The sequence below is a fragment of the Polyodon spathula genome, chromosome 2 (genome assembly GCF_017654505.1).
Source record: "Polyodon spathula isolate WHYD16114869_AA chromosome 2, ASM1765450v1, whole genome shotgun sequence".
NCBI classification, from domain to species: Eukaryota; Metazoa; Chordata; class Actinopteri; order Acipenseriformes; family Polyodontidae; genus Polyodon; species Polyodon spathula.
The window spans coordinates 39,500,086-39,644,264 of NC_054535.1; the positions used below are offsets into that span (position 1 = coordinate 39,500,086).

A 144,179-nucleotide genomic window follows, 5' to 3' on the forward strand; every position below is an offset into this window, starting at 1 on the left:
TTTGGTGGTCGCTGGTGTTTTAGACCTATAAACAATTGCCCTGGTTGGATTTTTGTTCCTTTCACAGCTTTGTTTTGTAATTGGATCAGGTGCTATCCAATTGCCAGTAGTTCTTGCTTTTTGATCTTGATATGGTAATGTGCCTTGACAAGCAATAGATTTACAAAGTGTTCAGAAAAGTAAACTTTCTCGCCATGCCGTGCATTAAGTGTTTATTTGTGTTTATGGATTGACTTGTGGTAGTCTGAAAAATAAAGCATGTTTTTTATTGTCATTTTATGTATTCAAAAAGTCAAAATTAACTAGCTTGGCTACATTCCAGTCCAGTGTATTGTCACACAGAAATCAAAAGACAGTTAATTTCTTTAAACAATGACTCCTCCTCACGATGTTGTTCTTATATCCAGTTCTTGTTTCTAAGCAATCTAAGATCTGTTGTGCCACCATAACACATAGCTAGCAATTGAATGAAGATGAAGTTAAACAGAGCACTTCTTTAAGAGAGTCAGGTTCTATTTATATTCACTCTCCATTAAACAAAGGCACTGCCATGTGTGTTATTATAAGACACGTATGATGTTTGTAGAGTTAAAGAGTGGAATTAACACACTGAAAGTATGACCCTGTATGGTGTCAAACAGCGGTCCTATTATCTGAAACACAGGAAGAGCAAGGAGAGGAAACCAAGCACTTTATCTACAAATAAAAATATGTACTGTAAAGCTGCTTACCACCAGGATGTGTTGGCTCCCTTTTTTCAGACATTGGTTTTGGACTGCTCTGTTTGAACTGCAATAACATCATAATGTTGGCAGCATCTTCCCTTTTGCAGGAAACTATGTCAAGGGCTTTCTTGATTCTCATTCAAGGCCAAGACTCACACTTCACAACTTCACGATCATCCCGGGTGAACGCCTTTCTCTGGACCATCTCGTCTAAAACAAGCTTAATGTGATCTTCAAGCTCATCGACTAACGTGACTCGGTTTTCCTTCAAATGTTTTATTGATGCCATTCTAAAAAGAAAAGATATAGTTTTTTTTTTTTTTTTTTACAGCAATTTAGTTGATTCGTGGTTGTTATATTATGCTATTATTATGCTTTGCCATACTTTGCTTTTCAATACTTTTCAAATGTGTTATTTACAGCACAGAGTATAGGATATGGTGCTGTTCTAGTATCAGCTTGTATTCAGGCCCCTATATTTTTATTAGGCTTTAATTCCTGTCTGACTCATTCGAGAACAAAGTAATATATGTTTGTAGAATTAAGAGGCTGTTAACATATTTATAAATATATTTGCGTAAATGCCGCCTAGATTAAAACACAGTTAGTTAGGTTGGTGCTGCGACTTCACTCATGATTTTATCAGATTTATATTTCTCACTGTTTCTTTTTTTCTGCAAGTTTGAGTCTTTCTTTCTGACTTTTGGCAAACACTTTTTTGCCTGAAGGAAGATTACACTGTAGGCCAGGATGTGCCTTCTTCAAGGAACTGTGACAGTATGTAGGCTCATCTGAAACCAAGATGACCGCTCAGTACAAAAGTGTGTATTCTTCAATTATTTGGCTTTTTCTTTTTCTGCATTTGGATCAGTTCCTTTAATTAACCAGGTAAAAACATGTGTGAACTTGCTCCAATGTAGAATATGCAAAGTAGATTACTAATTGTATTTCGTGCTGCTACCGCTGACACTTGTTTCCTGACATTAAATGATAACTTGTTATTATTGATGATTGTGTTTTTGACAGTCATCTAAAGCTAAAAAACATCATGACCAGTCACTGCTGTTCTAAGACACTTGGCTGTGGGAGAATCACTGGTGTGGCTTTATTTAAAAACTTGTCTTCAGAATTTGTATGTAAAATGACATTGTATGTCTTGGAGTAGTAACTCATTTGTATTGACTAAACAGATCAAGTTTTTTGAGGGTGAGTTGAGTATAAACACACACAAAGACACACACACTGATCATAAGTCCAGAGTGAGTGCTAAAGTGCTAGTTGTGAAATACAGTTTATTCGTGCACAGTGGTGAAGTGCTGTCCGGGTTTAGTGCTGGCCTTAAGCAACAGCTCCGGATCGTGTTAGCCGTCTAATAAGAACAAACAAGTATAATTAGACATGACAAAACAAACAAAACACTAAACAATCATAGGTACATTTCTAAAAAGGGAACAGATCGTTCGCCTCGCAACCATAACAAAGGAACAGATCATCCTGCAGCCAATCCGGCTCAAGGGCGTACATGTTTTTGTTTCTTTTGTGGTTCGTACTCGCAACAATCGTACAACAGGAACAGATCGCTTAAGCCAAGTCCCTCTATGTACCGTCAAGTCAAGCGACCCCTCTGCATCTTGTTCTCCTCCGCGGTTGCCCAGTAAGTTGTGTCAGCTTCGCCTTTTTGTTGCCATATCGTGGACCTAATAATTCTATCTTTAGTAAAAAATTGATATAACCTGGGGTTAGACACGTATAGGTACTTTTTTGTCCTTTTGTAGACACGCTGTACCACACGTGAATTAAGATGGTCCAGATCTAAAAAGACTGATCAAAACATTGTATGCACTAAGTTAACAAGGCCCTATAGCTATCTATATATAATATATCTATCATTCTATATTCTTCTGTATATCTAAACATCATTCATTTATGAAGTAAACAAATATAGCCTGGATTATTAAGATAGAAATCATTTTTTAACTATTATGGACCCATCTGGGCTATCCCAGAGTACACTCCATTTTCACATTTTGACGCTTAAGGTTTAGCAGTCTAGTTTACACTGAACCCAAATTATTATATCAGTATACACAACCCTCCTCTAAAACACAGTGCTTCACAATTGTAAAGAAACTTCAGTTTAATATACACATAACCCATATTATAAAACATTTGCTATATATATATATATTATATAATATATATATCATAATTACATGATTGCAAACACATACACAACCACTGCTGTCGTCAGGACCCCTGTACTTCAGATTCTTTCTCTAGTCAGTTTAATTTATTTGTCCGACTTTCCAGTACTAGTTGAATTTATACAGTCTTCTCTTCATGATGATAACTCAACAAGATAGGGATCACGTAGTGTCAAATGACGTAGTAGTTTTAACCTTCAAACGTAACATGGTTTCAGAAAGGCAATCTAGTCCAGAATTTGGACTCTGAGTCGGCTCGTTCAATCTTTTGACTACTCCTACGGTGACACTCCCGGTGTTGCTGAAACTTCTTACCACTCAGGCCACCCAGACACTGCCTAGATCAGGCCAACCCTCCAAACTGAGCAGCCGAAGAAGGAAACTGAGAGGGATGCCACTGAGATGGAAGAAAATGTGTATCAGTCAACAATATCCAGAACACTTCCCAAAAGTAGCCTGTATGGCAGGGTGGCAAATAGGAACCCATTACTAAAAATAAACCATCTTAAAGCCTATATGTTTTCAACAAAGCACCAGAGTGATCCTGCAAAAATGTGGCAAAAAGGTGTTGTGGTCAGACAAGATCAAATTGGAACAACCCAACAAGGCACATCTCCCAGTCAAAACCATCCCTACAGTCAAGCACGGTGGTGGCAGTATGAGGCTATGCTTCTCCTCAGCAGGGACTAGAAAGCTTGTTAGGATTGAAGGAAAAATGGATGGAGCTAAGTACAAGAAAATACTAGTGGAAAACCTGTTTCAGTCTGCTAAAGACTTAAAACTGGGCGCTAATTCACCTTTCAGCAGAAGAGTGATCCAAAGCACAAAGCTACACTTGAGTGGCTTAGGAATAAGAAAGTGAATGTCCTTGAGTGGCCCAGTCAAAGTCCTGACTTGAATCCTATTGAGAATCTGTGGAAAGACTTGAAAACTACTGTCCATAAGCGATCCCCAAGCAACTTGAGAGAGCTTGAGCAAATCTGCCAAGAAGATTGGGCACAAAAAAGTTGGTAGAGACTTACCCAAAAAGACTAGTTGACCGGTCTGCATACTTATGTAATCCACATATTTCAGTTTTTTTTACTGTAACTTATCTTACCTTAGAAGTCTTCAGTTTTAGCATTCAACTTTTGAATAAAATATTAAGTTTAAAAAAATGTATGTATCATTTGGTAATTTCACAAAATGGGACACCATAGGAAGTGTCTGAATACTTTTGCAAGGCACTATATATATATATATATATATATATATATATATATATATATATATATATATATATATATTATATAGACAAATCTCAATGGTTAGGAAAAGAGGAGAACATACACTAACTGGATGATAAACAAAGAAATGAAATAATGTAAATTGTTTGTGATCAAAACTAAAGTGGAGTTAATTAATACACTTGGTAAATGATAATGGTGTGCTAAATAAGAGAGACTAAAAGTAAGTAATTAAGTCTGGTTTAAAATAAACACATCTTGTTTAGCGGAGACCATACTTGGGGGGCACTAGGACCCGTTGGTGGTTACTGGAGTCAGGACCAACTCCAGGTTAATTCATATTAAAAGGTGTGTGTGTGTGTGTATTATATATATAATATTATATTATATATATAATCATATATATATATATTATATATATATATATATATATATATATTATATATATATATATATATATATATGTGTGAGAGTGTGTGTGTATTTTGTATTTTTGTTTGTTTAAGGGTGGGTGATAGTAGGTGTTTGGTTGGGAGAGTTGGAGAGCAAGATATTGGATGATGATGATGATGATGATGAAGAAACTGGACATTACGATTTGGTTTTGGTGACGAGGTAACAGGCTTAGCCTGCCTTGTTATTGGTTAGCAACAACATCTGTTTAGATAGGGCCCAAGATCGGGTTAGGTTTTGTTTATTTTCTTTTGTTGTAAATAATAAACACATGCTACAGAGTTTTCTGGCATCCTGCGTGTAAAGTGCTTATTTGAAGAATCGGAGAAGAAGGCAGTGATATATATGATAATCAGTCATAATATATATATAGATATTATTATTATATATGATAGGATATGGTATCGTTTTATATATTATATATGATATATTTGCAAATGCTGTTTACGTCAATTTTTCTTTTTGTTTGGAAAAAACCACCCAGGATAATCTATTTATTAAAAAAAGCATTTTGGAAAAACCTTTAGTTGTCTCCATAAATGCCTGAGCAAACTTCCCCTATTTGCTCAGCAGTTTAACCCTGACACTAAAAGATCGGAATGATGTTAGGAGGAGTGTGTGCTTTCCAGAGACCAGGGGGAACACACACCAAGGTCTCTGGTACCCATCGTTGGTCAGTTTAGCATGGCAATATATATATATATATATATATATATATATATATATATATATATATACACACACACTCTATTACTTATATGTGCCATCATCACTATCTATAGATTCACATGAACAAACTGAATTTAGGATGGTTGCTGAGCCCAGGGGGAAGGACAACCATCTTTATACAGTTTTATATATATATATATATATATATATATATATCTATATACACATATATAATATATATATATATACCACAAACATAGGCTTTATGGACTGGTTGCTGCACTTAATCTTGCAGTATGTCATGAAAAGAATCTCTGGATACATGTTATTATTATAAGGATAGTACAATGTGTAATACTATTAAAGTTAGGTTTATTAACACCATGAAAATGCTACTGAAGCTTGGAATTATAAAACATTAGTGGCTACCTCTCCAGTAGTTTAATAATTTAGAAACAGAAGCATTCCAGTAAAAGGTATTCAACAGTAAAATGCACATTTAAACAGTGTCAGCACACACAGTGACTCATGAAACAGAATTATTATACAGATTTTAAATTATGTTCTAGATAAATTTCATACATCATTATTTAAACATGGAACCACTTCAAACATTCATTACATCAGAACTGGACATTTTACAACCAGTTTTTAAAATAATGCAGTCTGTGCTTACAGAAACAAAATTGTCCCTCAGCTTTTTTTTTTTTTTTGCACTGTGATGTCATAACTTCATAAATAATGATTTGATAAACCGATACCCAGTGCTGGTGAAGTTACTTTTAAAAAGTAACTGTAATAGATTACAAGTTACCTGAACAAAACTGTAACTAGTCATTTATTACTTTGAAAAATATAACTAGCTTCAGTTACATATACAGTACAGACACAATGTACGTTTTACAAAATATTCTTTGAAGATCCAGCTATCAAACCCACTAGTTCCCTTCTCTGATGACATTTTAGCAAGATGATATAAAAAGTGTGTTTGTGCGATTACCTTGTTAGGCGTTAGTCATGTTCTTTTTTAAATATAACTAAACATAACTGTTATTTTTCATATGAAATGTCAGTGTTACTACATTTCGTTACCGGGCTGAAAAAAGTTACCATTGCAGTTACTGGAAAATGGAATCATGTTACAGTAATGCATTACAGATGAAATCACCCTGGATTGCATCAACCACTAAACTGTGATTATTCCAGGATTACTCTTAAAAACAAGTGGTTGAAACAATTCAATAGGATTCCCAAGTGATACGAAATTCTGAAAAAATAATAAAAAAAAAAAAATCCAGCTGTGGCTTATCCGAGAAGGGTATACAGCTATGGCCAAAAGTTTTATATCACTACAATTTTAGGACTGAGACCAATTTAAAATTAAAACAATATCGCAAAAGTCTACCGGAAGCCATAATAGTAGCACAGCATTTCACATTAGATTTCGAAATGTCACATTTTTCTTTTGATCAGTTTTTCATTAAGTATATAGAAAATTACAAAACTGAATGTAATTCAATATGTTAACGTAGCATTATTCAGCCGGTTTCATTCCACTTTCTGAAGAAAAATGTGTTGATTCTTTTATTTATTTATTTTTAATTTAGTCGTCGCCAATTCGTTTTTTGTTATTTTCTCCCCAGTTTAGTAGTGTCCAATTATTTTGTTTAGCTCAGCTCACCGCTACCACCCCTGCACTTGAATTGGGAGGGGCGAAGACGAACAAACGCTATCCTCTGAAGCGTGTGCCGTTAGCCGGTTGCTTTTTTACACACTGCAGACTCGCCATGCAGCCACCCAGACCTACAGCGTCGGAGGACAACACAGCCCTGGGCAGCTTATAAGCAAGCCCGCAGGTGCCCGGCTAGACCACAGGGGCCGCTGGTGCATGGCGAGCAGAGGATACCCTGGCCGACCTAAGGGGGCGCCGATTGGCCAACTGTGCACCACCCTTGGGAGCTCCCGTCCTCAGTCGGCAAAGGAATAGCCTGGACTCGAACCGGTGACGTCCAGACTATAGGGCGCATCCTACACTCTACACAAGTGCTTTTACTGGATGCGTTACTCGGGAGTCCCAAAATTAGTTAATTAAATAGGGCGATGCAAAACTTTTAGCCATAGTTGTAGGTTGATCAAATCAACCGTTAAGTATCCTATTCGTAAGCCTTTACTGTTCCTATGAAAAAAGGAGTATAAATCAATACAGTCATTGTTTATCAATCTCAAATATATAATGAAGTCCTACCAACACTAGCCACAATTAATCTATCTGCTCTTACGCATTGTATTTAGCACCAATATGTTGTACTGTGTGCTTTCAGTTTGTTCCTTATCGTCCACGGTTCTAAAACTGACATGAACCTTTAACCCTTCAAGGAGTCTTACCAAAGTTCATTTCACCAGCAAACACAGTGATTAGCAGGATAATGGAGAACCCAGATAACAGGCCAGCATTCTGTAGTAGGAAAAATATGATATTGTTTTTTGTGTTTCTTTTTTCATCTCTCAGAACGGCATTCATCTCTGGGAACTGTAAAAATAAATACATATTCAGATTCAGCTGACATCAACATGTAAACAAGGTATAGCTTTGGCAATGGCCAAGGCCCAGACCCAAACCCAGATCCACACCCAAACCCAGCCTGAACAGGAGTTTGTTGGTGTTTCCAGTGAAGGCGCTGCCCAGTCTGAACAATACAGCACAACTGTTCAACCGTAAGGGTTTTTTTGTTTGGTATTGTTTAACCCCTTTATTTTGGCCCCTGTGCTTTGTTTCTTTGTTTTTTGCTTGTCATTAATAAACATGCATTTCAGTGCTTTAACTGCAGCTGTCTGTGTCTGAGTCTCTCTCCTGCTGGTATCCAGCCTTGCCAGTGACACTACCCTTTCACAATCTCATTAACCCACAGGAGCATAACAGCCTGAGTGTATGACTGTGACAGGAAATGGCTGAGTGGTGACATCAGGCCAGATGCAGGAAGAACAATAAACAGGCAAGGACTGTAGTTGAACAAGAGATGCGTGGTGCACCATTTATTAAACAAAAATAAATAAAATATTTAAACAAAAAACACTTGTTCACAGATCACAAAAAAAGGAGATTAACCAAAAACAACTCTTGAACACAAATAGGTCAGGCTGGGCAATCGCCTTCACTGTTCCTATATGTTTCTTAGTTTTTAAGTTAATCTCTCTCTCTTCGCTTGCTCTCGTTCCTCCTCTGAACACCCCACCTTGAACAGAAAGCTGCAGGCTTTTTATACAGGTTACCATCTCCCGATTTAGTAACAAATTAAAATCACTTAATTCAGGAGATGGTCACCTTCTGCATGAGGTTTTTAATCATTCCTGGCAGAGGACGAGTTTACTAACCTCGCCTCCGCCAGAACACGTTGCAACAAATAAAACAAAACACAAAGCGCTTCGCCGTCATATATACAAATAACAATAACTAAATCATAACAAACAAAACACACGGCTTTCGCCGTCATTTATATAAACACTAAATAAATAAACACAAAACAAGACAGGGGCAGAGAGGGAGACCTCGTTCTAAAAATAATTTAACCAGCAGGGCTTTCCTACCGCCCTGCTACAATGACTCACCCTGAACAGTTCATTGTTTAGTTACATGGCTTTACAATTCTAGTTACATCCTACTACTTTTATTATCTCTATTTTAGCGTAAGTGGGTAGCCGCTTATAAAAGTGTACCATGGTACATTTGCTTATACTTCGCATTTACTATCTTTTTTTAGTTGTCATTACCTGTCTCTCTACCTTTACAGTGCTAACCTACGATTTACATTGCTTTCACTAGCTTTATTATACTTCGCTATGTTTTTATTGTGGTAAACTTTTATAAGGGGAATACTATATTGCTAAGTGGTTTGTTTTATAACTGAAACAGCTTAATGTACAGTTTAATTTAAACACAATGTATATTAGTTAATTGAAATGTACTTGGTGATATCTGGTGCCACCTTGTGGCAGTCTGTTCATGATTTTTTGATATTGAAGTGGGCTTTACAGCTACAGCTGCTGCCTAGAGAAAAGTGAGCAATAAAAGCGTCATACAATTCCGTATTGGTCCAACTTAATTAGGCCAAAAAGAGCTTAATGCATTTAAGTACTGCATAATAAAGCTATTTATTACTAAAACAAAAATGTAAGGCACTGGAATTCCTGGCATCCACTCGATCAGTTATTAAATCCTAGAACATCAACAGTGGAGTGGAGACAGAACTTTGGAAATATTTCAAAGCAAGTTTTTGTATGCAAGGGTACAGTTTTTTTTTAGAGGTTTTTTTTTTTTTTTGGCAGGTTAGGAAAATAACATTAGTTACTCACCATGTCTGCCAGAGCGATGTACAAGAACATTCCACCTGCAAGTCCAAAGATGATATTAGGAGAGAAGTTGCTGCCTATAACAATCCCCAGGACCAGTCCGATGTAGCAGGAGCAGGCAGACAAGAGGTTAAAGAACAAGGCCTGTGGGACGCTCATGCCTGCATTTAAGAGGATAACAAAATCACCTAGGAAATGAATACAAGCAGAAGTTAACATCTTACAGTAAACAACATACCAAAATAAATATAGGACTGACTCAATAACAACAATGTACAGTGGCAGTGTCTGTGCAATAACACTCTAGACTAGACCACAAATAAAATAAATCCACAAAGCCATTACTTCAAAGTGTACTTATTACCATCTGTTCTGAATGGAGGAAGTTATAAGACACCAAGAAATAAACCAGGAATTTGATTTAGAGGCTCTTACATAGGTGTTGGAATTATTTATTTTTTTAAATACTTTTTAATGTTTTTCAAAATGATTACCTGAATGTTCTTTCATTTTTAATTAGCTGTATCACCCTAAGATGTTTATGAAGACAGTGCAGTGCAGGGTAGCACTGCAACACTGACACAGTAAAAGAAATAAAGAAAGAAAGAAATAATCTACAGTTTACACTGGAGTCTGCATAATCATTTTTTTGCGTGCTTACCCAGCTCATGAGGAAACTCCTCACACACGATCGCTATAGAGGTGCTCACCCCCTGGAACACTGACACTGTGAAGGATGCACCGATGGCCAGCCCGTCAATGAAGTTATGGACGGCATCACTCAGTGTGATCATCCAAGCAACCGTTTTTATGTTAGAAATATTTGGCCCTTTAAGCCAGCTACAGTAGCCCTGCGACAGCTGGGTGTCCTGAAAACAACAAACAACAAACACAGGCATTATTGTTCTTGTAAAGAGAGCAACAACGAATTAGACAGGAATGCACTACAGTCTGTCTCAGTATTGTATGTGGCGTTGATCCTTTTTAACTTAAGATGACTTTGAGAAACATAAGCTTTATAAATAATAATTTGTCAGTAGAATAAATACTCAATACTACATAAATTACTGATAATACCACAATAATCCATTATTGTTTTTGGTATTGACAAATGTCTGAGATTCCTGCTTTGGAAAATTGAACGTACACTTTGACAGAAAACAAAATTCATTGTTTAAATTTCTATATAAAAAATAAATACAACTCGTATTACCTAATCGTGTAAACTATGTCTTGTATATTAATTACTTTTTTGTCTTGAATAGTATTGGTACAAAACTTTGTGCAGATTATGTCACTCGGACATGTTTGAAGGTCGACATTTACTAGTAGTATGTGTTGCAAAACACTTTGTTAATAATTAACGTTACTTTTCCTAATTACAGTAAATTGCCAAACATTATAAATAGAGCAAATACTTTATATTGCTGAAGTCAAGATATTTAATGGAAATCTCAACTGGAAAAACTGTTTCTGATCTGGATGCTTCAAACTTTCTCTTTGGGAAGAGGGACGAATTGTGTTTTATTTAAACTGTGCAATCATGTTGAGCTGAATGACTGTCAGATAACATTTTTTCTTTTGCGGCTATCTTCCCTTTTAATGAGTTTGAATCCTTCTGAATAAGGTGGAACAAAAATGGATTTAGGTTTTCAGTCTTAACTTTTAATTTTATAATTTGCTTGAACAGAAGAAATGTTACCATCACATTTTGGTGAAGTACACAAAAGCTGTATGTTATTATGATAAAAAATAGACTCACCTGCACTCTGTTAGAAGCATCCTTAATACTGTCCCCATCACTACTGTTGCTGAAACTGGAAACAGTGACAATCTGAGTGCTACCAACAGGGTCTCCATTCTTGATGGCATCCATTCTAATTTTGTCACCATCTGACAATTCACCTGAAGGATTGGAGTGACTATGTCCATGCTAAAATGAAAAAAGCAATCAGATATATGGAATTCACATTTGTTACCTCAGGTCAAAACCGTCGCCAGAATCTGAGACATCTATAGAATTGCATTGTAATTTGTAAGTTGGATGTTTATTGAATTCGATGCGATCTATAAAATAAAAAATAAAAAAACACTGAATACAAAAAATGTATTCAGTGCTAGAACTTACAACACTTTGTGTATAACAACTGGTAACCCAATGCAGTACCATGTCAGGGCCAGTGTTTCAGAGTAATGAAATAGTATCCCAGTGCTTTATCCAACTTAATCATTGAAGGATAGCTAGGATATTGGTATATAGAAAAGTGATGATTTTGCTCTGTATAGTATCCAAACCAAATTCAATACTAACATTTACTTTATCTAAAAGATTAACCTGACAAAAGCCTATCAGTTAATGCAACCTTGTGGTAATCTTGTTTTTAATTTTTGCAAATGTATTAACCTGTGCGTCTTTTTGTATTATTTTCGTTTTTAATGATGTCATAAAATTGCAGCAAAAAAAAAAAAAAAAATAGTGAATTTCAAAAATAAGAACAGCACATGCATATAGGAGACTTGTTGGTCCAGTGGTTAAAGAAAGGGACATATTACCAGTCGCTTCCAGGTTCAATCCCAGCTCAGCCACTGACTCACTGTGTGTGAACCTGAGCAAGTCACTTAACCTCCTTGTGCTCCGTCCTTTGGATGAGACGTAAAACCGAGGTCCTATTGTAAGTGACTCTGCAGCAGCAGTTGTAATGTAAGTCGCTTTGGATAAACGTGTCTGCTAAATGACTAAATAATAATAATAATAATAATAAACATGCAGGCATACACGTGTTTCTATAGTTAATTATATGTTGCAAAATCTTTTTTTTTTAAATGTATATTTTATATTTACCTGGTGCTCTGTTTTTAATACCAGCTGTAATAACTTTTCTGTGAAATAAAGGATGTAGAATCCTCCAAATATGCCAACTGCTTGAAGAACATAATTATCCACTTTAGGATCAAATCCAAAGGCCTATGGAAAAAAAAAGGAAGTTTAGAAGAACGTTGAAAAGGGGCAACTAAATAACAATTTAAATATTTCGGTCAGTGTTCCAGTTTGACCTTGCTCAACAACTGATATTGCACGGCTTGTTAAACTGGCTTTACAGTGAATTTTTAGGTTGTGTTGGCCTCCAAAAATATAAAATAAAAAAGCAAAATGCCCAGACATAGCCTTAGACAAAACCCAAATAGAAAATGATACCGTAAAAGTGAGTTCTGATACTACCACGGTAACCATTTTGGTGTTTGGGAAGGAATTGGTTCACATATGATTTACATATGACACAATGTGTTACTAGCTAGGTTGCTAAAGTTTTTAAAGCTCAGATTCTTTCAGTTAAAGAAAAGAGAAAGCACGTGTTAATTTTTTGAAATACATTTTGTGTTTTGAATAAGTGCAAAACATACCGGAAAGTTGGTGTAGCTCTAGGTGTAGTCATCTTGGCATAAGGCTTTATTACAGCCAGGAGCACGCTTAGTAATAGACATTGTGGGGAGAAATATATAATTTGGTCGGATTTTAATAATAATATATCAAACTGTTGAGTGGGTATATAAAGGTTCAAACAAAAAATTACCCCAATATTTTAATAAGTTAATGCAGATATTTTAACATTCTAAGACTTTACTTTAATTTTAAGGTGTAGTGGATTAGACTCTGGGAGGGGATAGTGATAAGGGAGGGTATAAGTACCTGTGTAGGGCCTCATTTTAGGCGAGAGATTTGAGACCCCAGAGAGTGAGTAGCTGTGTAATATCTGTCTTTTGGATGTACTTGTTTATGTTAGATCATGTTTTTTTCTGCCATTTTTTTTTTTACCTGAGGCCTCAAATATAAACTCGACTTCTGACCATTTCCTGCCACCTGCAACAGCCACTTGACCACAAAACATTACAAAGCCCAATTGCTCAAACACAATATATATTATTTCATAGGTTGCTCTTTAATCAGTATAAAATATTTAAAACTATGTAGATTAAACAGATGATTACTTAACTATGTCTTATTCCTGACATATCTGTATTACATGATTTACTGTAAAATATTAGAACAATGTTATAGGGTCCATTTCAAAGAAACATAATGTAAGGACATTATGCACATGATCTATTTTGTGTTTTCATAGTGTTAAGATGTATCATTCTTGCTAGTATTAGATAATAATGTGGAGTAAACTTAGTAACTCTCTTGTGATAATGACATGCTATCCTTCTGCTTCACACTCTCCTCTGGCTACCTATCTCTGCTTGCATTAATTTAAAGGCCCTAGTTCTTGTCTACCACTCTCTCTCCACTCCTTTACTGGCCAACTGGTCATGCCTTCCCTCCACTTTCCATCCTCCCGTGCCCGCTCCTTCTCTTCCCTAGTCCCTCTGTGGTAGAACCACCTACTGGAGAACTTCAGGACTGCTCCCTCTCACCGCCTCCCGCCGCCTCCTCAAGACCAAATGGAGAACTTCAAGACTGCTCCCTCTCACCACCTCCTCAAGACCTACTGGAGAACTTCAGGACGGCTCCCTCTCACCGCCTCCTCAAGACCTACTGGAGAACTTCAGGACTGCTCCCTCTCACCGCCTCCTCAAGACCTACTGGAGAACTTCAGGACTGCTCCCTCTCACCACCTCCTCAAAACCTACTGGAGAACTTCAGGACTGCTCCCTCTCACCGCCTCCTCAAGACCTACTGGAGAACTTCAGGACTGCTCCCTCTCACCGCCTCCTCAAGACCTACTGGAGAACTTCAGGACTGCTCCCTCTCACCGCCTCCTCAAGACCTACTGGAGAACTTCAGGACTGCTCCCTCTCACCGCCTCCTCAAGACCTACTGGAGAACTTCAGGACTGCTCCCTCTCACCGCCTCCTCAAGACCTACTGGAGAACGTCAGGACTGCTCCCTCTCACCGCCTCCTCAAGACCTACTGGAGAACTTCAGGACTGCTCCCTCTCACCACCTCCTCAAGACCCACTGTTTAGACTGCACTTGTAGATCTCTTGCTCTACCGCTCCTATTATGCACTGAACTTGCTTGACCTATACACCACGTTACTGGATCCTCAGCTAATGGACTATTGCACTACTATGTCACTGTAGATATCACTTGCTGTAATCCTAACTTGCTGCATCCTAGTTCATACTGTATTTTAGTAGTATTATTTGCACTTACTACAAACTACACTTTACTTAAATATTATGCTTGCATTGTAACCCTGTAACACCTGTAAGTACCTTGGATAAAGGCCAAATAAATAAATAAATAAATAATTAGAAGAAGAATTAAAGGGCAAGTTACACAACTTTTAACTACATCTTTCATTTTTCACTGGTCACATCCCATTGCTGAAACTACAAGAAATTACAGATATAACAATAAGCTTCTGCTTACCTCTGGAATAAGCTGCAGAACAGCATTTGAGAAAAGAGTGCCAATGGCCAGCCCTATAAAGTATGTCAACACTTTTGGAAAGTACGGCTTCTTGGTAAAAGGAACCAGAGCAAGACCCAGAAGTGAGGCCAAATTGATAAGGGTTACAGCTAGGACTCCAAACCCCCAGACTGGAAAGGAAAAGAAAAATAATGTATATGGTAGTCAGAAGGGTAGCTACAGTAGCTTTCTAGTATTGTTTGCAGTTTTTCAGTATTTTGATGACCGTTTTTACAAATGTCATCCTTGCTTATATTTTTAGTTGAGTATCTGCACTTCATGATATACACTCGTTACATTTCATTATAACCTCTTTCAAGACACTGTCATTATGTTTTGGTTTTGAAAATGCGTACATGTGGAACCATTTCACAAATATGTACGGTAAACTGGCTAAAAGATAGAAGGACAGACATTGTGAAGTACAGTTTATGGGACCACCACATCTAAAACCTGCTAACTATTCCACCGGGAATCTGTAGGAAACAGTTGTGTTAGTATTAGTTAGTGATTTATAGACAGAATTAACAGATCTGTTACCATTGGTAACCTGTCATATCAAAAATAGTAGGGAATGACAATGAAGACAGCTATCACTATTTTCTATCTGCACATGTGTACAGACCTTGAAAAAAAAAGAGATGGAAAAAGCAAAAGACATAAAATGTAATATAAAAATAAATTGATTCATAAGGTCATAAAGACAGTGTGAAGTCTGACTGAATTAGCAGTGTAACACATTAACTCATAAAGAGCTATTAACTTAGTAGCAGTTGAAATCCTAAATAAATGTAATAAAAACTTGTTGACCGCACATGGAGCTTTGTACTAGCCTGTGACCCTAACTGATTCCCCCGTAATCAGCTTTTTTAGTTATGCAACAGTAAGCAACAAAACACACTTTATGCTTGATCTGTTTCCCCTTCTGTAATATTAGACCTCGTCTCTCATGGTGTAAGACTTGTTTCTGTGGGCAAGAGGACCACAAGGCACCAGAATAGTAATGGAGGCATGATCACTTACAGCAACATGAAACAGAATTCAGCTGCTGTCTTATACTGCCATCCTATACTGCCTGCTCTTGGAAGGAAATTAATCCTTTTTATGTGGTTGTTGACCTGTTATTTTATCCTATAGCTCAGTGGTTTTCAACCTTTTCATCTCAAGTACCAGTGTTTCCAGCTGGGACCACCAGGTGTACCAGTAACTCCGTGCACTCTTAAACGGCTGTTGTAAAACCGAGACCTACCCCATTACAACCAGGTTTGCTGTGTCTTTACTCACTTTTTTGTTGTCACATTCTACTGAATGGTTAATCTATGCAGCTGATGACTGCAATAAACACAGCAGGTTTATATTTTAAATATTTGTTAAGTGTTGTGTATGGAATTGGTGGCCGCACCTTTAATTGTGTACAGTTATATGGGAAATAGCATATGCTGCAGCTCCCATGCTCAGTGTTAGAAAGTTCTGATCTGACAGCATGTAACGCGGACAGCTTTTATTTTTCAGTAAAAACAAGTTTAAATTGCAGTGAGTTCATTCTGCTAAATGTATGTTATTAAATACACCACAGCAAGCACATTGTCATATTTTAGATATTTTCACAGCACAGTCTCAGAGGTAAATTTACTTAATGGCTTTTTTTTATTTTTATTTTTTTACTGCAATCCATTAAATTTTTAATTCCATTATTAAAACGGTCAGTTTGCGAAATAAACTTTGTTTTCCCTGCAGCATCACCCTGCTTTATAACAAAACTCACGTTTTTCATTATGGTAACTATACTTGCAAATTACCGTGCCTGCTTCTTTGGCTGAAGAGATAAACAGCTCATCATCTAACTGGGGAATCTGCTGTGCAATTAAATCATCCTTAAACCCTTGACGGTAAACAATGTAACTAAATCTATTACAGCTGGAATGCATGATGCAACAGACGAAAAAAATCTGTTTGTGTTGACTCAGATCTTTATTTAGGCACTCTAAGATTTGACTGGTTAAAGATATTGTTGATTTACTTGAGCCTTTTTAATTGTTTTCAGCTCCTAAAAAGTTGCAGATTTCAAGTTACATACGATTTTACAGTTAAATTGAAATATCCAACTGTTTAAGAGCTGAAAACAATTAAAAAGGCCCAATTAAGCAAATTATTAGTTAAATTAAGGGTTTAGTTAGGTAGTTGAGAGCTCAGTTGGAAGTCATCTTACTAGTTTTCTAGTTTAGCGAGCGTCACAAGAACGGGGCTAAAGTTCCTGATACCCTGTTATCTTTTCGGTTGTCTATTCTGGGTTGGTGAGGGACTGCTTACTGACCCATTAACTTCAGTCTGAAGGGGAAGGACTTCTACACAGTAAGAAGGAACACCACTAGAGTACCAAGACTCACCGTTGGAGGACCGACTTCATGGTGTCTGTTTCTCTCCTGTGATCCTCTGGGGCCTTAGGGACTACAAGGGATAGAAGCAGGACAACGAACGTTTCCCCAAACTGGAGCTCACGGTACTGTTTCCACACTCACCATCTGTATTTCAGGAATTGTACACAGCGACGGAAGTAAAAGCCATCTGGGGTCATCCTTGGATGACTGGGTGACAGTGGCAAGGACAGTATAAATAGTGCCTAGATGTTGCCACCTGCTGGCTAAAGCAAGAACCTTCCTTTAAAGGGACTAAAAGAAAGACTGCTTGTATATTGAGATCAGTTCACTTTTCGACAATTTTACAGTTCAAGAGTTTTAGTGAGTAGAATATTTAGGTTTACTTAAACGGCTAAGGATATACGTTTTCTATTTCCAAGAACACACTTATTATTTCCTTGCCATTGTTAATTTAGGTATAGTTCTCTCTACAGTTATTATTGGTGTGTGTGTGTGTGTGTGCGTGTGTGTGTGTTTGAGTGAGTGTTTTTTTTTTCCATATTAGTCTGTCGCTATTCTAGATAAGGACCCCATCCTGGTACCCCTTTTTCCAACTCCCTTCATTTTATTTCCCCTCCCCAGAATAAGTCTTGGTGACTGGCATTAATAATCTAGGTTGAGACCCCTCCTCCCCGTTTATAACAATCTATCCAGCTCTATTCATTCCTTTGCCTCTTCATAAGTTGAATTTATGTTCAATTTCTTCCAAGAAGACAACTACTGAGTTTATTTAAATATTCTCATTTGAATTTATAATATGTGTTAATTGTTTAATAAATCTACAGTTCTTTTATACTCTCTATATTTCCTATACCCCATGCTTCTTATACGTTCTGTTAGTACATTATTGTTCTGCCCCCATATTTTGCGGGCTGTGTGAAGTCCATCTTCGTGTGGTCAATACGCATTTAGGCTACTGTGTGCAGGTGCAACTGGTGCTACAGTAACAAACAACTTGAAAGGATAAAGTGTGCACAAGTACGTTACTAGATAGAAGGTAACATCTACAGTTCTTTTCCATTTTCTGTGCCACTTAACCTTGACAAATCGGTCATGCAGCGCAATCAAACAACTACAATGTTCCCTTTATTGTGACATTTTTTTCCCCTTTAACTTGGATTCGATTATACATGCCAAACATAGAGAATAAAACTATTATTAAACTCACCTTGGTAAGGTACTGGTTTAAGAGCAGGAAGATTAGGTTCAGTTGCTTTGGAAACACAAGGCTGAATGATAGCTTGCTGTAGAATCGCTGGGCAGATGTTTTCAAAGTTTGCTGATGTTAGCTGACTATCGTTACTCAATCCATACAGTGAAAAAATGTGTTCAACGGACAAGCACTGGAAAAGAAAAGGAGATGTTAACTGAGTGAGTGCTATATCCTGTTGTTCAACAAAATAATGTGAATAATCCAGAGCACATTTTCTAAAAGGAGGCAGCTGAACTTGATCTTGTCAGATCTCAGAAGCCAAGAAAGATGATGTCTGGATGGTAGACAAAATGATGGTTGGTATTGCAGGAGATGAGATGTTAAAACTGAAGATTTGTCTATTCTATAGGCAGTAAAGAATGCAGTGACAGTTGCAAAAGAGCAAGGGTGTTTAACCCTGGTGTCATGTATACATTCCAATGCAGATCAATGCAGACCTTCCTGGTCCGACTCTTGGAGGCGTTGTTCATCCCATGCAGTGCACTATATGTGAAAGGATGGGTTTGAATGGCGTGTGAGATGACATCACAAATCAGGAAGAAGTGCAAAATAAACAGTCTGTACAGGGCTGAAACTGAGGCACTGCGGTGCTCAGTGTTTTATTATATAATAAGAAATAAACAGTTGAATCAAAACACAAAAGGAAAAGGCACATCGGCCAAACAAATAAACACGGAACAGATAATGAAAGAAGATTATTTAAATATAGCAATTGTTTAATCTTTCTCTTCTACCTCATGTATATCTCCACCTCCAATACTCTCTCAGCTAATGAGCCGAGAGTGGGTCCTTTTATATTTGTGGCTGGAGCCTTGATTACCCATTAATAAATTACCTTATTAAGGGTCCAGCCACATTCCCACGAGAGTTTTTAGAATGGGGTATTAGCCCCATCCACACTGACTATACATTATAAGACTATATTATAAGACAAATAAAAATGACGGACGGCTTTCATCCGCCTGCACACAAACACGATATTATAAATAACAGAAATACTATATAAATAATATATACATAAATATGCACAAGAGAGAAAGTCTAGAAAACTGACTGGATTCTATAAAACTGGACTGGCCAATAAGCGTTCATTTGCAGTGTCCTCTGTGGAAAATATCATCCCAGTATGGAAACAAATGGAGATCACATTGAACACATGCAGACTTGCTGTGGTGATATGGTGCACAGAGTCAACCACACAATCCTCTTCCCTGTGGTCCACCGTTGCTAGCCCATAACTTCACCCCCAGCATACTTTATCTGTGAATTGTGTTATTGATCTGATCAGCAGGACTACACCAAATATAGAGTTGCCACCTGCATCTTTCACACAAACAACCAGTTTACCTTGATTTAAGCCCCGTAAGGACAAAAGATCATGCTGTTGTTGGGTTGCTGGTGTGATAATGCTGTATGAATACACACAGAATGTGGCTTTTTTTTTTTTTTTAAGAAAGTACATGTTTAAAAAGTAATGCAATGACCTACAGTATGCAAGGGTTAAACCAGTGCAGGCACACAGGAGTGGGCTCTCCTAATCCTGTAATAAGCACAAGGTTATAGTGGAATGCATTCTGAAACTTCTGTCAGATGCTAGGAGTGTAAAATAAAGGTTTGGTGCTATACTGGTGCAAAACCATCACAAACATGACAAACAGACAGGCAGGCAGGTCAGCTAAATAGTTAAATGAAACGTATAATGTAAATTTTAGTAACATAAGTACTGGATACAGTACTTTATATAACATCGATACTGTCCATTTAACAATGTAGGTGCACTATATTCATAGGGTATTTTAATATAAATTAAGTGTAGCAACAATCTATCTGGCTAAAGACAGTGCCTAATAGTGAAAATAAATGTTTTGTTTAAATGTGTATGCACACCAACAGTACCCAGAACAAATAAATAAACATCCCAATACATTGTCACTCACCAGTACACTTCATGACTGATGGTTTTGGATATAAAGACTTTAAAAGGTCAAAAAGGTAATACATGCGACATAAACATATTGTAATTTATGGGTTCAATCTAAATACTGTAATAACAATAATGAAGCAAATAAAGACTAAGGGTTACAGAATGTAATTGTCAATCCGGGTAATTCATGAATAGAAAAAAAAAAAATAAAAAAAAAAATAACATTTTCAAAAGCAGGACAGGTTAATCCAGATTTTAAAAAAAAGTAATGATCACCTCCCATAAAGAGTAAAATAAGACTTGAAACAAAGCAGACAAGACATTCAAAATAGTAAGTGATGAGTAACATTGTATCAAATGTGATTATAACAATTGTTTTAGGCAACTATTTTTGACACTCACCTTATTATAATGTTTTAATCTTTTGCGCATTCTGTGAATAAAAGGGTAATGATGGTATAGACCAACAGAGAGAAGGACACACCATCAGCAATAAGGTTTCCTATTTTTTGAATGAGGATCCTAAACATTAGTTTACAAACTAGTGACATTATGCAAGTACTGTAAAATTTTCATACATTACTGTAGTTTTTTGTTTGTTTGTTTTGTTTTTTGTTTGTTTTGCAAATCAAAGCACTGGGAATGATTTTGCATTATCAACCAGCCAAGTTTATTAAAAAAAAACAAACAACCAAACAAAAAAACATTATACTGGTTAATACACTGAAGTATGGTTTCTAATATTTTTTGATATGAAAAGCCTACATTCAGTGCTGTAATGCCACTTGTTCGAGGTTTAACAAAAAAAAAGAACTGAGAAATCATAATTATGGTATGTAGAATTAATGACTTAATAACCTAAAAGGTCAGTATGTAGTAACTGAAAAATACTGGCCTTGTATTTTGCTTCAATCATAATATGTCATCTGATAATATCGTACGTATGTTACATAAATTATAGGGATTTAAATACGGTATAAACGTCAGAAAGTATAGTGACTACCTTAGAGAAGTGAAAAGTTTCCAACTCGTCCGTATTAGCTGACGGTGTCCTGGCTCCAACTTTTTCCAGCATGGCACCAATACTCTCTCTGGAAATAGTCTCATTTTGATGGTAGAAACGGAAAATGTCTTCCAAAAACGCATTGGCTGGATTGATTTGAGCTGCACCAGGGGTCAGGATAAACATCAATGTTGCCAGAAAGGCACTGGTAAAAGAACAAAACATGCTGGAACTAGTCACGCTGGGGCTATTTAGCTGGCAGGGAAAACCTCGGATGTGGTTCTTCTCTTACTGCAAACGAAAACAAACAAAAACTCAGCCAATTTGGAATACCATGGACAGTGTATGAAGCAATATCCTGTTAAACTTTCTAAGGTGAAAAAAAGTATTTAAGAAATACCTACTGTGCTCAACAGCGGCTTGTTCTGATGCTGTATCGTGGCTGCGTTAACACGTCATGATGAATGTAGAATTGATTTAATTTTAACTCCATTAAATGACTATAACTACAGGTCATTTTTAACCACACTTGTCGCCTGCCACTCTAAAATACCATACCTGTGCAAATAGTTGATAGTACTTTACTTCACCACCGATCTGGTGCAAAGATCAATTCTCGCTCATAAAGAAAAAAAAAAAAAAAAAAAAAACTCACCAGACTTCTCTGTTTTAGAATTTGCTGACACAAGAAGCAAAGCCGTTTGATTTCAATACAATGGGCTCTTTGTGTTAGCATATTTCTATAGTGTGACAGGGCATAAGCTTTTTCTTTCTTATATTCCAGCCTAGTAAAATACAATCAGATGAAATTTCAATGAAAGAACATAGACTTTTGCAGTAAATAAAATATAGCAAATAAGCATATAGCTTAATGTTTTATACAAACCACAAGTTAAAGAAAACTACTGTGCCTCTTGTATGAAAAATGCAGCAAGATTTTTTATGCACATAGACAGTTGACTAAACTCACTTAAACAATAATAATAATTAAAAAAATAATAATGATCTTGGCCTGTTTAATATGTTCCTGCATTCTCGGGACTCCCTCTGATGGCTGTTTAAGACACACAATTTTAGGGTATGTATTATTGTCTTTTCACTGAATTTAACAAAAGACTGCACAGGTTAAGATGTCTTCCTTCACATTTTCATTAATTCAGTATAGGCCACTGTTAGATATGGGATGGTCGTTTGTTTATGTGAGATGCTGAAATTAAAGAAGGACTCTGTGAAAAAGACCTAGGAGTTTTTGTTGACTCAGAAATGTCTTCATCTAGACAATGCGGGGAAGCTATAAAAAAGGCCACCAAAATGCTCAGATACATTGTGAAAAGTGTTGAATTTAAATCAAGGGAAGTAATGTTAAAACTGTACAATGCATTAGTAAGACCTTGTCTTGAATATTGTGTTCAGTTCTGGTCACCTCTCTACAAAAAGGATATTGCTGTTCTAGAAAGAGTGCAAAGAAGAGCGACCAGAATTATTCCGGGCAACCTAATTCAAGCATTCAGAATTCTAAAAGGTATTAACAATGTCGTAAAAGAAACAAGGACCAGGGGTCACAAATGGAGAGTAGACAAAGAGCCACTCAGAACAGAAAATAAGAGGCACTTTTTTACACAGAGAATCGTGAGGGTCTGGAATCAACTCCCCAGTAATGTTGTTGAAGCTGACACCCTGGGATCCTTCAAGAAGCTGTTTGATGAGATTCTGGGATCAATAAACTACTAACAACCAAAGGAGCAAGATGGGCCGAATGGCCTCCTCTCGTTTGTAAACTTTCTTATGTTCTTATTATACACTGAGACATTATTAAAAGCGGTAGTATGGTTTGTAAGGAGAACGGGGACAGTTGTAACACAGGGTGGTTGTAACACCTTGAATTTCTCCTCACTGGGCAGATGCTCAGTTCAGGTTTCTGTCTGCCTGTGTGGAAGAGGAGCTGTCTTTGCCATAGCCCTGAGATTTTATCTACAAAAATCAATTTTGAACCTAGTTGAGTAAATTTTTTCCCCAATGTTCTTTTTGTGATGTATACCTGTGTTGCCCAGTTTATGGATCCAGGCTTTTAGCATTCTCATCCCTTTTAGCATTCTCATGACACAGTTAATTGCTCATAGTTTTGTTGTTTCTTGCTGGAACATGAGGTTTAGTAATGGCTCCCTGGGTTGCGCCCAGTTGTAACACATGTTACAATTGACCTCATACACAATTATCTGAACTAAATTTGAGCACATGAATCTTGAACTGAAGGAAACAAAATGTTCATGTATCACAATTGTGACTGAGAATGACATGTTCTTGCTTGATAAGGCCTATAATTTTAGGGAAAAGTTTTAAAAGTAGGACAACAAAAAAAAATTGGCCATGGTGTCAACTGTAACATCGCACACCTTACATTTCAAGCACCCTTGCCATATGTATATCAGCTTTTAAAACAGGATAACTATGGGGATTGGCAGAGGACAGATGTATGTTGTTTGTATCAAAATCTGGCCAAACTAGCTCAAATAATTTGTGCGTAATGCAGATAAAGGTAAAAAATGTTACAACTGTCCCCGGTCTCCCCTACCCACCCAGGTTTTGTACCCACCAAAGTCCCTGTGATAACACCATCAATTATAGCTAATCCTTACAATAACGCCAGCCCAAATTTGCCATACTACATTCTAAATAAATACTTATACGAACACTAGCACAACCATTCTGCCCTGCAATATTTTGTTTAGCATCCCTGTACCAGCCCTGCCTGATATTTGTGCTTCAGTTTGCACTACAGCATGATCTGCACATGTGTCTGCTATCTATGTACTCTGTTTTATCTATGTGGGTCCAGTTTCTACACACACTCTTTCTTCATCCCAATTGATACAACACAAAGATAAATACATTCCTGCAACTGCAGCAAGTGGTTACAAACAGCACATTTAAGATCTGTTATGGTTTAGAAAAAAACAGTGTAATTTAAAAAAAAAAGCCTTTTTTATGTATTAATTTTCAACCAATCAGTGATCACTAAAGCAATGTATTTCACTGTATACACAAGAGCTAATCAGTAGTGTATAGTGGTGTAGCACCCAGAAAGGATTCCCTTCTTTAGTGTTTACAATTAACTCAAGGAGAACAAAAGACTAATGGAAGGGAACCCTTTTTGACTGATGTGGCATGACACTACTGGTAGGGTGGTTATATGCTCTATCAGTCACTCATTAAGTGAAAAAAAGTTTCAAAATAGTGTGAATTACTGAAAAGCATACATTTATTGACTTCAAGCAGGGCAGAATTTCAAGTACTGAAATTACTATATTTTATTAGGAATACATGCTTAATACAGGTCTGTGACAGGGGCACGTGTAAATAGTGTGTTTTTTCTATGGTTTGCAAATAAAATGTGTTTAATTTGAAAATTAAGTTTGTGTTAGATATGGCAGGGCTAGGAGGTTAGAATTCCCTCCCTGTCTAATTCAAATTAATGTGCAGCATGTGGCCAGGTGTTGGCTGACCAATTGATTATCAATCGACCCTGGCCACATGCCTTTAAAAAAAGGAGCTGAAAAGCCAGTGGTTTGTTCTGTGCTTTGTTTACAAGCCGAAAGCCTCATGACTGCATGTAGATCCAGGGCAAGTGAACCAAAACCAAAACCGGGGACCACCACATGTTTAACTGGGATCCTTGGGATCTAGTAAATATAGAGGATTTTAATCGCACAGAAGAGTATTTAGTGTGTGTTACGGTGAAGGTTCCTGGAGTGGCCACTTACCACTGCACTTGAACAGTAAATAAAACATGAACGTCTGAGTAGAATTTTCAAATACAACCTGTGTCTCTCCCATCTATCAGCAAACACCCACACCCGTAACAACACCTCAATTACAAGGTCATTTAAAGGAGCTCTTATCTGAACTAATTGAAAAAACCTGATGTCTGCTCCTTTAAAAAAAAAAAAAAAAAAAAAGCATCAGCATCAAAGATCAAAGTTCACAGAGATATTCAGTAGACATACCCATAAACCTAAAGGTTTGTGTAGTCCACAAACAGTGAAAGGAAATAACCTCATAGAGTAGCCCTTTCTGGATTTACTAATTTTGACTCTTTATTTGGCAATGGCTCCTTTCATAACATGAATGCACCCATCCTCAATAACTGAACCACCACAATACCCGGATCACAATCCAAATGGGCATGTTTGGGATAACCTGAACAGTGCATTCCTCATCACGATACCATGCCTACATCTCTGCACCAATTGTGTGAATCGTTAATGACTGAATACATTAACATCCATAGAGACACCTCCCAGTACCTATGACATGCTGACAAGACAGATGTTGACCCAACACAATATTGGGTACAGGTCTAATACATGTATACAACATGGGCAAGAAAAAACTGTTGGGGCACCCCTGCCTGACAATGCCCTGGTGGGGTTCCATTGCTCACATTTAGGCAAGTTGTAATTACTGAGGAGGAGAAATCTAATGGGACAAATGTAAATTGTTCCACGTCCCAATAGGATCTGAATACCAAATGGGTGGTAGAACTAGAACAGGCTAAGCAAGACGAAGACCTTGATACTGTAAAAGACTCATCGCTGTCAGCATCCAGTGTGGGGAAGCAAACTAAAAGGCAAAAAGAATGCTTTGGCATACAGTCAAAAAATAGAGTACAAATCAAAGGAGGCAGGATGAAATTGCAGAACATTTTGGTGAGGCTGTACTTAGTGCTTAGTCCTGGTCACTACATGCCCAAAGCTATGTTGTAACCTTGGAGATAGCTTAACATAGAACACCCAGTGAAATGCCAGGACTTATAGCGATGAGCTATGAAGATAAGTTGACAGAATGTAATGCATTTAGCATGATAATTAGGAGGAGCTTGATTGAAGTCTTTAAAATATAAAAATAAGTTGACATAGTTTGCTCTAAATAATACTTTAAGAAAAGCACATAAACCAGGAATAGAGGACAGTTGGAAATCAAGCACAGATGAATTTAGGACAGAGGGAAGAAGACTCTTCTTTACACATAGTGCTGAGCATATGGAATGTTACCTAGCCATGTTGTTGATGTTGAATCAATAGGATCCTTAAATTACTAGGAATCAGATAAGCACTGATGGGCCAAAAAAGAATCTCATTCATACATGTCCTTGTGTTCTTATGTTACAGTACTGATCCCAAAAATAAATTAAAATGTATTTGAAGTTTGAATGATGGTTTTAATAACCATGTTCAACAAATAAAAGGAGAAAAATAAAGTGCCATGAGAAAGAGGAGAATGTTTTATGGAAATAGCCACTCACTTGTATCTGACTTTTTAAAAATGTATTCTCCATTCATAACTATTTGTGTTATGTATTGTCATGGCAACAGTTAGGAAAGGCGCTGATTATTATTTGAATATCAATCGTAAATCGGAAAACAAGCTTGGATAAAAAGAAATGGTTCATATGATGTACAGTGAGGGGGTGTATCCAGTTTTCACCACAGTCTATTTTTATACAAATATTAAATAAAATTATATTAAAATGTAATGCTTCTGTTGCTCATTTGTTTAGAGTAAGATTAAAATAAAATCTGAACACATTTCTCTCTAGATTACTTCAACATTTGACCAGATTTTTCAACCCTGAACAGTTTGATCAGAGGTTCTGCTTTCTGTGATGTATCATGCTTCAAAATCATTGAACTATATTCTGATTTACACTTTCTATGCTTATATAATGGTCTATAACTGTAAAGCTTTATAAATGAGTGTAGCCACCTGGCATGAATCAAACCGCTTTCCCTAACAGTAATCTCTTATTCCATGAATTTTTTTTTTTTTTACAGTGGTTTCAAATTTAGACCACTTTTTCAACTTACATTTTTGTTTTATTTCATTTTATTTTGATTGGCAATATAGGCAACACAGAAATAAAGTTAGCATATTAAATAAACACTATGACCAGGATTTGCTAGGTTTGTGACTAATATTTGGCAAAGTCAATGTACAGGTGTGGTGTTAATATGCAGAGTGCGTTAAAACGTGGTACGCCGTGTACTGCGCTTGCCCGGGTATGCACGAATGATTTTAGCTCCGAAAACAAGGAAACGCCCATTTGAAGGGAGTATGATGTACTGAGTTTGGCCCTAAAAGTTATTTTATATAATACCACAATTCAGCACATTTGTGAGACTTTAACTAGTGAGCAGCATATTGGGTTATCTAAAATTGTAAACAAATACGATGCTGTGCGTGAACAAGTTTGTCTTGTTCGCAGTGAATTGTGCAGCACAGTGAGCATGCAGTTGTCTGATGTTAAACGGGTAAGCGGCCCGCATTCTGTATTTGTTCAACGTCTTTTATATTACACCTAGCCCAGATTTATCCTATTGCCAGTAGAGGTCACCATTGAGCTTAGCTGCGAGACTCGGCCTCACCCCTTATTTCCTGTATAACTCTGCACCGCCTCCAAAACAGGAAGTCAATTCGTGACATATATTTGAGATGTGTTATGCACTTGGCCCGCATGATAGGAAATTAATACATTCAGTTGAATGGCAGTACCGGTATGTAGAGTAAAATGTATACTTTAACCAGACGATGACTTAAGTCGCCCAAACTGCAGCTGCTACTGCTAATTGTCATACAAATATAGCTAGGTGGTGTTCAGAGTGTGTGTGTGTGGTTGTTTTTGCACTATACAAATAATTCAGTAAAACACATGCTTTTGTGTCAGTGAATTAGTTTCCAATCCACGAGGGGGCAGCGCTTTTATATATATATTTTTTTACAGAGGTTTGACGTCAATGGGAATTTCCAGCGAGGAAGTAACATTGCATCAAATACACTGTTGGGCAGATACTCCTACATTTTTCCTTGAAAGGGAAAAGAAACTGATTTTCTTTATCATAAACGTTCATGTAGGACAAATAAAAGCTGTTGGTTTACACATATTGATCCTTAGTTTGTTAACGAAAGATTTCATTTATATACATGTAACACATTGGAAATGGCGGAGTAATTTGTATTGCAGCACTTGATCGCACTTTTCAAAATCAGCTTCACATTCTTCCAAATAATTCTGGACGTTCAGAATAAGGTAGGAGCGTCATTTTACCTTATATACGTGCTTTAGAAAATCGAACATTCTTGTGTTTTTAAATCTTAATGTTATTAAACATGTTGCTCGTGTGCATTCAGTGTGTATCTTGCTAAAGCTGTTGCATATTTACTTCCTCATATTTACAGACTGTGATACGGTATATGTTATGGGGCCTAGTTGTAATAATGTCCAAAAAAAAAGAAAGAAATGTATATTTTGAGCGGTGGAAAACATGAAGCCTAGCATGTATGTGGAATGAAGTACTCTTTAATCTGTAGATTAATAAGAAAGAAAAGCCACAATATGTTGTAAACTATTGTTTTGTCATACCACATTTGAGGTATTCGGCACTGTGGCATAGGCTCTGTAACATTAATGTCTTATCGGCACAGATTGAAATGACTGAACGTGAGAAACCGAGCACTTGAACACACATGGCTCTGCTGCTGTAAGGTTTACAGTTTGTTTTGATGCTCAATGAAATGCCCAACTTGTGAAATCAGATTAATACTTTTGCATCGCTATGGATAACAAAAGTGAGAATGTTGCAAGGGTGTTTTTTTTTTAACTAAGAATAACGTTCTCCAAATAGAAAAACATCGACAGCATTATTATATATGTGTTTGTGTGTGTTTCTCTAGTTTTATGAAGGGTATTTCAAATAATAATAAAATAGACTTTCACGATTTGATATGTGATTATTCAATTGTGATTAAACCTGCTGAGCACATTCTCAGCACAAGCTAGGAAAGTGTCAGAATCGGGTGGTATAGAGGCTTCTAATGATCTGGGGGTGTATGGATACATTTAACAAAGTGTGCTAAAAATTTTCAAGTTTCGTCGCAATTAGACGAGCCCTTTCTGGATGTATACGTGTAATGGAAAGTCAGCTTCTGTTTACCAAAAAGAGACTACTTACTAACAGACAAACAACCTCCATATACCGTCAGGTATGTGATAAGCTGTAAAGAATGACATACTGACTAACGTCCATCTGGCTAGGTCCCTGCTTGAAGAATAGTAAATGTACAATGTAGGACACAAAAATGGCAGATGTTACCACCAGTAGGATTTGTGATTGTACTTAGACAGCTGATTTCGCTTCTGTCAGTAGTTCCACAAAACACTTTTTCTAATATTATTACCATATCTATTTTTGCATTGCTGTAAATTTAAGGCCAATTAAACATAATTATGTAGCTTTCTTCAACCCTGAAGTTAAACTATTAACAACAGTATTTGTACTGGTATTAAAACAACAACAACAAGAACAAAAACAGCCTGCTGCCAGTAGATTTTATTCTGGTCCTAGTCAGTCTGAAACAGGATATATGTATCTAATAAAACAAGTTCTCCCCCCAAATTTTATGCCAAAACCAACCTATTATTTTCTGTTTCAGGTACTGCTTGGAGACATTGCTGCATATTTTCATCACCCCTCACAACTTCCAGGACTGTTTTAAGAAACTAGGGTAATTTTGTTTTTTTCTAATTGTTTTTTTTACCTTGTTTAGGCTGAAGCACCTCGTTTTGAACCATCTAACCATTTAATGTTTTTAAGAACAAAAAGATGTGGTGGCTCCAGAGATTTTAAGTGTGAACAGTTACCCCAGTAGTGAAATGGACTGAAGGAAAGCTGCATATCAGTTAGCATTATAGTACATGCACCATTAAAAAGGTTGATTTAGAAAGGATGGCTCTTTGGGAGTCTGCTGTGCTAAATCAATTGAGTGGGCCCTTCCATGAGCTGCATAGGTCTCAAGTGTGCGGTTTATAAAGAAACTAAAACCAACATCTGGAACATTAGGTTAAAGAACATTACCAGAGATGTTGCCTTTACTTGGTTATTTCACACCAGCACTGTTTCTGGGTCGAAGCATGTTACTGGCTGAAGGGATATAAGGCAACAGGGTTTAGTTATTAAACTAGTGAAGGGGTGGGGACAATTTTACCCTACAGGTGAAATGACCCAAGAAGTGCCAGACAGTCTAAAAGCATGGCTTTAACCTAAATAAAAATATGATTTCTTTCAAAACTGCACATTTGAGACTTATAATGAAGAGATGTGCACGGTGGAGAAAATGTTTGTTAGCTACAATTACTTTAATGAGGAACAGTTAGTGGAAAAGCACTCAAGTCTTAGAAACCTTAGGGGCATATTCAATGAAAAAATACTATATTAGCCTCTTCTATGGCATCATTCAGTCAAACGTTCCATCGGCACAGTATATTTGAGTTTTAACTAAAAATATTATTTAATGCTACCTTGAGTTTCTGGAATTTTTGTTCATATGCTAAACAGAATTCTAGTCTGTTTCTACAGATTTACTGTAAAATGTTAATGTATTTTGTATAGTATTCTCCAAAACAAAGAAAAATAATCAGTTGCTAGGTTGCTGTTACAGTCAGGCCTCAGAAGATGATAATTCTAAAAATGGTCACTTTTAAACAGATTTTACTGATGTTTATATCTGTCTAAAAAAATTAATATTGGTAGTTTAGTAAGAAGTTGAAATGGGTGGATGTTTAGCAGTCAAGTACAGGCAACAAAAATCTGTTGTGTTTTGTTGTACATTAATATAGAGAAATTTTGACAATTCATTGCAATCTGTTGTAAAATTGTGCATATCAGACCTTGCAAATGAAAGAGCACAGATAACATTTCATAGAAATAAGTCGTTAGGTTGGTGGTGACTCAAATCTTGCTTTTCTTTTTTATCTGCGGTTCTCCTTGCAGGCTAAAAGACACCAATTAAAATGCACACAGCAGTAGCTATAGAAACTAAATGACATCAGGGCTGATACAATCAACCTGGGATAAACCACAGCTGTATTCTTTTAAGAGCATTTTACAACAACATGGACTCTACCTGGATTGTGTTAACCACTTAATTTTATTAGTAATCCTTGGATGTTTGTGCAGTAAATTTAAGTCATTATATGTATTTTAATTTAAGAAAATATCTGGCACCCTAATGGTTTAAAGAAAGCTCCCTGTTTGCAGTTCTTACTGTCATGTAGCCTATTCACAAACACAAAGTCATTTCACCAAGAAAGTGAGATTCCCTCTCTGCCTTCGACTCATTCCTTCCTGTTATTTAGTAACCAGCTGCTTCCACTAGTGACTGACATGGTTTGTTGCTGGTGAAGCTGCTGAGGTGAAATGACCAAGAAAGTACAGGTGTAATAGACAAGGCATGCAAACTACGAGCTTCTCTAACCCAGTAAGGTGCCAGAAATACATGTTTCTATAATATGCTTTTTTTGTTGTTGTTCAATAATGCACGTATAAAACCTTTGTGAATGGAAGAGCATAAATAACCTTTTCTAGAAATCTGTAATTAGCTAGCAGCTGTAACATTTAACACACAGTATGCTTTTGTTTTCAGATAGCATGGCTGATGAAGCTTCTTATCTGGTGGGGCAAGGGCACCATGTACGTATCTATTAAATGTTGTTTTAAGTCCAGGTGAGGAGAGAAGGTTGTAAATACTCCTTAAATCACCTTTTAAAATATTTGATGATCAGAATGGCTATGTAAGGCCCTATTCACATAATTCACAAAGACTTTGAAAAAAGTTAAATAATTCATGACTAAAAGCTCTGTGAATAGGGTCAGTAGATTCAGACAAACATTCATTTGTGACTCCCATGCCTCCACCCACACACTTCTAGTTAGTGTTTTAGAGTTAAACCACTTTAAGGAGATGTACTTTTTAAGGCAATAATGCATTTTTCCCTTCACAGATGTTTGAAATAGACCAGTTTTCAACTTTAATGGGAATGGAGCCTTTTACTTTTCCTAACATGGCGGCCACCAATTCACTACGAATAGGTAAAAACCGTTTTCCTATTCATATACAATATTTTAGTTTTTATCCATGAGTCTTATTTTACTGTGATTCCAAACCCTGATGGCCCAATTGTATTCTTGCTCACCAAGTTGTCAGGGTGCTTTGATATTGGTAAGCATGTGAAAAGATCTTTGCTTGCCATTCATTTGTTATATTATTATATTTGTAAATAGAAGACACCTCCCTTCTCACTTTAGCTTGATGTTGACCATGATTGCACAAAAAGTTTGAAACCATAACATGACTGTCAACAGGTCCAGACTGTCAATAGGACATCAGGGTCTTTTGTAATGATCTAACCTGGCTAATGTTACTAGCCACACCCAAAACTGTAAAATCCAGATTTTTTTTTTTGCTACTGTATTAATTGGGCAGATGCTGCCAAGTTCTGTATGGAATGCAGAAAAAAAGTCTGCATATTCTTATAATGGAAGCCTACCCCTTCCTTTTCAATGGAGGAAAAAAACAAGCTGCTTGACTAGAAAAGTGATTTTAAAAAACAAGTGTTTTGATTAATCCTGCAAGACAAGTAATTCACAGTTCTTCCTATCCACAAGGTCACAGAATCTCTTCTGTAGTGTTGGGGGGATGGATGACTTTTTTTTTTTTTTTGCTGCTTCCAAATTGTATTGTATTCTAGTGTGTGGACAAAAGTTTTGCATCACCTCAAAAGACTTAATTAAAAAAAAAAAAAAAAAAAAAAAAGTGTGTATGTGAACATTATTTAGATGTGTTATTTAACACTGTAGTTAAAAAAAAAAAATTATATCATAAAAGTCTTTTTTCTGCAAATCTTTACAGTTTCCTGTCTTTTGTAAGGTTTATCCTCTGCCAACCATCCTTCCTGTCAAATTATAATATTGCAGAAAAAGGTGCCAGTGCAAGTAAAACTAAGGCGTGGTGCTGTGTTACTTCCAAATTGTGCTTCCTTTTTCTTTCTTTTAATAAAACTAGTAATTGCTTCTATTTCTGCTGTCATTCCTCTATTTAAAACATTTTCATTCTATCTTGTTCACCTTGATTTGCATTGCAGCCCATTGTCTGAGGTTTTACAATTGCAGAAGAGGTTTTTTTTTTTGTTTTTTTTGTATTGACTAATGATGGTTCTTGGTTACTACTGGTAATGCTGTAACCTATAAAAAGGTGCGCACAATTGATAAAAATCAGTATTAATATTCTGCAATAGAATCTGCAAGGAAATGGTGCATTACTGTTTCATGCCTAACAGTTGTTGATTGATGCAAGGCTTAGTTTTATTGAAAGTGCAACTAAACTGTTGTCTACAGATATTTCAGGGACTTTCAGATGTACTCAATTATTTAAGCTGCATATTTTATGACATTTTTTGAGGACATAATTTTCTGGGGGAATGTTATGGTAAAACCAGTTGTTATAATCCCCGATTATACCATTATTTTGTCAAATGGAATGTTTCTAAAACACCGACACCATTAAAGGGGAAGTTGTACTAAAATTATAATGTATTTAATCTCTTTTTATTGTTCACTTTTCCTTTATATTATGTACTGTCGCTCTCTTTCAGGGCACATATTTTGTGGAAATTACATTTGCCCTACAATTATTGACTTAACAGTTTCCTGAAACATTACTGAGTAATTTAAAATATTCTTTAAAACCTGTGTGGTTTTGAATGTCTTTGATTTTGAAGTTTGGTATTTCTTTCCATTGTTAAAATGCATTAGCCAATTCAGCTCTACTTTGAATTGCAGACCACATGAAAACTGAATATATCATTTATTATTTTTAAAGGGCATAAGGATTAGTCGCTTCCAAGTCCCAGTTGTGTGTGAATTTACAGTAGATTATAGTACTAGGTATTTGATGTGGTTTGTCCCTGAAATGGAAACTGGTTTTCTTAAACATGGTAGTCAGTTTTCTAGTTGCGGCTTGTGCTGCAGTCTGTATGTTCTGATCATATACATGTTATGATATGAACAGTGATGTTTTAAGAACTATAACATATTTATTATGTTAAGTACATGTTCTAAATGCATGCACTGTTTCATATATTAAAATAAAACCAATTTTTTTCAATTTAGTAATTGTATTAAATTAATGAAAAAATAACTACCTTTGAAACCTTGTCCTCTACACTATGCATTTTTGTTAAATTTTTGTTCATTTTCTGCAGAAAAAAAATTCAGTGTTTTTTTGTATTTATTTTTTTAGCAGATGGACCATACCTCCAAATTATAGAACAACCTAAACAGGTAAGACTTCTGTAAACAAGGTTATGTATCTGCAGTGCTTAATTTGTACTGAGAGAGCTGCCGGGGCGCAAGCAGTGACAATGATTCATTCTCCAGTGACAGACCCGTACACCTTTTCCCGGGCTTCCTCTCATATTTGTCAAGTCACACACCCCCTCTTAGTTGTTACAGTGGATTGCCTTTATTTTTAATGTTTTGAGAATTTTAAGAAAACTTTGGTGCATTATATAATGGCTGACTGAAAATGCGAAATTATCAGACAGCGTGAATTTGAGAGTAAAAAATATGAGATGTTTAAGTTTTATAATGTATGAGGTACCGGGGCTATGCCCCAGCAAGCCCTGGCACAAATTAAGCAAATGGTACAAGTCAATCATCAGGCTGTCTCTTTTTCTTTACGGTATGAAATGTATTTCAGCAATAAAGAATTAATATGAGGCCAAGAATGTCAACGTGTTGCGACCGCCTTCTTTAACAGAGTACATTCTAATCTGCATAACATATAATATTGCCTATTCGGCCTCACATCAGTTATATGGAAGACAATGTCCAGGTCTTTAGACTCTCATACAGTTGAGTGCTGTTGTGCCTGTTGAGTTTCTAAACTAATAAACTGTAGCTAAGTTCCTAATCTTCCCAATCTAACATTTGAGAGATCCCAGGTAGTGCCTGAAAAAAATGCTGTTAGTAAAAAGGTGTTTATTCAATGTTTGTAATATTAAAGAAAGTGACAGGCATGAAGATTTTAGTGACTCATCCACTCTGTTTTAGAGAGGCTTTCGTTTCCGCTACGGGTGTGAGGGACCATCGCATGGTGGATTGCCTGGCGCTTCAAGCGAGAAGAACAGGAAGTCCTTCCCACAAGTCAAGGTACGTTATCACAAGAACCCCACTTTTGAAAATACCAAATCGGGAGATTTTTTTTATGGGGGGCGGGCAGGGGGCAGGGAGGTACTGGTGGTGCTCAATAGAGAGAGAGAGAACATTTACTTGCGGTAATAATACATTACCATTGGCAGTCTACAATATGAGGAGTTTCTTGAGTCTCTTCGGGATTGAGAATCATGCTCTAAATCAGGAGACCTGGCAGGTGTGCTACTGTAGTACTGACCATTTTACTGCCACATTGTTTTAGCCTTTAGCCATGTCAGTGATACCGACCTCCTATACATTTTACTTTGTGTATAAACCATATGATCAGAAACACCACTCCCCTTTCATTATGCATCAGCAGTTATGTTTTTGTTGAAAAAAATTATAGTTCTGTTAGTTTTTGTATTAGTTAAATGGGGTTATTGTTGTTGATTGGATGAAAGAGATGAAAGTAAAACAAAACATCAGCTAAAAACAAGATACAAAAAGAAACATATTGTACAGTATTGTTGAGTGATGTTGATCAGAGAATAGTCACTAAGGGCGTAATACACGCAAAATGATTTGCAGGTGCAAAATCCCCATAATACTCCCGTAAATAGCCGCTGTAAAGTCTTATTTTACTGGTTGCTAAAAATTCAGCGTATGTAAAGAATAGTGTTCCCTGGCACTCTGCACCTGCTATCAAATTTGTACTTTGCCATCAGTAGGCCATTAAAATGATATGAAATGCATTCAAATGAAGAACATAGAATGGAATTGGGTGAGATCTGGATACTAAGCGCACGCAAACATTATAATGTGATGAAAGAATTTTGCCTTGCACTTGGGCAATTGCTGACCCTCCAAAAACTTTACACCTCTTCTTACAAGGTGCAAACCATTGTAGAAGCGAGTAACTAAGAGCTGTATAAAAGCACACACCTGCAGAGACCTGTCATTGGGTTCAGGGTGGCTGCTGTGGTGTCTTCCTGATGGTTTGTATTTTCGTGCTCCACAAATGTCATAGAGCGCCTACTGCTCTCTGTACGCCTAAACTCTGCAAGTGCTTCTGCCAAATCCGACCGATGCGCTCATCAAGACCCTCATTATCATAATTGCGGATCATTATTTCTGCGTATTGAGTAATTTGTATTGCTCTAAAGCTTACACAGGGCACAGTGCAAAATAATTGCCTGGCCGCAATGCAATTAGAATTTTGCATCAGCAATTATTTGCATTGCGCCTATACTTACATCACCCCTTAAATGCAGTTCTTTCCTTCATGGCTTCTGTAACCCAGTGTTTTTTTGGTTTATTGTGTGTGAATTCGTAGGTTATTGGAGTGTGATATTAATATTCAGCCAAGCAATAATGAAAAGTATTGAAAGAATGGTAATCTGAGGCTGTATATATGTGCCTGTCAGTCTTTCCCCCCTGTAAATGTAGGTCACACTATTTCTCTGCACTATGTTAACAGGTCTCATTGTGTAATTACAGCCATGGACTAAATTTGAGCTTGTATCACATCTAATACTTCCCACAGCTGCAGATGGCAGCAGAAGCATTTATGCTTACTTTGAAGAGTAAATAAGTACAGACACCCAGAAATCATATTTGATATCTAAAAAAAGAAATGAAACATTATTATGTAGACTGGATCTTGTATAAGAATGAAGCAGGCAGACCGGTAACTGACATTTCTTGACTAAACTTTCTCAAGGAAATAGGAATCTAAATTGAAACAACAGAAATCTGAAATATTTTAGACATTTAAAAGTTGTATAAAACATATGCCAGTGGCAGTATTGTTTGAACTACCAAAGTACAGCTCTGTCCTGAATTTCACAGCGGCACATCACCGGACTGGAATGCAAGCAAAGACACGTTCTAAACTAGTCCCGGTAATCGTTCCGCTTAAGTGAAATAGCAAAAATGTATCCCACGCTAATATATACCCACGCTTGTGGTATGAATCTATACACTGTGGGTTAAAATATACATGAGAAACACAGCTTCCGTATACCTTGAGATTTGAAAAAGCAAGTTTCGTCACAAGAGGACAAGCTGTTCTGTAGGTACTGTACTGTAGATACTGTACTGTATGTACGCACATTGAAGTGTGACAGATGTACAAATGAAAGTACATAAGCACGCCTCCACAATACACAATGTTTGACATACTCTATATAGTGGGGGATATTTAACATATTCTAGACAAACTGGGTGATCCTATTGAAGAAATGTAAAAGCTTTCCAGGAGGACCAGGAATATTTAAACTAGGATGCTATTTTATATTAAAAAAAAATAATTTTAACAGTATATTTAAATATTTTTTAATTTGTTTGAAATAGTTTTTTTCAGGTTTCTGATTTCTAACTGTTGATTGAGAGTTTGTCATTATTGGGGGAAATCCCAGATTTGTAATTCTCTTGAAATTCCGCCGTGTGGCAGAAACTACTTCCAGTGGTGCAGCCACAGACTCTCGGAGAAGCTCAAGCCTGTGTGCAGTTGTGTAGGCGGAAGCTGATTCTACACCTGGCTGGGAAATTCCTATTATGTTACTGTTGTTGACGGGAATTGCTAAAATCTGACAAATAAGCGAAACAAAAACAAAAAAAAAAGAACTAAAATACCTAACTTTAACTGCAACTTTCACTTTCTGCTAGGTAATCTTGAAGGTAATTTCTTTAGGTTTGATGTGGGTTTTCAATAAGCAGTGCATGGAAAATACGGGCATTTAGAAAGTATTTCAAGGCATTTCACTACTGTCGTTTTATGATGGGTTGCTTGTTATGCTAACATCCTTTTTGAATCTGTACTTTTATTTAGGTGTTCACTCATTTTTTAAATGTGAAAGGTACTTTAATAATTTGCTATACAAATATTGATGACATAAAATGATTATATTTATTGTAATTAAAATGTATAACTTCTCTGGTTTCATGACTGTTGCATGAAACCAGAGTGTAATAATCCAGCACCTCTGCACTTAAGCATTTGTATGTCAGCTGACAAGTGTTCACTTGATATCCCATCATGCCTTTCTCCTTAAAGGCCTACAGCCTCTATATATGAACCCCCAATATCTCTCACAAGCACCTGGGTACATATTGTTACAATAGCACAACAAAATAAATAAAGTGTACTATATATCACCTTACAGGACAATAATACGACAAAAACTGAACTGAATAATAATACCCAAAAATAATCATAATATTTTTTTTTTTAATAAAGTAGCAGGTGCAAATATAGTATTAGATGGTGGATTGTGACGATCGCCGGCTTATTTTGACTCCCTGCATTCATTGTCACTATTTTTGCATTGAAAATAATTGGTAATTTTTTTAGCAGTTATGTTTTAGCCTCTCTTAGTGCTTAACACAGAAAACCCACCCCTTCAGCTCTTTGATTGGTTAAATGTTGTGTCAAGACATAACACAGCTGTCATGTGGTTCCAAGATTTTATTTATTTTTTTTTCAATCAGCAATTGATTTAGTCTGCTAGAAGCGCAATCAAGTCTTAGTGTTAAAGACACAGTAGCATCTGCAAGATGGGCAGATTGGGTTTTTTCAGCCAGGTGGAGACAGCCACTTTGACGGGCGGCACGCCCTGCTGAAAAGGCCTGGGGAGAACCCTGTATATGCCACAATCACTGATTCTGTTATACCTGTTACTAAATTATAGTACAGTATTGTTTTCTCCAGGCCCAACCAACACATTAGTAACAAGTCAGTAAATCATTAAAACATGTTAATTTGATAGTGAGACATTAATTTTACATAGTGAACCAGTTTATGAATTGAACCCCTGTTTTCTACCTAATTTGAAATGCCAAACTGAAATGTAGTTTCCCTACTGCAACCCAGAAGACCCAGTCTATTCTGTCAAACAGATTGCCTCTTTTCACCTGCTGTACATAAACGACAGATGTTAGCAAGATTCTGAATCCTGGAAGTGGGGGTTGATTAACTTTGTTTCATTTTATAGCTAGATAAATAATTTAAAGTGTGGCACAGAGCTTCCTTACACGCTGAGATTAAAGAAGGTTCTTGGCAAGTTATATCACTTCTGTAGATACTATACATACAAAAACTCTACAAATGAAAGTACATATGCTCGCCTCCACAATATAGACCTGTGGGGAGTCCCTGACATGGGATAATAAGATCAAAGATAAGAAGAAAAGAAAGAATAGTTTGCTGGGACCCTGCTTGTGGGAGACAGAATGGTTTGATTGGTTCAATTGAAACCAATTCAGGTAAATACAGTGGTAGCCGATGGTAATTTCCTTTTAGCTCATGTGTTTTTTAAATTGTGAAGTGAAAGGAAATACAGTTGAATACCAAGTTGATCATTCTAACAAGGAACTAGGGTTTTTAGTGAGAAGTAACTGGGAGTTCTCGGAATCTGTACCCTTTTTTTTTTTTTTGTTTTCTTTTTTGTTTTCGAAACTCAGGTTGCAGTAACTCACAGTGCTCAATGCTAATTTAACTACCTTTTGTGGTTAGCAGATTTTGTCAGTGAGAGAGAGAGCATGGTTAGTTCTTGCTGACAGGATGTCAGCCTGTTAATAAAGTAAATAACAGCATGGCTACAACCAGGCCTTTCTCAACATTGTATTACCCTGATCAGTTTATATTTAGTCCTACCTAAAAACGTATGTTAAAGTTGGCTAAACTGTTCAGATAGACCAGTAGGAGCTTTTTTTTTCTTTAGAAGTCTGTTGTGGAAGTTTTTTCAGCACTGTAAGAGATTGTGTAAAGTGAAAGTAAAACAATTTCAAATGTATAATTATTTGTTTGGTTGGCTGACTTTCGGAGATGAAGCTTTTGTCATAGTAGTACCTTCCTAACACATTAACCAACCACGTGGCACAGGCTGTACAATGTACATATTGATGGTGTTTTATATTTTATCAGACTGCTGCCATTTGGCAGAACTGATCATTGCATAATGGCCATGTTAAAAGTAACTTGAAATGTTTTTTTGTTTTTTTTTGTACAGTCCCCTAGCTTTTTTATGATATTTGTAATTATTCTGAATGGTGATGTTTACAATTAGTCAGATACCAGTTAAGCTGCCTGTAACAGGGTGGTGTTACTTGCGTGGGTTGTCACTGATAATGAGTCAGACACAGAGCAGTGGGTGTTGACACACCGCACAGGTGCGCAGATTTCATAACAACACAGGCTCCAACACTAGGGTACCGACAATGGTAATCCTACCGCCGGATTTAATAAAGAAAACGAAACAAAGCTAAAAATAAAAGTTTTCGAGCGCTAGCCTCTCTAAAAGAGACGTCCCACTCCAGGATCCTACTACACTACGAAATCCTCTCTACCTAGTTTGGGATCAAATCCCCTAAACTACCCTACTGCTGTTGCTCCCAAAGTCCTGGCCTCCCGGCGACTCCGGGTCTTGCTGACAGTCCTGGCAGTTGAGTTTCATAGTAGTTATCCCTCTCCTCGTTTGTAAACACAGCAAGCTTTCACTCAGCGTTGGTCTGTCTGGCTGTGGCGCTGTGCAGTAGCCTTGAGCTTTGGCGCTGTTGCCTTCTCAAACAGGTGAAAGCTCCCTGGGCACACCCTCCAACCACCCATGCCAATCAGGACCTCCCCATCAGCTCAAAGCAGCAGTGCAGTGTTTTTCACCTGAGTTCAGGTGCTTCTCTTCAGTTGTTATTGACTGCTAAAGATATATGTAAAATAGGCTGGATGACTACAGATTTTCAAAGATAATGTTACTGTACACAGCATTAGAGGGAGTACACATTTTGTGTGGTATTATTTTGTTGTAAGGTGTATTGATTAGACATTACAACAAAACAATACTCCACAAAATGTATATTTTCTTATGGTTTGTTACTGTAAAGATATCAAGCTATTAATTTATCCAGAAGCTTGGTAGTTTTTATTTCTTTTGTGAAGGTATGTGGTGGTAGATGTGTGATGTGCTGAATTAAGTTATCTCTTGAGCTTAAAATTGATTCAATGAAATAACAATGCAATGAAAAAACTTGGAAAGACTTACAAATTCTACAAATGTACATTTGAGAAACCAAAGGAAGGAAACAAATTAATTGCAATTATGCCTAATAAACTACACATTACTGTACAGTTTTTCTTTTAGTGACATTGTTGAGCTAACTTCGGCAATGTATAGGTCATCAAAAAATACAAGAATCCAGCATTATAACTTAATTGACTTTAATGAATGCTTTTTCTGTGTGAAAACAAGCAGTAAGTCTTGACTTCCAAGACCTATAAAAATGCTGACATCTTTAATAGTAAACAACTTCTACTGTTCCTTATGTTGCTATGTTTAATGTTTAAAATATTCCCATTAGATATGCAACTATCAGGGACCAGCAAAGATCGTCGTTCAGCTCGTGACCCATTCCAAAGAGGTACGCCTGCATGCGCACAGCCTGGTTGGAAAGCAGTGTGACAAAGGGATATGTGTGGCTGACCTGCAACCCAAAGATACAAGCATTAGGTGAGCAATTGTAAACCTCTGGGAGTGACTGGCTTTTGTCTGGGAATTTTATAAATACAAAGACTGAATCCTTTTTTTAATTTTATTTTTTGTGAAGCATTAAGATTGAGATTTTAATAAATTTGCTGCAAAAATATAATTTGTTATATGTCATAGAGCCTTTCACAGACAGACAACAATTACTTTCCTGTCTCCTAGTTTTCCAAACCTGGGTATTCTTCATGTCACTAAAAAGAACGTAAGCAAGACCTTGGAGGACAGAATGATTCAGGCGTACAGATTGGGCTACAACTACGGCATCTCTATTCACCCAGAAATAAATTGTTTACAGACTGAGGGGCGGGTATCAAGAGAACTCACAGGTAAGGATTGGAAACACTTAAAGAAACTTACATTGAATGGCAAACGTTCAGACACAGCCTTTTTCAGTGTTGAAGACAATGAAAAATACTTTTAATCCAAATCATTAAGTTTGTGAAGTTTTTTTTCAGTATTTCAATTCTCTTGGGAATTTTATAGTTAATGATGAAGCATTGGATAGGCCAGTTTTTGCATTATACTGTATGATAGAACATCTTTCATGGATAAACCAACAGGGCTTGCAGAGTTTGCATTTTCAGTTTTTCTGCTTTGCATATATACTTAATGAGAAACAAATGGGAACAGAAGCATAAGTAGTGTGTTAAGTAATGTATAATACATGCAATCTGGTCTTCATAGTATTATCTTGTGGTGCTTTGCCAACTGCTGTGAAAACTACTTGAACCCGTCATTATTGTTTTTCCAACTATGAAAATAAAACAATAATAAAAAACAAAGTATTCTTTTGAATCAATAGCCTAACCAGAAATCTGTCATTGGATAATGACGTATTGTAATGTATTTCTTGAAAAAATGGGTGTTTGAAAAATGCCAACAAAATGTACATGTGGTAACTTGTCAGACATTTAATATCACAGTTACTAAGAATAGTTTTATGATCAAGTCAAGCTGCATTCCCTTCGTTTTTTAGGGTGATTAAGGTAGAGCCGGGTTTCCACATTCTTCAGTCCAGAGACTAGTGATCTACTGAAAGTGCAAGAGAAGTAATTTTTTTTTTAATCTGTTGGCATGAGCAGCAATTTATCTACATTCCATCTTTAGGTTCTTTTCCTTATTGTTTTTATACTTAACCCTTTCGCTCCAGGTGGAACCTCAAGGACCCACCTTATCTTAGTGCCTTACATTAACATATGCCTTTGGAAATCACTTGGAACCTTACGGTACTCTCTCCCATGATTGTAGTATCCTTTTTAGTTTTAGATAACCATCAAAAACACCAACTGTACGATTATTGATAGTAGTTCCAAAAAATGTAAGACTAAACAAATATTCTATCACAATAATTGATTATTGTGGTATATATTATTTGTTTTGTCTTATGTTTTTTGGAATTGTTATCGATAGTCATACAGCTGATGTTTCAGAGAGTCACCTAAAGCTAGTCAGAAGTTATAAAAAGGATATTGCCAAGATTTTTGGGGGGGTTGATTGTAACCATGGGAGGGAACAGTGGTAAGGCTTCATTTTGAGAAGCCAACAAGCAAAAAAACAGACATTGTGTGTGAGTAAAAACTACTTACTGTACTAGGGAGAACATATCAAATGATGGAATTAAGATAATTGTGATTATTTTCAACCTGTAAATAATAACAGGACAAAATAATATTTTTACATATATTTATCCCCTACATCACACTGGGACCTGGGAGTTCTGTAAGGTTCCAAGTGATTTCCGATGGCATACAGTATGTTAAGTATAAAAACAACAAGCAAAGAACCTAAAAATGGAATTCACATAATCGCTGTTAATGCTGCTCATGCCAACAGATTGAAAAAACTACTTTTCTTACACTTTCAGTATATCACTGTAGTCTCTGGAATGTGGAAACCCTGCTCTACCTTGATCACCCAGACACTATCTTTACAGTAATCACTTTGGTTAGGTAGGTTGCATTCCCGATTGCACACAGATCCAGACATTTATCCTCAGCAGAAGAAAAGGGGCAGCAATCTTAATGTTACTGAAAAGGCTATTCACTCCTGTTACAATTACAGAGTTTGGAAACCCATGTGCTATGTTCTGAATTCCCAATAGCATGTTAGAAAATGGTGATTAATCGAGTTCCCTGTTGTAGATCACCAGAGAAGCCTCATTGCTAATGCTGCCATCAGTCAGACAAAGGAGATGGATCTCAGTGTGGTTCAGCTGATGTTTACAGCGTTCTTGCCTGACAGTGATGGTGGATTCACAAGGCGGCTGGACCCCGTCATTTCAGATCCAATTTTTGACAGCAGTAAGTAGTAGGGATTCAAGTCAGTAAATGTATGAGAATCTATCAGCATGAGAATGTGTCAGTCTGTAATACTGTTTTTAACATATCCAGAATTCCTTGAATTGTGAAACGCCTGGAAGGGGGTTAGGCCAGTGTTAGTACAATTAACAACTTCCCATGCATCAAAATGCACATTTAAGGGAGATTTTATTTATTTATTTTATGTAAAAGATTTTCAACATAGATGTGACGATGCACAACAAAAATAATTTTTTACTTACTAGCAAGGTGTAAATCATTCACCTAAGGTTTTGGCTCACACTGCTACATGAATTCCATTACACACAAATTATTGTATTGCATGCACAAATGTTATTAAATTTCTTTTCATCCATATGCTGAAATAGTGTGTGGTATATATTTAAAGTGCACACCAAAATAACCTGAACTGGACATAATTACAGTGTGTACAAAACCTAAAACTAAAAAATGAGATAAACTGTCTGAAATGGTTGTTAAACATTTCAAACTCAATCTAGAAATTATCAGCCGGTATTGTTTATTATCTGTACATCTTCAAGCCCAGACCCGTGAAATCTCAAAAAAGTATATTAATCAATATCACGTGTACATCATTATCCACATGACATACTTTAATAAAAGTCGGATCTGTTTTTTTTTGTCACTATTATAAAACTAGTTTTGGGGACGATCACTAAACATGAAACTATATTTTATAAAACCTTGCAGCTGCATGGTATACAAACAAGAAGTTACAACTTGACAACATCTTTGAATTTTAGTCAACGGCATACAAACCTGCAGTCGGGTTTGAAAAAAAAAAAGGTACTGGATTATAGTTAAGAAAGAGGGACAGCATGTTTGTTTCTAGAACTAATGTACTGACCTTGATTTGCAGTATCTTCCATATATGCATCAGATGCTCAGCTGCTTGTTGGTTTCATGCCTTATTGTTGGTGTTGATAGCTGCGTGTCAAACTTTGCCTATCCATGTTTTAACATAATCTTCATGTTTAAACAATACCAGTGGTGGACCAGCTAGTCTGAACAGGAGCAACAAGCGCTAGTTTTTTGGCGTTTTGGGTTGTGAAAAAAACTAGACATTTTATTACTCATAGATGTTGCTAACTCTATAATTTTTGCAGGTCAGACAAAGGTACCATATTTGTGATCCGGCACAAATGAACCCCTGCTTGCAGTACTATCAGCCACTATCAGCAGTAATTGGACCACATAAACACAGCATGTTATGTTTCAGGGAAATCTTCAGTGCTATGTTGTTGTTATGCACAAAAAAAGGCCAACAAGTAGAATGTTAGCAGAAGCTAGGAAGGCGGTTGCCGTAACAACCAGTAGCAGCACTCAGTCAGGGTCAGATAAAATGTTTGCAAATATGGTGGTTCCAGTACTTTGCTTTCTGTTTACCTAATGTGAGTGACAGCGGTGGCTCCAGGGTCTACCCTGTGGCCCCTAATATCAATCATAGCATCGAATCCCGCTGTTGAAAAATATTTTAATGCAAAATTAGTTGTAGTAGTTACAGCCTTTCTTTGAAAATGCATTCATTTAAAGAATTATACACCTTTTACCAGACACATTTTCTATGAACTTCATATTACATTGTATCGATTTAAAGAAAATACCTTAATTCAAGCATAAATAAAAATACTTTATGCTAAAATATACAAAGAAGTAAACAGAAGAATGAAGTTATTAATACCAAAGTGCTTATTAAACCAGCTCGATTTGGAGCTGCTGTAACAGGAAGAGGAAACCACTTGGTGTGTGGTTCTGTTGCATTATGGGACATGGAGTTCTGAAGAAAAAGCTATCTTGTTTTTTTCAAATCCTTTAACTGTGACTACAAACTGAAAATCAAGTTTCTAAACAAATGCTTTTAACAATGAGGAGAAAGCTATATAAAGTAATTTTTCATTGTGAGACTCTCAACTTTCTTCACATAAAAGGACTGTAACTAAATAACTTATGAATTTCCATGGTGCATAACAAAATTGTATGATTAATTCTGTTTAAATTTAGTATGAAGTAATATTAACTTGTGTTGAATTACTTGAGCAAATATGAATGCATTGTTGAATATTGAATGTATTTAGTCTTTATTACAACTGAATATATGGTTCATTTGTCTTGAACATACTTAGTATAATACTTGATTATACATTGAAAACTAATTACTGCGATCCAATACATACGAAATCCGTTACATTTTTTTGTTGTAACTTAAAATCTTTCAACAGGAATGGTTGTTATCTTTTTGTTTGTTGAAACAAGTCCTGAGAACATTGAATTGAATCAAAGTTGAATATTGTCTAAACCTTAAATCACATGCCGATTGAGTCAGTCATATTTATAGCCAGAATTCGATGGTTACTGTAAAATATACATTCATATATTCAGTGTAACTTTTGGATACACCTGAATATGAACGCAGTTTTGATGGTAAAATAGAAGGTATTGTGGTAACACCCTAGATCATTATAGTAAAACATTGTTTATACATAGATAAAAGCGTGTCTTAAGAAGGTATCCAAATACATGTGTACTTGTCTCGAGATAGCGTAAGGGTTTGTGTTACAATTACTTTATCATACCTTCTGTCATCACAGTACTAAAAACTGAAAAATGTACAAAGTATTTCCTTGTATGTGTGAGGCCAAGGTTTGATGCTTTTTAGAGGGGTGGGACTTGACAATTGCCACTATGATAGATTTTAAAAACCTGTATATTGATATTTGTTGGTTTGTTCTCCATCACAGAAGCCCCAAATGCCTCTAATTTAAAGATTGTAAGGATGGACCGCACAGCTGGCTGTGTTACTGGGGGTGAAGAGGTCTATCTGCTTTGTGATAAGGTTCAAAAAGGTAAGCATACTCCTCATTTTTTTAAAAATGGCTGATTATGTTTTAATAAATGCTGGTGACAATGATGTTTTAGTAGAGTGTTTACAATGCAAAACAGGAATATCTGTACCATGTGCTGACCTGAAACCAAACTGGTGTTAAGGTTACAATTTACTCGTAACTTACAAATATTTAAATCAAAATATAGATATTTGTATTGTTGTTTAAAGGTCTCCTAGTTTCCAAAGTCTTTGTTTAAATGTGTAATAATGTCAAAAACTATGGCAGTGGATACCTTTGGTTTACCCTTTCACTGATCTTTTGTGAGCACTGTACTGTGTATAAAACTGGTTTTTCAGGGAACTAAAAAGAAAATGTATTTTGCAACACTGGGCACGGAGCAAAGAAGGAGCCGTTAAAAGATCTGTTTAACCCGGAACAAAATTTCAAATTCTAGAAACTACAAGAGTCGTGAAGGGGTACACAGTGGTTATCTGCCACCATTTAGATTTTTTTCTTACAGCACAACTTATTAAAAGGTAAGATTTGAAAACAATCAGAAATGCCAACAGGAATAAAACTGAGCTCAACTTTTATTATGCTTCACCTGCAGTCTGTTTTGTCAGCTACGAATAAGGAAGTACTGTACGTGGCCCTGGGGTTCATGCTCATGGGATTTTCCCAGTACTATGGAACGTTCTGCATACAACAATGGTGTATTAAGCTATTTTGGGGATTGAATTGGGGTCATTTGAATTCTGTCACACATAGTACTGCACTGCTGAAAATATAACAAAAACAACAACATATTCCCATTAGCTCTCAAAACAGTATTTTTTCCCATAAGCTTGCAATACTGCTCATTTTCAGATGACATCCAGGTTCGGTTCTATGAGGAGGATGAAACAGGAGGATACTGGGAAGCTTTTGGAGATTTTTCACCCACAGATGTGCACAGACAGGTCTGTCCTGTACAGAAAGGCAAAGAAAATGTAGCTGCTTGTAGCCAGAGCAAGCTTTCCAGACGTAATACTGTTTGAAGAACCTTCATATTTTAGTTCTAAAGCAATGGATTTAGCAAGTGCAAACGTGTAATGCCTTATTCGGTGCTTTGTTGTCAGCTTGACTTGAGATGTTTTTTAAAGTTGAGCTGTTGAAGCATTGAATCTGTTTTGAATTGTCTTTCATTGAGTCACAAAAGACAGCCTTGTGAAATGTATTAATAATTCTTTTTTTTTTTTTTTCATTTTTTGTGGGGGGGGGGGGAATAGATGACTCTTCTACAAAATTATATTTTATCTTCCAGTTTGCTATAGTCTTTAAGACTCCAAAATACCGGGACCTCAACTTGCAAAAACCAACCTCTGTGTTTGTCCAGTTGAAAAGAAAGTCTGACAATGAGACAAGTGAACCAAAGCCCTTCACTTACCATCCACAGGTTATAGGTAATTGTACTTGTGTCTTTCACATGCTTAATCACAATATGGTACAGTATTTTAAAAAGAGAAATTGGCACAGTATCTGTACAGTAGAGCCTGTCATATCCAAATTAATTGGTTGCAGGGTCCATCAGATATGTCAGAATATTTTATCAGATGAGTCGTAAAACATCAGTGTAGTTGCGTTACTAACATCGGGCATTATACATTAACAATGTAAGGTACACTAGTGTGTCTGAAACACCAGAGTACTGTACTGCATGTATACTGTACAAAGAAAATCTGTGAAAATGATTGCAAAAAAAAAGCATCGTAAAACAGTATTTGACAATTCACAGAATAGCATTCCAAAAACAGTTCTTAGTGTACTTTCTCAATCAATGCTAAAGTAACACAACAGCTTTTTTTTTAATTTTTATTTTACACTTTGTGTTTTTCCCTCCTGAGACAGAAAGAACAACACGAAAGCAAATGATATAAACACAAACTAGCTTTGGAGGTCGGTGAAAAAAATCTTGTTTCAGTTTTTTAATGATGTAGTAATTATATTAATCCCTTGCTTTCTTGTTTTCTTTTATTTAACATGATTAAACTTTGCAGTTACATGTAAAAGTAAAACAGAATTCCCAAACGTTTCTTTTTTTTTTCTTTTTTTTTTTAATCTGGCACTGAATCCATTCTGTCATGCTAACAGCTGAATAAATGGTTTTAAACCCATAATAAAATGTGGATTGATTAGTTTCCATCAGTACCGTTGTGCCAGAGAACCTTCGGTTAATGGAGGATATGACAGGTGACATGTGACAGGTTCTACTGTATATAGGGAGATTTTGGAATTCCATGGCATCATTTTTTTATTTGCTAATTAGGATCAGTATTTCCTTTCTGCATTTTTGTCTGATTTGCGGGTTGTTTATCAGCTCAACATAGGGTCACAGGGTTTGTTGCCACTTTAACTAGTACAAATGAAAACCAGTTTTGTTATTAGATTTGTAAACGGGGTGATGCAGAAAAATGAACATATTAATTGTGTTTTGCATACAATGTGCAATATATGAAGACTGCTAATAATGTACATCAAAGCTGTCAGTTATGTTGCAAAAATTGATTGTTGGTAGTAGAAGACTAAAACATATGATTCACTGAAAGCAGTTTACCATCTGTACTTGATCCAGATGCACACAGCTCAATGGAATCTTGTACAAGTGGAATTTGCACTTTCACATCTGAACGTAACAGAGATCAACACACAAACATTGGCAGCTTTGTTTTACTTTCATTTGAATGTACTGAATTCAGTGACTCAGTTGAATTACATTTTTATTGATGTAAACACACATATTTACATGTTTTATGTAGAAGATGAGTATGTGTCTTTCTTTGTGCACAGATAAGGAGGAGGTCCAGAGGAAGCGTCAGAAGACACTGCCCAGCTTTCCGGATTATGGTGCTGGAGCTGGTGGAGGGGGAGGAGGGATGTACGGTGGGGCAGGAGGGGCTCCGGGAACAGGAGGGGGTAAGTCGATACAAATCAGGCACTCAAACATAAGAAATTCAGAACCAATAAAATCAGTTGTTTATGCTTTGAAAATTAAAAATGGTTTTGTTCCTCTTCTTCCCTGCACATTTATTCAGAATACCTTGCCCAGTGTGATTGTAGTGACAGTCTGTAGCTGGTCCTCGTCTTTTAAGGCTACTGAATTTTCCAGTGCTGTGGTAGTACCATAGACATGAGCAATACTTTATTGTATTGTGAATAAGTATTTTAACAAACAGGTTATTACTGTTTTGTTGATTTTCTGTAAAGTGCATATTTAATATGTAAAGGTACTTCACATAACGTGTTTTTCTCTTATAGCTGGATTTAATTACCAAGGATACCCAAACTATAATAATTTTGGAAGCCGCTACCCATATTCTGGTGGTCCCAGCAGCTCCGGTACTGGAATGAAACATGGTAAAAAAAAGAAATTTAACAAGATATTTATTTTATATGTGAGAAGTAGGGCTGCCACCCATTCTGGTTTTGCCTGGATTGTTCTCTTTTTGTGAAGACTTCCCAGGACATTAAGTATCATCAGAGTGTATTTGTTTATTTATTTATTTTTGTGCGAAATGACTCTGGTGTCCCGTTTTTTTGTAAATCAGAGGTGGGAACCCTAGTGAGAAGTCATTTGAATTGTACTTGTTTAAACTCTTTCAGCACTAAGCAATATTACAAGACTCCCCCAAGATAACTAATTAAACAGTTGCAGTGTGTTATACTGAAAAATTACATAGATGTACATATTGGTATATTAAATTAATTAATCTAGTTAAAAACATGACCATGTATTTACTTTCTATTCACTTGCTTTCATTAACACTTGGACACATTGCTAGAGGAGAACATTTAGTACTCCATGTATAATAAATAGTGGATAATAGTGGATAGATGGTTACATGTTATTCCTAGAAATGAAATAAAACTAAATGAGCACCTGGATATTCTCCTTCATGACAATTTATAACTAATGTAATAATGTTAATCATTTTAATAATCATAAAAATTATCATAATCATAATATAATTCCTTGTCTTTTGAACTACTGTGTCAAAATGTTGGGTTTTGTGTGTTTCCAGCACATTCTGTTTGTGGTGAATTTAAAATAGTAATTTGTGTATACCTCATTCCCTCTTTTCCAATGTTAAAGCTTCGAAGGGCCCTGCAGATGATGGCGATGACAGTGACTTGGATGACGATAGTGAGGCCCAGTGTAATCCGAGGATTAGCTGCAAGGAGAAGTCCGAAGACATGCAAAAAGCCTCTGAGGAGGAGAGTACATCAGATGGAGTGGATCAGGGCCCTGCTGAAGATTCACTGAAGACGGCAGTCACTGAAGTCGGTAAGTACATCCATAACCTTAAAGATTAAGCTGGTAAAAAACTAGTTGACAAAGTTTGTCTAGTGGACTAAGAGATTTTTCACTATTTAAAATAGGGGTATCAGTTAAGCCTCCAAATAGCAATCGATTAATTGGGCACACAAAATCGAATCATTCGAATAAATATCGATGATTGTACCTCTCTATTCCTGTCCCCCCGATGTGATTATTTTAATATCATTGCTGTTTAGTAAAAGCTTGTACACAACAATTGAATGCAAGGGGTAATTACGCCTTGGTAGAGTCAGGGGAAGAAAAAAAAAACAACAAAGCAAGTTTAACATACCTCAGGAGTGTTACTAAAATATTTATTCCAAACAGATTACAGTACTTTAGAATGTAATTTACATGAACTAGACACACGTTTATGAAAACTGTTTTTTTTTTTTTATTTTGTTTAGTGACAGCTGCTGCATTACACATTGCTTCTTGTTAATACTGTGCCACCTAACCTTCACTATCTGTGAAACAAACAATGCGGAAATCCCTGCCTAAAACATCAACATCATCATCATCATCATAATAAAAAATTGATTTACTTACCACAACATGCATACCCGCTATACAGGTATAATGCTCTATAATGAAGAATGAAATCAATCGAAAAATCTATTTTCAATTTAATCACAGGAGCCCTAATTTAAAATGTAATATTAAGTTGTGGGTTTTTTTTGTTTTTTTTTAAATATAGAAATATTCTGCCTCACTCTTAGCTTTTTATGACTAATTTTTTGTATGGATCACACTTTAGAAGATGTCCCCTGATGATGTCCTTGAAGTGTTTTTTTTCTCTCTCTGTCCAGACCTACTATTCGCTGAAAAGGCTATGCAGCTTGCTAAGCGACATGCAGACGCACTCTTTAGTTACGCAGTCACTGGGGATGTGAGGATGTTGCTGGCAGTTCAGAGACCCCTCATGGCAGTTCAGGATGAAAACGGAGATACGTAAGTCAGAAACGTCACTTTACTCGAGCAATCAGTTGAAAAGGTTAGGGTTAGGGTCAAGTTTCTATTCTTAGCTGAATTTGATCTTACCTGCTGCTCTTTTTTTTTTTTTTTTTTTTGAGACTTAGCAATTGCTGTTCATAGTTTAAGTATTATATACAGAATTATATACTGTCCACAAGGATAAACTTGTAGTGCATCATTCCCAATGGGTAATCAATTACCATTCTATCCCAGAACATCAGAGCTTCAGCACCCTTGAGTCCAGAGTGCTGTACATGCTCCAGACTTCACACACTCCCTAAACTACCTTCTGTTAAATAAAGCCTGACATGTTATGTTATCATTGGTGATCTTATTAATTCCACTGTAGCCTTTGGTCATTTAAGAAATGCTGCAAGGCTAAGGTCAGTGCTTACACAATTATACATGTTAATTGTAAATACTTTCATATTGAACTTAATTAATACCTTAATACCATACATTTCTAAGTCTGGGCTCTATGATGACAAATATATTCTGCATTGACAGTAGATGGGTACCATTTGGGGTTCCAGTGCACTTGTGGGACGTTGTTCTTTAATAAAATATTTTGAAGCAGGAAAATTATATATTCAGCAGTACCAAGATAATTAGTTGATAATCACGTAAACATAAACTAAAATGAACACTGCATGCTTTTATGCTAATAAGAATTGTGCATATGTGCTAAAGAGAGTTGTTCTTTGTTTTATGCATTCCAGCGGCTTGCACCTTGGTGTTATCCACCACAGATCTGAGACTGCTAAAAATCTTATTGAAGTGATTTCCTGTATTCCTGGGGAGGATGTGATCAACATGAGGAATGACCTCTACCAGGTACAAGTCAGGAGTTTAATCCTACTGTCAGATCTGTGATGAAACTTTTTTTTTTTGGTTTGCATATTTTAAGGTGTGCAGGAAAATTAAAAGGTAGAAGCCTTCAATTACTGTAAATACCGTATTGCTTTGAATTAACACCGCAGCGTTTCTTTTAAATTGCTAAAAACAGCTACGTCGCTTATTCAAGGACAGTGGTAATTATGAGTTTTCGAAAGGCGCAATTTTTTATAGCCTTTTTTTTATGGTATTTGAGGGAGGCGTTTATTAAAGTTTATTTCTGCGTACTTGATGAGGGTGGCAAAGAAGTCCTACAACTTTAAACTGAAATCTGTGGAGCTCGCAGATCAGATCAGTGTTTGACTAGGTGAGGTCACATACCAGTGTAGCGTGGAGAGGGAAATAGTAACACAAGAGAATGTCAATTCAACACGAGGAGGACGGTTTATTTTCCTTTTCTTTTCTTAAAGCAGTAACTAACAGCAGAGCTGATCTCTTTAATATACGGTGCGTTTCTACCTCTTCAACCAGCAAGACAACTAAACGCTCCCAGTCTCCTGATCCAGGCAGGGCTTCGGTGAGGAAGATGAGTTGATCCATGGCTGTGCCCCAAACAGCAACACCACAACGAGAGCTACTAGCTTCTGCTCCCCATTGACACTGCAAAACACCACACCCCTCCCTCCTGTCTGAATCAGGATTCCACAGCGTCTCTTATTAGCCAAAACACCGTGCATACAACCAAAACAGAAATGCATTTAAGAAACTTAAATAATAATCATACAGCTCCTAAAATATATTACTTTTCTTGCTAATATCTATATATATATATGTGTGTGTGTGTATATGTATATGTATGTATATGTATTTTTTATTTTTTTTGTGCTGCTGTATTTACTCCTGCGTCGGTATCAGTACATAGTGTGGTGTACCTACAGTGTTCTTTTTTTTGTTTGGGTTCCATAAACTTTTCAGTACAATACTGATAGGCTCCAATGTGAGGTGCGTCACTTATTCATGGGCGGTGCTTATTCACGAGCAGCGGTAATTCAAAGTAATACAGAAACTTAACACAGCATTCAAGTTAACTGGTCTTGTTGTTTTTCTTACAACCAGTGGTATTTTTTTTTTTTTTTTGGTTTATCAGATTTTTTTTTTCTTCTATGCCCTGGTTTGCAGATTTTTTTTTTAATAAGAAAAACGTATTGCTGCTATATGTGTTTTTTTGTTTGTTGTTTGTTTGTTTGTTTGTTTGTTTTTATAAATACTGCATTAAGGGGTTTTAACAGAAATAACGTTCATGGTACTAGTAAATACGTGTTGTCTTTTGCAGACTCCTTTACACTTGGCTGTTATTACACAGCAAGCAGACGCCGTGGAAGCTTTGTTAAAAGCCAATGCCGATTTAAGTCTCACAGATCGCCATGGCAACACAGCTTTACACCTGGCTGCCAAGCAAGGAGATTCTGAGATTCTGAGCCTTCTACTCCAACACCAGGAAGCAGCTAAACTGATTAATCTTCCTAACAGTGAAGGTACGGAACACGGAATGTTTTAGAGAAGTCATGTTGAGTCAGGTTTTCATTGGATTACCAGCTTTAAGACTACAAGATGTATTTACATGACCTTCCTCTATGGAATTTCAGACTGCCTTAAATAAAGTCCCTTTTGTTTTTACAATTCTAGAAAAAATATTTTCTTTTAAACCCCTTTTGGAAAAAGACACCTAGCATGTTTTTAATAGTCACGTGCATTTTTTTTCAAAGTAAATATGCAAAAAAAGACATTATCAAACAACTAGGACTGCCCTGGCCTGAGCATTTGCACGTCAACTGTAATTCAATACAATGTCTATGCTCCTTTTCGCCATAACTGTCTGGACAAGATGGAATGAACTAACGTGGCAGGTAAAAATGTTATTAGCTTAATCCAACCATGCACTTTGTTTGCAGGTTTGAGTGCTCTTCATTTGGCAGTGCTGGCCAATAGCTTGCCGTCTCTTAGAGAGCTTATCTCTTATGGAGTGGATGTTGAAGAATGCGAGCAGAGTTCAGGTCGAACTGCACTACATCTGGCAGTAGAGCAGGAGAACATCTCTTTAGCTGGGAGCCTTCTCCTTGAAGTAAGATATCAAATTTGCATTAATGGTCAATCATGAAATCTTCTGTAAACCACAGTTTTGGGTGAAAGTCTGTAATCGTGCTTAACATTTGGAAAGATCGTGAAATTAAATATCTGTATGAAAGCAGTAATTCCCTTTTTTAATTTTCATTGTGAATCCTTCTAGGGCAGTGCTCATGTGGATTCCTCTACATACGATGGGTCTACTCCTCTCCACATAGCAGCTGGAAGGGGCTCCGTCAAAATGACTGCGCTTCTCATGGCAGCCGGTATGTGGTTTTTGGTGTGTTCTCCACTCTGACCATCATAGGGACGTTTACAGTAGGGCGAGCAATCACGTGTGTGTGTGTGTGTGTTATGAATATATACCAAGCATCAAAATAATCTTATCACTATTAGAACACATTTATTTTCGCGAAAAAAAAAATAAGGTATGTAAATGAAGGGCATTGACAAAATGTTTTTGGTTTCTTTTTAATCACTCGATCATTCATCCTTGACCATGACACGCTTGAGTGACTACGACTGAAGCATATGCACTTAATCACCTAATTAGTATGACAGGTGATTGGACACTGGATATGGAGTGATTTCAGCTGTTGAATTGCAAGCATGAATAAAAGCAATAAAGAAAATTACAGAAAAAAAAGACAATATGCCACGTCTGTCAAGAGAGCAGCGCCTTCGTGCAATCAGCATGTTGGAGGTTGGACTAGGGCAGTCTTGGGTGCTCACAGCCTGCAATTTCAAACTTGGCAAGATGGTATAACCAGACACATTCTGTCAATGACAGTCCACGAACTAGGAGACCAAGAGTCAAAACACCTGCCCAAGATCGACGGATCGTTTTGCAACATCTTCGTGATGTCAACTATTAATCGGCACAATAAAGTCATTGCACCTGCTCAAAAACAGAGTTTGTCATTTTTCGATCACATCTAGTGAATTTTATCCAAATATATAAGTGATTCGTTTCTTTTGGTGCTCAGTATATAAAAAAAAAAAAAAAAAAATCAATCTGTAGTAACCAGTCCTTGTGCCTCTCAGTATGTGTATAGTGATCTACATTTCCACGATACTGATATCTCTAATTATAAATGGAAAGTTGTAGAGAGGATGTGTGATGCAGACATACATGTAATATGTGGTTCTTTTTGTGCTTCTGGTGTCCTGATTCAAACAATTATGAGTAGAACCAGCACTAGTAGAACAGCACCCTGATCATTAACAATGAAGTAACATTCGTGCAACACTTAGTGAAATAATTAAAGTGTGTGCTTATTTTGGCTGCAAAAACTACGAGCGTGGTTTTGAAAACGATATTTTAATGTAATCTTTAAAGAGTAAGTAGCGGGATTCCGACAAATATAACATTATAAGTCCCCACGCGTTGCTACAACTGTTTAAATAACATACCTCATTTTTCTTTTCATTAACATTCTGACACTTTTTACACTTACAACTTTTAAAGTATGCTTTGAAACAGACTTTAAAGTTATAAGTGCAAAATGTTGACAGGATGTTAACAACGAAGAAATTAAAATTACAGGTATGTTATTTAAACAGTTGAAATTGTCAAATATTCACGTTTTACCAACTGTCATACAATTGTTGCTTAACAACCGAAGAAAAATTTAATGTCCATTATAAAAAAATTTGTCAAGACCCTGTACTTTTTGATAACCCCTTGCCTACCTAGTCATTTGTAAGATGAATCGGATTTTCGACAGATAACCAGTTTATGGTAAAGTATTTTAAAAATATCTCGTGCAACTGTTTTTTTTTTTTTAATTCTCCATTAACGCTAGTCACCTCCAATTTAATCACGTTACCCCCATCTTACTGCTTTTACTTTTTCACAAATGAGCCTGCCTGCCACAATTTCAGTGCTGGATGAGAAGGTACCTTTCCAGAAAAAAACAAAACAAAACAAAAAAAACCCTGATACAATTCTCCCTTGTCATTTAATTCAAATTAAATGACATTTAATTCGAATTCCCCTTCTGAAAGAAATCAGATTCAAAAGAGAAGAATGTAACTTTCAGCCAACAGGCATTTCTTAGGAATTTCAGTTTAATTCGAAGAATGGTGAGTCACGCAACCTGTTAAAACGAGTCACTCCACGCATCCGTTGTGGTGGTCTCCCTACCAGTTTATGAACTGTTCTTTATATGACTTCTTCAGGAGCCAATGCACATAAAGAGAACTGTGAACCCCTGTATGACACTGATGACAGAGACTGTGAAGAGGAGGTGGGGGATGAGGATGAAGGGTTTGTTCCAGGGACCACCCCTTTGGACATGGCACTCACTGATGAGGTACAGTATGTTTAACAAGCTTACATCCCTCACTAATGAAGCACGGAGAAGCCACAACCCATTGAAGATTGAATAATCTTATTTATTTTTAACTTTAACATAAATGAAATTGTTTTACTGGCACACTTACATGAATGTGTGTGTGTGTGTGTGTATATATATATATATATATATATATATATATATACTATATATATATATATATAATATATATGGCACCATTATATATATATATATGTATCTATATATATATATATATATATATTATATATATATATATATATATGTATATATATATATATATATATATATATATATATATATATATATATATATATATATATATATATATGTATATATATATATATATATATATATATATATATATATATATATATATATATATATATATATATATATATATATATATATATATATATATATATATATATAAAGAAGAAAGTTTCTGTCTGTCTGTTCCTTTATGCATTTGGACCCCACAGGAGCCAGTGCAACCAAACTTTGGATTGCCTCCTCTTTCATCCAGGGGAAGGTCGAGGGCTATGTTTGGATCCAAAATGTTGACCCCCAGGGTACTTTATTTAGTAACCCCATTGCTGGATCACTACAGTAGCCATGTATCTCAAATTAAAGAAACCCAAAAAACCAAATAAATATTATATATATAATATATATTATATATTATATTATATTATTTTTTTTTATTATTATTTTTTTTTTTTTTTTTTTTTTAAATTATAATGGAAAAAAACTAAAAAAAGTTACAAAAAAGGAAAGAGGTCTGAGTGCATTGTGCGACACCCAAGATCGGTAACTTAGAGGAAACCATAAGGCTACTGTTCCCCAATTTGTCGTGCATGAAATATTGAATTTCCCCGGGCAATGCTGGGTACTTCAGCTAGTGTGTGTTTATAGATATATATTCTGTCTTGCATATTTCCTTCAGCTCAGACAGATTGGAAACACAATATTTGGCTACAGATTTTTTCAGATCAGTCTAAAGCATTCTATTGGATTGAAATCTGGTGAGTGTGAAGACAATTCCAGAACTTTTATATTTTGTTTTCTTCAAGAATTCAAGAGTTAACTTAGCAGTATGCTTTGGGTTGTTGTCGTGTTGGCAATTGGCCTACAAATAGATGGCATCACCTAGTAAACGTGTAAACGTGTCACAAAAACAAATCAAAGACTATCATTCCACCAGTTGTGGTTTTTGGGGGGGGGGGTTTTGATAGAGAGGCAAAGAAGCCTTAAGAGAATTACCTCGTAATGCTTTCCTGATTGAAACCGATAAATAGTTTAAAGTTTGCAAGTCTCAGTTTCAGTTAAGCTACAAAAAAACATAACAACCTCATGCACACCTTAAAATCTAGAAATATATAATGAAATGTCCGAAGAATCCGTCAGCTTTTTGTCTTTATTCACAAACTGGACTAGATTCAACCGATGTGAGCGATAAAAAAAAAAAAAAAAAAAAAAAAAAATTACCTGGTATACTTGCAGGCCATTAGGAAAAATAAAATCGATAACATGATGGGGAAAAAATATGTATTACAGCAGGTTTGATGCAGGAGATGGTTAATCACCATCTTCAGCAAGTAGCACCACTTCCAACAGTGTTATTATAATGGAGGGCTATACTTTGTAGAACATTCATTTTAGAGTACTTATGTGGAAGGAACATAAAAATGAAAATCAAAATATATAGTTAAAATAAATAAAATACCAGGCATTGTGCGCATTTTGGATGTAATACCCCAAAAATTCATAATGCCTGGTAATGCCTGCTGTGTCAGATCTTCTTGCTTACATGTACTCCCAGTCTTGTTTATGCCTCTCTTCATTCCCCTTTTACACAGGTCTTTGATCTACTGAATGGAAAACAGTATGAACCGAAGTTAAAGTCTTCCAGTTTACCGCCACAAGGTAACTGTTTCCATAGTTTAATTGAAAAAGCTTGTGGTGGATGACACACTCAGTTTTCGATTTATACATAGAGTATAAATTTAGCTCTAAGTTTTACATGAATTTGTTTTTCTATTTCACCAAATGTTATTTGTCCTCCTAAGGTGATATGAATGATCTCAGTGAAGAAGTGAAGCAGGAGCTGTACAAAGTCCTGGAGCTGCCTGGTCAGAGCTGGGAGGTCCTGGCACAGCAGCTAGGATTAGGAGTCCTAAACAGTGCCTTCAAGTTAAGCCCATCACCAGCCAAAACACTGCTGGAGAGCTACCAGGTTTGTAACCACTCTCACTACTTAGATCGCAGTTTATTTTTTTCAGTAAGCATCTTGTTCCTTAAAGGGGATAGGAAACACTTTTCAGTTTGTTTGTAAATTATAAAAATAGATGGGAAAGCAATGTAATCTCGGGTTTCTTTTGATGGTTTAAATTCCGCGGTCAGTCAAACTTTAATCCTGGTTGGAGAAGTCAACGGGAGAAGTATGTGAAGTAAGTGATTTCCTCTCATGCAAATTGTTTGGAAAATGTCACATTTTAACATGAGATTCAGAGCTTTGTAATTGTGACTTACTGATGATGATTTTGTACAATATTATTAAAACAAATTAATTTATATACGATTCACATTTAGCTTTTATATCAGTTGTCCAGATTGCAAATGTCTATAGTAATTAATAATAAATGCACTTGGCATCAGTGACCTGGGGCCGGTTGTACTGTAATGGAATTAAAAAACAGGATTGGATCCCAGCTCATTTTTAGCCAGATCATGAAAAGGTGGTTGTGTAGAAAGCTGATTTTATCATCAGATCTTTGAACAGCACTTGTGATAACTAGGGAGAATGTTCACGCGTATGTACGGTGTGCAGGCTTCCGCATATAATAAATGATAATAAAGATTCAAAGATGGACAAGAGGTGGCTTTAGCAGTGCCGTGTTGTGAGAAAGAAACTATACCCAAGGGGGAAAAAGTAATAAAACTTAAATAAATAAATAAATAATTTAAAATATTAAAGCTGTTATATGTATTTTTTAATACCTATGCCCAAGACAGATCTAAAACCTAGGTATGCTGCATTATTCCTTTTGGAATTTTTTTGAACAGTGTCATCTGTGAAGCGTTTAGTTGATACAGATTATTGCATTTTGGTGCCTCAATTGGAAAGGGACAACACACTGAGAAGTTGACTTGCACATGCTACATTTCAAGTATTGTTAAAGAGAAGGGTCACTGGGGCTTTGTAGTCATAAACGTGCAACGTGTGCCTGCCATTACTTGGTATAGATAGCCGCATGTTCCGAGTGCTGTGTCATTGAGCGTTCATGTTGCATTCAAAATGGAGTTACAGTATGTTTGAAACTCGAAGCTCAGCGCCATTTTTTTAACCTTAAACCTGTGTAGATGCTTGAACTTTGACTTTATTTCAGTTTAGTTCCCTCCTCATGAATTCAGTCGGTGTCAAGCCAAGTTTTTGATACAATTATTTGGGGATGCAGTGCTTTTGAAACTGTTTTCATCCCCAAAGAGGCAAGCTGCTATTTTTATGTGACAACTGTCGGTCAAACAGACTTGTTTTGTCTAGTTTAATACACTTTCTATTTCGGACAGTAGCCTTTCCTGGTTTAGGGTACAGAAAGTATTCTGCATATATTTAGCAGTAAACATATCTGCACTACAAAGCCATTTTCAGTAGGATTATGGGAATGAGAAACAAGCAGCTATTGCTCATAGTATCAGGCTGAAAACAGGAGGGATGTACAAAGATTTCTTTAACAATTCAAGTATGATAAATATGATTTACATGAGAATCCCCTTGTGATTTGAAAAAAGGGATTATATTTTACATCATAATTTTGTTACCATTTCGGTACATTTCTATATATTTGAGTTTGAGACTACTGACCATCTGTGACCAATCAAGCAAAATGAGAACCGTGGCAATCTTTGTATATTACTATTTTTTGTCTCTTTTTACAGCCATTCATTATAAATGTCTATAATAAACACAAACAACTATTTAATATTCAAGTACTTATGACACATGCATAACTTCTTAAAAGTAGCTATTTTCTTTGGCATTTTTTCAATGAAACAACATTTTTATATTGACAGGTTTCTGGTGGTACTATAATGGAACTGCTAGATGGTTTAAAATCAGTGGGTAACTCTGAAGCTGTTGAAATTGTTCAGAAAGCTTTATGTGGTGCAACGCATGAGAACGAGGACACCCCTGCTCCAGACTCGCCTGCTCTTGCCGAACAGCAGACAGGTAGGGGAAATCGTAACCGGTTACCACAGACTACTGTATATGCAAGCAAAATTTTTACTTTTGAACTATTGAACTTAATACAGAAAATAGCTCATTTTAAAAACTGCTGCAAAAACCAACGAGACATAAAGTCACAAGTTTTTCCATATCAACCTCAGTAGGGGTGTGTTATTCTGCACAGAGAAAGTAACTGAAAATTCTAACCGGAACTACCATAAGAGCTTTTCTTTCACAAATAATACTAATAACAATCGATATATTGACAGCAGCACTGCAGCGAGGCAGCCTTGGAATTCTGAGAGCTTGATAGAATTGGTTGACATGTTCCTCCTTCCAGTGTCCTTTCATTGCTTGGGGACATGCCAGTGATGTGCAGTCTGCAGTCAGTTTTTGCAGGGCCCCAAATGTCTACAGTCATATTCATAAATATGTGGTAACGGTCCAAGTGTATTTGATAGTTTGTCTTAAAGTACGCCATAGTTATAAGTAGGCCAGTCATTAAAACAAATGTTATTACACCATCAGAAATAAGTAGTTAACAGATTTAGGTTTACTGCATTAATGAGGAACTTTATTTGAATATGATACTGAACTATAGCAAGAGTTAGTGTGTTCTGGCTGGCAGCCTCTCTATAGTTTGTTATTAATCGAAACTTTCCAGGTTATTTTTATTTTTAATTGTTGTTCTAGCTGCCCACATTTCTTTTGTTAATAATTTCCATGATGTAGTTTTGGCAAAAAACTTGAGGTGGTTAACTTTTTAAAATAAGTTTTCATTTCTTTGGGATTGCACCTTCAATTATTTTTTTTCTCTTTTGAGGAAACAAAAACAGCACTCAAGTTGGAATTACATTTATTGTAACTTCAGTATGTTTGTACTGCTTACAAATGATTGCAAACATTATAAAATTATGTAAAAAAAAATGTAAATATATATTAAAATCATCATTGCTTTTAAACTACTGTATTCACTGTTTACTTTTCTGTTCATTATTGAAAGTACTAGTTTTCATTACATTGGTTGATGATCAGTCGTGAATGAGTACTGATCAAATACAGCAATTAAAACTCATTTGTATATAGGGAACTGTTTAGATTATGGCTAGCCTAAAAGGGTGATTATACTGGGTGTGACTTTTTCAACTAGTGTTATCTGCTACCAAGGGACTGTCCCATCGACTGTCAGTTGCCAAACCCAGTGATTTGTTCCCTAGTATCCCTGGCAAAGAACACAAGGAAATCCAGTGCTTTTAGGGGAAATTCTACAGCACACATTAAAGGTAGTTTAGTAAACAAAAACTTATACATGAGTAATTCTAAAAACAAGAAAGTTGTTGAAAGTTAAAAAGAAATTTAATAAAACCGTAACAATCAGGGATTAAAAAGCACTTCATATTTAGTAGTAAGCAGTTATAGGTATGTTATGTTAATGATTCCTTAACAAAATCAGTCTGCTGGACTCATCACAGTTTGGTGACAGTGTGTGAATATTTTGTTGAATCGCAAGTACATTGAAAAATTGCTGAAAATGTGCTTTATTAAACATTATTGTCCTCTATTTTGCTTGATTATGAATGTCTCTTGTTTGTTGTTTTCATAGGTGTCCAGCTTCCAAACCGACTGTTGGATCTCAAGAACTACAGCAGTGAAGACAATAGCGCATGTGACAGTGGGGTAGAAACATCTTTTAGGAAGTTTAGCCTCTATTCTTCTGAATCGCTGAATTGTACTCCAGAAGAATTGGGATTATCTGGAATATCCAAGGTCCCTAAGCAAGGCTTTGCTGTTGAGGGAGAATTATAACATGACAAGATAGTCCGTTTTCAATCCATAACAGAAATATTAGGGCTTTGTTTGGTTTATTTTAAACCATTGCAGTACAGCAGCAGTACAGTCCAGTTTGCAGTTCTTGTGTCTTGCATTCAATGCATTCGCTGTCCTCCAGGGGGTTGTCGGCACAATTTTACTGTTTCAAAATGAATGGATTTCTAAAAAGCAAATACCAGATAATTCTGCCTAACTGACTACCAACTGATCTTGTTATTAATATAGTCAAATGACCTTTTCCTTTAATGATGTAAACTTAGGAATTTACTTTTTTTCTGGCTTTGAAATTGACAATGTTATTAAGCTTTAATAACTAACATTTGTGTTTTTCATTAAATTAAGTGTGTTGTATTGCAGGGATCAAAGTTCCAGAAATTGCACAGAAATAACCAGATTTGAAAATTCTGTGCAGTCATACAAAGCATAACACAAGCAAAATATTGTGATTGTCTGCATGGCAGTCAGTCAGCCAGGCATATCTCATACAGTTAAGTGTTGTTTTAACCATTTATCTTAATGCTAGTGGTGTCAAGACATACATTTTAATTATAACAAAAATTGCAGTATTGTAATTCAAAGATATTTAAGCAGATAAATGATTGTAATCTTCAGTAAATTCCACAAGATGAAATAAAACATATTCTGATTAAATTAATGTTCTTTTATCTTTGACATCTGTGATCTAAAAACCATCTACAACTACCAGGCAACTGTACTTGGTGTTTGCCTGTGGAGTATTTTTTATAGAAATGCAAGTGGTTTATGAGGTCACTTAGGTTTAGTTGAAAAACAAATCCTGCAATTGACAGAAATTGAAAAAGTGTTTTGCAAATAAAGAGTAAATTAAACAATTTAAGTTTTTTTTTTTTTTTAAGCTACAGGAGTTATATTTAATTTTGTGCTTAAGCCTTATTATTCAGTATGACTTGTATGCTTTACTTACTGTATTAGTTACTGTGATAATGTGTACATTTCTAGAAGATGTACCTTTTAAATATGCATTGGTTTGTCGGGATTGGTGCAGTCAGGTGTTATGAATTAACTCAAAGAGTTTGTATAGTTTGTTATAATATTTTATGTAGATTGGTTTGTTAGTTTAAATTCTTGTAGTACAGAGCTTGCACTACAGCCTTGTTATATTGTTTTATCCTTCTAAAAGAAATGTGGCCAAGTTACATTATTCACCATGCTTTTTTAAAAATATTTATCCCTTGCCATTAAGAGTGAACCCAAAGTTCTGTTATACTGTGATATAACATGGACAAGGTTTCAGATTTTGATATTGTATTGCTTTTTTTATTGCATTTCCAAATATGGTTTAATTCTTCAGTTTTATTCTGTAAATATCTGCAGTAGTAGTAAGCTTATGTGTACTACTTGTTTTAATCTTGCTTTACAGTGGCATAATTGTAATACATTTTTATAATAAAAGAAAAACAAAACGTACTTGTCTCAGAAGTCTTCTTCCTACATATCCACAGCAAGCACCTTGCTACTTTTCTTAAATCTACATAGTGTCAGGTTAGTGTATATTTTACCAAGATAGTATGACATTCTAATCATGCTCTGAAAACAAATAACTTCTGCAAAAATGTTTGAGGAGTTGTTTTTTTCAATAATACATATAATTTATTTTTTAACCTTTAAGAACCTATTGCATTTTACATCAAATTTCCAAGGGGATCCTAACAATAAATGTTAATGGAACTCACTGGACATAGCCTGGTGAAGCAGTTTTGTATGAAGGCAAAACAAATCATGACACGGTGAAGTATTAATCGAATACAATTGACTTCTGTACAATAAATTATTAAACCACACACAACACAAACAGTATAGTTGTTTTATTGGTTTGAAAAAGTTATAAAATGTTGGGTTATCGTCATAACTGTGGTCCCCTGAAATAGAAATGTATCCAACTCCAACGCCTGTCTCTGCGTGCATATGCAGTGACCAAAGAATTGTAATGGATACATTTCTATTTCAGGGAATGTTCTATTTCAAGCATGAAATGTATTCCATTACACAACGGGTAAGTAACCCAAGCCCTCGCAAGGACATGACTTGCAGAACAGCCAGATTAGCAAGCCATCAGTCTTGCTATACTTATAAAGCATGGTAACGTTCACAGAACGCATCATTACCTCATGCATGTGCTTCTGAATCTGGCTGAGATGACCCTGTCAGCACTGTGGTTCCAAAGACAGGGTTCTGAGGATCCAGGACATTTAAGCATGTTAGACCTTGTGAAGCGTGAGGACTGACCCACACCGCTGAATCGCAAATGTCAGAGACCGATGACCCTGAAACAACTCCCAAGAGGTAGCAAGACCCCTGGTGGAATGACCTGTGAGCTGCTCTGGAGGGGTAAGTTGGCTTGCTCATAAGCAATCTTGACTGTCTCCACAACACAACTGGACAGGCTCTATTTTGATAGAGCTTGACCTTTGTTTGCTCCAAAACATAAAAACAGCTGCTCAGATTGCCACCAACTTTTTGTCCTGTCAACATAACATGCTAGTGCCCTAACCAGACAAAGCATATAGAGCCGACGCTCCTCATCTGTCTGGAATAGTGGAGGAAGAAAGGCCTCCAATTCCACAGACTGACATGGGAGGTCAATAGGCATTTGGGCACAAAGGCCGGATTCATACGGAGCATGACATTCGTTCTAGACTCCGTAAAAAAAAAAAAAGCTTTTGTCACTGAAAAAGCCTGCATCTCACTCACATGTCTAGCAGAAGTGATGGCAAGTAAAAACACTGCCTTCAGAGACAGGTATTTAAGCTCTGTAGAAAGGGTGGTTTTGTGAATGCACACAGCACCACATTTATGTGTCACTGAGAAACTCTGTCCTTCAAAGGAAGCCGAAGCCTCAGCGCCCCTTTCAGGAAGTGGCCAGCCATTCCCTGCATTCAATTTTAACGTGGCAAACCGAGATGGCTGCCAATTAAATCAGAATTGAGGGGGACTTATCCTCATCAAATAGGTATATTGCAAAAACTGCAGAATGACTGGCATGGGACAAGTCGTGCGATCAGGCTGATGTGCCAAACACCAAGTCTGAAACACACCCCACTTGTATCCATACTGAGAGCACGTTGAAGCAGCTCTCGCAATCTGGATGGTCAATATGACTCTCTCCGACAAGCCTAACTGGCTGAACCGGAACCGTTCAGGGGCCAGACCCAAAGCTGTAGGCTCGATGGCTTGGGGTGCTACAACATCTCCTGTACCTGGCTGAGCAAGTCACTGTGCATAGGCAATTGTCAAGGCTGGTGGCACAACAGCGTGGAGAACCACGTTCTCCTGGGCCAGTATAGAGCCACTAAAAGCACCGTGGCTCGTTCCTGCCTGATTTTTTCCAGGTACAAGTTATCAGTGGGAATGCATACAGGAGAGTCCTCAACCACTAGTGTGCAAGGTCGTCAACTCCCAGTTGACCCCTGTTGCCCAGAATGGAGAACCAGAGGGGACAATGAGCGGATTCCAGGGAGGCAAAGAAATTGACTTCTGCTCTCCCGAACCAGTCCCAGATCAGGCACATCATACTCGGGGTGGAGCGACTTCCATTGATAGGAGGTCTGCAGTGTGGTTTTCTGCTCCTGGTATCGCTCTCAGGAAGAGCAGGAGCTTGTGAAACCCACAATAAGATTTTGTGGGCTACCTGATGGAGACGGGGAGAGTGCAGGCCACCCTGGTGATTGATGTAAGCCACCACGGTTGTGTTGTCCATTCTGATAAACACGTGCCTCCCCTGCACCTCCTGGAAGTAACTCTGCAAGGCCAGAAAAACTGCCTGCAGCTCCAGGACATTTCTTTGTAGCCCCACCCAAGGGGGCTGCCACACATCTTGCGCTCCTCGTCTACTCCACATGGCACCCCAGCCTGAGCCAGAGGTGTAAGCGGTGATCACCTCTTGCCTGGTGATACTGCCTAATGCCACACCTAGACACACATGAGCTGGCTGTTTCCACCACGAGAGGTCCTCCATACAGTTTCAGGATACCGACAGACGGAGATGTGGTTGCAAGAGAGGGTGATTCACCCTGCGTTTGAACCACGCTTGGAGAGGGCGCATGCGGAGAAGACCCAATGGAAGGGTCTGGGATGCTGCTGCCATCAGGCCCAGAAGACTCTGGAAGGTGACAACCTCCCATGACACGCCGGGCTGAAACAGCCTCAGGCACGTGTGGAGCCTCTGGATTCTGTCATCTGACAGAGTGGCAATCATGCTGCTTGAGTTCAAGCAGGTTCCCAGGTAGATGGTAGTCGGGACGGTACCAGCTGGCTTTTTGACAAGTTCACCATCAGACCAAGCCTGTCGAGGTGAGCGGACACCGGTTCTGCCTGCACTGGAGCAAGTCGTCCAGGTAGTTGAGCACTCCGATGCCTTGTAGCCTCAGAGGGGTCAGAATAGTCTCCATGTACTTTGAAAAGGTGCGAGGGACTAGAGAAAGGCCAAATGGCAGAACACGGAACTAGTAAGCAGTCCCTTGAAAAACCTCAAATATTTCCTGAGGTCAGGTATTATTGAGACATGGAAGTAGGTGTCTTTCAGGTCCACCGTAGTGAACTAGTTGTCCAGTCTGACAGACCACAAGAGCTGTTTTATTGTCAGTATCTTGAACTTCCTGTGCTTCAAGAACAGAGTGAGCTGTTTGAGGTCGAGAATGGGCTGTAGGCCGGCGTCCCTTTTCGTCACCAGGAAGTACTTGGAATAAAACCCGACTTCAGGTCGGAGGGGTCTATTACCTGAATACCCCTTCTTTGTAACAGGGGCTTCACCTCTTGGAACACCACCAGGGTGTCTTGAGGGTTGAAGAGAGAAGCCGTAACCACTCCTGAAAAGGGGGGAGGGCCCTGTTTGAACTGGAGCGAGTAGCCGAGCTGTATTATGGTGAGCACCCAGATGTCCGTGGTGCTTGCTGGCCAGTAATCCAGTTGGCTCCTTGAATAAGGTCCCTGGACCTGTGGCAGCAAACCCCTAGGGCTGCTGCTGAGCCGCTGGTGGTTTCGCCGTTGCCTTTTGTGCATAAAGCGGTTGGCAGTATTGATGGTATCCCCTCTGTATCTGGCAACCCCTATGGTGGGGAGCTCCCCAACCTACAGGCACTGTCGGACGCTGAGTCTGGGGCTGCTGAGCTCTAGGATGCCAAGGTTCTGTTTGCTTCCTGGCTTGAGGAGCCTTTCTGGGCAGCAAGCAAACCAGCTCTTTGGTGGATCTGCATGCCTCCTGGGAGCTCAGCAAAAGTTTGTCTACAGCTTGACTGAACGTATGGCCTGGTGTGACTGGGGCATCCAAAAGGGAGGCCGTGCCCCCATCACTCTGGGATCAATAAGCTACTAACAACCAAACAAGCCAGAAGGCTGCGAAAACACGGTAAAAAAACACAAAAAATGTATTTAAACAATTTTTTGCCTCAGCGGTTTATCCTAAGGGGAAAAAAACAAGTAGAAATAAAATAAGACAGGCTTATCTGACTGCTTCTGGTCGAAGACAGCAAATTTTCTCTAATGCTGGGTCACTCTCTGTGTAAGCTGAAAAGGCTGAATAGAAAATGGCGTTGAGTGCTGTCCTGCACGCAGTTTTGTCTCCTGTGGGGGCGGAGACAGGCCTGCTGACATCACAGGCGTAACACGCAGCTTTAGTAGTGTTCAGTTGAATCAGGCATAATAGGCTAGCCCACTGTGTAATGGAATACATTTCATACTTGAAAGGGAACTTTCAAATATAAACTTTCAAATAAAGGTAAAAAAAAAAAAATGTATCCAAATTTGATTAAAGCGATCTATATATTTCACTTTTGAACCAGTAAGAAGGAAAATGGATCAATATTGGGCACAACTGGCCTGTGATATTTCTCAATATACTTACTTCCTAATGAAAAACATTACATGTGAAAGCCACCTGAGCACATCATTTCTACTGCAGTTTGTAATCACAAAAGCTGGAGTCCTCTTCCTTTTAATTCATTTCAATTTATGTTATCAGAAAAAGGTTGACAAATTTCAATTGGAGTACTTATGTAAATAAAGCTAACAGTGCCACAAGACAATTTTCGGGCTCTTCAATAGCTCCTTATCAGTAAATGTTCATCAGTGAGCGCACTTGCAGAGATTTGGTCAGCTCAGAAGTGCTAGTGGGCTTCCAGGGGAAAAATTTCACAGCCTTGGTTTTCTGCAACATTAGGAATCCGTTGGTTTCAAAGCGTCCTGAGATGTCGCCTACGTCCAGCCAAACATAGGGGGTAATGTCTGTTGTCTGTAAGTTGATAATGTACGCCTCACCGTCCTGCTTAACAGTGGCCTGAAGAAAAAGAGAAAAGTTCCTCAATAATACAGAAGCCAATGTTTTAAGGAAATCTACCATTAGAGCAGCAAAATATTCCTAAAATTATTCCCAGCCATAAATCATAAACTTAGAGGTAGAATTGTAAGAAATTAATTGGACTATAGGGTGGGTGGGACTTCTAATACAGGCAAGATATTCTTCATCTAATGTAATTTTAATTCTAGTTGAATCTTGGCATACCTGCACAATTGTATTTGTAATTACCATGTAATCAATTACAGTTCAATTACACACCTTTCCTCAATCACAGTTCTATGTTATGTTTTACATTGAGCAAACACTCCTCGTATTTTCAACCACTATTAAATGACCGCAATTGTTTGAAAAAGTCACCAGACCAGTCCTAAACCGGTCTTGACCCGCCTGGTCGATATCTACAAGCAGATTGACTAAAACTGTATACTGTACACTGAAAGAACAGAGATAGATCTCTTTGCTTCCCAGGAACCAACCCACTGTCTCCTGTTTCTCCATAATAGGAGAAGGAGACCCGCTGACAATAGATGTCTTGGCACACCAGTGGTCGAAGCTCCTGTTACACGCCTTCCCACCACTCACCCTGCTCCCGCTGTGTCTGGAGAAAGTCGGGCAGGACCGGGCCAATGTGCTTCTAGTAGCACCTTGTTGGCCCAGGAGACCCTGACTCAGCTTCTGGGCGGCCAGCCTTGGAGACTGCCCAAGCACAGCAACCTGCTCAGTCAGGGGAACCTTATGACATCCCAACCCATCGAGCCTGCAGCTCTGGGTCTGGCCCCTGAACGGCTGCATTTGAGCCACAGGGACTTTCCAACAGGGTTACTGACACCCTGCAGAATGCCAGAGCACTGTCCATGCGTTCCCGGTACGGGTACAAGTGGGGTATTTTCCAGATGCGGTGTCTGACTCATGGGTTTGACCTCACGACCTGTCCAATGGCAGTAATGCTGTACTTTTTGCAAGACCTATTTGATGAGGGGAAATCCCCCTCCACGTTTAAGGTCTATCTGGCAGCTATTTCAGCTTGTCATGTCAAAATTGTTTCGGTCTCCCCAGGAGCTCACTTCCCGGTGGGGCAGTTTTTTTTAAAGGGGATCGCTGGCTTTGGCTGCCTATGAAAGACACTGTTCCTCGCCCGGGGCTAAACGTGGTGCTTCATGCACAAATGAAGCCTTCATTTGAACCACTGCATTCAGCTGAGCTGAAATCTTTATCATTTAAAGCCATATGGTAACGCACAACTCTCCTCTCATCTCAGCCTTGTAGTATTCCAGTCATTCTGCAACATTGCCCTTGCGATGGCTTTTGTACACTTACCCATATGGTAACGGTTACATTTCGTACTTGAAAGGGAACGTTATTATAACCCTGGTTCCCTCAAATAGAAATGTAACCTTCAAGGTCGCTGCGTCAATGATTGCAGCAGGCTTGAAGGGAAAATGACGATGAGATCTGTGAACGCAGTGCTTTTGTGCCCTCGGGGAGGGACATGACTGCACCACAGGCTCGCAGAGCAGTTTTGGTATATCTTATTCAGGTTGTGGGTCTCAACCAGGTAAATACCCATAAGATATTGGTTACATTTCTATTTCAGGTAGCCAGGGTTGTGCTCCGTCCTTCAGATGAGACCTAAAACCGAAGCTGTATTCTAAGTGACTCTGCAGCAGCAGTTGTTGAGGCATAGTTCTAGTCTCAAAGTCGCTTTGGATAAAATCATCTGCTAAATGACTAATTGATAATTAATAATAATTAATAGTGTCGTCGCCAAGACTTTTTCGACGATTCGACGAGCTACTATGTCCTTAGATTCCCCTAGAAGAGTAGCAATCTGCTGCAACAGTGTTTTAAACAGAAAAGACCAGTACACACCACTCAATGCCTCCAGCTGAGAAAGCAGAACGAAGGTACACTGTATCCTTAAGAGGGATAAAACGAATAGGGTAAACTTTATCGTTGTTAAAGAACTACACTAAAGAACTGGACTTTGACTAGACAGCAGAAAGTGTATATCTCGAAGACGGTCATGGTTTATATCTTGCTTTTTTTATGATTGCTCCTATGAAAATGTAATCCCATTGATGGCAGTTGTCTTACACACTTGCATCCGAACACAGTTTTGTTTAAAAGGTTTCTAAACTTAAGCACAAAAAAAATACAACAAAAAAAAATGGAACTTACAGAGAGCTGTGGTTTCTTCAGGCCTTCTGCATCTTTGAGAGAGGAAAGGAAAAGATAGTTGTCAGGTCCATACTGCTGCTCGTTTGCTTCCAGAGAGAAAGAGACGACGCAGCTCCGTCGAGTACAGTTCCCACATCGTTTCAGCAGATCATTCACAGGCTCTTTGTAGACTGGGTTAGCGCTCCCAGCTTTGATCATCACGGGTTCTGTGACACCGACACACACAGGTTCCATACTGCTCCACAGGTATGCTTTTACCTACCACAGAAACAGGCATGTTTTCTCCATTATTCACACTATGGCAAATAAGTGCAGGTTATTCCTCCACTTTAAATATGGAACAACTGTTATAGGGAGACTGGAGTAACCGATTCTGGAAATACAGGAGTGTGTCTGTCTGACAGTTATTTGACTTTTTCATATCATTTAGACCTTTTCTTTATACAAAAATATGAAACTAAAAGTTATTACACAGTTATGTTTTACTGTAGTGCATTAAGGATTCTTTTTTGTACTGTATGCATTTTTTAAAACAAATTTCAAGAGACTTTAGTTCTGCAAACATATAAGCCACTATTTAGGCATCCCCAAACACCAGCACCACTGCTTCATATTTTATCAATGCTGTTCACTTTGACCTGTCATCTAGTATGGCAGCCACATTGGGGTCAAGTGACTTTTTGTTTTCCAGATGTTTACAAATCATTCAATCTAATATGACATTCCTCTTCTATTACGCTACGAGGGACTGGTTCACAAAAAATCTCACATTTCTAGTTTCATTCAAAGTTAATAACAACAAAATACATCAAATCTTCTCAGAACAGTACAGTATATACAGCACACCACTTAAAATAAATATGAAGAGTATTATTGGTTTAACCTTCTAACTGACCACCAGTTCACTGGCTACTTGAAAGTGGCAAGTGCCTAAACATGAAGCGGGTCAGTAGATAATGTAAACCTACCAGGAGTGAGAGTGTGAGGTCATTCTGTAAGTCAGACACTGCATAGATAATAAGCGTTTCTGTATCTTCAAACCCCACCGGAAGGACTGGAGCAAAGAAGTTCTGTGCAAAATAATGTAGCATCTTCCACTTCCCGCCGTATTCTAAAAATAAACAAGTGTGGACAAGTGGGCTGTTACTGTATGTTTCTAATTTGGTCAAAGTTAAATTAATCTGGTGGTCCCCAGCACAAAACCGCCACACAATTAGGAACAATTCAGCACAATGCGGAAAGGACATAGATTTGATGGGCACGGTGACTGCTTCATTTTCAGCAATTGCAGGGCACACGCATTTCTTTGTGTTGTACATTATGTATTTTAAGAATACCTGATGTCTATTAATGGAGCAATGGCAAGCTAAAATTAGATTCCTGGCAGCTGTACAGCCGTAAATGCAGCAAGGTGACATCACACCAGAAACTCAGCATAAAAATAGAGTACTGTCAAGTGACAGAAATGCAAGATATGGGCCATTCCGTAAAGAACAGTTAACAGCTGTCCACTACACAACCACAAAAAATGCATGCATGAACAAACGTCTGTTAAATGTTCTAATAAATTCGTCGTTTTTATTAGGCCAAGGCTCCTGCAACACACACCCCTGAACCAATTAAAAGGTTAAGCTTAATGAGCTTCCTATCTTACCCTATAATTACGTCCATTCATTAGCGTTAGCTAAATCTGAAATTAAATTATGGTATATTGCATAATTTTTTTTGTCATATTTAGTTTGTGTCCTTAGCCCTGGTTTTTGTTCCGTTCGCAGCACTGTCTCAATTTTTTTGACAAGGAGAATAACAATACTGTAGAAATATTTTAAAACTAGTAAGAAACAACTTGGAACATGAAGTTAACTGCTTCTAATTAAACCCAAGTTGTTAGATTTTATTTGCATAACATTTACATCGCTTGTTCATCAAATGGAGGCCACCTTCGCCCTGCTGTAAACAGAACAAAAGTCTGGATAAATGTTTCTGGTTGGAATGGTGACACCTTGCGGTCAAGCAGTTGTAACTACAAGAAGAGTCTGCAAAGAGTACAGCTATCCAGATTCTTAGGTTCTAGTTTCATATCGCATTGTGTTCTGTATGATTTTATTTTGTTTATGCTTACCTTTCCACTAAAAATGTTTTTGAAAAGTCCTCAAGGCTGATTGCCAATAATTGAGGTACATTTTCAGAAGCATTTTACACCAAATAAGATACTAAAATGGGTATAACATTTAAAATGTAGATGACATGAATTATCAATTTAATAAGAGGGTAAATAAAATCACAGCCAGTAATCACAAAGAGAAAGGCTGCCGGTATTTAGGTCTGCTATGGTTTGAATCATAAAAAATAATTGCTACATTATCCTTTGTGTCTAATTAAACAAAAATTAAAATTAATGCTGTTGTCACTGCTCTCATATTAACACTATTGTTATAAAACATAACAGCCCTTTTGCAAGTACAATGCTACATGTTCTCCTTTTGTTGCACATTTCACCAGGCATAGAAACACACATATAGGGCTTCTAGTTTTTGGTTTTTATTTTCCATCTCTCTACCTCCCTTTAAGCATTAATTAATAGCTATTAACCCTTAACTGAATACCAGATTGTTTAAATTAGCAACACACTACTAGAAACTAACGCAGTGGAAATGAATAAGCTGAATTTGGCAATTAGAGCCAGAAGGAAAAGTAGCGTAAAAAGAAAGAACTTCCTTTGGTAATTAGTGTTTGTTTAAGAAAGTGAATCGGCTCAAAATATGTTTAAAAGGGCCATCACATGATCAAAAACGAAACCTGAAAACTAGACGTCCTACACACATACAATATTTGAAACTATCTGAACAATTGGAACACCGAAATAGAGATAAAATCCCTCCAGGTAATGAATTATTTAGCTAGCAGCGTAGCACCTTGTGATAAACATTGTCTTTAAGGAAGTGTGTTTACTTTTATCGAGTTGTAACTAATTAAAAAAAAATTGGGGAATAAATAATGCAATAACTTTTCTGTTTTGAGTATTTTATTTATTTATTTCTTTTTTCATCCTATAAGAAAGCTGTTCAGATCAAAATAAACAGAAAATGACAAGCGGCCTTTCAAAAGGGAACAATACCTCGATACACTACAAGGCTTACAATAAATTGATAAATGTATTACCCGTGTTATTTATAATCCATTATCTGTAAAATAAATAAGAAATGCAAAAGAAAATCGGGATTATGTTTAAACAATGAATTGCTGCGGGATGAGATACAGCAAAGGTAAAGTAACATTTCTTGAAAATACCACAGGGTTTTCTGTAACATTTTTATTAGGCCCAATTGAGTTTTTTTTTTTTTTTTGTAACGAATTAGGCAAAACTATTAAGCCAAATGTAAATCCTGGAATAGATTGAATTGCTGTACATTGCTGCTTGTATCATCTTGTGTCAGACTGCAATGACATTCCTATACTGAATCAAATGGTACTTGATGAGCCACACCAAAAAAAAAAAAAAAAAAAATGCAAATCAGGAAAAAAAAAGTCACTAAACAGTAAATCAAATAATGAGTCATCGATTTTCCTACTGAAACCTGAGTAATGGGTACAGGAAGCACCTGCCAACTAAGCTACTACCAACCCTGCCTGTGACGACTGCATCTGAGTTAACAGCCTGGTAAATATGTCCCTTTCAAAGTAGGAAGATAGGCATTACAGCATTTTCATAACAAACTAAATAAGTCATATCTGGGACAGTACACTTACTCAGAGTGTGGGCTACATATCACTGGTGTTTAATATGCTACAGGAACTGCATGTGTATGGCACTGAATTAAACTGACTAGTGCAAACAGTGTGCATACTTTAATAGGAAATAATAATTATTTCCTTAAATGTATGGTCATGGAAAGACATGCAGAGTACTGATCGTATAAAATCTAAATATGTGTAATTGTGTGTGACAGGGGAGATCTGTGCTGGCTACTGGGCGCATGCGTGGTCCTGCAGGGGAGGGTCGGAAGCCCTGTTTGACCCGCCTGTCAATCATGGTAGTGACACATAGAGAGTGTGTCGCGGGGACCTCTGATTGGTTGAGGGACAGGTCTTGGGGAGGATTACGGTCAACCTCATAAAACTTACACTCTTCTGTTCCTTTGGTTAGCCCAAACAGGATATGATCTAGCAGAAACTCTGTCAGGAGACCTGGAATAACACAGAGAGCGAAAGTCTACGAACAAAGACGAGAGAGAGAGAACTGCTGGTTCCGGATACAGCAGCCGGCGGCAGTAGAGCCGAAGACGACAGCAGAGACGGTTGACGAATGCTCAATTTTATTTCGTTAAACGCTCATACTGTTAGGTACGGTCCATGGGATGTTAGTTATTTAGTTTAGGGGGACTGGGGTGGCCCCAGGAAAGTATACCGAGGGAATAGAAAAACATGCGTCGCAGGGTAACGGAGGCTATGAGAAACTGCTTAAAAAGGAGCACTTTTTCTTTGTAGTTTTATTAACAGTGTTTATTTTCCTTGTGCTTATGAACTATTATTTCTGCACTTACAATACCTCAGACTGGTACTATTGATGGTAGCAAACCTGAGAGTGTCAACCCCAAGAAGCACCTGTGTGTTTGTCTTTACACACTGGGGATACCATTGCTGGTACCCTAATGGCGACTACCTGATACTGCAACAGCCAGCATATGTTATTACAACTAAATAAACCCTGTGCGCTGGCGTCTCAAAGACACTTTCTGACTCCTGTGTAATCAGTGAACCACTCACACACCCTCTCGCAGTGTGTAACTCAATTTTGCTAATCCAAACCTACAGCTACAGCGTAGCTACCTCATTTACCTTATATAGCATTTTATTCATACAAATACCCACAGCACTGCGGTGTCACACCATGCCCTCTCATGCACTTACCAATGGAAGACCAGGAGGGACCCTGCCAGATATCATTCAGCTGCCAGTACAGAGCCCCCATTGTGTGCCCCTTTCCATCAAGGATCTCACTCCGACTGCGTCTGTAGAACTCAGTTTCTGTTTTAATGCACTGGGCCTGCATCACCTAGGAAAAACACACACACACCATTCATAAGTGAGGAGACAGCAGTGTGGCTCAGAAGCAAGGGTTATTATTATAAATGACAGTGTAATAATAACAACATGTGGCCTCAGCAATGGCCACCAGCCTGAGATGCGTACTTGGCTTGTAGACAGTCAGTTTTCAGAGCTGTCAAAAGCAAATGCAGCAGTCAATGAAGCTAGAAGCCAGCTTCTGTGTATCTTGGGACAGGGGTGATCAGTAGGGTCAAATATGATTCCGCTGTATTTTGGGTCACTCTTGTAAATATATCTTTGACTAAATGGGGTCTATTTTAATCATTTAAACAGTGACTAAAAGTAGACACAGACATGTTTATTATCCGAATATTATTTTGTTTTTGAAGCATTTTTTTCCCATGGAGTTGTTTATTGATCAATTTTTTAACAATATTACATACATTGTTAGGATGTTATTAAGACCTTTTTTTTTTTTTAATCAATAAAATAGTTCCCAATGAGTTACCTCCCAGGCAAATAAATAAATGTGAATTTGTATAGATTGTAAAAGGTTACCTCTGCAATGTCCTATGTTCAATCACAATAAAGAGAAAAGGTGCACTCTGATTTGCTGAGAGTGTATGTGTGCTGGAAAAACTGACTAAACTGTAGGCCATTAAACACTAGGTAAGTTGTTCAGTGAGGCCCAAAAAGGTGTGTGTATCTGGTCCAGAAAGGGTTACAAAAACTAAACCCACAACACTTCCCTAGTAACCAAATTTCATTTTTGCATTAAAGTTTATTTCACCTGCCAGTGTGAGTTTGTGGGCGGTGATAATTGCAAACTCAGTTTCGGTACTGCCTGCGTTCTACAAGTAAGGTCTGTTTAGAAGGCAGTCATGCTCAATATGTCCATTTATTGTTTCAGATTATGCTGTATATACTTTAACAGGGAGTGTAAACATTATTTTACTTGTACACTACAATTGTCCTGGCACTGCATATATGGAATTTCTAATCCTGTTCGCCGGGTGACCAGGCAATTTGTTCTCTCATCTACAGTCAAAAAAGTAAGTAACAAGTAACTGTTAAGACTGATTTTTTTTTTCCCTGACTAACTACATTGGGCCCTGCTTGTTTCTGATTTTGCCTGTCATTGCCCAAAGGAGTTAGTGATAGCATGAACACCTCCACATATACCTGTGGATGTGTGGTAAAAGATGTATGCACCTTAGATCTTTTGACATCACCACTAACTCCTTCAGGCAATTTGAGACAGGGCTATGTACCTGTAATAATATCTATAGGTGACAGAATTCACTCACCATAGGTAAATCATCAACAACCCAAAAAAGTCTATATGAGCACTGTATCAGGTCACCCGCGAGCTCTTAAACATATGCATTTCCATGCATGAATAACAGCAACCTAACTCCTCCACTTGGGCTTATTTCTGCTTCTGTAGAATCAGCTCAACACATTTGGCATTACCTGTGTCAGGTACAGTGTGTCTTTAAACTTCTGCAAGGGGTCTGTAGACCGTGGGAGGGTATAGTGAAGGGCAGCCTGCTCCATCATCTCCTTGTTTCCTTTGCTGTGGTGCTGCCGATGAGCTGTTAAACTGCTGGAGTAATCCCAGTCTTCAAGAATCGAAACCTGTTACAAGGGACCACAAATAACAAAGGGTGGTTACGATGGGAGGTTTATACACAGGAATGGTTCAAACCAGGGGTTCACAGTCACAGTCCTGGAGGGCTATCATTAAATTCTAGGTCTATGGAGGTTTGATTGGTTCACTTATAGCCTTTTCACACCCGAGCCAAGCCGAGCCAAGCAGGAACCAAGCTGAGTAAACCCAGCGCGGTTCGGGTGTGTTTGCGCTACTTTTCAAAGCAGAAGCTGCAGTGTGGAACGTGACATCAAATTCAGTGGACACAGGCGCACAGAGGAGTGGTGTGGTCGTACTGTCTGAAACGATAAAGTCTACCAGAAGATTTCACAGGATTTGAGAAATATGGAACTAAACCACAGTGCGAAATAGTGTTGTGAAAAAATTAAAAAAAAAACCATCTTGTTTGTATTTGTTTTTCACATGTTGCTGAATGCTAATACAAACCGAATAATTTCAATTTATATTATTAAAGTTAGATTAACTACTACGAATAATAACTTTAAAGTTACAGATAGTATTTGAAAAATGTCAGTAAACACTTCAGAAAAATAGATTTAAAAGCAGGCCTATTAAAAACGAAATCTAAATGTAACATATTTAAAGATAATTTTCTTTCCAACTTGTTTTTATACATGCAATGTTAATATATGGTATTTTTAAAAAATGACCATATTGAAATGTGATTTTCAGATACTTTGCACATTTCCAATATATATCTTTTTTTTCTTTTAAGAACTGGTTTATAAAGGTTTATTAATATGCGCAATTACTGATCACTTTATTCATTAGAAAAAAATATGGAATACAATTAATGAAAAGCAATAGATCTTGCTGTTAACACACTAATTTTTTTTTGTCTGTTTTAAATGATGCCTGTCAGCATTAAACAATTTAAAAGGATCTCTCTCTCTCTCTCTCTATATATATATATTGTAAGGTACCAGGGAGGGGGTTAAAATCCTTCCCTGCTAAAAACCTTGTGAGAATGCACATTTGGGTGTTATGGGGTTTAATTGTGTAATTGTTTTATTGTTTAGTAATCCCCTGCACCTGGTGGTAATTGTAAATTAGAGACAGGTGCAGGGTATTTAAGAGAGGCAGCCAGACTGATCACGGCTGCTGAGTGAAGAGCCCGACTGCGTGTGTGTCCAGTCGTATTGAAGAGAGTGTTGAGAGAAGCCCGTTTGTGTTTTGGTGTTTGTCAGGTAAACGGCTTAGCCGTCCTGTGTGTGAGTCAGGGATCGGCTGGTGTATAGTGAGAGCTCCAAAACGGAGTTAGGTGTTTATTTTGTTTTGTTTTATGTTTATTAAAAGTGCGCGTCAGCGCTAAAGCAATTCCGTTTCTGTGTCCTGGGTCTATTTTAAAGGGGCAACGAACTCTGTGAGTGCGAGGATCGTTTACTATATATATATATATATATATATATATATATATATATAAAAAATACATTTTAAAAAATTTAAAAAGTGGCAAAGCTTAAAGAATGTTGTAATGTGTAAACTCGGCTTTATTCCGTGTGGGACTGCACATCGAGTCCAGAAGACAAGTCGCTGAATTCAACATATCGGCGCCGGTCATTGCAGGTCTATGACCTAGAACTGCGTCCAATAAATTAAGATTAATATATGTGGAAGGGTGGTGAGTAATTCACTGACACAGGAGACAGAACAGGTGTACTTCAAACACCACACAGGTGTCCAGTTTTATTTGGTGGTAGTGCTTTCTTTTAAACCGCAGAGGGCGCTGTTGTCTGTGGTCTGCCTACCAACGATGGTAGACAGAACCACAGTAATACCAAAGTCGGTACACAGTTCAAAGTGCAGGCGCACTTACAGGTGCTCAACAGAATAATCAAAACAGAAGGTGAAAGAAAAAAGGAAAATAAAACTACAAATAAAAGGTGCTGCACTTGGCTGCGTTACCCCGGTCGTCGCTACCCACACGACCCGGGTCACCGACCTACACTAGCGACTCCCTCAGCCTACTATAAACAATACTTCTGGGGTCTGCCCAAGGTTTCCCCGCTACTACTAGCTTTCTTTTGTTTTTCTTTTCTGGTTAGGGCTAACAATTTCCCCAAGACCCGCCTCTCAACCACTCAGTGAGAGGGAAAGTCCACACAACCCCTTTCCCACCTCCCCGTGTCACTGTATTGGATGACTGCTGCCCTCTTCCTGCAGCACTATGAATACTCCAGCAGAGTCAGCACAGATCTCCCCCTGCTACAATATATATATATATATATATATATATATATATATATATATATATATATATATATATATATATATATATATATATATACACACACATATATATATTTGGGTTTTTTTGTGGTCTGACCCTCTTCTATTGTGATGATCTTTTGCTTTTTTGTAATCCTGTTTTATTTGTTTTATTTTTTCACAACTCTGTTGTGCGCTGCAATTTAGTCCCACATTTCTCAATTCCGGTCAAATCTTTTGGTAGACTTTATTGTTTCGGACAGTACAATTTAACCCCGCCCCCAGGCTTGTTCAGCACCGAGCCATTACTAGATACCTTGTGTTTTTAAGAGCTCAAATGTGGTTTGGTACCAATTTAACATTAGCAGTTTCCCTATAAAACACAATTGCAGTGTAAAAGAGAATTATCTGAAAAGGTTTTCACAAATGTACTTAACAGGCCAAGAGCTGAGAACCAAATCATGGCTAAAACTAAAAGGAATAATTAAGTAATGATTAATATTTTCTCATCTATAGAGGTTTTCCTTGTTAGTTAAATGTTAAACATGACATATACATTAATTACATTCTTAATGAAATCAAATGGTTTAATACATTCTAATATGTGATTTTTTTTTATGCTTCCCCTTCCAGCAATGGTAATTTCCCAAGTTTGCATACACAATGACGACACCTTTTTGTTGAGTATTCCTGTAGAGTATTAATATAAAAATAGACTCAAAATGCATATCTTTTCACTGCTGCAGATTGTAAAGGAGGTAGAATCATTATATGCCTGTAACAAAACAGGAACCAAAACTCATAAAACAGGTTTCAATAGAAAAAGACAACTCCCTTAGGCTTACATTTGTGCCAGAAGCACAGAAAAACTAAATGAATGTCAAGGTCAATTATAAAGGCTACTATGACAGAAAACTTGTTATTACTTACTGCAGTGCAAGCAAGTAGGTTTTAAATATACGCAAGAATTTACCTTTTGTAAAGTCGAAAAAGATGGCCAGGACTGGAAGCCATATTCAGAGGCGAACCTGGTCTTTGGAAAACCCTTCCAGTCCCAGCAGTCATCGAGGTAGCTGTAGAAATGTATGTCGCCGTAGTTGGTATCATAAGGGTTTTTGGCTACCCATCCTTCCTTAATTGATTCATCTCCATTTGTGGGGCTTGATGACAGATATGGACGACTTTTATCTTCCTGTAAGAAAACATAAAAAATTAAGCATAAGCAATACTTACTCCAGCAAGCACATCTCTATCAGTGAGCTGTAATTAGCCATCAATACTCAAATGTTCCTTCATAGTGCTCACTTTTTAAGATGCCAGGTAACACCAATTAGAAAATGTGGCAGTTTCATCTGAGCTGGCGGCTTATAGAGGCTGTTGTTACAATGGAGCACTGTATTTTATTGTATTTATTTTCAACATTAACTTAACTGAATTAACTGAACAGTGAATCATCACCAGAATCAAATGGTGAGCAAGGATTTAAATAACAAAATCTTTCTAGCTCCGAGTCCCTACCACTAGGCCACACTGTTGAGACAGACTTTTACAACTAATACAGTAAAGCATAAAGGGTGCAGACCTAGTCATATGGACCGATAAATTTGCCAAGTTGGGTTCTATGTAGACTATTCCTACAAGAACATACCTAACATGTCTCTTCCTAGTTATTTGATTTTCTAAATGCAAACCTGTAAATTAAAGAAAATGCCATTCTTTATTGTCTAACCAGGATGAGAAATCATAGAGATCTGCATTTCTTTTCTTCAAGGGGGTCCTGGAAGTCAGCCACAGCAGCACACAATCACCAGCAAATAAAGACATGGGCTTAGCTGCTGACTCAGCAATCAGGGTACCATTAAAAAACTTCCCAGGACATACATGCTACAAAATACCATCATTCATAAATGAATAAACAATTATATCCAATTGCAAATATAACAGAGATAACACCCCAGCGTTAACCATGATGTTGCATCTTCATACAACTTATAGAAGTTTTGGATTGTATTTGGCAATAATCTGATAAACTCTCGATTTTCCCCAGATATTTGTAAACTTTCAAGTACTGTGCAATGTGCCTGTCTGTATGTGGTGGTACTGGAGACTAGTCTTTGTTTATCGACACAATAGTTTTTGTACAGGCACTGGCAGTGTGTCCTCTTAGCATGCCACAAGCAATTTCAATCCAGGCATACAGTGTGGAGGTCAAAGATGCCATGTGCACAAATGCCTGATTTTTTCAGTCAGACACCCTCAGGTACTACTTACATTTTGAATTATATTCCTAATATTATTCACATACAGAGTCACATAGTCCTTGATGTAAATTGGCTGCTCTGATGATGGAATGTTGAACCAGTTGCTGGCAATGGCAGCCTCGTTCTCATTGTTTCCACTCCATATAATGACAGAAGGATGGGACTTTAATCTCCTCACCTAAAAGGAACACATATTGGGAAAACTTGACGTTATTCAGGCAAACACTGAACTATAAAAGTACTACAATTTATGTTTTATCCCAACAATAGTCACAACTGTATATACAAACAGATTATTTTGGTGTTCTGACCATCACTTTAATCACCAAAGATTTCAATTACATTATGCTACAACAATATAATAATAGATGTTGGTGTTGGTACATCTTTATCCATGAAACACTTGATGGTAGAATAAGTAGTAACACTAACAATATGTAATAAAAGAAAACTTGAGAATAGCATTGAAGGCATTGAAATACTTCAAGTCAAAACGTTTGCCTAATAATTTACTACCCCTGATACTACCCTACTATACTATCTAATGCACTTTAGCCAATATGCACACTACCTAAAACCCCCTAGCTAAAGTATGCAGATATTCTTCAAGCTGGTAAATATTTAACACAGTATTTAAAAAAAAAAATGGCTGTAGTCGGTATTTGATAATTACCTCTCCAGTTTTGAACATTACCTAGATCATCTGTGAAGTAACAAAGGGACATGGGATATTCTGTGTATTAGCTAGCTACTATTTACATTGTTCTCTATAAAAAAAATTAAAAAACTGTAACTGTTACATATATTCAGTTTAACTGGAAAAAAACATCCACTAAATAATCCAGAACCTTTATTAAGCTGCCTATGTATATATGGGTAAGCGAGGATCCCTCATGTCCTTTGTGTTCATCATGCAACATTAATGCACATTTTGACAAAATGTAAGGTGGGTCTTAGCCAAGGACTGTTTACTTGGTGCCATGACCAGGTGCTGCGATGTCTGCATCGGAAGAAGAGCATAACATGACCAATAAGTTGCCACCAGTTTCATCAAAGCATTACACACAAAAGATAATATTCCTCCATCCAGGAGAGCAACCACCAAGAAAAGGTGTTAAAACCAAGCCTCGCCCAGGACAACTGGAAGCTGCAGGAGACTGGAGACTGGAAAATGCTGTCAGATGTTGGTCAATGGCTCATTTTTCCACCTGAGATTACCACCAGTAACCTTCAACCAGATATTGTCTTGTGATCTGGATCACAGTGCCATGGGAGGATGCTGTGGATGAGGCGTATGAGAGGAAGAAACTGCGGTATGCTCAGCTAACTGCTGAAGCGGAACAGCAAGGATGGAGAGTCCAGGTTTACCCAGTGGAGGTGGGTTGACGAGGATTTGTGGCACATTCTAAAACCCGGTTTCTCAGAGACGTCGGGTTCAGTGGCCAAGAGTTGCGTCGCACAGTAAAGAACTTATCTGAAGCAGTATAAAAGAGCAGCAACTGGCTGTGGTTGAGATGGAAAGATTCTGGCTGGCGATCTCAAGCACAACAGAAAGAAAGCAACGCTGATGTACACGTAAGTAAGCTGGGCTGAGTTCAGTGGGGGGCGGAGGGGGGTGATGCTGGGACACCAGAATCACTGTCGAGCATTCTTGAGGTGTTGTGGGCTAGTCAAGGATTGCTCACTTGCAACTGTCTCTGGCACTGCCAATTGGTAACATATATGCAAAATATATGTTGGTGGGGCTTGGGAAATACTGTACAGTTTCTCACCTGTAGGTTGTTTGTCAGGGATCACAGTGTTCACCTCAGTTTAGATTCCAGCACTCAAGTAGATAATAAATACAGTGTTATGCAACCATCCCAGATCAACAAGAAGTTTCAAGTCACCAGCAATTAATTACCCCACGCAGCTATTCAAGTATAGCAACAGATAAGCAGATATACTGATGTTAGGTAACGCACTGGCAGTTTGAATCCTGCCATTGCTTATTTCCATTTCCCAGCAAATCTGCCTCAAGAGTGACACTCTTAAAGTACAGTTTCCATGCAGACCCAATACTTTCAGTTACGTGAGAGTCTTTGTGGGGTTCTGTGAGGCAGATGCTGAAACACCTGCGGAAACTACCACCTTTCATTCATACCCTGAAAGTCCAGAAAGAAAATGCCATGACTATGAGTCCAATGTTGGAAGGATGACATAGTGAGTGTAGGAAAAAAAAAAAAAAAACCTGCCAGGGTTCGGTTACCAGTTCTTGGTCAACACTAAACAGCGAGTTCTAAAAAGTTACAACCATTTCCAAGAAAGAAGATATCTAGTTCTAACTTTAGAAACAAAAAGCAGCCTGCGCTTGGAGCAGCTGTGGTGAAATTAAAGTGGCTTCAACTATCACCACTTTAATCCTGAGAGTAGGTTTTAAGAAGATAAATCAGAAGGAATAAAAAAAAAAAAAGACACTCAAAAATGAGGAAAAGAAAACAATAAAACGAGTTATATTTTTGTTTCAGTAAAAATTATTTTTCCATGTGGTCTTGATAAAATGTTCTAAACATTCATACTTAAAACAAACTGTGTCATACTGCACTAACAACAGATAATACTGTAAATGTGGTGGTCCAGTTCAGGACTACAGATTTGACCGGCAGTGTTGTTTTTCAGTGTTGTTCCTGTGCTGTATGAAGTATTCAGATTGATGTTTGACAAAAAATGTGCACTAAATCCAACCAATTCCAATGCTTTTTTTTGCAAATATAACTTCTCTGATGCTTGAAAGTAATAGCTTCACTTGTTAGTATGAACTTCTGTTTTGTTGAGAACAACAACACTTTTAAACAACCCGATGCTGTTGATGCTGTCACCTTGTCAGTTCCTAGCACAAGAAACAACAGATTTAACACTCAATGTGTAAATGATTTGCATACATTTACATTTTGAATGTAACTGTATGAGCATGTAGCATTATAGAAATACTGCTGGCCAACAATTTTACTGATGTTTGATAAGGCATGCAGCCAATTGTTGTACTGTCTTACGTCAAGTAGACAAATGCTTTAGCTAACACTAACATAGTTATGTATGAAGGACCTACAACACTACAAAATCCACTCAACACACGGAGAAATAGACACTGCACTGTCCTTACTGTCTGTGCTATTACAAACGGTTTACAAAGTCTACTTACAGTTTTTCTTCAGAATTTATGATTGAGTGTATACAGTTAGGAGATGATGAAATCTTTAATCGAATACAAAGATTACTATATTTATTACATTCCTGATTTTTTATTTTATTTATTTTTTTAATAAAATAAATGAATATACTGTAATAAAAAAAACTTGCACAATTGATTTCTCCAAATAAGCAAATAGACAAATTAATTAAATAAAGAAAGAAAGAAAGAAATAAAATAAAACAAAATAAAATCGAAACGTATGTGGAACTCCGGTTTATCCAATAACCAAATGGTGATCCAACATATTGAAATGTAACACATGTAATGTAATGTAAAGGGTCTGTCTAGTACATTTAGAAATACTATAAGTAACTAAATACATTCAATGACAACTCTTTTGACAAAGTATTTTTCAATGCAATTAATATATTTTAGTACATTACAAATAAGAAACACTTACTTGGTGAGTAATTTCTTCTCTCACAGAGTCTATAAAGCTCTTTTCAGTGGGGTAAAGGGCACAAGCAAACATGAAGTCTTGCCAGATCTGAAACACAACAATGGCACAGCACAGAGGAGATGACGGTATGGAACTGTATATAAACAAAAAAGAAAGATATTCCATATCCAGCCATTACTGACAAGACTATGGCCTTATGTGAATGACAATGGTTCTTTCCAATTACCATAATTCCTAGTTCATCGCAGATGTCATAAAACTCATCCATTTCATAAACTCCTCCTCCCCAGACACGTAATGTGTTCATATTGGCATCGACAGCAGACTGGAGAAGATTTCTTAAGCTAGGAAACAATTAGAGAAGCACACTTTAAATGTATTTAAACTGGATTCAAAATGGATGCCTGAGAAGTAGGATTATGTTGAATGATTGTTAGAAACCTACAGTTGATAAGTTAGTTTTATATTACAATTCCTTAAACAAATAATCCAATTTGAAACCAAACTTATTTTGCTAAATGAATGCTGCTTTTAAAGTAAACATTTCAATTATAAGCTAAGAACTGAAGTGAACATATTTACCCACCAGGGTAAAACACAGCTGGATTTTAATACCTTGATTGGGAACATACAATTAATAAAATTACTTGGAAATAGGATCAAGGCCTTAATGCCATTTTGCAGTTATTATTCACAATGTGCCAAGTAGGGAAAACAAAGGCTGTTCTATTGTATCATATGCAGTGTGGAGTAGTGGTTAGGGCTATGGACTGTTGACCAAAGGGTCCTGGGTTCAATACCAGGACACTGCTGCTGTACCCTTGTATTCCTCCAGTAAAAACCCAACTGCATAAATGGGTACTATATAATAACTAACTGTAACTCGCTTTGGAAAAATGTCAGACAAATCAATACACTGTTATTTTAAGAGGCTGTGTGGTCCAGTGGTTAAAGAAAGAGCATGTAAGCAGGAGGTCCCTGGTTCAAATCCCCGCTCACTCACTGACTCACTGAGTGACCCTGAGCAAGTCACTAAACCTCCTTCTGCTCCGTCTTGCAGGTGAGACGTTGTTGTAAGTGACTCTGCAGCTGATGCATAGTTCACAAAACCTAGTCTTTGTAAGTCTCCTTGGATAAAGGTGTCTGCTAAATAAACAAATAATTAAGTTACAGTATTCATTATTGAGTTTGTTGGATAACCTCCAAAGCTAAAAAAAAAACACTCACATATCAGGGGTGACTCGATCCTGAAATGAATCTGCCGGGATCCAGTTTGAGCCCTTGAGGAAAATCGGCAGTCCATTGATCTTGAAATAGAAGCTGAGGCCAGGGGATCCTGGAATGAGCTCTTGTACCAACTCCACTGTGCGGAAATATACCTGAAAAGCAAAGAACAGACTGAAAAAATAAGCCTATTTTCCACTATATTTATTTCCACTATGCACTATGATAAGGCATAACTTACTCCAAAAGTTATGATGGAATAACGGTGATCGAAATCTCACTTTCTGTTATTACACTCTTTTACTTGCTTTCACATTGCATGTATTTAAATTAAGACATTTACAGTGCCTACAGAAAGTCTACACCCCCTTTCAAAATGTTCACCTTTTGTTGCTTTATAGCCTGGAATTAAAATGCATTTAAAAAAAATATATATATATATATATATATATATATATATATATATATATATATATATATATATTTTTTTTTTTTTTTTTTTTTTTTGCATTTCAAAGCAAAGACTCAACCATGAGCACCAAGGCACTTTCAAAAGAATTCCAGAACAAAGTTGTTGAAAGGCACAGATCAGGGGATGGGTATAAAAAAATATCAAAGGCCTTGAATACTCCATGGGGCACAGTCAAGACGATTATTAAGAAATGGAAGGTGTACGGCACCACCAAGACCCTGCCTTGATCAGACCGTCCCTCCAAACTGGATGACCGAGCAAGGAGACTGATCAGAGAGGCTACCAAGAGGCCAATGGCAACTTTGCAAGAGCTACAGGCTTTTATGGCCAAGACTGGTCAAAGTGTGCATGTGACAACAATATCCCAAGCACTCCTTAAATCTGGCCTGTATGGTAGGGTGGCAAGAAGGAAGCCATTACTCAAGAAAGCCCACCTTGAATTCTGTTAGAAGTATGCAAAAGAAACACTCAGGAGATTCTGTAGCCATGTGGCAAAAAGTTTTGTGGTCTGACGAAACTAAAATAGAACTTTTTGGCCTAAATGCAAAGTGTTATGTTTGGCGCAAACCCAGCACAGCGCATCACCCAAAGAACACCATGTCTACTGTGAAGCATGGTGGTGGCAGCATCATGTTATGGGGATGTTTCTCATTGGCAGGGACTGGGCCACTTGTCAGGATAGAAGGGAAAATGAATGGAGGAAACTCTGCTGCCCTCTGCAAGAAAGCTGAAACTGGGACGGAAGTTCACCTTTCAGCATGACAACGACCCAAAGCACACAGCCAAAGCTACACTGGAGTGGCTAAGGAAGAAAAAGGTAAACGTCCTTGAGTGGTCCAGTCAGAGCCCTGACCTAAATCCAATCAAAAATTTGTGGCATGACTTGAAGATTGCTGTCCATCAGTGCTCCCCAACTTGACAGAGCTTGAAGTTTTGTAAAGAAGAATGGTCAAATATTGGGAAATATAGGTGTGCAAAGTTGGTAGAGACCTATCCCAACAGACTAACAGCTGTAATCGCAGCCAAAGGTGCTTCCACCAAGTATTAACTCAGGGGGGTGGAGACTTATCCAATTATGATCTTTCAGTTTTGTATTTTTAATATATAATTTTTTTCTCAATAAAAGCATTTTCCCCTTAACAGTGTGGAGTATGGTGTGTAGATAAGTGGAAAAAAAATCCTCATTTAAATACATGAAACTCTGAGGCACTGACACAACAAAATGTGAAAAAAGTTCATGGGGGTGTACAATTTCTATAGGCACTGTACATTAAATGAGGGGCATTTTCTAAAATTGAAATGTACTTAAAACAACATTCTCCAGCTTAACATCGTTTACTGTCCTGAATGTAATTTTAGACCAATAGAAATACACTGGGTTATGGATAGGGTTATTGAGGAGACTGGTGATCAATCAAGTCATCAGGAGATGATTTATCAGTATGCACTACTATGCAGAGGTATGAGATAAACACAGCGAACAAGGAGTGGGGCTTGGCTAGAGATGCAGTACTGAGTGTCCTGTTGATATGTAGTGCCTTTTAAACCTGTTTTACTGTGAATAAAATTACTTTTAAAACAGCGTGTGTAAAACAAACAGCTCATGTGAAAATAAATTAGACCTGACGTTCTTGACAGGCGCTGAATAAATGGACCGCAAAGGGCTCAACTTTTTGCTGCTACTGTAAAAGCAAAGCAACCTCTCTTGCTGTGTCATTGTCAAAATCGGGACTTTACTGGCTCAATTAAAATATTTTTTTAAGCGTTTTGATACCAAACATACCATTTTGCAGTTCGACACTACCAAAATATGAGATTGGTTATGTCCAGTTGTCGCAAAGACGGCCGCAGTGGGTGACGTCAGACCAGAAACAGGAAATAAACAACAAGAGGTGGAGTTTGGTGGAGCTGAGCAAATGGTTTCGCTCAGCATTTAATGAGTGAACAGAACAGTAAATAAAAAGGTTGTAACAAACAAACAAAAAACACAGGACACGGCACATTCGCCAAAACAAAAGAGACAAACAAAACGGACTAACACTACACAAAACACGGTGAGCAGATATTTTAACTTTACATTATTATTTTATTATTTATTACCTCCGTCTCCAATCCCGTTCTCCACTCCCCGAACACAAAACCCCTAGTGGGTGAAAACATGCAGCTTTTATGCATCTGTACCAAGACTCAATTGCTAATCAATCATTCTACTGGAGTCGCGTTACAACTGCACGTGAATTAATAAAGTGCAACTCCCCGTGCTCACATATTATTACATTTTATTTGCACGTTAAGTGCTGTGCAGTCCTCGTGCCTAAATACAAATATACATTTTAAACACTACACAGACCCGTTTATATCCTGTGTACCAATGACTATACACCAACATTAACAAACAACACAAAATACACACAGGGGCGGGCACTTTATCACACTAGTACTGTAAGGATATCTGGTATAACAAGGGTTAACAGAATGAAAAACTAAAATGAAGCCAATGACAATGACGGATTCTGAAACACTGTGATAATTGGGATATCAATGTTGCCTTTGTCATTCACTGTCAAGAACTCTGCAGTCACTGTAAATAAGAAGTTTCACACAATGAGGTCTGCAGGCCTCTATTACAATCAGTGGTTGTTATTAGACTACAGAAAATCATCAAATCGAGGAACGGGTGCAGGCTGACACCATTAATATTATTATATTATTATTATTATTATTATTGAGTAAAGTCCAGTAATAATACGTGCATTTCGCAATCGCAGTGAGAATCGATGGTCAGTTGGTCCTCCACCCCCACAGCAACCCTGGTATGTGATGTTAGACTGAATGGTAAAATAAGAACAAAACTAAAAATATAGCTATGAACCAAACATTAAAGCACCAACTGTCTCTGCACTGTCAACACATTTAGCAAGCAGGGTTTATTTAACACTACAAATACAAAGTTACCACTTTCTTTAAACAGTATCTGAGATACAAGACACTGACACTGGCTGCAGGAGCTTTGCCCCCCCCCCCCCTAAAAAAAACCTGACTATTGTATTTTTATCTTGTTCTCGTTAAGCCATCATAAGGAATAAATAAAATATGTGTCAGGAACATACATTTCCCCTGTCCCCTGTCCCCTGACCACATTCTGTTCATTCTTATCAATTCATAAAACCTTAGCTTTCAGTTCAGTTTTGAGATTTTAAAAAATGCAGTACCTTTTAGTAGAACAAAGAAAAACCAAAAATAAAACAAACCATAATGTTTTTTTCAATACTGTATCCTTCAGCCACAGAGACAGAGACAGTCATGTTATACCCAGTCTGGTTCCCCTGTCCGCTAGGCCACCAGTATTCCAGAGGAACATTCTGGAAAGTAAAACAACAGGAATAACAGTGTTAGTTAAAGAAGACATAGCAGGGTTATAGAGTGTTATGCGTCCCCACAGAGTGGGCATTTTGAAAAGAGCTTTTCAACAAACTTTAAAGTTACGAGGACGTGTGGTATATTCCAAAAGGTACACCTTTATTTTATCTTCTTACCGTGTTTACAAGAAGTATAAGTTTGATGTTGCTCTGTCCAGGCTCAAGTGTGACCTCATAGATTTGTTGTGTTTGCAATTTAGGGATGTGAATGATCACGTGGCCTGCTAGTGGTTTAAGGCTGACCGTGTCAAAGAAGGCTTCTACTTGAAGGTTCCACTGTTTGGTATTGTGATCTGTAATGGAACCAGCACACAGTGTTTAATATAATTACAAGTAAACATGTATACCTTAACAACTACCAATCTTAGAACTGCATGAAACATTCAAAATGACAGTACCTTTATTCAAATTAAGGGTCAGGAATAATGAAAATTCTTTAATGGGCAACTTAGTATAGGCAGGAAATATTAGAGTGATTTACTTAATTTTCATGACAATAGGCCTCAGAATAATATCTGATGTAATTAAGAGTTTAGACATGCTTCTAATAGCTCAAACACTAGTTTTCACTTTGTGAAGTGTGATCGGTTTAATTCCCACAGTTGATTTATGACCCAGGATATGTGAATATAAATATCAAAACCATCATGATTACATGACTCTTAAAAAAAAATTTCACAGCACAAAACATAGCAATGGTTTAGTAACTGCTCCCCTGACATGGAGTCTAGGGGACACCCGAATGCATGAAATCCCACTGTCTTGTAACATCTTGCCGAAGAAATTATTCCAGGAATGAATACTCATAAAGGGTGTTGCACAACACTGTTTACAAATAAAGCACGCAAAGGCATATTTATCTTAAGCAGGGTTATGTGTGTTACTTGATATCCTGAAACATACCATAGCCAGGAGTAGCAGTAAGATACACCAGCTGAAAAACATCATAGGCCTCGATTCGGATGCCTCTCCAGATTCCTTGTGTAGGGAATGATGGACCCCAATCCCAGCTAAATGAGCACTGCTCCTACAGAATAAAGTATGGGTTTATAGAATGGTATACTTCCCTTGTCTGGAAATCTTGTTAATACAGACTGAAAAGGTAAACACGTATGTTTGTGCTAACACTCATTTAGTGAATCATTGTGAACAGGTTTTTTTTTTCAGGTTTTGTCCAACCCTTGCACTGTATAAGCACCTACATCTCTATGTATAAAAACATGCTTACAGTAACAGGGCCCAGGGAAGTAAAATGGGACAGCTACAATTACATCACATCACTTATTCAGACACAATTTTAGTTTATAGCTTAATTAACTTAATCATAGAAAATATTAAATAGGTAAATATATAGAAGTGAATATACATAATGTGTGTTTATAAATGATAATATATTATTTGGTATTCCTAGCCTTAAGTAAAGCAATATTTATATCTGTTTAAAATACAAATTAATTACTTATGCATACACACACACACAGAATTCTGTAAACACTGATGAACTCTTGATACATTTTCAAGATCACTACAGCTAAAAACAGAAATTCAGTTCTCAATGTCAACATTTCTTGTACCAAGTCACGAGTGTTCTGCTTTTATTATATCTGCATTATCAAGGGACACTCAAACCTAAAATAGATGTCTGCCTGGCACAATTCAGATTTACAATTGTACACAGATAAACCACTGTTTCAGCTTTTCTGTTCTGTTCTGGTTATTTCCTGCAAACAAAACGTAAGCATATCAATTGATGAAGGTTAGAACGTTAGAATGAACCCCAATGAACCCAATAGTAACCCCACGCTGAATCATACAGAAAAAGGAGTAAACAAACAACATCATTCTTGCCCACAAAAAGAGTACAAACTCTACATTAGCCTTTATTATTCCAAAACAAAATTTGACTTCTCTGTTTGTTTGTTGTTTTTTTTATCCCCAGTTGGTTTCTGTTCTGGTTAAACTGGTTTGGAAAATATATATATATATATATATATATATATATATATATATATATATATATATATATATATATATATATATATTATATATATATATATATATATATATATATATATATATGTGTGTGTGTGTGTGTGTGTGTATATATATATATATACACACACACACACACACACACACACACACACACACACACACACACACACACACACACACACACACACAGTGCCTATAGGAAGTATTCACTCCCCCCTTGGACGTTTTCACAGTTTGTTGTGTTACAACCTGAAATTTTGATGCATTTAAATGGGATTTTTTTTTTTTGATTTACACAACCTATTTACACAACCTACTCAACACTTTGAAGAGGCAAGATAATTTTTACTGTGAAACAACAGTTAATGAAAAATAAAAAAAAAAACTGAAATGTCTTGGTTAGATAAGTATTCGCCCCCCTGAGTCAATAATTGGTAGAACCAACTTAACAGCAATAACAGCTGTGATAAAATACCAATCCAGCAATGTTTTACTGTGTTCTTATTGCAGTAATGCATACAGGTCTCAGTGCAGAGTTGCTTTATTTGAATGAGAGATCATTAAAACAGGCAAAGATACAGAATCTCAGTTATGTAAAAAGGAGTTCATATCTACCATATCATGCTTTTAAACTTTAGTTTCCCCAAAGCCACGTCCTAGTCAAACTTCACTGGCTACATTTTTCATTCATTCGTGCAGCACTTCCTCTCTATTCCAATTGTATTCCCAAAATACCATTAATATTGCAATAATAATAATAATAATGGCACTGTGTTCTTCCTGAGTTTCTGGTAACTATATTTAACTGGGTGGTTTTTACATGTTTAAACTGGGATTATTAGTCTATCACTGATTTTGAATGATCTCTTATTCAACGGAACGCTATATTGCATTACTGCAATAGGAACACAATAAAATGGTGTTGCATTTTATTCTGGACTCGTTTTTTCCCCCAAATTACTCTAACCTCTATACCTAACCCACGATGAAAATAACCTTGTGCACTGATATTTTGTTGAGTACCATTGCTCTAAACTAGCATTGTGAAAGTATTTAAGTTATTTAAATAAACATGGCAATGGGTGGCTCGATGGTGGTGCACTTTTGTGCTTAAAGGCAACAGAGGTAATTCACTCTCTATTAGTAGTAAACTGTATCTGTATCTTTCTTCGCCATCAGCCTGGGTGGCTGTGGGCAGTTGACAAACTGCAAAAATAACATAAAATTCGATGCTAATTCATCATCTGCCCACCGTGCCAGGAATTTCGGCATCGGTCCTCATATACCGTAGGAATTTCGGATCGGTCCATATATATATATATATAATATATATAACGTATAGACTATCTAATATACGTTTCACACTATAGAAAGGGTAACCCCATTGATGAAATTGTGTTCACATTTTGTTGTGTCAGTGCCTCAGAGTTTCATGCATTTAAATGAGGATTTTTTTCCACTTATCTACACGCCATACTCCACACTGTTAAGGGGGAAAAAAGTTTTTATTGAGAAAAAAGTTATATATTAAAAATACACAACTGAAAGATCATAACTGGATAAGTCTCCGTCTCCACCCCCCCCCTGAGTTAATACTTGGTGGAAGCACCTTTGGCAGCAATTACAGCTGAGAGTCTATTGGGATAAGTCTCTATCAACTTTGCACAACTAGATTGACCATTTGACCACCAAGTCATGCCACAAATTTTCGATTGGACTTAGGTCGGGTCTCTGACTGGGTCACTCAAGGACATTTACCTTTTTATTCCTTAGCCACTCCAGTGTAGCTTTGGCTGTGTGCTTTGGGTCATTGTCAGGCTGCAAGGTGAACTTCCATCCCAGTTTCAGCTTTCTTGCAGAGGGCAGCAGGTTTTCCTCAAGGACTTCTCTGTACTTTGCTCCATTCATTTTCCCTTCGATCCTGACAAGTGCCCCAGTCCCTGCCGATGAGAAACATCGACAACATAATGCTGCCACCACCATGCTTCACAGTAGGGATGGTGTTCTTTGGTTGATGCGCTGTGTTGAGTATGCGCCAAACATAACGGTTTGCATTTGGGCCAAAAAGTTCCGTTGTAGTTTTGTCACACCACAAAACTTTTTTGCCACAAGGCTACAGAATCTCTTGAGTGTATTTTTGCATACTTCAAAACAGGATTCAAGGTGGGCTTTCTTGAGTAATGGCTTCCATCTTGCCACCCTACCATACAGGCCAGATTTGTGGAGTGCTTGGGATATTGTTGTCACATGCACACTTTGACCAGTCTTGGCCATAAAAGCCTGTAGCTCTTGCAAAGTTGCCATTGGCCTCTTGGTAGCCTCTCTGATCAGACTCCTTATTGTCCAGTTTGGAGGGACGGCCTGATCTAAGTAGAGTCTTGGTGGTGCAGTACACCTTCCATTTCCTAATAATCGTCTTGACCATGCTCCAATGAATATTCAAGGCCTTTGATACTTTTTTATACCCATCCCCTGATCTGTGCCTTTCAACAACTTTGTTCTGGAATTCTTTTGAAAGTGCCTTGGTGCTCATGGTTGAGTCTTTGCTTTGAAATGCACTACCCAGCAGAGGGAACCTACAGGATTTATTCTGAAATCATGTGAATCACTACAATTTAACACAGGTGGAGGCCACTTAACTTGGTGTGTGATTTTGAAGGTGATTGGTTATACCTGAGTTAATTTAGGATTGCTATTACAAGGGGGATGGACACTTATCCAACCAAGCTATTTCAGTTTTCACTTTTAATTAATTTTCTACAAATTTCTAGAATATTTTTTTCACTTGGAAGTTGTAAGGCAGGATGTGTAGATAAATGAAAAAAAAAAACCTATTTTAATGCATTTTAATTCCAAGCTATAGGGCAACAAAAGGTGAAAAATTTGAAAGAGGGTGCAGACTTTCTATAGGAACTATATAGGTTTTACGTCACAAAATTAAACAACTAAAAAGAAAATTCTCTAAAGCTACTGTTTTGTTCATTATTCCACACCCTGCATTCAGGAGTCAAGTTTTTGAAACTCTCAAGAAAAGCCACCGTTCTCTACTGCAGAGACCCTGAGGACTGCTCTTACCTTTCTGATGAAGTTAACATGGCATTCTCCTTTCTGCACAGGAGGGGGGCATTCCGGAGGCACCATATAGGAGACATGAGCTGCTCTTTGCTCAGCTGCATATGTTATTGCTGACGTAAAGTCAACCTGCACAACATTGCTGTCCTTTACCAACGCGGTGACATCAAAACTCTAGAATGGAAAGACAACACAGATCAAAATCGTATACTGGAAATATAATTTGTAACAGAGAAAAGGAAGATGTAGGGTGGAAAAACTGCCACCCCTGCAATACACTATCCGAATCCTCCCCCCAGGAATGCTACATTATTTTTTTTGCTCATTTGCTTTAGAATCACAATGAAAGTTTTTGTTTCAGCTGAAAATGTATTTTTCTATACTTACATTTATGCACTCTAAATGTAAATGCTTGATCATAAAATTATATATATATATACACACACACACACATATACATATACAGGATCATACAGGAGGCAGGATCGGACGGGTTCATCTATCTGATAGTGTCTCCCTGTATTATAATACCTCCTGCGGCATTACCATACAGGAAGCAGGATCGGTCAAGTTCGCCTATCTGATAGTGTCTCCCTGTATTATAACAGTGTGTGTGTGAGCAAGTGCTTGGAGTGCGCTATGTAAATATTTGGACTGTACTGTGTTACAAATATGTGGGTGTGTTGACACCAGCAAAAGAGCATTGCACCTAACCCCAGGGCTCTACTCACTTTCACACCCCACTACACAATTGTTTGGTTTTGAACATGACTTGATCACCCTAGTCAAAGGATAGCATACAGGGCTCAACCAAAAAGCACTCCTGCATGGAGTTCAAGGTAAGCCACGCAAATGTGTTTCACCTCCTGTTCAGTTGCCAATCTTCCCCAAGGCCCACAGGGAACATAGTACAGTATTGGCTTTTGCACTTCAACTATGGTATATGGGATATGGTAAACCAGGTAATTGGCTTGACAGCAGGAAAGGAGGTTGCATGTTGCTGTCCAGTTGGCCTGACCAGCAAGTAAATGTGGTATACGGCACATTTTTGTCAATACTGTAGCTATACCCTCTATTGACAATATATTTAAATCTCCAGTCTGTACCCTCTGTGTAAGCAGCAGCAACACTAAATCTCCCTGCCCTCTTTGCCAATATTAAAAAAATATATACTGAAAACAAAAAGAATGTTTCTCCAGGTAAAACAGAAGGGCTTTTAAATAACTACATCTTCATGAAGAACTTGGGTGTAACGCATTACTTCATTGAAATATTGGGCTATTTCAGGAAAACACAATTGTTACATTGAATAATTCATCAATGTCAGACTACTGGTAAGCCTGGTCAATGTCATCTGCCAGGATGGACTCAAATTTGATGTGCAGACAGTTTTTGTTGGCACTATAACTCTCAGCAGGGTACATATATTCATATGATATGGGATTGCCCAGTTGTGCAAACATGTTGTTTTAGGACCAAGTCATTTATTTCTCAGATAATAAGATTCTATATTTCCTAACACCTTGAAGATGTCTTTAGAACATACAGAAGGAAATCATTTGTTTTTTTGTTTTTTTACATCTGTATAAACTGTGGGGGGAAAAAAGTGCTGGTAAGACATTCTGATGATCCAATACTGCAAAAACTTGGGCTTGGCATTAGTTTGCTATAATTGATTAGCAATGTAATAAATAAAATGTTCATTAATTTAAAAATATAATAATGTTATAAAATGTTGTGTGTATCTCAAAACAAGCCAAATATGAAAAATGTTCAACAGGTGAAAATTATCAAGAGATACAGTAGTATACTCACATATCTCTGGAACATGTTGTCTGTCCTCCCCACAAAGACTTGATTGATAGAAATGGCAGACACTGTATCTATGCCATCACATACAAGATTTACTCTTTTGTTGCTGCTGTTGATATTTTAAAAAAAAATGTATTTATTATTTAAGTTTCATCCTTCATATTATCTGCAGCAAAACCATAATATCAAGTATTCAAGGAAACATTGTTTGAAATGTATTCAGTAGGCAAAAATGATCATGCTCATGATACAATAGTATACGAAAAAGACATAACCATCTAAAAACCTATAACCTTCTGAAGAAACCATCCCTGTTGTCTAGATTAATATGTAATGCAGATACTGACATAAATAAAGCATGTTCTAAGACAATAGTGATTTTTTTTTTCTTTGTATTTGTAGCTAATAAAATAATACTATATTTGTCATACACTTCTATTCACTAAATGGGTCTACAATGTGCAGGAGGTATGATATCACAAACATATGATACTTTCGTTTTAAGGAAGTACAAGACAATCAAAGAAAGGCCTGCAAACTGAACGTTTTTCAAAACTAAAAATGTGAGAACTATGTAGTTAATGGATGTGCATGGCACAGGGAACTTATAGAATCTCTTTAAGACAATGTGGTGAGGCACTGCTAAGGTATTACTTTGACATGAGAGAACAGCATTCTGTTCCTCCTGTAATACACATCACATCATTCAATACCGATGAAGGCTGGGTTGCCTATTGTTTAGCTCTTATTGTAAAATAGACAGTTCTGTTCTCAGTTCAGCTACTGTCTCAGTGTATTAGCAAGTCTCTTTACCTGCCTGAGTCACTGTATCACACAGCACAGGACAGTACATATCACAGGTTCATACAGCAGCTCAGTTTGGGTTTCCAGGAAAAACGCATTTCTAAATAAATACATGTACTCAGCGCTCAAGAGAAAGATTTGGGTCATTTAGTAATTTACTCTCCAACTAGACACTATGGGGGTAGATGTACTAAATACATGCTGGCATTTCGCAGTCCGCTTTTTCTCGTGCGCAATGCATTTTCTTAGGCGAACACCCAAGTACCTAATTTTCACTAAAGTCAGAGTGTACTTACAAGTCTTAAAAACTAATTTCTATATCATTTCTGGTTTTCACAGCATGTTGGGAGCAATTGACTGCACACATGTGCCAAACCCCTCCAGCTCACTCTAAGCGTCTGTATAGGACCATGATCTATTGTGTGTTAATTGTCTAAGCTAATAAGTAGGCGAAGTTAAAAACAATAATACTTAAAATAAAATGAAAAAAGCCCCTAAAATCATTGTTTCTATTTAAAATAATATTTTATTCACATTGTACACGAATGTGTACCAGTAGGCTAAAATAAAAAGAAAGTGTGCTAGGTATTTATTAGATTTTTCAACTGTACTGTATATGCCTATATATATATATATATATATATATATATATATATATATATATAGAGATATATATATAGAGAGAGAGAGAGAGAGAGAGAGAGAGAGAGAGAGAGAGAGAGAGAGAGAGAGAGAGAGAGAGAGAGAGAGATAGATAGATAGATACAGATATAATGTAATTTGTAGCCTACCCAAAACATATTAGCGTTATTTCAGCGCAATGATTTATATTTCAAATACATCGAGAACTGTAAAAGTATGCGTGAAGTATTAAAATAGGTAAAATGAAGACGGAACAGAATGCATTGTACAGATGAGGTTTACATTTAACAAAAACAATGTTATTTTGATTCTTGCACCTTTGCTTGTATAGACGTTATTCTTCAGGAATCCTCTGCTGCAGCAAACCACAACTCGACTCCTGCTATTTATTTGAACAATGTTGTCCACACTCGCAATGTATGCAGTTAAATTACTATATTGCTGCTCTTTTCATTAACATATTCCCTGTTAGTATATACGAAAAAATATATACTTTCTAAATTGTCACAACGAAAATGCAAATTGTGGTATGTTTGTGCTGCGCCTGGCCTATCTCTACCCCTATGTGAGTACAATGTATTTTGGGTAACATTCAACATTACCTTGAAGTCATAAGTACTTTCAACAAATACCTTACATACTTTAATGCTAACTTATTCGGTATGCATTAACTACAGCTTTACATTTTAATGGAAATACTACTTTGAACTACTGTACAAAAACTTGGTCATACCATAAAAAAAAAAGATCAATTTCCTTATTTTCCACCTAAAAAAACTCCAACATTGTCGTTTTCCAAGCAATTTAGTTATTTTTATGATCCATTCTCTAGCTACTGCATGCAGTATATTCACAATTGACCATTAAAATGCCGGGAACTAATGAAGTTATGCATTTCAGATTTTTTCAATATGTAAAACACTCAGTATGCAGCTTATCTGAAGTGTACCATGTACTATAATAATAATAATAATAATAATAATAATAATAATAATAATAATAATAATAATAATAATAAATAATAATATGTATTTTTATATAGCGCTTTTCATAGTGAGTCATCATCACAAAGCACTTTACAGAGGTAGGCTGTGAACTGGACCACACTGCATATTCAATCACAACATGTTTTTTTTTACTGCAGCAACCACTAATGTTACTGTACATCATAACATGGTAGCCTCACAGCTGGGGACCTGAATCAATGAATCACTTTATTATGAATTGAGAATTCTAAACTCTGTACTAGAGAATTCCCTGAGCTGGTATATTGTGTTTTTGTGGTCCTACATTTGGTGTTGGTCATATAGTTTATGATGTTTTGTTTTTTCTACTGTGAGTATTTAGAAGTTCGCTTGGTTAGCTGTTTTGAAAATCTTAACTCCTTCAGTATATAACTTTAAATTTACGTTTCACAGACTAAATGCTTACACCTTCTTTGTAAACTGTGATTTACTGTTTAAGCAATCAGATACGTTACCAAGAAAAAAAGACAACTTTGTTTTTAAACTTGATTTACTTAATATCCCATCAGTAACCACATTTACTGCCACTGGAAGAATGTAAAACTGACATGGGGAAAATATACACATTTACTATGCAACTATACACTGTGAAATACACAATGCTTTTCATTCTTTAACTGATGTGCTCAATTAAAAAAAAAAAAAGAACAGCCTCAGTACAAATCAGTGGTCACACAGGTATACAGAATCCCTACACGGCTCTGACTGCAGCACATGAGAGCAGAGGGTCCTTCAACAGAACGTGCCTCTCTGCTGGTGCAGAAACCCTGACAGGGAAGCTCATGCACAAAGGAGCTTCCTATTGATTGGCAAACCAGCGGCACAAATGGACACAAGGAAAACTTTCTAAATGACACCAACAAGAGTAGTAAAGAGTAGTAAGGATTACATTATATCAATACATCTATTTTATAAGAAATATGAAGCTTTTAACAAATTACTTATTAGAAAACACAGGGTTCATTTAGCATCTACTTTAATAATTTACAAATACTAACACAAGCCATCAAAAATGGAAGCAGAAGGTGGCTTATTTGGGGACTTGGTCAATGAGGGAACTGGTAAAACTGTCACTTGGAACATTGGTAACAGCTACAGGGCAATGCAGTAGCTAAGCAGATCATTGTTCTGGCACTGTTTATTTAACACAATTAAACCATGCACATCGCGAACCATTATTTTTATGGACTACTGAGTTAGTAAATACTGTGACTGAGCTTGGAACAGCACAAACACCTGGGTTGTATCACTGACCTTGGCAAAAAGATAATGTACATACAATATCTACACAAAAAACACAACGTGTCTCAAACTTGTTACTGACAGACCTTAAGGCTTTAATAACAAAGGTAATACTTTCCATAAGAATGACATTATACAGCAGGTGTACTTTCCCAGAGTAAACATCTGAAATTATTTTAAACAGCATGACAGTGCAAAATAATAAGTTCCTGGTGCCAGCTCTGTGTGTCAGAAACATATTTTAAACCACAACATGAAGAGATATGTTCACAGTCTGAGTTTAGAATATGACTGAGATGGTATACATTGCCTTACCTGATGTCAGGCGGGAGAGAAAATGCCTTTGTATAAGTCCAGTTGTCCAGAGAGATCCATCTGTAAGCCAGATCATTAAATCTATAATAGGGATCCTACAAGATTACCAGAAAAAAAAAAAAAACCTAGTTAGCGTATACAACGACTTGATGTATTTGTTCATTTTTAATTTACAAGGAGAAATCATTAAATGCATTGCTCATAGTAGCCATAGCCTAATTCACAATGAGGCACTGCAACATACAATAAACAAGGTGTTTAAAAGTTGACGGGTAACGTGGATTTGTATTGCATAATAATTTTTAGTTTTTTTAAATACATAAATGTGTTTGCTTTCTTTAGCTTTCTATGACATACATAAAAAAAGGAATTTTTCAATTTTATACCACTCCTGCTGACTCGGGAGGGGTGAAGACGAACACACACTGTCCTCCAAAGCGTGTGCCGTCAGCCGACTGCTTTTTTTCACTCTGCAGCCCCACCATGCAGCCAACCAGAGCTACAGTGTCGGAGGATAATGCAGCTCTGGGCAGCTTACAGGCAAGCTCGCAGGCGCCTGGACAGTTTACAGGGGTCGCTGGTGCGCGGTGAGCCAAGGACACCCTGGCTGACCTAAGGAGAGGCAAAAAGTCAGAAGAAAACACCGAAAGCCAGAAGCCCTAATGTTTGTGTGTATAACTCGTCTCAACATGTAAGAGAGGAAGGCTGTCTCTCGAAGAAGAAAATGAGAGGTAGTCTGCTTTTATTTGTTTATTTTTAAAAAAATTAACAAAAACTTAAATGAATATACATTAAAGATCAGTCTATTCATTTTCCTGCTGTACAACTATTGTTTTATTTTGTAAATTCAGATTCCAGGGGGGGGGGGGGGGGGGGGGGGGGGGTGGGGGGATTGGGGGGGGGATGACCCATGGTACGGTGTCTCTTGGAAAACATGTCATACTGACCCTAAATCGAGATACCGACTTTAACCTCTGACGAATCACTCCATCCGGTGGGTATCAAATCCTGTCCAAAATTTTGGATTTAATAGTAATTCGTCGGGGTGCAATCACTATTGACTCCAGATATTTGCTATGAAACCAAACAAGTGAGTTTTGTTATCCATTTAATCTTTGGTATGTTATGTCATAATAATCATGATGTAATTGTATTCCTGTATACAATCCCGGGGCCAGGTTTGGTTGATAAGTCACTAAAGAGGCAGGTAGTTAATTCCACAATAATAATAAAAAAATTATCTTGATAGTAAAAAAAGTTAAAGTCAATGTTGTTATTACAAGAGCCTTAATAGAAGCACAGGTTGTCACTGCTTGCACAATCCCATAACTCTAGAGCTTCCAACAAAGTACCTTTCTAAATATAGTACTACAGTATAGAAAGATAGATGAACTGTGAAGTAATTGCAACAGAAAGCTAAATAAAACTTTGCACACTGGATACGTCATTCCTATCACAGAACTGATACTAGTCTTGGTGATGGATCCATCAAAGATCTTGAGCTTAACATTAGTCTGACGTTGACAACTTAGCAGGGTAACAAATGAACCATGTCCGTGGAGTGGCTCATGCCAAGCAGTGGGTGTAGAACAAGTCACAAGTCAGTTTCAGTCCAGGGGTGAAAAATATCTAAGGCTTTGCCAACAGCCAAGGCATTTAAGGCATTTTAGGGATAGATAAAAATTAAAAGTTGGCTAGCTTTACTGTGTGTTCTTCTGAAAGCTGTAGGATATGGAGAAGTGCCACTGGAATGCTCAGGTTCAATTATGTTTTACTAAGCAATGGACTTTAACGCAGCAGTACAATTAAATATCAGACAACACGATTTATAGAGCCTTTAGGGTATTTCAACAGGGAATAATAGGTTACACTTCCTGACTGCTGCAGACAGACACCATTATTGAAACAGATCCTCCCACTCAAATATTTATTTAATACATCTTGAATTGGTTTGCTACAGGAGGGGGGTATAAATATTTGCAGATGTTGTTTGAAGGCCATTTGATTACAGAGTGACACATGATGAAAATGATAACTTTTAGGTTCACAAGCTATAGTACTGTAGAAAAGTATATTTAATTTCGCTTTGTATAGATGTTGGTAGCTCTGGAGTAACTGCTATCTACAGGTGTCCCGCTGGGCCCCTTTACACATTATCTCAATTGGGAAGGTCATGGATGTGATCCCTGATCGTTCCTTGTAGCTTTGATGATTATCTAAGGGAGATCAGCATTCACTAGCCTTATGATATTTTGCGTTTTAATTAATTAATTAACATAAAATAAAGTATATTACTAATGCAGTAATGTCCTGAACCATGTCATGTCTCTCTAAAATAACAGAAACAAGTGTCAACCTCACTAATTTAATGCCAAAGGAAAGTGTTTCCTTAAAGGAGCTATATATATATATATATATATATATATATATATATATATATATATATATATATATATATATATATACGCGCAAAGAAAGTTTTGACGTACACTCTAGATGGATTACGGTGTCCATACTATTGAGTGTACTAATGATTACTACTGATATCACAAATCGTACAAGGGAAAATAAATTAATAAAAACTTACGTGTGGCCCACACACACACACGTATCGTGGAAGTGCACAACCTCGCGTGTACACTCATGGCATACCTGTATCAGTCCTTGTTTCAGCAGAGCTGAATGCACACAACCCGGTACATCCGCAACCAGAGCCAAAGAATTGTTTGCGTTATTTATTTTCCACTTTCCCTCCAAACTGTATGTTTCCAAACCCGGTTTGTGCGGGGCCGTCCCAGATATTTCTTTAAGCCCAAATATAGCGAAAGTACTCCAAACTAATACAAATTCTAGACCTTTACAAATAGTCGAGTTCATCTCGGTGGATATAAACAAAACGAATGGAATGTACGACCGTTTCACTGGTAACCTTTGAAATGAAGGTTGTCTGGTGTCATGTGTTTTCAATGGACTGCAAATTTTCACAACGATACTACCAGAACTAACAATACAAAAAATGCTTCATTTTCCTGTGTGTCAGGACTTCCTGTATACTTTGCAGCAACTGCACAACCAGATCAGGTGACTGATCGGATGACTGACGTAAAACCAAACCAAAAAAAAAAAAAAAAAGAAAAAGAAAGAAAATCCAAATTGCTTTCACTTCTTTTTTCTAATGAATGTTTTAGAGTGACTTCTATCAATTGTATTATTAAATTTTAAATTATTTAGCATTTTGATTCTATGCCCGAACGAATTTTTGTAAGAATATATGTATATATAGAATGCGGTCATAGCTTTTAAAAAAAGTCCTGTAACAGAGAGTTAGGCGTTTAGAAGCTCTTATAAAAACAACTTACATCAAACTTTAGTCAGATTTTACAATAATGTAAAATACGTTTTAGCAGATGCTTTTTTTTTTTTTTTTTTTTTTTTTTTTTAAACAACATTTAGACCCGTAGCCCAGGCTGTTATCCATTGTTAATAAATTTAAATCCAAATTAGTTTTATACAATTTATAAAATAGCTAGTTGTCCTATATGCTTTCACACACATTTGTTGATATACTATGTGACTCATGAAAACATTGTCCTGTCCTGTTCACATTATGTTTTTGCGTCTCTGAGTTTCAGTGAAACTTACAGGTGACATTCATTACCCCCTGTGGATAAAAGCAGGCGCATATGTCTGTTTTGTTCAGCGTCACAATTTGGCCTCAAAAGATGAGGCCATGGAGAATGTGATAAACTGTTAATCAATTAATATGATAGCAGTGCAGTGTTATTAGCCCCGCCTTTGCATTTTTATTGTTTATGATTCATATTACCAGACGGTTTCACAGACTCAATTAGCGCTAATCTTGGACTACCTAATCTTGCTTTAAGTGAATAAATTAGTTCAGGTTTACCGTTAATCTAACCTTGTGAAAGCAGCTATATTTTCTAATTACAGGTTTAAAAACAACCAGTACAGGCAGATTCGAATTCCCAGCACAGTAGGTTTATTTTTGTCATCTCGTCCAGTACAGGCAGATCCGAGGTTCCAACAAAGTAGGGTTATTTTTGACATGTCTGCAAACTGTTCTCTAATGACTTTAGCCTTTCTAAGCTAAATGAAATACAAACAGATATGATAAAGTAAAATGGGGATATAACCCATTAGCATTACCCAAACTGAACAAAATAATGTTAACATGTGTGTATTATGTATAACACACATTAACCCTTACCAGGGCACACTGAAATCTACAGAACTGGGCACCTGGGCTCCTTTTGGACTCCAATTTATAAATTCTAAGTAAATTACTTTTTTTGAAATGGTAAATTGTTTTTGTGTGTTTGTATTTATTTTAGGTTCAAAACTAAATAATTTCACACTTGAAAAATATATATTTTTTCTTTTGATCATATTTTCATCACATGAATTATACTACAAATAGTGATATTATTGAGAAATGAAGTGGCAGTCTATACACTGTTACACACAGTCATTGCACACATGCTTGTGACAACCTTCACAGACAAGCCTGGCTTTCTTGTCTGAATAATGTGGGCAAAGATGGCATCTTTTTCGTGAAACCGGTTTGGGTGGTGCTGCCTGTTGGCCAACATCCTTCCATTTGCTCAGCAACTGTAGGGCAAGCGTCAGTCTCGACTGATGAATACTCCTTGGGTTTTGCAGACAAACACTAATTTGTTCTCCCCAGCTGTAATAGAAAACTGGGATTATTTTGCGGCCATGTTGGTTTCAAATATAGCCACACATCCAGGGCAGCCACTCCAGCTGAGTCGAGCATGTTGTAAAACAGGAACATTGGCCATCTGTTTGTCTTTCGGCTACAAGTGAAGGATGTTACCAGATGATCAAGGCTGTCTACACCCCCTTATTCTGATTATAGTGCAAGATGATCGCTAGCTTGTGGTTCACACCTGCTACTTTGGCATCATGATGCTGCGCTGATAAAACCACAACAGCTTTTTGCTTTATAGGAATGTACAATGCCACTGTGAGGATACCAGTGAATCCAAACACTGCTCTTTTCTTCTCTTGTGTTACTAGGTTTCATTACTTTTGGTATTTTTGGCTTGTACTAAGTCTCTAAGTGGTATTTCTTTCTAGTAACTCTTCTGCTAGAGGTATACTTGTAAAGAAGTTGTCATCTACTAATTTCATCCGGTGTTTAGCCATAGTCAGACGTGACCACTGTTTTACCAACTCCTATCTGACTCTCTTCTCCTGGTTGTCTGACTAGAAACATTTCACATTTCAAAAGGATAGGATGTAGCTGCATCAGTTACACCATATTTTGATGCCATACTTTGCAGGCTTACTGTGTATGTGCTGTCTGAAATGACAGCTCCCTCGGAACAGGACAAGCTGCTGATCAACTGTCATGTCAGAACCCAGAATGTAGGGCTTTTCCAGACATCATTTTATTGCTATTTATCAGTTGCTCTTCTCTCCTGTCTTGTCTATCTGTTGTCAAATCTTATGAATCTCAAGATATTCTTGAATCTTTTTTCTGGCATGGTGGCTGATAAAATGAGTTGCCCACTTCACTTCAGTAATATGTCTCAGTCCACTGTGTGTGCATCATTCCACTCTTTGAACACATGTTTAGCTCCTCCATTTGTTTGTCTTACAATGATACCCAGTATTTCAGGGTTAATGAAGAGCTCATAATGATGCCTTGATGGATGTCACTTGCCCATCTCTAGTAACACCTGTAGGAGAGCGAATGTCCTGTGCCTGGTGTCTTCTTCAGGAGATTGCCAATGGCAAACCTACAATAAAAACAACACATTCACATTTGAATAATTTTCATTACGTAAAACATTTTCTCTCCTCTGCAATTTTATGCTATTGTCTGGAAAATTATCATTGCAGGCAAAAACTTACATACATAGGAGGGAGTGTGGTCCAGTGGTTAAAGTCTAGGGCTTGTAATCAGAAGGTCTCCAGTTCAAATCCCACCTCTGCCACTGACTAACCCTGTAAAAATCACTCAACCTCCTTGTGCTCCATCCTGCAGATGAGTTGTTAAGTCAATGTCATATTGTAAGTGACTGCATATACTGCACAGTTCACAGCCTACCTCTGTAAAGCACTTTTTTATGGTGATCCACTAACAAAAGCACTATATAAAAATGTATATTATCCTATTGCATCCAATCATGTCATTTCTGTGAGGCTGTTCCACATCAACAACAAATTCATGACCACGTCCTCTTCAGCTACCCTGCAATGGTGCTTCAATTGGGGGTGGACCATCACCATCATCACTGTGGTTATCACCTGTCTCTTGCTCAGCTTCAGAAGTCTCATCTCTTGTAGGTACAAATCAGTGTCATCAATGTTAAAGTCACCACTAGACTCACTGTCATCATTCAGAATCCTCTACAAAGCTTCTGCTGTTGTACAGCTTGCTCAACATGTAGCTATATTGATGACCTATAGGAGACCGACTACACATGAACCACGTTTTTTTTTTAATTTTTTTTATTGAAACCCAACAGATTGTCAGGAAAACACCATTGTGGTTTCATTTTCAGTTTCTGGGAAACTGCCTTTCATTTCAGTTATTAGGAAATTGCCTTTGTGGTTTCAATTTCAGTTTTTGGGAAATATAGTGAACTATTTGTTAGCAAAATGCATAGCAGAGAAAGCAGAAAACCTTAGACCCAATAAAAATGTGTTTTAAAAAAGTTTGAATTTTGAATCTACAATCAAAACTTTCTGTAAGAACATTGCAGATAGTTTCTGACAAAGTTCGAGGAGTAAATTAGAAATAAATAAATAAAAAATGTACTGCTGGTGTCCAAAAGGACCCTGCTTAAGGTTCATTTAAAACTAAAACTTTTAGAAAACAGATCTCAGCATTCACAATTTGAAACAAGTGTATTGGGCAGCCCATAAATAACAGGACGCTTGTCAGTGATTAAGTACTATATGTTGGGAACTGTAGCTCTTCACCCTGAAGTCTTCACTAATAATCATGTTATAAAGATATGCACTACATAATCAAAGTTCAAACACTTATCTGTGGACTTGGTAAAAGCAATTGGAAATGAAAGACCACATGCTTATTGATTTATTTTTTATTTTTAAAGATGCCCTTGATTTATTGATTACAGTACTTACCATTTCACATTGGCTCCAGAAACTAAATCTGAGTTTCTTTTTAATGGTGCTAATTTTTATTTTATTTTGTTAAGTGCTACACAAGTTTCCTTTCCAGGAGTGCAGTGAAGTGCATTACAACATTACTGATATATATTAAACACAATAATGTCTACATGTAATTATCATGTTAAATATAATTAGTAAAATATGGCCTTTTATTAATAATGCTAAAATAAAGTGCCATTAAATATCTACCGTTGTCTCAACTGCCAGTAATCTGTTCTTTAGGTAATCCGTGATTCTGTGAAAACTTGGTTATATGTAATCCAAATACTTAAAGCAGCATGTAGTTATACAAACCTGATCTATTCAATCTGACCTGTAATGATTTTTTTACTTTTTTAGTGTGAATGCCAAGATATTCTAAACAAACAGGACATATATTTTATTAGTGTGGCTGTTCATGCTAAACAGACCGAGATCTTGGCAAAACTAATACATTGCTACTAATCTAACTGTGTATTCTAATGAGGGTGCTTGACAGACATACATGATTTATAAATTGCATGTATGTACCCTATACCTCATTTGACAAAAGTAATCCTTAATTGATCATTTTCTTAAAATACACCAGTTGTCCATCATATGTAATGCAACCCTTCATGTCAGAACACATACTGACACTTATCTTCGACCCAAAAAGTGAATGCGATTCTTCACAAGATCAAAGATAAAGTACAGCCAGTTGAGCAGCTACACAAGAGATATGTCCTGGAACCTTGTATTCTAGCAGTTTCATGCCAGAAGAGGGCTAATTAACCAATTAAGACACAGCATAAAAATAAATAAATAAAACATACTTACACATCCTGTGCCTTCGACTGGCAGTTAGTATCAGTTACACTCTGGTATACTTGATGTACCTGAAGTTGAAACATGCAGCTATGTTCAACACATGAAACAAGCAGTATGATATGCAAGAGGATATGTAATACCCACTATCCCTTAAAGAATGTGGGTATACAACTCAGTGCACTGTGAAAGGTTGGATTGTTGAGAATGGCTTCAACTTGGGAGAATAGCACGCTTAAGGCTGGACGTTTAGCATTTTTTACCCCTCAAAAAACTTTGATTCAGCTAACCAAACTGCAATTGCAGAACACCTATCCATCCTGCATAATCTGCTTGTGAAATTAGCAGCTGGGAATCAATATACTTTTCCTAATCCTAACCCTTGCCTGTTTAAACTGAGACTTCATCAGCAACAAAGACAACCCTGTAGCCAGCACTCCAGATAAGGTCATTGAGTAACTTACTCTCCAATGTAAACACTACGTGCAAAAAACATACTTTTAGTGAGCAACACATTACCTTGCAGTCAAGCGTACTTCCAGTACATACTTTAACGCAAATTTCCCAGGGTATGCATTAAATACAGCCTTACATTTTAACTATAATGTTCAAAAACTTTGAATACCAGGGGGAATCATCCTTTCCTTATTTTCCACCTAGAAAGTCTCACAGCCATTTAGTCCTGCCTTAACATTAGTCAGAGAAGTTGCTACTCTTGATGTAGTTAGCTGCTGTGTTCAGTCTCCTCCCACTAGTACGAAGCTGGAAGTTTTTGTCCAGTCTCTTGTAATCTCGTTCCAGATAAGCGCCCTACATTTTTAAAAACTACTGACACTGCAACAATTAAGCTAATTTTGTATTTCTTATTGATAACCTCTGGTTAATTGGTACCCAAGGCTGAGGGGTACAAAGATGGTGCAAATAAATCCTTCAGATCAAGAATTCAATTGCATATTCACCAGTCAAACAAGCACTGCAAGAGAGTAGATTCATCCGCATGTAACGGGATAACATTCCACAACAATTCTAATGTTGGATTGGTTTCAGGGGATGCCGATGGGCTAGGTTTGTGAAGCACAAGGTGGAAATTCAATAGTACCTGTTTGGCAACTATACAAAAAATAAATTAAAAATTAAAATTAGTTATTTTAAGACAGTGATAAAGGTATAATCTGGCGCATTTATTTTGCTTTAGTACTTCAAAAGGAACAGACATGAAAATCTTAGATTTGTGGTGTGCAAACCTTATTGTAAGAGCTTTCCCCAAACCAACTGAGAAAACCATCAACAATTCAAATGAAATTTACATGAACGCCAGATAAAAACAATCTTGTTTTAACATTATGAAAAGAAAATGGATTGCAGTTTTAAAACTAATGTGAAGTTACCAATTATTTAGAACTAAAACATGGGGATGCACACTTTACCCAATAGCAAAAAAAACCCCCAAAACATTCACAAAGCACTATATAAATTGACCCAGGCTTTAAGTATTGGTTTATGCAACTTTATTGAGGAAAATAAATCAATAGCTAGCAGAGCTATTAGTTGATCATTCAACCATTGACAGTTTTGCATCATTTATTCAGTGCTACGTAAAAATGTTGTGGTAGATAGATTAACTAATAGCTCCCGACTTCTAAAAACAAAGAAAACAAAAAAGTATATAACAAAATGTTCTGCCCTTATTTGGGGATTCTGAAGAATTCCCACTCCCTTCCCACCCGATTTCCATTTGCTTCAGAACAAAAAGTTGTCATTCCTTTATTAACATGCATAAAATACAGCATTAATTTTCTGTACTGTTGATGCTTATACACTCTGCAGCAATTCTCCATCCACAATGTCAGTTATGAGCATAAAATTGATAAACCTCAATCTAACAATATCGCAAAAGCTTACAAGGCAGATGCTATCCCAGCATCAAAAGCAATTCTTACAAGATGAGGCTGATAACAGAACAGCATCCCTTTTCGTCGACATCTTCAGCATTTGTTAGAGCAATGAGGTATGTTTTAGTCTCATAACCAAGCGGCTGTGAAGGTATTGGCCACTGTAGACACATGCTCCATTAAGAGTTCAGAACTTTGGGTGACTGATGAAAACTACTTTTGAAACTCACAAAGCTGGTCTTGTCCAAGCTGGAGAAACTATCTTCTTACAAGAGCATGTGCACAAACGGGTCAAAAACGATATGGTCTGATAAGGGGAGCAGCCAAATAAGAAAAAACCAAAGAAACCAGTAATTTAAAGTTTATTCCAGCTATAATGCAGGTTGTTCCAACTTCCACAAGGTAGCATCACATTGCATACTTCTGAGTCCATTCCCGGGCTATTCTGTTGTACCTGTGCAAAAGAAAAATCAGTTGTTTAAATGAAAACTGTGGTGCAAGTAGCTGAGAATACAGCGCAAATCCGCAAGCACAAGGATCATTTCTATAAATCTTTTGAAAATTGTCTGACAGATCAAGTCATGATGTGTTTATTTTGTTTTCATCTACGATTCTGATTTACTGTGCCTTGTGTGTTTGTTGAAATGAAAGCATAAAGTAGTTTATTTTTGTATTTTCTTGTCTAGAACCGTCAGTATGGTCTTATGAAAGTTTGCACACCTTCAGTACAAAAAAAATCATGCTGATATTATACCTGTAGTTTTCAGTTGCAAAGTGTAAAATATTTTAAATTATAAAGCAAAATATGAATGTTAAAGACAACTGTTGAAAACAATGTTATAAACTATTTCCTTTAATTGTTAAAGGAAAGGTTTTTTACTTTCACATTGGCCTACTTATTCTCCATAACTAAGTGTATGTCTATCGCTTAAATGGACAGGTGCCACACATGACAATGTTTTGAGTTGTGACTGATAAAACATTTAGGTGACCAGTCACTCGGATGGGCAGAAGTTTTTACTATCGGAAATGCTGAGGTTATTTCTAAGAGCAACATATTTACATACAGAGCCATCCAGATGCAGATTAAACTGGGAAGACAAAATATAAATCTGGGTGTTGGATAAACACCACACTTCTTGCATGTCCAAGCAGTTAATTCTTTGCAGCCTAAAGTTTTGAAATTCCTGTTTGTTAGTTCACAGTAATAGTAGTGTCTCCAACATGCAGCACTACAGTGCAAGACCATGTTGCTTTTCACGCCACTTCAAGATGCTGGTATCCTTACCCTAAAGCATTGCATATTTTTCTGTCCACTCTTTTGCTAGCCTATTATACCTAGTAAAGCAAATAGTGTTATCCATGATATAGTTTTTAAACCGATATAAAACTACTGTAGAACGCAGACCAGCAGAGATCCATCAAATTATATCCAATTTACACAATAATAATTTCCCATTTTATGTACAGATGAAACTTTGTAGAAGCATGAGCCCTTTTTGTATAACTTCTTTTGGTCTGAGTGAACAAATACTCTACAGTTGTGACTAAAATGGGCTCAGGTGTAAACATATGTGTCAATAAAAGAAACAGATGTACTTACTTTTCCCTATCTGTTTTGTAGATGCGTGCAATCTCTGGCACTAGTGGATCATCTGGGTTAGGATCACATAACAGTGAACAAATGGACAAAAGAACTGTAATACAAATAATTAAAAGGCAATGAGAAAGCTGTAGACGGTTACAATAATTAGGAAAGAAAGACTACATATTTAAAATGAATACATGCCTTCACAAATGCACTAGTCTTGTTCACATTTATTAATATTTTTGGACTTTTTTTGTGCAATGTGGTATTCCTGACCAATAAATTACACAAGTGGCTAGTGTCACATAGCCAGATTAGCATCAGTCTGAACTGTTTAATCTTGCTTTAGATCAGGTAGTCCAAGAGAACTGCTGATCACTAGCATTTGTCATAACAGTTGGGAGTATGAACAGAAATAGATTCATACATCCCACAGCATGACATTGCACCCCCCCCCCCCCCCCCCCCCCCCCCCCCCCCCCCCCCCCCCCCCCCCCCCCCCCCCCATAGCTTTAATATAGCATTACAGGCTGCATCTAAATTTGAACCCTTTATGAAAAAATAATAATTTGCAAGTTCAGTCTAATTTAAGATATGGTTTACAACCATCGTTGCAATTGAGGTAATCAGTGATTCAAGTGCTTAAGTTTACAGCAAACATTTGAGCCTATATCTCAAGACAATCCATAATTACCATGCATCACCATAAATTACATAAAGCTTTAAAACATGCAATTTCACATTACCTTTAGAAATAGTTAATGCTGGAGACCACTGTGATCTTAGAATATCGAGGCAGATGCTGCCATTACTGTTAATATTTGGGTGATAAATTCTTGTTGTAAATGCAACCTAAAAAGAGAAACGCGATCATTTTAAACACAGTAGACACACGAAAGTTACACCCCCAAACAGGTTATACAAAATTAGACCCTATAGAACTGTATAATGATAAAGTTGTCCTCCAAGCATATATCTGTAGTATGACAGTGTGAAAAGACTACTCGCAGTAGTCCTACATCCAATGTTGGGTTTCAGAGCTCGAGTATTATTGAACTAATCAGGGGTCAGAAATTAAGCAGTCACGGCCCTGCTACACCCGTTCAACAATAGGGCAAGCTATTGTATATGAAAGCGTAGAAATGCAAGCAACATAGAAGTACATAAAGATCTGCATCTACTGCAAAATTGGACTGAATTGTAATTTCCTAATTAACAACTATTCATATATTTACTTCACATTCAAAACTTACACTGATTCTAACAAATCAGACATTCAACTTATGCAGATACTTGCCTTAGGAGGTTTGAAAGGGTAGTCTGTGGGAAAATGAATTGTCAAGAAGAATACACCACCTTGATATGGACTGTCATTCTGTGAAAGACAGCAACAATGTCTGCATCAAAAGTATGTTTGCCCCCTGGGTTACAAATTAAATATAAGGTTAGTTATACACTAATGGCCAGAAAACTAGAGAGAGGAACAGGTCCGTAAATGCCTTGCATCCAGCTTCTAAATAATTTATAAAAGTGTATTAAAATAAGGGTACTTACAGGTCCCATGATTGTGGCTTGCCAGTGAAACACTGAAAGAAAATGCAAGTGTTATTTTAAAACCTCACACAGAATGCTTTTATTTAAGGCAGTGCATTTTTACAACTTACTGTCATCTCCAACTGGACCCGCAGAACACTGTGCTGGTGGATCCCGTGCCAAGTCATTTAGCTCCTGTAAGAAGTAGAATTTAAGTAAATACTTGTGTTGAAAAGTACTCAGTGTGACACACAAGTCAGTAAATATAGAATGCTCTGTAACTATTGAACAGAGTACTTTTCCTAAGTCTGGAGACTTATGCATACCCATGTACTTACACAAATGTCCTTCTAAAATTACTTCCGAAATTGAGATCTAACTTTCACGTTACTTGCAGATGCTAGAAATCCAAGACACCCATCTATAGTAAATTCCCAGAGGAATCTCAATTTGTATAAACCAGGAGTCAAATAGCCATAGACTAATGTACAATGTGTTTGTATTTTACATTGGCATTACTGCACATACAGCATCCACTGAATATGTACTTAAATGTTTATTTTACATAAAATAAAATAGGGTTTTACTGAATGCATAATAGCAGTACCAGTAACTGAAAAGGTTTGTTCTGTGTCCTTCTGAAATGAATGGCCTGAATAAAAGACTAATCCATATAAAACACCAAGTCCTGATCTCAATCAGCAGATTTATCTTACGTATAACAAAGTCAATATAATAAATACTATCAATTAAGGTCCTGCTTCCATTTCAGTCATAAAATGTAATTTATGATATAGCAGGATGTCTTGGTTGCAACAAGCTGAACCTTGCGATTCAGTTTTGTAATAGTACAAAATATGGATTATCTATATTCACCTTCCCCATATTCCACATTTTTAGTACTTTAGAACAGAGGTTCTCAAACTTTTTTGCTGACTGGCTTTTAATTTCAGCACAGTAGCTTTTGCATAAAGGAAAACTGAAGCTAAAGCTTAGTCTACAGAAAGTAGTGGTGTTATTATAATCATTTCCAAGCGATAGTTTATTACATTGTTGCAGACTGACATGTTTTGAAATACCAACTTCTTTTCAATTAGAAAGTCAAGTACTACAGTACTGGTATACACTGCATAAAGGGCTCTCCTAAACGCTCCCCGACCCCCTAGGGCTAAGACGATTCACTGTGTATCCATGCATCGTGATACGATACACCTTTGTGTATCGAGATATAAGCTTAAAACGCGTAGTTAATATTCCACATTATTAAACTGTAAATCATGAAAGAAAAGGTCTTGATTGTCTGAATGTAAACTCCACTTGATCCTAGAAATATCACATTGTGCAACGAGCTGGCCAGATGCTTCCGGAATTTAAAGTAGTAGAGGAAACAATGGAGAGTTCTTCATTTTAATTTAGAGTTACAATTGTTAAATAAAAACCGATACGGACAAAAACGTGAAATAAATGACATCATAAAAAGAAATTTACAGAAAAAATAAAACTTAGATAAAAAACATTATTAATAACAACAACAGCAGGCCCAAACACTTTTTTCTGTATTCCACATTACTAGCAAGCACGGAATACTGACACTACTAAAGGCTTCAGAACAGGCTGCAGATACGCTGCCTGGCCAGTGGGAGTGTAGAGGAGGAGGAGACAGTCTGCCTTTGTTGTGGAGGGAGAGGAATCAGGAAGCGAGCAGTGTCTGTAAAAACTCAATGCTACGATGTATACAAAACGGAAAGTGTCACTTGTGAGGGAGGATAAGCTATAAGAATTGAATGGGGATAGTTTCTTGTAAAGCTATTTATTGTAGATTTACAAATCATACTGCATTTTTACACTTATTTTACATTTGCTCACCTTTCAGTGCGCCCCAATAATGTTTTTATTTGATTGAATAATCCTTAAACTTTGATTTGTCGAATATGTTTCTTTCTTTAAAGAAGTGTGTTAATCTTGATGAAAATGACTTCAATAGTAATTATCTAAATAATTTCTAACCACAATTAAAACCAGCAGTTTAGAACAGTATACAAAATAAAACTCAACCTTAACTTCAAAAACAAATACTTTGTGATAAAATGTATGGTATAATAATCCATATCATTAGCTGCTTAATCCTTTACAGGGTTGCGGTGAGCCGAAGCCTAACCCCACAGACACAGGGCGCAAGGCAGGACTACACTTTGGACAGGACGCTAGTCCATCGCAGGGCACCACACACACATCAATTTGGAGTGACTAATCAACCTGAACAGCAGGTCTTTGGACCGTGGGAGGAAACCGGAGTACCCGGAGAAAAACCACACAAAACAAGAACATACAAACTCCACACGGACAGACCCCTAAACCGGAATAGAACCTAGGACCCTGGCTCTGTGAGGCAGCAGCGCTGACCACCATGCCACCATGTCTCCCTTGGTATTATAATAATAATAATAATAATAATAATAATAATAATAATAATAATAATAATAATAATAATAAACAACAACAACAGAAAGTTAAGTACGATGCAAACAAAAACACTGATGTACTTGATTAGATTGAATAGTACTTGTTTTTGATTAGACATCACAACTTAATGCTGAAAAACTTGACAATTTTATTTTTATAAAGAAACACATGAACAAAGTTGGTACTTTAACAGTTAAACATTTTTCCTCAAAAATGTAGTAAGGAGATTTGGTTAATTAAGTTAAATTTGACATCCCACAAACTCTAGCTGACATACTGCTTTGTCTTTAAACTCAAACAAGTGCTATACTACTTTGTGGTAAACAAATAATTGATTTTCATAAAGATCAAAAGGAAAACCAACCAATCTACTCAACCAGGCATCCCACCACTGCTCCCAATATTAAAGGAGACCAACTGCTCCAGAATCTTTAAATATTTAGGCACATTTGTTGTATAACAATTCAATTAACAATTCTGAATTTGAATGTATTTTACTAACCTATATTTGTTATGTTAAAAGTAACAATGAGCACAAACCATATAAAATGAGGTTATCAAAACTATAGAAATGTCTGTTTAATATTGCCCAAGCTGAATTTTGATGAACCCTATAACACTATGAAGAAGCAGCCTTACGGCAACTATTCAAATAACTTGTGTAATTTCTCTTTTCACAACATCCTGATAACGTTTTACACTTAACTTTAAAGGCTGTTTCAAAGCGCTTTTTAAAATGTCCGCTCTAGTGACCCAATAATGTAAGGATTATTGCCCATTGTCAAACAGGTAACACAGCAATAACGACCCACTTGTGTGTGGGTCTGTTTTTTTTTTTTTGTTTTTTGCAGTGATTTAGAGCAGTGGTTCCCAACCCTGGTCCTGAGGACCCCCTGTGTCTTGCTGGTTTTCATTCCAACTGAGCTCTCAATTACTTAACTAGACCCTTAATTAAACTGATAATTTGCTTAGACTAATTGTTTTCAGGTCTTACAGTCACAGATTTCAAGTTAACTAACATTTTATAAGTAACTTGAACTCAGCAACTGTTTAAGAGCTGAAAACAATTCAAAAGGTTTAATTAAGCAAATTAAAATCTGTGGTTCCCAAGCGAACTAATAGAGGACAGATCTCAAACCCCAGTGCACTAGAGAAGCCATTTTGAAAAGAGATTTGTAACAGACTTCAAAGTTGTGTAAAAAGGTATCAGGGTGTTAATGAAAGTTAATTACAGGTACATTAAACAGTTAGCAACACATGGGGATGTATGATGCTATATTTTAGAACCCAGCTACTTATCCTTGTGTATGCTTGGCTTAAAGAATGTTAAGTTTAATGGATGTGTCTTCATTTCCAGAAACATGTTCCCAGAAATAGCCTAAACCTTGCTTCTTTGGAAAACATTTTACATTAGCCAACCAGGCAAGATTTTTTAGAGAACGTGAAAAAGATGGCAAGTGCCACATGTTTGATAGTTACAAAGCTAACTGTATGTCTAACATTTTACAAGTGGCTACACTGCAATTTCTGACACCCCCCCACCCCTTCAGAATATAAATTGTTGGGCTTCAGATGATGTCAAACACAAATCCAAACTAAATATACTTCTGTTCTAAATTGCATCACAAAAAGTAGCTCTAACATATCTCCAAGACTACAATCACAATATGTGGAGTTCCGAAATAGTAGTTTCTTCAACGTAATCTGAAGGTATTCAAGAGTGAACATGTGTCTTAAATAACTAGAGCTTTAGACTTCCAGAAAAACTAAACTGAAGGCCTAAAATGTATACTGTATCTTCTAAGAAAAACATACTTTACAAAGTGTTTGCTTTCAGTAAGTTTATTCTTGGAGATGGAAAGAAGGAAACTAGTGAAAAGGACAACTGTCTACCTTTGTCTTCATAGTTTAAAATGCAGTTCAGTAATTAACTCTTCAATAAGCAAGTCAGGAAGTAACAAGTCCAATGGAAATCCACCTAGGAACAATACAAGCAAGCCTGCCACCCTTGAATCAAAGTAGTGATGTTTATATAAAAGGGTCATGAAATATTTCTGCTCAACACTCCTCTAGCACATTTTTATGCAAAACATGTATCAGAGTTGACAAGTGATGGTAAATATACAACCTATGGTCTATACAAAAAGGTTCAAGTATCCACCCTGCAAATCAACATGGTGTGCCATTACCACAGAAACCAATATTTACCTGGAATTGGTTATGCATACTATGGAAGAGTTATACAAACCTATAATATCCCAAAAGTGTTTAAATGACCCTCAAGACTAACAAAGACAGAATAGGCCAGCCCCAATTGCAAAAAGTCAAGATTACATTTACTGTAACAGTCCATACATTTTGTGGTCAAAGTCACTGCACACCTTGATCTATTTATAGTACAGTAACTACAAAAGGATGTCCACCTTTACTTTAAGCAGCGTTTAAGTCAAATTACCTGACTCCCTTAACCATCTAGACTCAATAAGATCAACTTCGCCACCAATATGTACCTCATATTCAGTAGTGCTTAGGACAACCGAAAAAAGTATGTAGGAGAGAGATATTCTATCTAGAGAGATATCTATATAGATAGATTATCTATCTACAAAACATAATTCGTTTGTTCAACATGGGTTGAGACATAGGAATGCTGAAGCTTTAAAATACACGCACAGAGTTTAATTTGTACAAAAAAAAAAACTGTACTCTTACAAACTGACAACTGGTTCTACACAACACATCCTAGGATCTCTGTTGTCGATGACTCACCAGGTGCGTTCAAAATGATTTTAGTCATGAGTAATCTCCAATAAATATTTCCCACATTAGCTGTTCAAAACGTTCCACCCTCCATGGTTGAGAAATACAGTACAGCCATCCATACACATGGAGGTCGGCACAATGATTGAAAATGTAAAAGACTCCTGTTTACACAATACCATAAAAGTATTATTTAAATTACAAAAATTTCAATACAGTGTACATAAAAAACGGTAACCACATAAGACTATGTAGAAATACGTTATTACACGACTAGTACTAGGCCCGGATACGCTTACACAGTCCACCCCAGCCGCCATCTTACAATGAGAAGTAAAAAACCACATTAACAGTCATCGAGAAATAAAAGCAATGAAGTGTATTTTACAAAACTGTTAGACTACTTTTCATCGAGTACTAGTAATCTACCGGAAGATATTACGAGTTATGAAATAGATGACCGAATGAAACAAAATATTGTAATCCATCCATTAATTAAAATTATCGTTATATTATAGAAAAACATGACATACACGTACATAACTAAAAAGAGTGTTTGATTGTTTAAAGGTTTGCGCAGGCAGAGGTGTGATGCAAGTTAACAGCAACACTAATGATTGTTCAGTTATATAGAGGTATCTAAACAAATTATTTAAGTATAGGATATTACATAACATTAACTACGAGATCAGATCCCAAGCGGCCATCATATTCCCTGAATTCAGTTACACACCGCCATTATACACATTAATTTAAGAAAGCAATGCGAGGTAACACAGCAACACACAATATGAAACCACTGAACTGCGCACACCAGCACCATACACTTAGTACAGCAGTATGCAGGCATTTTGTATATTCAAAACGCCGGTATATTAGAAGTCACCCCAGTATTAACTGCACACATTAATTATTGAAGTTATCCCGAATTATTCCCGCCACCAACTTAATGTTGTGTGTATATATATAGTTATATGCTATTACCTTGTATAATATATATATAGCGCCATTCTATTTCTTTGTGTGTGTGTGTGTGTGTGTGTGTGTGTGTATTTTACCTTATGAATTCGTTTCAGCGCCATTCTTTTTCTTTGTGGTTATCAAGGAAGGGGGTAATATGGTCCCGAGTTGAAATTCACCAGTACAAAAACACTCGTCAAGCTCTCTCCCAGTCACACAGCCAGTCTACGATCAAGTGGAGGGGTGGGAGTTTCTCTGTCACTGGTTTTGATGGCTCTTACAACGCTGGTTACAGCCAGCTACTACTTCCCTCTCCCTCGTTCGGTCTTGTGTTCTCCGCAGTTACTCAACAAGATGTCCGCTTCTGTCGGAACTATACACACCCAGCCGGTCGACCTCTGCCGTATCACTCCGCCCCCACCGCACCACACGGATGGAACCAGTTCCCTTGTTAGGATGTTCTTAAGGAACAACAATCGCAATACACTTAACAATAACCTCTGTGATTAACAGGTGAACGGGTCTAACACTGGTCTCAACAGTGTGCTGTGCGTCACATACAAATACCATTACTTGAGACTAGCGAGTAATCGGCAGGATACACCTGCATACGAAAACGAGTGACGTTTAGACATTTTATTGTATCAGTGGTGTTCACGCGAGACCACCACCAAAAGATGGAATTGTATTACCTCACAGTGTGCGTGATTACGTAGACAGTTGTGTTAAGATGGAATGACGCTGCTAAATATATATATATATTTTATTTTACATAAAAAGGTACAGCGGTTACGGTACACTTAACTCACACACTCGCAATGTTTTTTTGTCGTTAAGCTTTAATTTTTATAAGAAAAACAATGTGAGGAAAATACGGAAAATATTCATGTATTTATGAAATAAAGGCGAAAATATCACTGCGTATTACCTTTCGTTCAGGTGTGTTTCGGGTGTAGTAGCCACTAGAAGCAGCTAGAGGGCGCGAAGCAAACTGTTGAAGTACAGTTATAGTAACAGTTTAATATGTGACAGAGTTATGTTTAGGGTTAAGGTTTAGAGGTTGAGGTTATATTAAGTTTAGGAGTTAGGTGTAAGTCGCATATGACGTGGCACGGACTGAAGTAGTACAAATAAATGGTGTTGGTACTCTGAAGGTGAAAAAAAAAAGTTTTTGAAAAATATAATTTGACAAAGATATGCCGCTTAAGGACTCTAGTTGTTTTTTGTTTGGATGCTTTAAAAAAAGATGCTGCGCGAGCGCGACAGTCGTAGTTGTGGTATAGTGGTTTTACTAGATTTTTGTAAATAAGTATACTTTGTTTATGTTCCACAGGAGGCTGTGTGGTCCAGCGTTTAAAGAAACGGGCTTATAACCAAGAGGTCCCTGGTTCAAATGCCAGCTCAGCCACTGACTCACTGTGGGACCCTTAGCAAGTCACTTGTGCTCCGTCTTTCAGGTGAGACGTTGTTGTGAGTGACTCTGCAGCTGATGCCTAGCTTACACACCCTAGTCTCATATCTTGTAAAGTGCTTTGTGATGGTGGTCCACTATGAAAGGTGCTATATAAAAATTATTTTTATATATGAATGTAATAAATGTCAAGGATGACAGATTTCTTAGAATTTGGTGTTTTTGAGTGTATGAGTTAAGTGTGCCATACCATAGCATTTAAGGTTATTAGATTTAATATAGCCTATAAGCCCATGGCTTTCGCCCTGACGACCAGCATAAAGGTGCTGCCATTTCTGGAATGCTAGCACATAATAGGTTGAAACAGAATCTAGATCAAAGAGGGGTGCCCTGAACCAAAGTTTACAATGGTTACATTTCAATTTGGAATTTGGAGAGTTTATTATAGGCAGTGGCACTGGAACAATTTTAAAAGTTGGGGTGCTGAAAGCCATTGAACAAAACTGTATGATGGAAGCCATGCAAAGCCAGGGGGTACTGCCTCGTCCCCAGCATCTCTAGTCCCAGCTCCTCTGAGTGTAGGGGTTCCCAGTCATGATCTTATTAGAGTAATGCCTGGCCATGTTGTTACATGACACAATTTGAACTATGCACTCCACTTTATTGATTGACAGTACATTTACAAACCCCAAAATAGTTTCAGCTTTAGGAATGCAAGTGTCTTTGCCCATGAGTGACTTTTGCAAGATGGCGGATGGCCAGGTGTGGCTGATAGACAGATGTATTTGAAGACCTTTTTTTTTACTATAGTTTATAAGCCTGATTAGTTTATAAGCCTCACCTGGTTTCAGGCTTAGTTAGAAAATAGCAAGTGGCATATCATAGGTCTGGTTTCATCAACTGGAATGCTGATCCAGACGCAGGTGAGCAAAAGGGGAGGTTCTTCCGTGAGAACATTTTGGATAATGATTACTCTAACCTAAATTAAAATGACATTTCGAATCAATAAAAGAAAAACAAAACAACAACATTGGTTAATTTAAAATGATATCATTTGCAACTTGAATTAAGAACCAATCAATGAATGGAGTGTACATATAATCATATGCTGATCATGGCAAGCTTTGTTTTTTACATAACCCAAACAGTGATCTTACATATAAATTTTATTTTGTCCAGTTGAACAATGACTGTCACGGGTCTGCAGGTTTCAATGTCAAATTACAGGTCTGACCCACGAAATGCAGTTCTCTTGTGTAGTCGGCACATTTGCTTTTCCTCCATGCAGTCTCGTGTCACCGTGGTTACCAGGAGTTTTGCTGAAAGATTGAGAGGTTAGAATTCACCTACCCAAGATTTTGCATAAACAGCTGCCATCAGGAGTTCGATGTCTTTTGTTCATATTCCATCCCTTACATATGGATCTGAGGACTGACAAAATGCCTCTGAAAAGTTTAAAACCAAGATTCAGCTGTGCCAAAAAGGATCCTGTCAGTCAACCAGGTAACAGCAAATCTAGCTTAAATCTTGAGTCTTGAGTTTTTGATGACAAAAACCACTGTTTTTAGCTTTCAGGTAACCTTTGTGTTTGCTAACACATTAATTTAATTACAATTGTAAGGTTAGATAGTTCAGGATTAATGTAATTGAAACTAGCTGAGTCATTTCTAACTACCCATTTTTATTCTGTTCCCCCCCCCCCCCCCCCCCCCCCCCCCAGTAAAAATAAATTCTATGAAAGGTTAGGGACAATGGCATGTCCTGAGGCATAAGGTTCCTCTAACAGTATTTATAGCCCAAAATAAATCTGCATTTCTTTGCTCCATACACTGTACACAATATTGTTTTGTTGTATTTTAAATAGACTCCCTTACCTCCTGTTGTACTAGCAGGTTTATCACAGGGCCTGACAGCATTAGTAACATTATGGTATTCATCTTCGTTTCATTACATTCTTATGAGTCATTTCACCTCTATTGGACTGATGCTGAGTTAGTTACAGCACCCAGAATTTATTTTTTTTGTTCAGAGATGCAAAAAACCAAACTATATTCAGAGTTGGTAGTGGATGTCAATGTATGCCACCTTTATTAATAGTTTGAAATAATAACAATACACTCTAGAAATGATGTGTAGAATATAGTAACCCAGAAACAAATTAATTTTGTTTACAAACTTATAAAGTATGACTCAGCATTTTGTTTTTGTTTTCTTTATATTTTCATAAGGTAATAAGACATTTACTGCGCTGTGTTTTTACCTTCTAGTTTGAGGCATCAAGGATGTTTATTGGTAGTGATTCTTCAGCAGATTTAACATAAAAATTCTGCTGATACAAAATCCTGAACACCACAAATATTATTGCAGTAATGGAGCAGAAAATGAAAGACATTTTCAAAAGAAGCTATTGACATCACTGCTGTGAAAATATAAGCAATGTCTCCTATTTACACTGCTATTAACCAGTCTGTAATTATCTTAATTTTACCAGTAAAAACTGTTATTTAATTATGTTAAGGGGGTTAGGGTTAGAGTAATAACATTAAATAATATTAGATGTTTTAACATCAATAGTAATAGATCATAACATAATTAAACCTGTATAGAAGGATTGTTTTCATATTATTAACACAGCAGTGATGTAATTACTGGGAATTTCCTTAATATTTACACATTACATATACAAGTTGTGGAAACTTCACAAAACTGTGTCTTTATAAACATTCTCTTACAATAAACAGTTATTTGAAAAATTAGAATAAACTTCAATGCCTAAACTTATAGTTAATAAAAATTGTCTTTTAAAAAGGACTATTTAAAAACATTTTGTCTTTATGTAAAATTACATTTTGATAATGTAACACAATAACTTCTGTCAGAATTACTTATTTATATTTATTAATATAAACCTCTAAAGGAAAATAAAATAAAAACAACTTCATACACATTAAAACCCTATTTGGCTGTAGCAACTTACAGGTATACTGACAGGATGATGAGGGCACAGTCCTTTACAAAAAACTATAGCAGGGGTAGACAATTCCAGTGCCAGAGTTGGAAGCCCTCCAGGTTTTTGTTCCACATATACTCTAAATTACTCAATCGAACCAAATTACAGGCCATTTTTCAATGATACCTGTAAAATCTAAATATTTACCCCTATTGGATCAGGTGCCCTTTTTTTTATCAGAAACCTTTGTTAACATTTTTAATGTCCAGTAGAGTGTGCTCAAAGCCACAAAACTGCAATTATTATTTAATCTTTTTTTCAGTCAGTAGCTTGATTTAGTAGCTAGGTACTGTTTTTTTTCTTACTATGAAACAGGTGCTGCAGTTATTTGAACACACGACTTTCACCTTTAGAGTCAATTAGAAATGAGTTACGAAGGTCTCAGAGTCTAGACGGATTTCCATTGGCTGTCACATTTCACCCTCAATAATATTTCATACAATTAATATTTCATACAGATGAGAGGTAGGATTTTAATAATGAATGGCTTGTTCATCCCAAACATAACCCTAACCCTAACGCTAACCCAATGAGACTGAGATCCAGGAAAAATGCCTGAGGTCAAGTTTGGTGGATTTGATTTGCAACGATGCTTCAGAAAGCTAGGGCATTCGTTTGGCCTAATGAGTATAAGAAAAATAAATAAATTTCAGTATGTGATATTATTTTTGCTGGTGTACTGCAGTATCTTGCATGGTACTAATTATCTTTTCAAATTGTCCTTTTGCTCTGCTGTATCCTCTCAGGAGACTAGATGACTAGAGGGCTGATCTGTCAATCAGTCCAGGCAAAAGTGCAGTGAAAAAGTATTTGCCCCATCTGATTTTCTGCATTTGTGCACATTTTTCACATTGAATTTGGTCAGATCTTTTTGTGGGTTTGTGGCAAAGTCCCTTTGTTTTTCTTTTTGTTTTGACTCAGAGTGCCGTGTCCTGTGTTTTGTTTGTCTTTGCAACCTTTTATTTTCTGCTTGTTTAAATTATTAAATGCTGAGCGGTACCAATCGGTACCACACAGGTTCTAGAGGCACATCATGCCACGATCAAACGAAATTCCTGAAGACCTCCAAAAAAAGTTGTTGATGCCTATCAGTCTAGAAAGGGTTACAAAGCCATTTCTAAGGCTCTGGGGCTCCACCAAACTACTGTCAGAGCCATATTGTCCAAATTAAGAAAGTTTGGGACAGTAGTGAATCTTGCCAGGAGTGTCCGTCCTGCCAAAATCTCTCCAAGAGGAAGGTGTAACATCGTCCAGGAAGTCACAAAGAACCCTACAACAACATCCAGGGATCTGCAGGCCTCTCACCTTGGCTAAGGTCAGTGTTCATAACTCCACCATCAGAAAGACACAGGCAAAAATGGGATTCATGGCAGAGTAGCAAGGTGGAAACCACTGCTCACTGGAAGAAGAAGAACATGAATACTTGTCTCAGGTTTGCCAAAAAGCACCTGGATGATCCTCAAGAGTTCTGGAACAATGATCTATGGACAGATGAGTCAAAAGTGGAACTTTTTGACCAACATTGCCCCTGTTATGTCTGGCGAAAACCAAATACTGCATTCCACAGTAAGATCCTCATACCAACGGTCAAGCATGGTGGTGGTAGTGTCATGATTTAGGGATGCTTTGCTGCATCAGGACCTGGACAACTTGCCATCATTGAAGGAACCAAGAATTCTGCTCGGTATCAGAGAATTCTACAGGAGAATGTCAGGCCATCCGTCCGTGAGCTGAAGCTGAAGCACAGCTGGGTTATGCAGCAAGACAATGATCTGAAACAAACAAGCAAGTCTACATCAGAATGGTTGAAGAACAAGAAATTTAAAGTTTTGGAATGGCCTAGTCAAAGTCCAGATCTAAACCCCATTGAGATGTTGTGGCTGGACCTAAAACGAGCAGTTTATGCTCGAAAACCCACAAATGTCACCGAGTTGAAGCAGTTCTGTATGAAGGAGTGGGCCAAAATTCCTCCACAGCGCTGTATCAATAACTACAGGAATCGTTTGGTTGCAGTTATTGCTGCTAAAGGGGGCGATTACTTTTTCACACAGGGGCATTGGGTGTTGCATAACTTCCTTTAATAAATAAATGAAATAAGTACTAAAATTTTGTTTTATTTTTTCACTCAGATCCCTTTTATCTAATATTAGATTTTGGTTGAAGATCTGATAACATTCAGTGTCAGAAATATGCAGAAATGCAGAAAATCAGACAGGGCAAATACTTTTTCCAGGACTGTATGATGTGGTATCTGTCAAGAAAAAAAGTGCCTGTTTGCTGCAGTTATCTTGCATAAATATCCCCATTTAGACAGAGCTTCACATTTTTGTTGTTGTGTATCTGAACACTAGAGGCACTGGACCCACTTCTGGTCAAGATGTGGCTTGTATATTATGTTTCAGGATTGAAGGCAAGCTGACTACAGTCTATGTCTGGGATAGTCCTTTAATTTGTATTTGCTACATACAAACAGTACCCACAGCATGGGGCTGGGCACTACCATTTCAAGCCCACGGTAATCAACTTTTTCACATGGTGTTTTTATTTTTCTCACAACATTTTACAAGAAACACCTGCAGAACTGATGCTTTCAACATATCTTTATAACATTTAAAAAAACAACAAAACTTCAGATACAGATATGGACTTTTATGACATGGGACACTCTGGGTCTGCTCTATTGATCAGCGTCAGAACGAAAGACAGTTGTTTAAATCATTAAAAGAAGGGGACTTTAAGAAAACCAACATCTCTACAGTGTATTTTTTTTAAATCGGTGAATGACCAGGATTGGTTCCTATGTTCCATCACATTTGACTGTATTAACAGTACATGCCTAGTATATATTTTATTTATTTAGAGATTAAGTTTGGACATAACGTTATTCTCTTTGTGAATTGTAAAAAAACAAAAAAACAAACCAAACAAAACCCTTTATATTTTGGACCGGGACAATCAATCCCTTATAGTGTTCCTTTTTGCTTTATCACCAACAAATATCAGTGTACCTGAATAATATTATATATCTCCAGATCAATGTGAATTACAGCATTTTGCTTTGAAAACATAGGTGACAAACCATTGGAGCCCCACATTATGTATCCATGTTATATAATCTACATTTAATTTTTACCAGGGTTTTTTATGGAGGTTTTTTTTTTTTTTTTTTTTTTTTTTTTTTTTTTACTGTCTAGCGCCCCAAAGGGCTTGTAGTTTTTAGGGTACAAAAGGGACTGGCCCAGACTAGTGCATTTTGCTGTTTTGGTACAAAATATGAATACGTTCTTGTGTTGTAAGGATTTCAAATTTGGGGTTCTGAGCATGCACAGTACAGCTCTTAAAGTTAGATGTTTGATCAACCACACAGAAAGAACACACTAATGGTAAACCCAAGTAACATTTGCTTTGTCTGGGCTCCATTACAGAGGGTGATAATGCTGTGCTCTCCGGCGGCGGTGGAGCTAGCAGCGGCAATGCCAACCATGGCACTCCTGGCAGCTGCACAGGGCAATCCGGCAGTGGTCATGCTGTAGGTGGCGCGGTGCACTCCAGCAGTGGTGAAGGGCCCTGCGGCGGTGGGCAGTCAGGCGGTAGCGTTGACCAGTCAGGTGGAGGTGGTGCTGGCAGCGGCAAGGCTGACATCAGCCTGAGGCGCTCCGGTGCTTGTAGTGGGCAGTCAGGCCATGATAGTGGTGGTGCTTGCCAGCGTTTGGGGGGTGGTACTGCCAGTCATCGCTGCTCCTACTCTCTGCTGGTGCCCTACTCCTGACTCGTGTCTGTTGCAGGAGCCCTTGAAAGGGCTGGCACTTGCAGAGGGGTGGGGGATTGTATAGGCGGTCGTTGCTGCTCCTGCTCTCCACTGGTGCCCTGCTCTTTGCTTTTGCCCTTTGCAGGAGCCGTTGAAAGGGCTGGCGCTTGCAGTGGTGGCGGCTCTCTCTCTGACCAAGGCTCAAGGATCTCCTAGTGCCCACACTTCCTGCAGGCAAAGCACCCGTGCGGGACGTCACAACGTCTGGTAGTCGTCCCAGCTGCCCCTCCCCCTTGTAGCTGGCAGGGGTGCGAGGTATTCCAGCAGCGGCAGCACCTCCCTCTCCGGCGCTGGAGACGGCACCGGTTCCCTTGTTTGCTTCTGGGAACGGCCGCCCCTACTCCGCTTTTGCTTTCGGGCAGGCAGTACCTCCTCTTCTTCCTGGAAGTGTTAGCGTGCCACCTTGTGCCCAAACTCCCCGCAAGCAAGGCACAAGCCTTCATCCTCCAGGCCACCGAGGAGGTCTTCCAGTCTGCCATCCCACTGGGTCTGGGATGAGTCGGGGTTGTAGTAGATCCACTGGTCCATCTACTGTCTCCTAACTGCTCCTGCTTGCCGTGGGTTTTGTTCTTAATCCCGCTCTGACACCAATGTAGCGTTTCACAGGAGACAAAAAACAGGAGAAGACATGCTTTGTTCCTGGTTCCAAAAAACTCTATTTATTCTTCTCTGGATGCTCTCTTAGCACCCAAGCCAGAGTCACAACAATAACAACAGTGCAGCTGCTTTTATAACCTTAGCTTTGCACCGTTATTTAAATAGGGTACCAGAGCTTACACATCCCATTGGTCCTCAGCCACACACTTCGGGCCAATGAGAACACACAGAACATGTGCACACACAGTGACACAGAGAGAGGACCAAATACAGACGAGACACAGACCATGCACTGCAAGCAGGCTAAGAATACGCAGACACAGGCAGAGACACACAAAACCAGTGGCGTGAAATACAGAGCGGGAAGGGCACACAATTACACCAGGGATTACAGTACACAAACACAGCTGAAGTACAGCACAAAAACACAAACGCACAGATTGCTACAATATGTTAACTGCACTTTAGCATGACTGTGTGCTGTGCTCCACCTTTGAATTTAAGCATGCCTAATTGTAAACATAATCTATCTATGTAATGTTAAATAGTGCAATAATGTCTGTAATTTCACCTGCCTGATGTCCTGTAGTAAAGGGTTAATTTACAGGGAAACTACATACTTCCTGTCTAATGGCCTTTACAGATGATGTATATTTGGGGGTCAGGGGGGAGTTAATAATAAAAGTTACCTCACTGTATTGCAACTTGGTGTCCATCTCCACGTTTATAAGATAAACATACATGGTGTCAGAAGTTAAAAAAAAAAAAAAAAGACGAAAAAATATAAATTCCGACCTCGAGAAGAACAGTCCCCGTGCTCAGTGACTGAGACTAAAGTTTAAACAAAGATGTAGTTAAGAAATACAAATGAAATGTAAAAGTCTTGTGTGCATGCATGAAAATTTGCAAGACCAGTATATGTGCATTAATTCCGTATGTAATAGCTGGAGACTAGTGCCTGCACCAGAGTTGCTATGCAACCTCCCCTGAGTTGGCTACCCACCAAGAGCAAACCTGCTAAAAAGAAAAAGAAAAAAAAAGAAGTTGACTGTCTGCCAGAAAAGTAACACTTCAGCTGCTGAAAGAAAAAAAAAATTTAAAAAGGAAATGGCAGTATAAATTTCACCTCCAGAGACTTTTCACTTCTCCACTGGTGACTGGCCAAAGTGGATCAGGCGGTTTGAGCGCTTCCGCCAAGCGTCTGGTCTCGATGAAAAGCCAAAAAGAGTACCAGGTGAACTCTTTACTATACACATTGGGGGATGATGCAGATGACATTTTGTGTGTCTTACCTCTGAGTGACGCAGAGAAACAAGTCTGAACTGGTGAAAAAAGCCTTTGAACAGCACTGCATGGGGAAACACAATGTTATTTATGAGAGTGCTAAGTTTAATATGAGATGTGGCGGAACATTGCAAATTTGGTGCCCCTCAAGAAGAACTGATTCATGGCAGGATTGTAGTGGGCATACTAGACAGATGATTTCCAGAATGCCTTCAGTTAGACCCGACTTGACTTTAGATAAAGCCATACAGAGTGTTCGGCAAAATGAATGAGTCAGGAGACAACAAACATTACTGCATGAAGCTCAACTGCACAGCCGTCTGCAAATAAAGTAGATACATTAGGGTCGAAGACTACAAAGGGACATAAGTTTCAGAAATATATGGCACACACAGAAAATCCTAACACAAACCTCATAACAAGACGGGCCCTACACAGACACTTAATGCACGGAAAGTGCAAATTTGCCAAAGACACCATGCTTTTTGTGGGACACAGGAATTGAGCCAGATCTGAACAAAATAAAAGCCATAATGCAGCTGCCTGAGCCAGCCTATGTAGCTGATGTGTGCAGAGTAATGGGCGTGGCAAACTACTTGGCAAAATTTCTACCAAAACTAGCTTCCTTCACCACGCCACTGAAAGAACTGCTGCGTGACAAGAACGAGTGATGTTGGAGACTCACGTTTCAGCAGCTCAAGGAAGAGCTCAGTTCACCCAGAGTGCTTGGCACAGTGTTCGCCAAAAGCTGAAACCAGAGTAGCAGCAGGCATCGCCGTACAACTATGGAGCTGTACTCACACTTCCTCACATTTCCAGAAACCTAGCAGACGGTGAAAAACGTTACTCCCAGATCAAAAAAGAGGCATTAGCCGTCACGTGGGCTTGTGAACGACTCTCCTCCGACCTCCTCGGTTTGTAGTTTACACTCAGAAATGACCACAAACCGCTGATACCATTGTTGGGTTCCTGGGGGCTGAATGAGCTTCACAATGGATCCTGAGATTTTGCTTGCAGCTACTCAGATTCTCCTACGACATCCAGCACGTCGCTGGGAAGTCCCTCATAACCGCTGCACCCATTCTAGATACACCAACGGCCGAAGACTTACAGTTGGAGAGAGAGGTTTTCATTGATACGGTTCGCGCAACATTACCAGCATCAGATGCACTTGTGCGACAGAAGACGATTTATTGTGTTAATTAATTTAGTTAGCTTTAGCTGAAAAACATTTGGGTAAAATACAAATGCAATGTCATAACGGTAAAAAGCAACATCAAGGCTTTGAACTTAATGTACTGTAGAGTGTTGTGAGCGTGAGAGTGTTTTGAAAGTGTGTTGTTTTGAACTTAGAGGTAAAGTGTTAGGAACATGACCTGAGTGTTTTGAACTTACACTAAAAACACTCAGAGTGTTCTGAAAGTACTGTTTTGGTAGTGTTTTGTGCGTACACCGGCTCCGGCTGCGGCTCCAAGGTGTGAGGGCAGTGCGTGCTTCTTGATATATAATATTAAAAAAAAAAAGACATTCTTATATAGCTTGAAGTTTTCCCGTGTCTTCCTGCAAAAAGTACTATAGCCACCAGCAGAGATGTAATGTTTGTGACAGTTCATGATATTTTACTTGTGGTTGCGGAAAAGGATCTTCTAATGTTTGTTTCCTTTCCAGCACACAAGCGTCAGCAAGCTCCAGTTAGTCAATATTTAAAACTTTTCTTGACCCTATCAAATTCCTCTGATGCAGTACACCGTACTATACAAAAAAGCTTCTTTAAAACGAAAGAAATTAATTAAAAATACAGCAAGATTTGGAATACCCAGTTTCATTGCGAAATCAGCTTAGAAAAAGTGATTTATTTCTTTATTTATTAGTTGATAAAATATAACCTCATGGACGAACCAGGCCTACAACAAAAAAAAGATCACGCCGTGTACAGCTTCATGCATTATCGGAAGCCTGCAAAGCGGACACTAAATGCTTTCATTTTTCACACGCCATAACAAATGTTCCTTCTGTTTTTTTGTAATGAGCGGACTACAGGCTTCTCTGAGCATTACTTTTTTGTCAATGGGCAGCTTAGTTGAATACTAAATAGGTTACTTCATATTTAATATAAACTGCCCGTACTACTAAACAATGATCACCAGCAAACGTGGTTGTCATTAAATGCAACAGGCAACAAATACACTCGAAAATATCAGCAAGATCAGGGCACTATAAATGTTCAAGGTTTTAAATAGACTGAGGTTTTAACATCGTCCGACCACACTTTGCATCCTTTTAGCGCCTGCCTAATTCCCAAACCAAAGAAATAACATATCATACTCACACACAGTAATTATCTACGATCAAAGAGAAACACAGGAAGCACACACCAATGCACTTATCAAAAAGTCCACGTACTACTATAACATAATGTTTCTGCATTTGTGTCATTCTTTATTTTAAATGGTATTGAAAGATGTTGCCACTTCTTTGAGTTTTAAGATGGTTATGTCATTTGTTTTTTAGGGATTTATGTTTCTATGTACTGTACTAAAAATAGTACATATCTACGTAGAAAAACACCGCTTAACTTAGCAATGGTGTCACACCTTTTCTTTTCCTTTGTGTTCGTTGCTGTAACTTAACATGCAGTCCGAATGAAGAAGCAGAATAATTAGAAGAAGAAGAAGTCCGAATGAAGAATAAGAATGGGGGGAAAAACAATTTGCAAACCCCTTCTCATCAGTGTTAGTTTTCCACTATTGTCGCGAGGGCAGTGGGTGTGCACTGCATGTCTTAAAACGCACTCGATTGGCTATTCTTAGGTAGCACGTTGTTTCTCTTAACCAATAGGATTTCCTCAATGTCCAAACTGATAAACGCAAAGCAAGAGGTTGACACTTGCGCGGCGGTGCAGCATTTATATACAGAAAAAAAATATATACTGCATATATGTTTAAGAGCCCTAAAGTGAGATGGGTACTGTGTGTGATATTTTATGAAGTGATCGTGTGAGTTGCTGCGCGGCCGGATGTTTTTGGTGCACGGCTCCCGCCAGATTGCTGCGCGACACTAATTGTGCTCTTCCTGTGCCCTCGTACAAATACCTATTTCAATCAGCATATGAAGTGATTGTGCAATCTGCTTAAATACAAATGAACATTTTGCATCATCTGTGCTACATAACCCACACTGCGCCACTGCAATAACACATAAAAGGCAACATAAAACACAAAAATACCACAGGGGTGGGCACGCTGCTTCTCATGATTTCTAGTTGACTACAAAAATGCCCAATATTTTAAAGTTTAAACATTTATTCTTATGTATTGCTAAAGATTAAGCATTCAAGAAATGAAACCGATCCGATAATCACATAACCTTTACAAGTTTAAGTTTTTTTTTTTTTTTTTTTTTTTTTAGGGAACAAGACAATAGTATTTAGAAATCTATTTGCCTTTTTACAACTGAAGAGGGTTGAATGGGTACCTTCTGAGGGACAGCAGGTGACGGAACCAGAAGAATATAGATGACCGGAAAGTTATAGATGGTCTTTTGAAGAAGTTTAAATAGCTTTGGACATTTTTTAACTATTAGATGCAATTTGTAGGGATAGATGAGCATATCATACTGAAATGAAATTCATAAGGAACACAACCAAAGATATTAATATTTGGTACTATGTTAATATAATAGTGACAATTACTTTTTTTTTTTTTTAACGTAGGCTACTTATGAGTACAGTGTTATAATAATTAGGTAGTGTTATCATTTGTCGGTGCCGTTTTCTTCATGAGACCTTGCAAAAATCTTTAAAAAAAAAAAAAAAAAAAACACTGCAAAATTTGAGACTGCTCCATTGACTCTCAATGGAAAATTCTCCAGAGCACTCTATATCCCATAACACTTTGCGGACAGCGTGAATGAATTAAAGACGTATTAATTATAATTTTTGTGTACATAATTGAATATAACATTATATATATCTTATATTTTACCAAAACGCTGGTGATTTAATTTGTATCTTGTATTACATTTTTTACGAACAATACGTTGATCAACTACTCTCCTGTTAATTCATCCGTAATTAAAAATAGTTGTTTAGTGCAAGCATATTTAAACTGTGTCGCATGGTGACGTTAACCAACCAAAGAGCACCAGCTCTCCCTGTTGTTATTGGTTGTAAACCGCATCTCCCTGGCAGGCTTAATTTTGTATCCACAAAAATATTTACGCAAAACTCAGTCCGTTACTTTGAGAATTGATGCTACACTTGCTCTACTAAACTGCGTATGGAAATGCTAGCAAAGGGCCCAGGAAATATGTAAGTTCATTGAATTTGAATTTGTTGAGAGTCAAGATGGTGTATGAAAGTATTGCGATGATCATTAAAAAACAACTCCCAGCATATCTCAAACGACTCCCTTTACCCGAGTCAATCACTGGTTTTGCAAAGCTCACAGGTAAGAAATACATGTTTGTAATTAAAACGTATTGCATTAAAGTCATAACACAATTTCGGTTAATTAAATAACAAAGTGGAACTCAAACCTACGGCCGTGCGACCTTTTAATTTGCATTTTATGAGAAGGTAACCTTTCCTTTTCATTGTTTCAGACAAGTAGAACAACAGTGGTTAGTTATTTGTTTGCAGAGTGTGGGGCATTGTAGCATCCTTTTAAAGACTTTAGTAACAATTTTCACCGTGTTATCAAAATACTTGTTAATTTTTCCTCTGGTAAAATAGTTGTGGTCAGTAGTGTATTCGGACCAGGAAGCTATTAGACAGCATGTTAATGTAGGTTTGTATGTAATAGTATTGTTGTTTGTTTCTTAATTTAATTAGTTTTCTTAAGGGCAAACACTTTGTTTAAGGAAATTCATTTATGCATTGTGTAACAAGTTATGTGAAATGTAATATTTTATGCATGCCGATGGTTTACCACAATAAGACGACAAAAGACAGGGCAGACGTGAGGTGTGCTGGAGAGCTAATGTCTTAGTCTCCAGTGCTGTTTTTAAAAAAAAAAAAAAAAAAAAAAAGAAACAGAAACTGATGACCTGTTGTTATAACCTCCCATTTTTAACTTGAGAGCCTAATTGTACCACACAGCTATACAAAAGTTGTGTGGTGAGTCTCTCTGCAATGGGAGTGTTATAAGTATATTGGCATGTTGGATAACCAAGTGCTAGGCTAGACATAAGGTGCTGTTACTGGTGATATCAAGCATCTGTTTTACATTCTGAATAGTACATAGGTTGAACCAGCTGACTTTGATTACGTTTTGCTTGTAGCTACAATCCGTCAGCAAATGTTCAAATCATTTTTATTAATTTACTTACCTTCTGCAATGGAAGATGCAAAAGTTTTTTTTCACCCCTCCTGTCCACAAAGGAGAAGGGGCAGTTGTGTTGGAGACTTCTCTAAAACAAATGTGTAGCCTACAAATTACCCACAAACTTATTTTCCTTGTAGCCTACATATTGCAGCCTACACTTTTAGCTGGTGAAAGAGTTGGTTTTCGTGCAACAATAATTCAAAACAGGAAACTTTACTTTGTCACATTAGTGAAGACATTAAGGTACAGATGAATTTCAATTGTGTTCTAATCTGATCGTTTTAATCCTTGAAACAGGATATGTGGGTCAGTTCAGGTTTCAATGATGCAGACTGCTTGCTTGCTCTCAACATCTTGCTCGCTCTCAACAGCTTGCTCCTAGAGCAGAGAAGAAACAAGTTATTTCTAAAATTATTAAATGATTATGATGTTGCTTCTGCACTTGATGGAAAACAAGTGTAATGCTGCAGTATTTCTTTATAAAATACAGCAGATAGAGATATTGGCCCAGATATCCGAAAGGTTTGTGCACCGCACAGAGGGTTATGCGTGTCACAAATGGCCGTTATTTGCTAATGCACTAAATGTGGCAAATTCCAAACTTTTTTTTTGCGGCCACAATCTGTTTTGCACTGTGCACAAGTATTATGTCTGCATAGCGCAATTTGACGGGAGTGGCCGACAATTTGCGAGATCCTGCCCTGTTCGAAACTATGTGGCAAGCACAAAACCAGTTGTGCGAGGCACAAAATAACGCTTTTAAAAAGCAAACCTTAACTCCACGCACATCACTCCAGCACTCTCACCCAATCACTGAAATGAAATGTAGGCACTTTCCGAGGCACTACAACAATGGAAAACACCCAGCGATCATACACGGTTCTGTCCACATTTATATAACGATTATATTCAAAAGAATAATTGTGATAGCAGCATCACTAGTGTTAATACATGTTTAAAGAATAAACAGGGAAGCTGCAATCATGTTCGTTCTTTCAGACTGAAACAAAACTAATCACTTTGCCTAGCACGCTTTCTTGGTGCTGAAAGAATAACTCCCAAAACAGAATCAAGAGTACAGCACGGTATCATAGTACATACTGTCGGTGTGTAACATAGACCGAGCTGGCAGATACTAAACAACTACCTCTATAATGCAGGAACGCTTTACTTTAATAGACACATACAGCAGTATAAAACCCCTATATCGATCAAGAAACAGTTTGCACCTCCTTAACTTGCATTCACATAGATTTCAGTGTCAAAGACACGGCTTATACAGTAGTAGGCTAGGCTACTGATTACTGTATTGTTAAATTTTGTCTGCGTTTTGAATGTAAAATATACTAAAGGTGTTCCTTTCTTATTCCACTGCCTGTTTTTATTTAAGTTTAATTAATTGCCCCCAGGTTTGTCAGGCAAGTTTGTCAAGCATTTCTGTGACACCTGTCAAAACTATGGAGGCAGAAGTAGAGAAATCATAAACTCACTTCCCAGCAAACAGCACAGCATAGATACATCGGTTTGCATTCTGTAGAATCTGTGATAATCCTTTAAATATTTAGCTTATTAGCGATGCGAATGCCTATGATAATGATAAACATTAGATACAAATGTATGTATGTGCTCAAAGTTCATATGCATAAGCACAGAAATATTTGAATTGCTCAGAAGGCCAAATTTGAATGAAAATGGCTCAGTTTTGTGGTAAGCGTGACAGGCTTGCAATGCACAGAATGTTTCCATTATATGCATTTAGCTACAATTTAGCAACACTGGCAAAGGGCAGCAGTGCCCAAGGGCTCAATCCATAAAATGTCTCTGTAGTTGCATTCTTCAAAGGCTCCCTTTCCTTTTCATGCCACTCATCTGGTAATTCCACACTCAGGTATAAGGACACAACTGACTATTTATTAATTATTGTTATTTCTCATTGATATCAGAAGCATACTTTGACACCCACAATCTGCATTCCATGCTATTGACTATGACATACAGGTGTGGTAGGAGCAGGAGGCGTGGTGAGTGGGGGGCAGTTGGTAAGGGTTTTCAGCAGGAGTACGATAACGGATACACATGTGCGGGCTGCATCCACTGGCAGCGTTCTTGGCTGGCTCCATGCTGAGATTCCCATCTTCAGGGCTTCCAAATAGAGTAGTGTTTTTAGTATTGTGGGTTTGTTTTACATTCCACACTTCTGTAAATATATTTATGTATAGTGTAAGGCGCATGGGTGGGAGCTACTCAGAACACCGGCTGACAGACGTGTTTCTGTAAAATAAAGAGCAGAGTTTGATGCTACAGTTATATTTTGTTCGTCTCCTACCTGTTGACACTTACCCAGTTAGCAAGTCGCTACAATATATTTTTATTTGTTATATGTTGAATACCCTACACTATACTGTGGTCCATTGTTTCATTTCTCCATTTAGCAGCTTATTTATACATTTGTGGGGGTGGGCATGAAACTTCGGGGGTGCCAATGCTACTGATGTGTATTGAGCTTTGATTTTGCACTCCATGTGCAGGTTACATTTGAGCCATGGCAATAGAACAATTTTTATAGTGGGGGTTCTGAAAGCCATTGTACAAAACTGTAACACCTGTATATGATGGAAGCCGTGCAAAGCCAGGGGATGCTGCAGCACTCCTAGTTCCAGTGCCCTTGCATTTGAGTGTAGACTCATCTGAGGAATATGATATGTATGCTTGGCAGGGTATTGTTAACAGTCCATTGTTATGTAGTATTCCAATTCTGGGCATTCACGCGTAGCTTTTGTGCATTTCTGCTGTATTGGTAATGAATGTGCACGTGGCTTTTGCGAATTGAGCAAAAAACTGCAATTTTCCACCATCACGCAACTGTTTTGTGCCATGTTGGAAAATATCGAAATTTGTGCAAAAGCACTAATTTTGTGAGGGGATTGCGCATCGCTTGGAATAACTGGGCCATAGTGTATCCACTACTAGCCATATAATGATAAAGTAATTTGATTTGTTTGTTTTAAGTTAAACTGTTCTACCCATTTATTGGCGCATATATAATATATAAAAATGTTTTGTACTACTATTTAAGAAAAATGTTAAAGAAGAAACTTTTCTAAGAAGCTAAGAACATAAGTGGAAGAAAGTTGTTTTATTTATGAAGATGTAAAACAATTGTCATTTCATTTATTTTTTGTAACAAGTTTAGACCATTAGTAAATAAAGTAATGTACACTTAATGTGTGTTATTTAAATGATGCTCCTGAAAGTCAAGATGCTCCATTTTTACATGATTTTTTTTTTTTCCCCCATTGGAGCCATTTTTAAAGTCCGGTGCAAAATTAAATTAAACCATTGTAATAGACGCTATAGGTCAATTGCAGCTTGTGTACATCAGACCTGGGGTAAATTTAGAGTAACAATTGCAGCAGAGTCTTTTCCGCCACCATCTGTTTAATAATTTTAACGGTGGTGATAGCTGGCAGAGCAACAACGTTCTTGAATTTTGTATACAGGGATCCATCGCAGCACAATACAATGGTATTGTTACAAATCGCAAAGTTACTTTACGATAGAAATAGGGACTGACAAGTTTTACCGTATTTTCTTGGTATGGTAGCGATTGAGTAAAAAAATGTAATGGAAAATCTTGTAGTGACTATATTTCATGCGAGTAAGCCAACAACTTTGCGACACGTGCAAATTAGGCTACATTAAACATCACAGGGAAACACTTTTTACTTGGTAGAATCTGCTTTAGTTGGAAAACAGTTTTTTCCTCCATGTGGCTGCTATTTTTGTAGCAATGTAACAGAGTAAACTGTAAACTCGCTCGATACATGGATGGAAGTGGAAAGCTACGGAAAGCTAACCATTCTGTGCAGAATGGTAAATGAATATTGTGTATTCCCATGGGAAAATGCCATACTGTGTTGAAGGGCTAGAAACTGGCACTAGCTCTGCACCTCGTCCTGGATTTCAGAACGTCCCATGTTTAGGTGTATTATTGAAATAGCCAGGCCCCAGATAAATCTGCTCGGAACAGATTGCACTTATTAAAGCATGAATATATAATGCCCGAAACCTGTATTTTTGTAATAGTTCTTCATGCAACTATAAGTGAGGCTCCATTTATTTAACAAGAAATTCCTGGCTTCTGATTGTTTTAATAATATAGGGTTAGTGTGAGTTATAAGCCACGCTGTACTGTCTGAAATGCAATACATTTTATACCAACATTTTCTTTTGTGTAGTGTGACTGTGCTGAAATAGTTTAGATTAATTTGTATTCAAACTCTCACTGTTTCTTTTTTGGTGATTTTAGTTTCAGAATGGTTGCATTTGCTGCCCTTGCTTGGTGTTCTCGCACTGCTTGGGTATCTCACCGTTCGTCCCTTCCTGCCAAAGAAAAAGCAACAGAAAGACAGCCTAATTAACCTGAAGATTCAAAAAGAAAACCCTAAAGTGGTAAATGAGATTGACATTGAGGATCTAAAAAGCACAAATGTCTGCTACTGCAGATGCTGGCGTTCAAAAACGGTAAGATTACTTACTTATCAGTCCATGCACTGCATTCATTGAATCACATTTATCCTGCCACAATACTATTTTGTGGAAGTTTACTCTTAGTTACTGTAGTTTCCTGTATACAGCATAAAATGCAAATGTAAGGCTCCTATTAACAATAACACAGAAAGAAAAATTAGTGCATTGGCTTAAATATGGTTTGAATCAAAATTCAGAGATCTTTTTTTTTTTATGCAAATGAAACATTTTTTCATATTAGCTCTTTGCCACAGTCTATTTCTGTCCTGTACTTAATTCTTCTAGACTTAAAATAAATAGACAAAACTGTGCCAAATTTATAAAACATTTACAAACATGCTGAGTTTAAAAAAAAAAAAAAAAAAAAAAAAAGACGACGACAAAACTTTAAAAAACTTGAGGTAAATCCAAGAACTAATGCATGTACTTTAGTTGGTTCTTGTTATTTCTGCCACAGACTTAGCACAAAGCTAAGGGGAATTAACTCACTGTTTCTACACCACCTTTACTTCCCTAATTCTTTATTTGTGTCCCTTGCTTCTTTTTTTTTCATTTGCACTTTTGCAAGTGCTGCAGGGTTTTATGCTGAAGTCACCTGAGATATTTATGATATAGGCTGAGCAACTCTTTAGATCTAGTTGCAAGATTTTCTTTCACCATAGACATATGCAACACATGCTAGATTAGTGTCTGTATAGTTGCAAGAGCCAGTACTGTTGCAAGAGCCAGTGCTGTGCATTGATGGCAATACAAAATATCTTTATTCACAGTCAATACTCACTTGATGGTACTGGCTTTTACACTTTGCTTATGTATGTGATATTTACTATACACGGGTCAAACCACCTGTGCATATATAAGATAATAAAACACAGTATTTGAGTGATTGCATTTGAAACCACTCAATTCTTGTAACCCCCAATCTTTGTGAATAAGGTCATACACTTTAACATAGTGCTCCATATTTAAGTGTACACATGTTAAAACTTGACAGAGCTAGTATAGAGTGGTATAAAATAATACCATCTTGCAGGCCCCACACTTGCATAATCAGCCAGGAGTTCTAATGAGTTAGTACATATTAAGTTAGTTGCAGTTCATTGTTTCTAAAGGATTTGGGAAAAATTACTTCTTAAAAAGAACACACTTTAGGTGTTTACTTCCCCAGACCATAAAGCATAGAGTTATTATTTTTAATATTTCATCTTGTTGGTTACAGCAAAAAAACTTCTGTATAGTTGATCCATAAAGAGTTGTCTCTTTGACTGTTTCTAACTGGGATTTTTTTCCCCAATAACCAAGAAATCATTCTTTAGTACCAGATTCTGTTGGCTTTTGCTAGACTGTGTGTGGTTAGCTTCTGTGGAGACACATCCTGTAGGAAAGCTATTTGCTTCAGGAAGAACTAGTTTGCCTCATACATTTTTTTGTCACCTGCAACAACTTTACCTGTCAAAGTTATGAAACCTGCAACCACTTTGCATCAGAGTGAAGCATACTTGTGGAGTGGTTTCAGTGTAAATGCGGAAAGTGTAGTGAGTTCTCTATGTGAAAAAAGGACTGAGCTCAGAGTGGTTCATTGGACGTTTGTAAAATTTAACATTATTTCTATACTTTATAACCTGAGGAACAGAGATTAATGAATTCCTCAACCTACTTGTTTTTGTGCACATTATATGTTACAAAC

The 144,179-nt window shown here is 37.3% G+C and overlaps 5 protein-coding genes across 10 annotated transcripts in view; 2 read left to right on the top strand and 3 right to left on the bottom strand.

Moving 5' to 3' along the window:
• Positions 1 to 7,463: 7,463 nt before the first annotated feature.
• Positions 7,464 to 22,204, bottom strand: slc39a8 (solute carrier family 39 member 8). Of its 2 annotated transcripts, none has more exons than XM_041221717.1 (9): positions 22,002 to 22,204; positions 21,598 to 21,888; positions 18,626 to 18,800; positions 15,002 to 15,171; positions 12,467 to 12,589; positions 11,387 to 11,557; positions 10,286 to 10,493; positions 9,628 to 9,785; positions 7,464 to 7,807 (listed from the first exon to the last, which is right to left on the bottom strand). In XM_041221717.1, the coding sequence occupies exons 2-9, from the start codon at positions 21,820 to 21,822 to the stop codon at positions 7,649 to 7,651; spliced, it is 1,389 nt and encodes a 462-aa protein (XP_041077651.1). In that variant the 5' UTR covers positions 21,823 to 21,888; positions 22,002 to 22,204; the 3' UTR covers positions 7,464 to 7,648. The 2 variants fall into 2 exon arrangements, with proteins under 2 accessions (XP_041077651.1, XP_041077641.1); XM_041221707.1 differs by having other exon boundaries at positions 9,628 to 9,812; positions 22,002 to 22,198.
• A 6,179-nt stretch (positions 22,205 to 28,383) lies between these two features.
• On the top strand, positions 28,384 to 65,447 carry LOC121296314 (nuclear factor NF-kappa-B p105 subunit-like). The gene is made up of 25 exons (XM_041221731.1): positions 28,384 to 28,681; positions 30,085 to 30,156; positions 32,074 to 32,120; positions 32,432 to 32,519; positions 34,729 to 34,769; positions 35,541 to 35,639; positions 41,976 to 42,124; positions 42,323 to 42,486; positions 44,302 to 44,460; positions 47,238 to 47,342; positions 48,192 to 48,283; positions 48,628 to 48,766; positions 50,151 to 50,276; positions 50,619 to 50,717; positions 51,454 to 51,645; positions 52,488 to 52,629; positions 53,373 to 53,487; positions 54,821 to 55,022; positions 55,440 to 55,609; positions 55,775 to 55,877; positions 57,793 to 57,926; positions 59,807 to 59,873; positions 60,017 to 60,183; positions 62,022 to 62,178; positions 63,779 to 65,447. The coding sequence occupies exons 3-25, from the start codon at positions 32,079 to 32,081 to the stop codon at positions 63,979 to 63,981; spliced, it is 2,955 nt and encodes a 984-aa protein (XP_041077665.1). The 5' UTR covers positions 28,384 to 28,681; positions 30,085 to 30,156; positions 32,074 to 32,078; the 3' UTR covers positions 63,982 to 65,447.
• Positions 65,448 to 65,546: 99 nt separating this feature from the next.
• On the bottom strand, positions 65,547 to 106,412 carry manba (mannosidase, beta A, lysosomal). Of its 4 annotated transcripts, none has more exons than XM_041221745.1 (17): positions 106,011 to 106,412; positions 103,359 to 103,453; positions 99,334 to 99,439; positions 97,522 to 97,692; positions 93,355 to 93,478; positions 92,569 to 92,744; positions 92,284 to 92,394; positions 88,564 to 88,715; positions 87,563 to 87,680; positions 87,337 to 87,423; positions 83,715 to 83,882; positions 82,417 to 82,635; positions 79,037 to 79,201; positions 77,426 to 77,570; positions 73,483 to 73,625; positions 72,515 to 72,772; positions 65,547 to 70,315 (listed from the first exon to the last, which is right to left on the bottom strand). In XM_041221745.1, exons 1-17 carry the CDS (start codon positions 106,233 to 106,235, stop codon positions 70,091 to 70,093), a joined length of 2,688 nt encoding a protein of 895 aa, XP_041077679.1. In that variant the 5' UTR covers positions 106,236 to 106,412; the 3' UTR covers positions 65,547 to 70,090. The 4 variants fall into 4 exon arrangements, with proteins under 4 accessions (XP_041077679.1, XP_041077688.1, XP_041077705.1 ...); XM_041221762.1 differs by having other exon boundaries at positions 70,227 to 70,315; positions 72,515 to 72,546; XM_041221754.1 differs by lacking the exon at positions 73,483 to 73,625 and having other exon boundaries at positions 72,515 to 72,546.
• A 6,080-nt stretch (positions 106,413 to 112,492) lies between these two features.
• Positions 112,493 to 123,079, bottom strand: LOC121296342 (ubiquitin-conjugating enzyme E2 D2). 2 transcript variants are annotated; one of them, XM_041221785.1, is made up of 8 exons: positions 122,627 to 123,079; positions 116,477 to 116,540; positions 116,367 to 116,398; positions 116,110 to 116,187; positions 115,559 to 115,664; positions 114,828 to 114,921; positions 114,513 to 114,562; positions 112,493 to 113,678 (listed from the first exon to the last, which is right to left on the bottom strand). In XM_041221785.1, the coding sequence occupies exons 1-7, from the start codon at positions 122,648 to 122,650 to the stop codon at positions 114,514 to 114,516; spliced, it is 447 nt and encodes a 148-aa protein (XP_041077719.1). In that variant the 5' UTR covers positions 122,651 to 123,079; the 3' UTR covers positions 112,493 to 113,678; position 114,513. The 2 variants fall into 2 exon arrangements, with proteins under 2 accessions (XP_041077719.1, XP_041077730.1); XM_041221796.1 differs by lacking the exon at positions 114,513 to 114,562 and having other exon boundaries at positions 122,627 to 123,067.
• Positions 123,080 to 136,829: 13,750 nt separating this feature from the next.
• Positions 136,830 to 144,179, top strand: part of LOC121296350 (CDGSH iron-sulfur domain-containing protein 2A-like) — a 7,707-nt gene continuing 357 nt past the window's right edge. The window contains exons 1-2 of the mRNA XM_041221808.1: positions 136,830 to 137,086; positions 142,272 to 142,486. Coding sequence (XP_041077742.1) covers positions 136,984 to 137,086; positions 142,272 to 142,486 — 318 coding nt within the window. The 5' untranslated portion in view covers positions 136,830 to 136,983. The remainder of the gene's footprint in view (positions 137,087 to 142,271; positions 142,487 to 144,179) is intronic.

What these genes read in the sequence shown, in the direction of transcription:
- slc39a8 (XM_041221707.1), bottom strand. Translation starts at nt 21,822, where the DNA reads ATGTTTTGTTCTTTTACCAGTGCCTTTCTGGCAACATTGATGTTTATC. An exon ending in TTCTGCAGCTTATTCCAGAG is followed by an intron (nt 12,590 to 15,001) that starts GTAAGCAGAAGC and finishes TTTTTTCCATAG; the next exon opens with GCCTTTGGATTTGATCCTAA. An exon ending in ATGCTTCTAACAGAGTGCAG is followed by an intron (nt 10,494 to 11,386) that starts GTGAGTCTATTT and finishes TGTTGTTTTCAG; the next exon opens with GACACCCAGCTGTCGCAGGG.
- LOC121296314 (XM_041221731.1), top strand. Translation starts at nt 32,079, where the DNA reads ATGGCTGATGAAGCTTCTTATCTGGTGGGGCAAGGGCACCAT. An exon ending in AGTCCTTCCCACAAGTCAAG is followed by an intron (nt 35,640 to 41,975) that starts GTACGTTATCAC and finishes TATTCCCATTAG; the next exon opens with ATATGCAACTATCAGGGACC. An exon ending in GGTATCAAGAGAACTCACAG is followed by an intron (nt 42,487 to 44,301) that starts GTAAGGATTGGA and finishes TCCCTGTTGTAG; the next exon opens with ATCACCAGAGAAGCCTCATT.
- LOC121296342 (XM_041221785.1), bottom strand. Translation starts at nt 122,650, where the DNA reads ATGGCGCTGAAACGAATTCATAAG. An exon ending in CGCTGAAACGAATTCATAAG is followed by an intron (nt 116,541 to 122,626) that starts GTAAAATACACA and finishes TACTTCTTACAG; the next exon opens with GAGCTAAATGACTTGGCACG. An exon ending in ACCCTTTCAAACCTCCTAAG is followed by an intron (nt 115,665 to 116,109) that starts GCAAGTATCTGC and finishes TTCTCTTTTTAG; the next exon opens with GTTGCATTTACAACAAGAAT.
- manba (XM_041221745.1), bottom strand. Translation starts at nt 106,235, where the DNA reads ATGAACTCGACTATTTGTAAAGGTCTAGAATTTGTATTAGTTTGGAGT. An exon ending in TGAAACAAGGACTGATACAG is followed by an intron (nt 103,454 to 106,010) that starts GTATGCCATGAG and finishes GTAATCTTGTAG; the next exon opens with GATCCCTATTATAGATTTAA. An exon ending in TCCCTCCTGGTCTTCCATTG is followed by an intron (nt 73,626 to 77,425) that starts GTAAGTGCATGA and finishes GTTTATTTTTAG; the next exon opens with AATACGGCGGGAAGTGGAAG.